Source organism: Schistocerca piceifrons, chromosome 1 (genome assembly GCF_021461385.2).
Source record: "Schistocerca piceifrons isolate TAMUIC-IGC-003096 chromosome 1, iqSchPice1.1, whole genome shotgun sequence".
Lineage (NCBI taxonomy): Eukaryota > Metazoa > Arthropoda > Insecta > Orthoptera > Acrididae > Schistocerca > Schistocerca piceifrons.
Genome location: NC_060138.1, coordinates 780,358,275 through 780,502,453, shown reverse-complemented (window position 1 = coordinate 780,502,453; position 144,179 = coordinate 780,358,275). Strand labels below are relative to the sequence as shown.

General features: G+C 42.7%; 1 protein-coding gene and 1 pseudogene across 1 annotated transcript; one reads left to right on the top strand and one right to left on the bottom strand.

Moving 5' to 3' along the window:
* The first annotated feature begins 23,922 nt into the window (after positions 1–23,922).
* LOC124792617 (apolipoprotein D) lies at positions 23,923–136,926 on the top strand. The gene is made up of 3 exons (XM_047257954.1): positions 23,923–24,096; positions 131,782–132,010; positions 136,172–136,926. The coding sequence occupies exons 1-3, from the start codon at positions 23,941–23,943 to the stop codon at positions 136,465–136,467; spliced, it is 681 nt and encodes a 226-aa protein (XP_047113910.1). The 5' UTR covers positions 23,923–23,940; the 3' UTR covers positions 136,468–136,926.
* LOC124722702 lies at positions 72,713–72,829 on the bottom strand (annotated as a pseudogene).
* Positions 136,927–144,179: the final 7,253 nt, after the last annotated feature.

Below are 144,179 nucleotides of genomic sequence, written 5' to 3'. Positions count from 1 at the left end.
AACATTACCTTCCTTCAATTGGGCCAATTGGCGGTGAATCGAGGAAGTACAGTACATACTGACGAAACTAAAATGAGCTCTAACATGGAAATTAAGCGTTTCCGGACTCATGTCCACATAACATCTTTTCTTTATTTGTGTGTGAGGAATGTTTCCTGAAAGTTTGGCCGTACCTTTTTGTAACACCCTGTATACAGGTGAGTTATGTAACAGGTAACAGCCCTTTTATTTCGTGAACGGTACCACGTATAGAAACGTGGTTTCCGGGAAATGTTAGAGCGTCAAGAGGCACGTATTTTTTGTCTGGTTAATGTTTTTAGCGCTGGTATCAACGGAGATATTGAAGGAAGTACTTTATGTAGAGGCAACTGTATACTTTTTATAACGGCATTCGATAGCTCTTGAAAAGACAATTACGGTGATATAGCATTTATTAATATTGACACTGAAACCTGTCGTAAAACAGTTCGAGAAAGGTTCAAGAATTTGAGAGCACAGTGGCCAGAATCGGCATTTGCGGTGCAGACACCGCCAAGCAGAACTGTGTCAGAATGTCAACACATTTGCTTGTTTATTTGTCTGCTTTGCAGGCCGCTCATTTCTGCTTCAACATTCGTTGTGAGCAGACATGTACACCAAGTTGGACATACTACTTTTACATGACGAATGTAAAAGAAATGCCGTAAAAACAGTACAGCGGTATAAGGCTATCTTTCTGGATCACCAATGTCCGACGTGGCAGGTAGTCGCACGAATTATTAAGACGCTAGTGCGCACAGGCTGCTTGAACATCAAAAACAGGACAAGAAAGGAGACGAAAAGCTGTTCTGGCTACGACGCTTATGAATCCACACACTGCCATGAGAAGTACTGCCAAGGACTGTGTGTCGTTCACATTCTGCAGGAACAGGATCTCCATTCTTACCAACACTCGCTAATCAGGCACTCGACGACTGTGATTGCGAACGCCGTACAGAATTTTGCTCATTTGCCATTCAGCAACAGAGAGACGACCCTATTTTTTTTTCCTCCGTGTGCTCTTTAATCAACGATCAAGCAACGTTAACTAACAACGCTAATGTAAATTAGCGTAACATACACTACTGGGCAGCCGACATCCACATTGGCTTCGTCAGGTGCAACACCAAATGCCGTGGAGTGTAAATGTATGGTGCGGCATCATACATTGTGGGATCTTATTGCAAATGTTCATCTGTGTCTGAAATCTTATGGGACTTAACTGCTAAGGTCATCAGTCCCTAAGCTTACACACTACTTAACCTAAATTACCCTAAGGACAAACACACACCCATGCCCGAAGGAGGACTCGAACCTCCGCCGGGACCAGCCGCACAGTCCATGGCTGCAGCGCCTGGTGCGCAGCTCCTGGTCGTGCGGTAGCGTTCTCGCTTCCCCTCACCCGGGTTCGATTCCCGGCGGGGTCAGGGATTGTCTCTGCCTCGTGATGACTGGGTGTTGTATGATGTCCTTAGGTTAGTTAGGTTTAAGTAGTTCTAAGTTCTAGGGGACTGATGACCATAGATGTTAAGTCCCATAGTGCTCAGAGCCATTTTTTATTTTTTTTTTTTTTGCAGCGCCTGAGACCGCTCGGCTAATCCCGCGCGCCGGATCTTATTGCATCTCAGGCGTTCTAAACGGAGATGCGTACGCACACTTTCTGACGAGCATTCTGCCAGTTGTTCTAGAAGAGGTAACATCCAATAACAGTGTATGTGGCTGCAAGACGACGGTTGTTCAGCTCACTTGTCCCTTGTTCCAACACAATTACTGAATGAGTATTTTCCTGGACATTGGATAGGACGAAATTCTGTTGTCAAATGGCTGCGAGGTCCCCCGGCTTGACTTTTCTCGATTTCTTTCTGTAGGGAGCATCCAAAGACGCAGTCTATGATAAAGCCCCAAATACGCCGGACGATATGTGTTGTTGACTCGCCAGTGCATGCTTACCATATCATTCATTGTAATTACATCTGTTCATCGTTCTTTCGAACGACGATTGCAAATGTGCTTTTCAGTCCATGGTCAAAAGTTTGGACAGTTGCTTAAATAAAGTACAAAGCTATTTTTTTGGAAGATAAAATTTACGTTATGAGATTTGAGTGGTTACCAAGTCGTCGTTAGTCAATTGTTTATTTAATTTACGTATGTACGAAATTGCAGTGCAGTGTCAAATAATTCGACAGCGTGTAATGTACGTAGCTAGTAACATTGTCATTACGCGCTTATGTGTTCAGCATGAAATGTTGTTTCGGTAGCGAGAATATTTATTTTGCGATGTACAGGTGTTCACCAACGCATTTTTATTAAAATGTTTGGTCCAACGAATGTATCACATATGATAATATTTAGAGCAGTGTAGGTAGAGACAGTTGTCCAACAACATGTATTTTACCTTTAAGAAGCAAACAGTAACGTACAGGAAGAGACAGGTCAAATCTTCCGTCTAAAATTTAGATATTTAATACAGTAGCTGCTTTTTGCAGCGTATGAGCTCTCTTTATTTTTGAAGAGCGAAGAATTGATTTCTCTGTTTCATCTCACGGAAATCTGGGAGGATACTCAAATCTGAAATAGTTTTCCTAAGCTATTTGTGATACGCTTGATTCTAGCCTATGTCGTATTTCTAAAAACAACATTGAAACGTCCCCTTAGAAAAATTAATGTGCTGGTAAACCCCTTACGTTATTTGATTTTCAAACAGCTGAGCGGAACTGAACGTACTCAGACGTTTCTCTCTTTACTTATTATGATCAACATTAAACTGACACACAATATTTTTAGCGCAACGCAATCTGACTTTCAATAATCTCTACAAAAGAATGGCCCTGACTAACAATAACCTATACCTTTCATGAATCACTTACCTCACAAAAATTTTCTTTACTTGAACTACTGCAATACAGCGGGCGCCAATACTGCCAGCTAAATAAAAGATTCTAACTACTGAAGGCACTAAATACTGATAGACATAGTTAGCAAATGAAAGATTTTGATAGAGAACAAACAATGTATTTACCTTAATAGTGCTCAAAAGTCATTATATATATCAGTTCATGACATCCAGTCTTACAAATTTACTGTCTCTGATGGACACACGTCCAGATCCTCCGCTCTCAAAATTCTGCCATCTCTCTCCCCACATCCACCACTGCTGGCGGCCCACCTCCAACTGCGCAATGCTACGCGCTGTTCATATCCAACTGCCCAACACTACAATAGCGAATGTTCGAACAATGCCAACCAGCCACAGACTGCACACAGCACAGCCAGTGATTTTCATATAGAGCGCTACGTGACGTTACCAGCATAAAAACCTGAACAGCCTACTTACAACATTCGCATCTGAGCTTGCATCTAGGTCGTAAGTTGGTTCAACGGGAAATAGAGCTTTATTCTCGTAGCACAGGCCTACCTTAGGTGTACGCCTTCTTGGCAGTGTTTCCACTGCAAATGCGGTTTCCAACCAATGTGCTCTCACATTCTAGGACACTTCTCATTTTTTTACGACAGGTTTTAAAGTCAACATTAACAAACGCTGTGTCACTGTAACTGTCTTCTCAAGTGATATCGAATGCAGTAATAAAAAGGATACAGTTCCATTTAAAAAGCGTACTTACTTCAATATCTCAGCTGATATCTGCCCTAAAAACATTAAATAAACAAAAACGATACGTGCTCCTCGACGCCCTAACATTTGCCAAAAACTGTGTTTCGTTATGCGTAACAGTCCACGGAATAAAACGGGTGTTACGCCATACGTGACTCGCCCTGCGTATACACTGAAGCACCAAAGAAACTGATATAAGCATGCGTATTAAAATACGGATATATGCAAACAGGCAGAATATGGCGCTGCGGTCAGCAACTCCTATATAAGACATCAACTGTCTAGCGCAGTTGTTAGACCGATTACTGATGCTACAATTGCACATTATCAAGTTTTAAGTGAGTTTGAACGTGGTGTTACAGTCGGCACACGAGCGATGGGGTACAGATCTCCGAGGTAGCGATGAAATGAGGATTTTCCAGTACGACCTTTTCACGAGTGTACCGTCAATATCAGGACTCCGATAAAACATCAAACGTCCGACATCGCTTTGGTTGGAAAAAGTTCCTGCAATAACGGGACCAACGACGACTGAAGAAGCCGGCCGGAGTGGCCGAGCGGTTCTAGGCGCTACAGTCTGGAACCGCGCGACCGCTACGGTCGCAGGTTCGAATCCTACCTCGGGCATGGATGTGTGTGACGTCCTTAGGTTAGTTAGGTTTCAGTAGTTCTAAGTTCTAGGGGACTGATGACCTCACAAGTTAAGTCCCATAGTGCTCAGAGCCATTTGACGACAGAAGAGAATCGTTCAACGTGACAGTAGTGCAACCCTTCCGCAAATTGCTCCACATTTCAGTGCTGGGCCATCAAAAAGTGCCAGCATGCGAACTATTCAACGAAACATCATCGATATGGGCTTTCGCTGCCGAAGGCCCACTCGTGTACCCTTGATGACTCCGCGACACAAAGCTTTACATCGACATTGGACTGTTGATGACTGGTCGGAAGAGTCTCGTTTCAAACTGTATCGAGTGGATGAACGTGTAATGGTATGGGGTCAACATAGTGAAACCATGGACCCTGCATGTCAGCAGGGGACTGTTCAAGCTGGTGGAGGCTCTATAATGTACGCGAAAGAACTTGCCCCCCCTCTAACAGCCGTGTACCGCAAGTCTCTAGAGGAACGGAGGGTTCCAAATGATTGGAAAAGAGCACAGATAGTCCCAGTCTTCAAGAAGGGTCGTCGAGCAGATGCGCAAAACTATAGACCTATATCTCTGACGTCGATCTGTTGTAGAATTTTAGAACATGTTTTTTGCTCGAGTGTCATGTCGTTTTTGGAAACCCAGAATCTACTATGTAGGAATCAACATGGATTCCGGAAACAGCGATCGTGTGAGACCCAACTCGCTTTATTCGTTCATGAGACCCAGAAAATATTAGATACAGGCTCCCAGGTAGATGCTATTTTTCTTGACTTCTGGAAGGCGTTCGATACAGTTCCGCACTGTCGCCTGATAAACAAAGTAAGAGCCTACGGAATATCAGACCAGCTGTGTGGCTGGATTGAAGAGTTCTTAGCAAACAGAACACAGCATGTTGTTATCAATGGAGAGACGTCTACAGACGTTAAAGTAACCTCTGGCGTGCCACAGGGGAGTGTTATGGAACCATTGCTTTTTACAATATATATAAATGACCTAGTAGATAGTGTCGGAAGTTCCATGCGGCTTTTCGCGGATGATGCTGTAGTATACAGAGAAGTTGCTGCATTAGAAAATTGTAGCGAAATGCAGGAAGATCTGCAGCGGATAGGCACTTGGTGCAGGGAGTGGCAACTGACCCTTAACATAGACAAATGTAATGTATTGCGAATACATAGAAAGAAGGATCCTTTATTGTATGATTATATGATAGCGGAACAAGCACTGGTAGCAGTTACTTCTGTAAAATATCTGGGAGTATGCGTGCAGAACGATTTGAAGTGGAATGATCATATAAAATTAATTGTTGGTAAGGCGGGTACCAGGTTGAGATTCATTGGGAGAGTGCTTAGAAAATGTAGTCCATCAACAAAGGAGGTGGCTTACAAAACACTCGTTCGACCTATACTTGAGTATTGCTCATCAGTGTGGGATCCGTACCAGATCGGTTTGACGGAGGAGATAGAGAAGATCCAAAGAAGAGCGGCGCGTTTCGTCACAGGGTTATTTGGTAACCAGGATAGCGTTACGGAGATGTTTAATAAACTCAAGTGGCAGACTCTGCAAGAGATGCTATTTTTCTTGACTTCTGGAAGGCGTTCGATACAGTTCCGCACTGTCGCCTGATAAACAAATCGCGGTGTAGCTTGCTCGCCAGGTTTCGAGAGGGTGCGTTTCTGGATGAGGTATCGAATATATTGCTTCCCCCTACTTATACCTCCCGAGGAGATCACGAATGTAAAATTAGAGAGATTAGAGCGCGCACGGAGGCTTTCAGACAGTCGTTCTTCCCGCGAACCATACGCGACTGGAACAGGAAAGGGAGGTAATGACAGTGGCACGTAAAGTGCCCTCCGTCACACACCGTTGGGTGGCTTGCGGAGTATAAATGTAGATGTAGATGTAGAATGGCAAGGGGCGTGTGCAGTTGCAGTGATATAGGACCTCTGATACGTCTAGATACGGCTCTGAGAGGTGATACGTACGTAAGCATCCTTTCTGATCACCTGCTTCCATTCATGTCCATTGTGCATTCCGACGGACTTGGGCAATTCCAGAAGGACAATGCGATACCCCACGCGTCCAGAGTTGCTACAGCGTGGCTCCAGGAACACTTCTGTGTTTAAACACTTCCGCTGGCCACCAAACTCCCCAGATGTGAACATTATTGAGCACTTCTGGGATGCCTTGCAACGTGGTGTTCAGGAGAGATCTCAATCCCCTCGAACTTTTGCGGATTTATGGGCAGCCCTGCAGGATACATGGTGTCAGTTCCTTCCAGCATTACTTCAGACATTTTTTGAGTCCATGCCACGTAGTGGAGCGGTACTTCTGCGTGCTCGAAGGGGCCTTACGCGATATTAGGCAGGTGTACCAGTTTCTTTGGCTCTTCAGAGTATATACACAAAGCTACAAAGTTACAAACCTTACAGATTACCAAGAATATGTAAGTTCGGCGCTATTTCGCAACACCGCTCCTCTACATTAACGAAAACAATGGCTCTCCGTTGCTCTGTCTTACAGATGGGCACAAAAAGTTGATGAATTACGATAGGAGAGCTCGGGGTGCAGAGGGAAAGTAGCTAGACCGTTGCGGCTTGCGAGGACGTGAGAGAGGTAATGTTTTCTTGTTTGTCTTCCAGAGCTGACAACTCACAGACATGCGCACCTCGTACCGTTCAGCCGCAACGGCGACAAATATACACGCAATTAACATGGGTTCGTGAATGTACATTATAGAGATAATCTCTTCAAATGTGGCTCTTACTTATAGCTGTTTATACTACGCAATTAGTAGACACAGTGTGCAGGTATCATAAAACTTTGGCACTATCGTAAAATCTCTATTAGATCTGATTTTGTAGAAAAACAAATCTGCTGCATATATTCACTTACATATACGTCTCAGTAAAATCCCGCATCGGCATCTGTACTCTGCAAGCCAGTGTATGATGTGTGACGGAGCACACATAGTTTATCAATGTCAAAAGTAATACTAGTCCATTTGTGGGTCGTATGGTGGAAGAAGGACTTTGCATGAGCACGGGCCTCTTTAACTTTTGTGTCGTGGTCGCTACAGGAGAAGTATCTGACAGAAACTCTCATGTTTATCGACGCATCTTGGGAAGTGAGCATTTGGAATTTTGAAAGCAAGTCTCCCTGCTACGCAAGACGTATTTCTTGTAGCGTCTTACACTGCAGTTTGTAGAGCATTTTTGTGGTACTCTCATGGTTATTAAGCCCTGTGACGAAACGTGCAAGCTCTTCTTTGAATCTTAGTTATCTCTTCAGTTACTAGTGGATCACACTAATGAAGAATGTTCGAGTACTGGTCTACTGAGGGCTTTGTAAGCACTTTCATTCGTAAATTACACTTTCTTACGATTCTTCCAATAAACCTGAGCGTAACATCTGCTCACCACGGGGTTAAATTACTGTGGAAGTTCCTTTTTGAATCGTTTCAGACGGAAACTCCTAGATGCTTGAAGGTTGTAACTGATTTCAGTGACTTTGCACCACACAAAGGTAGCACTACATTATACATGATATCATTACTCTCATATAAAATCCACAGATACACACGCTACACATCTCTCACATGCCCGCGGAAATGCCAAAAGTGCTAAATAAATATTGTATTGCGCGTGAAAAGACACGAAGTGACAAAAGCACAAAATCCAATAAACTAAGATTATAGTAGTGTCTGGTCTGCGATGCAACAAAATCAAAGAAAATTCAACGTTCAGTGTTAACACTAATTGTGTAAAGGCCCTGATACGATAAAAACTTCTTTCGGTAAGAGTCCTTGGAAGAATTGGACGCATACTTGTACTCTCACATATTGTTACATGGATGGAAAGGTCAGTGCTGTGATAAATTCTGTTTGTTATCTCAGAATATAATGATTGTTCGTTCACATAAAATAATGGATTTTATTTACTGTTCGTATATGTGTAAAACACCTTTATTGCCATTTTAAGTGTAGCAGATGTAAATTAATTGTTGGCCGCAATTGCTGCGACATTCTCTAAATTCAAGGCGTCCACATATTCGCAAAAAACTCTCTTTATTGATCAAGAGAAGTAAAATACACATGCAAGCACATGTTTACAGAATTTTAAAGTATTTCAGGTACACTAGGACGCAGCCAGCCGCGTAAGTTTATACAATGACGTAGTTCAATTTCATTTATGATTTTCAGCTGCTTGTAAATATTTTCTAGGTTGTCAGCAACCGTACATGCAGAAACCACATTTACCCTGAAAGTAATACAGTTCGTGTTCTATTTAATGTGTTGTAGAAGAGAACATTAGGCGTCATAATCTTATGAAGCTAGCCACTTCTTTATACAAACAGTGCAAAGATGGAAAGGACTCTGGTGTGATAAATTCTGTTTGTTATCTCAGAATATAATGATTGTTTGTCCTCGTGAAATAACAGATTTTGTTGAAAAGGAATCATCGTGTGTGTGTGTGTGTGTGTGTGTGTGGATGAACAGCACCCTCTCCAACAGGTGGCTGAACGTACCTCGTGCGATACAATATAGAACTGCAGTGTGCATCCACCATTATGAGTATTTCACTCAGCACTGCGACTGCGAGAATATGTCTGGAGACTATCGTTATGCTAGCGTGTAAATGAGAGGAATGCTGTTTCTTTCAGTCACTGCCCCCAACATTCGCAAAATCACCCTCACGTTCTTTTTAGCGCCCCGTACCACAATCGATAAAATCGGAACCCTTACAGGATCACTTTGTTGTCCGTCTGTTAAAATTCCTTTTTCTCAGGGACGAGTAGAGATATACAGTTGAAATTTTTGTCACATACAAAGGACTACGGTCCTTTAGCACTTTGAAGAATTCAAGCTTCTAAGTCAATGCAGTCAAAAGATGCAGCCAGTTATGTCACGCATTTTGATATTCGCATATTCACTCACCAAAAATTACAGGGTACTTTCCGTTGACCTAGAATCATTAAATTTGACAAGAAGCAAGATTCCACAATAAAAGTAAAGGAAAAAATCCGAAAACTGTTAATTATATTGTCACGTAGAAGAAGGTGTAACTAGGTGAGTGACGAACACTAACTTCACTTAACGAAGGTTTATTCAGCACTTGGACGTACAAGAGCGCGGAACGAACTACCTCCAGCCAGAACACATACAATATATATACAGCTACAGAACATTCCAGTACAATGATTCTTGACATTTGTGGATACTTCTAGAATGTACGCGAACCGAATGTAGAAATTAAAATTGTGCAGTCTAGACGAGTTTTGAACTGACGACCCTCCACGTAACACTTCAGTATCTTAACCACTACAGCACAGTGTCACTCAGCGTATCCTGCGACATTGCTCCCTCCTTAAGTGAACAGCGTCTCGGTGTCACGTCGCCCTAGTCCGGGAACGATCATCGGTCCTGCATACTCCGACTCCCGATGACTGATGCTCGCCCTGGCGGTGATCTTCTTAGAACTTCTTTTGCCGCTACGCTCTTCGTCACCTTTCCGCTTGTTGCCTGTCGCTAGAGTTTCGAATTTGCCCTTTGTTGCAGGATCCTTATAGGGCTCCATTCGAAGGACGTGGACCGTATCTCTGATCTTTCGTCGTCTTGTGTCGGGATCGAAATCTTCAACTTCATAAGTAACATCAGACAACTGTCTTACAACCTTATAGGGTCCAAAGTAGCGCCTGAGGAGCTTCTTAGAGAGACCAACCTTCCGAGCAGGAGTGAAGATCCAGACGAGGTCACCAGGCTGGTAGACAACAGGGTGGTGACTCGCGTCATACCTTCGGCGATCGTTTTCTTTAGCCTGAGCGTGCGGAGTCGAGCTAACAGCCGAGCTTCCTCAGATCTGGTAAATACCTGGCCGATATAGTCATCGTCCACGTCATCAGGATGTAACGGAAACACAGTGTCCATCGTCGTAGTCGCCTCACGGCCATGCACCAGGAAAAATGGCGTAAATCCTGTGGTATTTTGTTTGGCGGCGTTGTAGGCAAACGTCACGAAAGGTAGCACCTTATCCCAGTTGCTCTGCTCAACATTGACGAACATTGATAGCATGTCGGCCAAGGTCTTATTAAGGCGATTAGTAAGCCCGTTAGCTTGCGGATGGTAGGCAGTCGTCATGTGATGAGTAATGTTGCACCGACGGTTTATCTCTGTCACAAGATTCGATTGAAAAACTTTCCCTCGACCCGTGACCTCTTATCCATGTTTGAACAATTTAATTCCGAATTTATGGCGCTTATTCTTTATATACTGAATGAAACAGTCTTCCTCGAAATGGCACAAGTGTTTCGTTAATGCAAACTTCTTTCTCTGGCACAACTGCACTTTGAAATCTCTGCAGTAATTTATCAATAAGAGGTTGAATTTTGAATAAGCGGTTTCCCGGTGGGCACTGGTTGTTATCGGAAAAATGCCACATACGTTAAAGCAGCTCAAAACGATTGCGTGACATAACATTTTTTACATAGTTGTGATAGGGCATATTCTTTGACCAATAATTTGGAATCCTCGGTTTTACATTTAGTGACATCCATAACAAAAATCCTAAAAATCGTTCAATTTCAGTTTTGCTGACATCAGTCCACTTTTTCAGTCGTGAATTAACAGTTACTGAATGACTTTCTAAGACTTGTTTTGCGTACAAATTAGTTTGTTGAGTCACATATTCTAAAATTTCATCAGTTACAAAATATTTGAAGTAATCGTATGGTGTCTTGCCTTTGAGAGTTAGTGCAACAGAAGCATTTACATCAGAACTGGAATGAATAAATGTAAAGTTTTTCATATTTTTGACCGTAACTGGCCCCCAGAGAATCTCATTAGAATTTCTTCTAAGTGTGTCATATTCATCTTCGGAACTTTCTGATATTACACTTACTTCAATTGAACTTGAATCAACTGCACTAACACGGATAGAGGTGCTTTGTTGCCCGCTTTTGACAGCTGTGAAGTCAGTTCTTTGACTGAATGTGGACATAAAACTCTTCTTCCTACCTTCACTGATGTGATTCCATCATCAGAACTTCCGGTTTCGCTTCCGGTCTCCTCTGGTAAAAATTCGCCTGAGCTATTACGAAATAAAGACACAGAATTCTCATCACTTATGTTCATAACTTCATCTAAAAGCTGTTGTACATGTCTTTGTTCATCTTCATAACTTATAAGAGACATTTTCTTCTGCCAAAATATGAATTTCTTGTGGAGCAAACAACACTGTATAAAGACTGTAGCAACAATGCGGGAAAGCAATAATGGAACTGTACACAAATAATGCTGTGGAATGAAAAACTGACATACAAACCTAAAATTATTAGCGACATAGCAAATGACACACCTGGTACCTTTACTCTGGGGCCATGTGAATCATGTGTAACTCACACAAAAAATTAAAAAAAAGTACTAAATGTCAAATTTTCAATTTATTTGCACTTAGTAACAAGTTTACTTGGAGCAGACTAAAGCAGGATATTGAAAAAACGTAAATGACCCCAAGAGGTCGGTAACCCAACTATACCATGGCAGTCAATGTGTTTTTTTTGTTTCCTTTTGAATAACATTTCTTGTAACATTATGTTATATAGTATTTTTATTTGTACACATTTACTAGTTATAATCACGCAAATAAAAAAGAGAAATTATAGAACCCTGGTTCCTATAGCCTTGCGAGAATTTTTGGGAATAATTAGGGGCAACGCTTGAAGGGAGATAATTCAGTTTTTTGTCTGAGAGTAAAAGTGGCAGTGGCATTTATGGGTAGCTCTGATTTTTGTTTCATTTTTTAAAGATTAAACTTAGTTTAGTCAAGTAGATAGTTAGGCAAAAGAAAAACAAAAAATCGGTTAACGCCACCGGTCGCGTAAAAAAAGTGGTAAAAAGTGATCCTGGTAAACCGTGAGGTAGCATGATCGAATCTCGGTCTTTTTAGTCTTCGTTTTCACTTAGCCTCCACCTCTCAACGACGTGAGGAGTCGCCAGCAACAACACATTTTAATATTTCTAAAATTTAAAAACATTCTCTCACACCGGCCTGATTTAGCTTCACTAGTCAGGACAGTAAAAACATGCGTATATTAAGGGAATTTTCATTGGCAAAGCAGGCTTATCACATTCACACAGTTCAATACTGTTCTATCCTGATTAAACTGAGCTTAACTTAAATTCCATAAGGCAGTGAAGCAATTTCGAAGTCTCGGTGCGACGAAAATTGTCAGTCGATCTCCTGGAAACATTTGTAGTAATTATTAACTTTCGGTGATCACATGGGGAAGACCGGAGATCTGCTGGTAAGACCGTGTTAGCCTATTTATTTGAAGTAACTGGATATCTTGAGCATACAAAACGGCAGGTTCGTCCAGTGTAAATCAGACGTTCCCCACTGAGCCCGTGCAACACAGCGTAGTAAGCAGACACTGTCAATAATAAACAGTTAAATAATACGCGAACACACTTACTTTAGTTTAGTTCATGTATTAAATTCCTTCTCATACAGAATCTCATCAAGATGGCGACTAGCTCAACAATACATACATATACCTCCTTCTTTCACGACTAATCGGCAAGAAGTCCCTATTCTTTTCATAAGAGAAAACATAGATAGCAGAGAAGATATTCCACGGAGTAAATGGACGCTCCAAGGAATAATTGAGCTTGAAACTACTTTGCATTGATAATCGGTAAGATAAGAAGAGATATTTCGAGATATGTACTGAGTTATATAATTTATAAAATTTCTGAAAATATCGCGGAGAGACCGCTGCAAGAGACATTACATAGCCCCTCGCAGCGAGCAAAGTTGATATGTATCCACTTTGCGAGCTAACTATTGGCTTAGCTAACTCGTTAGAATTTGTGGAACATACGTTCCTATAAATTTTAAGAAGTTAGTAAGAATTGTTTGATTACAAGAATTGAAAGAGATTTGGTATCTTCGTTACCTAGATACCTAGTTGTTGCTTTCACGTGTACTGGGACATACCCGCATCCCACGTACACAACCAGGGAAGATGGACATTTATTGTTGTTAATCAGGTCTACCTATTCAGGAACTGGCCTTCACAGGGAAACCCCGGAAAACCTGGAGGCTTAGACCCCAACTAGGTATCACAGATGATAGGAAAGACAGAATAATTTAGAAATTTGAGAGATATTCTAGAATTCATAGGAAAGATAAAATCTGCCTCACAGCCAAAAAAAAAAAAAATCTTTACACATGCAAAATTTTTACAATCTTCTGAAAAATTTTCTTCATCGATGTCCTGCTGAATTGCGGTGAAACTGATCGAACAGGAACATGAAACACGGCACGGAGGACAGGCGTCGCATTGGCGTACTGGACAGGAGACGTAACGGATTTGAGAGACCAGAAGGAACCTCAGGAACAGGTACTCAGGATTGTGGCATGAAACAATCGAAATTCGTTTAAGGAATGGTCAACTATTAAAGATTCCTGGAAGAGAAAGGTTAGTCGAATTTCTCCAGATTCATTTTTGAACTCAAATATGGACCTGATCCATCCAATCTTCCATCTGAGGAATGGGGAAATCATTTTTGAACTCAAATATGGACCTGATCCATCCAATCTTCCATCTGAGGAATGGGGAAATCCATTCGTCTTATACTTTCCACACCTAGGTGTCTTAATCAATACTGTAGTTGCACAATATCACAACTCCAGATCGGAAAACAATTTTTGAAAACATGGATATCATTCATCTTCTTGAGTAAGCCGAAAGGTTCTAATCCTGGTTTTAATTATTTATTTATTTATTTTCGTTGGCTTTTCCAGGTGGAAGTAGATCTGAATCTTTCCTGATTTGGTTTCAAGTACGAATGTGGATAGCATGTCAGAATATTAAAAACTTTATTATTTGAGACAATTTCCAAAAAAAATTATATCTTACTCATACATGATTAAAATGAAATTTTGCTGAAAGAGAACGTTTAATTAAGTCTTGCTGCATGACCACTCCAGCTGAAATTAATCTTTGTTATTGACGATCAAATTTTTCTCTTTTATACTCCAAATGCCGCATTTTCTCATGAACATATATGAATGCAATATAACAATAAACAAATCCAACTGGAAAATGACACATTATTACAAATTCAATGAAGAACTTTCTTATTAACTCTAATTTTTTCAACACACACTAAGCTGGTCAATTAAATTCTCTTGAATAGAATTTAGCTCGCGCCAAAAAAAAAAAAAAAAAAAAAAAAAAAAAAAAAAAAAAAAACACACAGCGAGTCTTTATATCTGTGGACAGTAGCAATCGATTCTAATTTCCTAACGCGGTTCATTTGTTCTCCTGTGAACTGTCAGTTTACAAACACTAACTTCACACGAAAGCCCCGTATTCGATCATATAGTTTCAGTAAACTTATTCTCACTGGAGATTAACACTCCCTGAATGTATATTATTTCACACGCACAAGCTTCTTTGGTGATCATCGTGTAGACAGATAATCCGTAAGTCTTCACAGCAGCAATAGCTACAGTTCCACTCACTTTTCTAAATATTCCTATACTATCACAGAAGCAATCGCTTACTGTTCATTAAACTATCACAGATGCTTGGCATGCTGTCATTTAACCTAACACAGTAGCTGAGGCATACTGTCCTTCGCACTTCATTTTTTTTAAACACCAAAATACTTCATATAGACTTTTCATTTAATTTGAAACACTTTCCTTAAAAGTACCTCTTTAGGTCTACATGGGGAAATAATCCTTTTATTCTTCCAGGATCCGGATATGCTAATAAATACGCACCAGGATTCGGTATATCAACTATGTATTATATATGGACCTGTATAAATTAGATTCCATTTTCTGATGGTCTTCTTCAACCTTGATGACTTGATGTGTCTTCTTAAAAGAATTTTTTGTCCGGTATTGAAAGTCTGAATCCGTTTGATGTTTCTGTCATGGATTTCCTTTCGCTGTCTTGCTTTCTCCGTAATATTAATGAGAGCATTGCGAATTTTTTCTTCCCATGATACTTTGGTGTCCTCGAGTTTAGGCAAGTTATCTACGCAAAAGTTTCTTTCGTTATCTCTGAACATCAGTTCATTCGGGGTAAAGTTTGTAGAACTATGAGGTAAATTATTATAAATCTGCTCAAACTCGGTCAAATAGTTTATCCAGGTAGTTTGTTTATCATGACAGTACGTTCTCATGAATCTGTTTAGTTCTCGAAAAACACGTTCAATTAAATTCCCTTGTGGATGATAGCAAGATGTAAATATCTGTTTTATTCCTAATTGTGATACTAATTTTCTCCATAAATATCCAGTAAATATCTTCGCATTGTCGGAGATTATAGATTTTGGAATCCCTGCATGAGGTATGTAGTCATTTACAAACTTTACTGCGGCAGCTCTTGCAGTTGCTGATTTTATAGGATATAGTTTAACATATTTTGTAAACACATCACAGAATCCAATAATGTACTTAACACCACCTCTGGCTCTAGGAAGTGGTCCACAAATATCACGTGATATAAGTGATCTTGGTGCTTCAGGTATTATTGAGTGAAGCGCAAGTTTATTTCCCTTGTTGTCCGGCTTTGCTTTTTGACAGAGAACACATTTCTGTATGACTTTGTGCACTTTTCGCCTTATATTTGGGAAGTAACAATAATATCTAATCTTATTAGCACACTTTACAACACCAACATGACCCCAGGTCAAATGTGTAAACCAAATAAATCGTTCTTCATATTCTTCGGGTGTGCAGACACATCATTTTGGATTCTCAGCCTTCCCAGATTTAAAAAATAAAATATTATTCACAAGCCGGTAGTATTCCAAATTGACCATAGGATTTTGTTGATTGAATTGTCGTGTTATAACATTCCATCGTCGATCCTTCTTCTGAAGCTGAGCCATTGTCTTACATAAATGAATATAATATAACTTGTAACTATTTTCTTGAAGAAGAAGCACTGGAAATTCTGCCTTATTATTTACATCCAGTTCAGGTGTTATTCCTTCTGGAGATCTTGACAACGCTACATGAATAATTTGAAACTGATATTCTTGCAGCGCCAGCGTCCACCTTGACAAGCGAGGATGCAGCAACTTACAAGTTTGTAAAAAGGCTAATGATTGGTGGTCACAATATACGGCTATCCTTGAGCCATATACATAATAATTAAACCTTTTCAAAGACCAAATAACTGCTAAAGCTTCCAATTCCGTAGTGGTATATGCTCTTTCACAGGTGGATAAAACTCTGCTAGCAAATGCAATTGGACAAAAGGTTTTTACACCATCGATGTACCTAATTTGAAATAAACGAGATCCTAATCCCACATCTGATGAATCTGTGGCTAAACAGAATCCGACATTCATATCAGGGTGGTATAATAACGGAGCATTTATCAGTTGATCCTTAATTTCACAAAAAGCCTTTTCACAATCATTAGACCATTGCCATGGTACATCTTTCCTCAGGAGCCGGTTTAGTGCTTCAGAGTTCATTGCTTGAGTTTTAATAAATCGATGAAAAAATGAAGCCAAGCCTATAAAGCCTTTCAGTTGTCTCCTGTTTCTTGGAGTTGGAAAATTTTTTATCGCACTAATCTTCGCTTCTGTTGGAAGAATGCCTTTTGCATTAATCATATGTCCTAAGAATTTAATTCTCTGTAGAGAAAATTGGGATTTTTTAGATTTGCCGTTATACCAGTTTGTTTGAACACAGCAAAAATCCTCCTAATAAGTTGTACATGTTCCTCCCAAGTTTTAGAGGCAATTAATAGATCGTCCACAAAAATTATTATTCGACTACGTAGTTCTGGTCCTAGAGCATAGTCCAACGCAGAAATAAAAACTCCAGAGCTGATATTGAGACCAAACGGAACGACCTTGAACTGATAGCTTCTCCCTCCATATATAAAAGCAGTATATTTTCTTGAGTCCTTGTCTAACTGGACTTGCCAGAACGAACTTCTCAAATCAATACTTGTTAAATAGGATACATCTTGAAATTTCTGTATTAACTCATCGATGTTCTCCGGATGTGTGCGCAGAGGTACTATAATTTTGTTAATTTCCCTTGCATCTAATACCAATCGAACTTTTCCTCCTGGCTTTGGTACAACAAGCAACGGAGAACAATATGGGCTGTTCGACGGTCCAATAAGATTCCAGTTTAACATTTTTTGTATCTCTTCCTGAACTGGTTGTTTTAATCGCCAGGGAATGGGATAGTGTGTGCAGCAAAATGTCTTATGGGGCTTAATCTGTAATGTACGAACATATCCTCTAATAATTCCGGGCTTTTCATCGAAAACTGACTCATATTCTGTTAATATATTGAATAATTGTTTCCTCTGACTATCCGTTAGGCAATCTGACTCAGCAATCTTCTGTTCGACTGTTTGTCTGAAATCCTCTTCTTGAATTGACTTGATTGGTAGTCGGTACATATTATTATTTTCAGCCCAAATCAACTGCATAGCAGCACCACGGAAATATCGCTCAAACACTGCCTCCTTTCTCAGTAAGATCAGTGTAACAAATTGATCTTCGATTTTAAAATGCACCTTTCCTTCTACCAAGTCCAACTTGCAATTGCAGGCTTGCAAAGTTCCAATGCCAAGAGTACAATCTACTAACAACTTTTCCACTACAAGGAATGTGCATTGTTTAGCTACATTTCCCAATTTTATCTCTATAAGCGTTAGTATCTTGACGTTCCGGGATTTTGCTCCCACTGCACCTATAACTCGGCAATTTTGTTCTGGTAGAACGGGGATTTTCTTAATTTTACTAATTCTGCGAAACAAAGTTCCGGATACTACGTCTGTAGATGAAGCTGTGTCCAATACAACATTGGTTAAAATTACTCCCACTTCTGTGATGATCTCAGACACAGGAACCCTTTTATCTTCGACTACACAGGCCTCTAAGTCTCTCGTCAATTCATCTGTCATTCATTCGCCTTCATTATATCTCAACATTGCCACGGAATTAATTTAGTTTAAAACAGGTTTGCCCCTTTTGTATTCCCCGACCGACTTTACGGAGCATAAAGCGGCCCTCTTCAGTTTAAATGTCGATTAGTATTTCCTCTTGAATCATCTACTACTTCTGTTATGACTGGTTGTTGTTGATGACTGGTTGTGTTATTTGCTTCAAATCTAGGGTCAGAATTTCTGTACGCTTTATTATTATTTGAAGACTGCTGCTTCTGGTAATCTCTTGCATTTCCAAACATTGGGTTGTATCTGCGCCCCGTTCGATTGTCTCTGAATCTGCCCCTCGCAGCACTGTTATTAAAATTTCCATTTCCGTTGCAATTGTTTCCGTTGAATCTCTGACTATTCCTAGTATACTAATTATTAAATCCGTTTCCGTTCCGGTTTTGCGTTTGGCGCCTCAATCGCTCTCCTCTGCATAACCGGTTGTCTTGGCCGATGTTCATCTTCCTCGATCATATCTATAGTGTCAAGCGTAGTCATGAAAGAGTCAAGGTCATGCTCATTAATATACAGCATTCTATTTCTGATGCTGGCCGGAAGTCGAGATTTTTATATGCCAATCACGTCTTGTAGAGGCATAGGCTTATCCCAATACCGCGGTTTGTTTATGTATTTCTCGAAGTATTTCTTTAAAGATCCACGTGAAAAGGAAAAAGGTTCCTGCCTTAAACGTTCTTGTACTCCTTCTGACCAGTACTTGGATAAAAATGCTCGTTCAAAATCTTCATATGTGTCCCAAGTTGATATCATATCAGATGCCCATATAGCTCCTGACCCCTGAATATAACCGGTCACGAAACTAACCTTTTGCCACTCACTCCAATTTTTTGGCAATACTCCCCTAAAACTTCTTATAAACACTACGGGATGAACATTTTTCTTGTCTGGGTTGTAGATCTGGAATTGACGTTGTTTCAACATTTTCTCCTCAGTATTGCTTTTACAATTACAGTCATTATGACTACCCTCATAGTGTTGTGATTGATGTTGATTGCAAAAACGAAAGTGTGCATTAATGTCCCTGTCTGTACTTGTTCGAAATTATGTAGCTTCATTGATAGATTTGTTATGATTTCATCTCCTTGGGTGGAACACAAATCTCCTCGAGATAGATATAAAGATCTCTCAATGTTTTCTTTCCAATGTTTAAGTTCTTCGCCTAGTTGCTCTTTGGCTTGTCGAAAACCTTTATTAAATAAGTTTTCTTCAGAACTTTCGGTCAATAGATTGTATAGCTGCTCTGCCAATGTTTTCTTTCCAATGCCTAAGTTGTTCGCCTAGTTGCTCTTTGGCTTCTCGAAAACCTTGATTATATATAGCTGCTCAGACTGTATTTTCAATATTGTCTGAACAAATCCTTTGCCTTTCTAAACTTAACTGCGAGAATTTTCCCGCGAGAATGTTTACCTTATGATCAACCTCGTCTTGTCTCTCCTTTATGTTATTTATGGATTTATCCAAATTTTGGATGTCCTTCGGGATCTTGACTTGTGATTGTCTCAAATCCTGCATATCTACTGACATCTCATTTACTTGTTGCTTTAATTCATCTTGAACTTCAACTAATACCGGAATTACCGCCATAGAACATTGCATCTGTTCTTGTGCTTGAACTATCTGTGGGATTGATTCGACCTGCTCTTTAATAGTATCAAGCTTAGTAGCAACATACTCAGTTAGCTCTAGGCGTAACTTCTTCGCATTTTCATTACACTGCTGAGTGACTTGCTCAATTTGAGCAGCTAATTTTAATTCTGTCTTTTCATTCTGAATTTTCAATTCTTCCTCAGTTTTATTTAATTTATCATCAAGTTTCTGAAAACTCTCTACTAATTTATTATTTAATTTCGCTTGATTAGCTTCTAATTGCTTCTGGACTTTCACTTGATTGGCTGCTAATTGTTCATTCATTTCCCTTTTAATCTCTATTTGCGCTTTAGTTAAGTCTGTTACATTTTTGGCTAACAGTGTTAACTGCTGCATGATTACAGTCAATGGGTTTATTTCGTCCTGCTCAGATGACATCGAAACACTTGAGCTTTGTTGTGGGGCCTGACTAATGCTGCCGCTAGGCACTACTTCAGTTAAGCTAGCGTCTAATGTTTCACTAACCTCAGGAACAGCTGAGGGCTGTTGTGATTCGCTCTGCTGTTGCATTGCCATTTTATAAGCCGCCCTAGTAAGAACCAGTAATACACCGCCCTAGTAAGAACCAGTAATACACCGAACAACAAATATATAAAGTCACTCGCATCTGAGTTAATAATGTCACTGACCTAAATTTTGCATAATACTCACTTATAATAAACACTTCCTGTCTAAAGTTCAACTCAACATTCACTTAATAAATCTGATTCAAACCGATAGACATTTAAATAGTTATTCTAAATTTCTATCTACAAAAATTTAATTGTATATTGTGTGGCCTGAACGACGTTCTCGTAGGTTGTGGCGAAATTGTGACTTCTGGAACAGGCCTCGTCTTCTTTTCTCTCGTGCACATGCAACATAAAATTCACACAATGCTTAAGTAATGCTCAAAAATGTGTCCTGTCACAGTGAAGCCAAATTAAAAAATTTTTTAAATTTTAAAAACATTCTCTCACACCGGCCTGATTTAGCTTCACTGGTCAGGATAGTAAAAACATGCGTATATTAAGGGAATTTTCATTGACAAAGCAGGCTTATCACACTCACACAGTTCAATACTGTTCTATCCTGATTAAATTGAGCTTAACTTAAATTCCATAAGGCAGTGAAGCAATTTCGAAGTCTCGGTGCGACGAAAATTGTCAGTCGATCTCCTGGAAACATTTGTAATAATTATTAACTTTCGGTGATCACATGGGGAAGACCGGAGATCTGCTGGTAAGACCGTGTTAGCCTATTTATTTGAAGTAACTGGATATCTTGAACATACAAAACGGCAGGTTCGTCCAGTGTAAATCAGACGTTCCCCACTGATCCCGTGCAACACAGCGTAGTAAGCAGACACTGTCAATAATAAACAGTTAAATAATACGCGAACACACTTACTTTAGTTTAGTTCATGTATTAAATTCCTTCTCATACAGAATCTCATCAAGATGGCGACTAGCTCAACAATACATACATATACCTCCTTCTTTCACGACTAATCGGCAAGAAGTCCCTATTCTTTTCATAAGAGAAAACATAGATAGCAGAGAAGATATTCCACGGAGTAAATGGACGCTCCAAGGAATAATTGGGCTTGTAACTACTTTGCATTGATAATCGGTAAGATAAGAAGAGATATTTCGAGATATGTACTGAGTTATATAATTTATAAAATTTCTGAAAATATCGCGGAGAGACCGCTGCAAGAGACATTACATCATCTTCCAGATTCCGTGCTGAACTGGAGATCCATTTTCCCTGTTGGATAACTGAGGTAGGCTAAGGACACGCAAGTCACCGAAGTGGAGTCCAATACAAAAATTTGCATCTAATAATGAAGTTCGTATGGAATCCTCAGAGTGCGAGTCCTATTCGTACTTGCTCGGTGTTTTCATTATTGGGGTTGTTTTCCGTTTACATCTCGGTTTATTGAGCTTCCTGTGGTTTGCAATTCCTGCCTGTAGACTCTCGAACTGTGTCGGATTTGTTGCCGGTAACAGGTACCGTGAACCTACGAATGGGCACCTGTAACTGGTTGGAATGTTCTCCACAAGCAGTCATGTCCTCGTGGGCAAAAAAGACTCGCTGATTCGAGGTATGCTGCCTCGGGATAGTAGTTCTGCTACTGTTCAGTTCTAACGAAATATGATATTTTTTTATTTTGCTCGTCTCAGTTGCATGAATATACAATTTTTGCTGCAGTGGGATTACTAGTTTTAAGTTGACGCACCCTTTCTCAAACCACACGCCTTGTTATCAACGTAACTAGTAATACCCATACGGTGCTAAAAGGCACAATTACCTTCTGCGCAGGATGTCAAAGTGTGGTCAACAAGTCGCTTATGTGTCTATTGTTGCACTTGAATGACAGTACCTGAATATCGAGTTTGGTCGTGTCACTCAGGTGCAACAAGGCTACTTGTTGACCACAGTTTGACTTTCTGCACAGAAGTTAATCGTGTCTTTTGACACCATATTGTATCAGTAGTTACAGTTAATAACTTGGTTAATAGATTGGCTGTATCAGCTCAAAACCGGTAACCATTTACATTCATACAACTGAAACCGAAAAAAAAGCTATCCGATTTCCTCAAGAAGACATTCGTGGTGCTCTTTCGAAAGTTAGCTGAGACATTTGGAACTTAACGTATGCAAAAATATGAATGCATTTAGTAAAGTGTTTTTTGGATGAGGTCATGAGTCCCATGACCCCTCCGCTCCTCCTCCTCCACTTGCTCGTCCCCCCCTCCCCCCACTCGAATTCGTGCTTGTAGATCTCCCTAAAGGATCGAAACAACAAAAATATCTGACAAATACGGAGACTTTACTGACGAGAGGCTAGGTAGGTTGATCGCCTCACGTTCCATTAACCCCCGAGGAGAGAGGGGTGGGGAGGCACACATCACAATTGGCCCAAGAGAAATACGGGGCACGCAATGAACATACTAGTCGCCTTGTCCACCATACTTCGCGAACGCTCGGCTCCGAGCAGGGCCCACAGGAAAGCAATATGTCAATGAAAAGATAGCTACTAAAACTATTAATTTCGTAATGTGGTATAACTAAAACGTCCTGTTAAGAATTATTAAACTCGTCTGAAGTACTCGCTCTCCGGCGGGGAGGGCTGCTGGCTCTCGTTCAAATTGTTCGAATGGCTCTGAGCACTATGGGACTTAACATCTGTGGTCATCAGTCCCCTAGAACTTAGAACTACTTAAACCTAACTAACCTAAGGACATCACACACATCCATGCCCGAGGCAGGATTCGAACCTGCGACCGTAGCGACTGGCTCTCGTAAGACATGCAGTGTCACGTGCTGACGCGTCCGCACTGGGACCTGCCTTTCACGTGACCCTCGTGCCTACCTAACAGTCAAGTGTTAACAGACAGAAAGCAATAAAACTGTGTTTCTCTCAAGACGGTACCGTGAAACTAGTTCCAGCGAATCCACGTTACATCAACTGACTGGGCAGTCGCTGGCGGGGCAGAGGAACGCGGCAAGTAAACTCTTCCTGCTGCGAGCCGGGGTCAATTCGGAAAGTCACGCGCTGCGCTCCGTAAGTCCGCCGGTCGGCTGACTCACGCCGCGTGTGAGCGGAAACGTCTCGCACGAAACGCTGCTGCCGATGCTGACGTGTCGTTAAGAGCATTCGGGTGCCGCCTTATCAGACCTCTTAATCGGTCGCTGCGGTAAAGCCTGCTCGACGGAGCGGGTTACCGCCGAATGTATTTCTTCCCTTTCCGATCGGTGCCTCGTCCCCGTAATGAGCTAGCCGCGGGAGACGCATAAGGAAGCAGGGCAGCGTGTTTCTTGCCGCTGCGGCCAGTCGCAGTCCTTCCAAGGCGCTGCTTCGGGCTGACCGGTCTGCCTGTCCGTACGTGTGGGGCTGGACTGGGTCGGAGCTGCCCAAACGGAGGCGCGGCCACAGCTCGCGATAAGGCGGCGGCGGAGGCGGAGGAGGCGGAGGGAGGCAGCCAGCCAGTGCGGCCGGCCAGCCAGTCAGTCAGTGATCGCGCGGCTGCCATGAGGGGAGGCGTGGGCGCAGGCTTGGGCTGCGGCCTTCTGCTGGCGGCGGCGCTGCTGGCCGCCGCTCCGGCCTCGGCGGGGCTGACGCGCAGGCGCGAGGACAAGACACGCTGCCCGCAGGTCAAGGCGGTCCGCGACCTCGACGTGCACCAGGTAAGCCGACACCGCTGCGGGGCTCTCTGGTGGGTCGGTGGATAAGTACGTAGCGGTTTTCCTTAAGTTTTTCGAAAGCAATAGATACACATAACAGAGCATTTAGTCACCAGTAATACATTCTCCGTCACTATTTGCAACACTCTACCAACGCTGGGGTAGTTTTTCGATTCTGTGACTGTACAAACCATTTAGTTTTGAGGCGAAGAACTAGTCCAGCCACGTTCGGTAAGCATTTTCATCCGGAGATGAAGTCACTCGAAGGTTGTTCGACAGAGAATGGGAAAGGTGAAAATCTGAGAGCACAAGATCAGGTGAATAAGGTGAGAGCGGAATGTATGAATGCATTGTTTGGCGGCGATGTCGTTGTTGTTGTGGTCTTCAATTCTGAGACTGGTTTGATGCAGCTCTCCATGCTACCCTATCGTGTGCAAGCTGCTTCATCTCCCAGTACCTACTGCAACCTACATCCTTCTGAATCTGCTTAGTGTATTCATCTCTTGGTCTCCCTCTACGATTTTTACCCTCCACGCTGCCCTCCAATGCTAAATTTGTGATCCCTTGCTGCCACACAACATGTCCTACTAACCGATCCCTTCTTTTTGTCAAGTTGTACCACAAACTCCTCTTCTCCCCAATTCTATTCAATACTTCATCATTATTTATGTGATCTACCCATCTAATCTTCAGCATTCTTCTGTAGCACCTCATTTCGAAAGCTTCTATTCTCTTCTTGTCCAAACTATTTATCGTCCATGTTTCACTTCCATACATGGCTACACTCCATACAAATACTTTCAGAAACGACTTCCTGACACTTAAATCTGGCGCTACAGTCTGGAACCGCGCGACCGCTACGGTCGCAGGTTCGAATCCTGCCTCGGGCATGGATGTGTGTGTTGTCCTTAGGTTAGTTAGGTTTAAGTAGTTCTAAGTTCTAGGGGACTTATGACCTCAGCAGTTGAGTCCCATAGTGCTCAGAGCCATTTGAACCATTTGACACTTAACTCTATACTCGATGTTAACAAATTTCTCCTCTTCAGGAACGCTTTCCTTGCCATTACCAGTCTACATTTTATATCTTCTCTACTTGGACCATCATCAGTTATTTTGCTCCCCAAATAGCAAAACTCCTTTACTACTTTACATCGCAGCGATATGAATTAATAAAATTTTCTCGGGCTTCCAGCCGCGTCAGGTGGTTAAAATCCCACGAAGAGAAAGCAAGGTTCAAATGGCTCTGAGCACTATGGGACTTAACCTCTAAGGTCATCAGTCCCCTAGAACTTAGAACTACTTAAACCTAACTAACCTAAGGACATCACACACATCCATGCCTGAGGCAGGATTCGAACCTGTGACCGTAGCGGTCGCGCGGTTCCAGACTGTAGCGCCTTTAACCGCTTGGCCAACAGGGCCGGCGGAGAAAGCAAGAAACTTGTGTTTTTGCCTTTCTGTGGTACAGAGATATAAGATTTTATCGGTGTTCAGGCCACCAGCGAAAATTCGTCAGCTCACGAGGCCTGTGAAGGACGATCTAGGGCTTAGAACGCCTGGAGTGTACAAGATACCATGTCAATGATGTTGTTACTAAGTCGGCCAAACAGTACGCACTGTGGAGCAACGCCCGACAGAACACGAGAGGTGCTTACGCCTACGGTATCAAGAAAAATCAGCCGTGGCAGAACACGCCTTAGAAAATGGACACCGAATTTTATTTGATGAAACATATGTCGTTATGAAGACGAAGGGATTTTGGGATAGCGTCATAAAAGAAGCTATTGAAATAAAAACCTCTGAAAACACCATCAACAAGGACGGCGGTTTGCAGCTCAACACAGCTTGGGACCCGGCTATCTTGATGTTAAAACGGGCACGACGGACGCGGCATGAAAACATTACCGTATATGGCGAGGAAGAGAGCACCACTGACGTCATAGCCAGCAGTGGGGCTATATAACTATGCGGCCACGGCGACACAGCAGTCTTTCTTACCACTTGACAAAGACCGGGCAGAGCTTGGTTGAAAGCTAGCGGGATTTTAACTACCTGACGCGGCTGGAAGCCCGAGAAAATTTTATTAATTGAGAGCAGAATGATTTCTTAACTCAACTCCAGTATAGTATTTGTCATCAGTTTAGCAAAATGCGTTGTGGCCTTATTACTTAACGCAGTCTTCCTAGTAGTCGTTCTTGGACTGCGTCCGCAAGACGTCTCAGATGTTGGCAATAAATGTCAGCAGTGATGGTTACACCTCGGGCAACCAATCGTAGGACACCACACCTTCGGTGTTCCACCAGGTCCGTAACATTATTTTTTTGTGGATGCGCGCAGGTCTTTATACGGAGAGTTGCTGCTTTGTTTGGACTCAATCATTCCTTTCATTTCCTTTTATGTTAGCATAAAGACACAATTTATCGTCACCACTGAAGACACAGGATAGGAATAGTTTGTGTTGTTCACGGGCCAATTGATGACGAACAAGGAGAGATGCATGTATTGCCACCTGTTGATTTTTGTGATTTTGGCTTAGAGCATACGGTACCCACACAACCGATCTGTGAATCTTCCCCATTGTATGCTAATGTCGCACGATGGTGAAACGATCACAGTTCATCACATGTGCCAGCTCTCGAGTACACTGACATGGATCATGATTAATGCGTTTCAACGATCTTCATCAAACCTTGAATGGCTTCCTGAATGTGGAGTGTCACCAATATGAAAACGGTCCTCCTTAAAACGAGAAAACCATTTTGTTGTTTGCTCTGTGCTGTGGCTTTCTCCCCACACACGGTGCAAATGTTTCTGACTGCCTTCGCTCCTATCACCCCTCTACTGAACTGAAACAGAAGAATATGTCGGAAAAGTTCCGAGTCCCTCACTTGGCACTTCATTTTTTATCGACCGCAGCTCCACCCACTATCTCCAAATGAGAAAATAATAACACGTAAACTCAGATACCAAACAGCGAACTACAAATAAAAAATGGCAATCGATAAATACATAGCAACGGGAATAACAACATGCAAAACAAAAACGCTACGAACTCATGCACCAACCCAGTACATGTTTATCTACATTTATACTTCGCAAGTCACGCTGCGGTATGTGGAAGAGGGTATTTTGTGTACCACTGTCACTCTTCCGCTTTCCTGTTCCAGAAGCGAATGGATCATGGGATCAACAATTGCCGGCAAGCCTTCGTGTGGGCTTGAATCTGTCTAATTTACCTCGATGGCCTTTTCGCGAGATATACGTAGGAGGAAGCAATATATTTGCTGACTGTTCTAGGAACGTGTGCGGTTGGAGCTTTAACAGTAAACCACACCATGTCGCAGAACGCCTCTCTTGCAGCCTCTGCCGCTAGACTTGGTTGGTTATCGCCGTGACCCTTTCATGATTCGAATCCTGGCCTCGCTACAAATTTTCATTCACCGCTTCAGTCTATACACATACATCATAGATCTCTCGGACCTGAAAATCTGTCTGGAACCATTAGTTTCATTTGATATTTTTTTCATTTTTTTTACCACAGTTATCTAATAATGCTTGAATGATATTTCCACCATCTAACTCTACAAAATTCCTTACCTTATATTACTATTGTGACTTCGTCCACAAGCCATTATCAAGCACAACAATGTTGACTATAAATGGCATTTGTTAAGTAAAGTCATCGTCAACATCTATTGAACTGGGCGTCCCAGTGTACAGATAAGCACAAAATCATCGAAATCTATGAAATACAAGTAGCAAACAGTTTACCAGCCATAAAACAACTGAGAAACAGAATAAACATCAATACACGATCAGTAACTGCCATAGTACATATTCAGTCCATATTCACTGCTCATGTAACTACTGTATTGATGATCGTTGTGTGACTCATTTGTTTTATGGCTGGTAAGCAAGTTCACTACCAGTCTGCCATATATTTTGTTGATTTTGCACTTATCTGCGCGTTGGGACACCCAATTCAATGGATCTTGACGATGACTTCACTTAACAAAGTATAATGATACCCAACACTGTTATATTTGATAATTATTTATGGCTGAAATGATGATAGTCATGTAAATTAAAGTAGTCTGTGCAGTCAGATGGCGGAAATATCATGTAATTTGTTTCATTTGATTTTCGTGATTAGTGCTCTACTTCGGATATTCTCTGTTTGCGCTATCAAACCTGCCTGGTACAGATCCCATCCTGTTGTTGTCGTAGTCTTCAGTCCTGAGACTGGTTTGATGCAGCTCTCCATGCTACTCTATCCTGTGCAAGCTTCTTCATCTCCCCCCGTACCTACTGCAGCCTACATCCTTCTGAATCTACTTAGTGTATTCATCTCTTGGTCTCCCTCTACGATATTTACCCTCCACACTGCCCTCCAATACTAAATTGGTGATCCCTCGATGTCTCAGAACATGTCCTACCAACCGATCCCTTCTTCTAGTCAAGTTGTGCCACAAGCTCCTCTTCTCCCCAATTCTATTCAATACTTCCTCATTAGTTATGTGGTCTACCCATCTAGTCTTCAGCATTCTTCTGTAGCACCACATTTCGAAAGCTTCTATTCTCTTTTTGTCTAAACTATTTATCGTCCACGTTTCACTTCCATACATGGCAACACTCCATATAAATACTTTCAGAAACGACTTCCTGACATTTAAATCTATACTCGATGTTAGCAAATTTTTCTTCTTTAGAAACGCTTTCCTTGCTATTGCCAGTCTACATTTCATATCCTCTCTACTTCGACCATCATCAGTTATTTTGCTCCCCAAATAGCAAAACTCCTTTACTACTTTAAGTGTCTCATTTCCTAATCTAATTCCCTCAGCATCACCCGACTTAATTCGACTACATTCCATTACCCTCGTTTTGCTTTTGTTGATGTTCATCTTATACCCTCCTTTCAAGACACTGTCCGTTCCGTTCAACTGCTCTTCCAAGTCCTTTGCTGTCTCTGACAGAATTAAAATGTCATCGGCGAACCCCAAAGTATTTATTTCTTCTCCATGGATTTTAATACCTACTCCGAACTTTTCTTTTGTTTCCTTTATTGCTAGCTCATCCCATCCTGTCGACCAATATTCAAGTACTGGTCGAAATAGAGCCTTGCGAGCTATCTCATTTGTTGATCAGCTACATGCTCTGAGGATTCTTCCAATGAATCTCAGTCTGGCGTCTGCCTTTCCTGTGATTAGTTTTATCTGGTCGTTCCACTTTAAATTGTTCCTTACACATGTTGTTTTTGTTATGGTCTCCAGTCCAGAGACCAGTTTGATGCAGCTCTCTGTGCTACTCTATCCTGTGCAAGTTTCTTCATCTCCAAGCATCTACTGCACCCTACATCCTTCTGAATCTGCTAAATGAAGTCACATCTTGGTCTCCCTCTACGATTTTTACCCTCCATGCTGCCCTCCAATACTAAATTGGTGATCGCTTGATGCCTCAAAACATGTCCTACCAACCGACCCCTTCTTGTGGTCAAGTTGTGCAACAAATTCCTCTTCTCAGGAATTCTGTTCAGTACCTCCTCATTAGTTACGTGATCTAGCCACCCAATCTTCAGCATTCTTCTGTAGCACCACATTTCGAAAGCTGCTATTCTTTTCTTGTCTAAACTGTTTATCGTCCATGTTTCACATCCATACATGGCTACACTCCATACAAATACCTTTAGAAAAGACTTCCTGACACTTAAATCTATACTCGATGTTAACAAATTTCTGTTCTTTATAAACGCTAATCTACATTTTATATCCTCTCTACTTGGATCATCGTCAGTTATTTTGCTTCCCAAATAGCAAAACTAATCAACTACTTTAAGTGTCTCGTTTCCTAACCTAATTCCCTCAGCATCACCTGATTTAATTCGACTACATTCCATTATCCTCGTTTTGCTTTTGTTGATGTTCATCTTAAATCCTCCTTTCAAGACACTGTCCATTCTGTTCAATTGCTCTTCCAGGTCCTTTGATGTCTCTGACAGAATTACAATGTCATCGGCAAACAACCAAGTTTTTATTTCTTCTATATGGATTTTAATTCCTAATCCGAATTTTTCTTTTGTTTCCTCTACTGCTTGCTCAATATACAGATTGAATAACATCGGGGATAGGCTACAACCCTGTCTCACTCCCTTCTCAAATACTGTTCCCTTTCACGCCCCTCGACTCTTATAACTGCCACCTGGTTTCTGTAAAAATTGTAAATAGCCTTTCGCTTCCTGTATTTGACCCCAGCCACCTTCAGAATTTGAAAGAGAGTATTCCAGCCAACATTGTCAAAAGCTTTTTCTAGGTCTACAAATGCTAGAAACATAGGTTTACCTTTCTTAATCTATCTTCTAAGATAAGTCGTAGGGTTCAACATTTCTACGGAATCCGAACTAATCTTTCCCAAGGTCGGCTACTACCAGTTTTTCCATTCCTCTGTTAAGAATTCGTTTCAGTATTTTTCAGCCGTGACTTATTAAGCTGATAGTTCGGTAATTTTCACGCCTGTCAACGCGTGCTTTCCTTGGGATTGGAATTATTATATTATTCTTGAAGTCTGAGGGTATTTCGCCTGTCTCATACATCTTTTTCACCAGATGGTAGAGTTTTGGCATGGCTGGCTCTCCCAAGGCTGTCAGTAGTTCTAATGGAATGTTGTATAATCCTGGGGCCTTGTTTCGACTTAGGTGTTTCAGTGCTCTGTCAAACTCTCCACGCAGTATCATATCTCCCATTTCATCTTCATCTACATCCTCTTCCGTTTCCATAATATTATCCTCAAGTACATCGTCCTTGTATAGACCCTCTATATACTCCTTCCATCTTTCTGCTTTCCATTCTTTCCTTAGAACTGGGTTTCCATCTGAGCTCTTGATATTCATGCAAGTGGTTCTCTTTTCTCCAAAGGTCTTTTTAATTTTCCTGTAGGCAGTATCTATCTTACCCCTAGTGTTATACGTATCTACATCCTTACATTTGTCCTCTAGCCATCCCTGCATAGCCATCTTGCACTTCCTGTCGATCGCATTTCTGAGACATTTGTATTCCTTTTTACCTGCTTCTTCTTCTTCTTCGCGAATGGATCACTTAGGACCACGCGTAATCAACATTTGTTGGCCTTCCTTTTCGTCAAGTATTCCTTCATAAACAACGGATGGGCTAGCTTTCGTTGCGTAGACCATGTATGTCGGTTAGTTTTTCTCTCTTCTTCCTCAAAACCCCGTGTGTTTGTGATTTTTCTGATTTCATTTCTATCATGTAGATTTGGAGACCCTAATTCTCTCAGGTCTTTTTCCGTCTGTTTGTACCAGTTCGGTCTTGTAGTTTTGTTCTTTAAAAATGTATGGATTTTGTGCGTTAACCTGTTTGAGTCCATTCTTTCTAAGTACCCCATGAATTGGATTCTTCTCATGCGCATTGTGTCTGTTATTTTGGAGATATTTTTATATATTTCTGCATTGGGTTTTGGATAATGTACCCCATCTTGGTCCTAGGATTTTCCTAATTATCTTACGTTCTTTCACTTCTAATTCCTCTTTTAGTGTTCTGTGTTGAAGGTTTAGTGTCTCAGATGCGTAGAGAGCTTCGGGTCTAATTACTGTTGTGTAGTGTCGTATTTTGCAGTTCCACGAGAGACTCTTTTTGTTATAAATGTTTTTTGTTAACTGAAACGCCGTCTCCATTTTCTGGGCTCTTGATCTGACAGATTTCTTTTCATTACAATTTTCTGCAATCCATTCACCTAAATATTTAAATTCTTTTACTCGAGAGATGTAGTTATTACCAATTTTGAGATCAGAAGGTGCATCTTTGACGTCAGTCATAAATTTTGTTTTTTCAAATGAAATTTGTAATCCTATTTTAGCTGCCTGTTCTTGTAATAATTCTAGCTGTTTCTGTGCATCAGTAATGTCTTGTGCGATCAGTGCCATGTCATCAGCAAATGCTAAACAGTGTAATTCTATGCCCTTATGTCTTGGTCCCAGTCTGTGTGCTGGAGCACCTGCTTTTTTCCATTCTCTAACAACTTTTTAAAGAGCACAATTGAAGAGCACTGGGGACAGTACATCCACTTGTCGTACTCCTGTGTCTATTTCAAATTCTGTGCTCAATTCTCCCATAAATTTTACTTTGGATTTGATCTCCGTGAGTGTTTCTTTTATGATGTTTGTTGTCTTTTGATCTAGTCCAAATTCTGCTAATACTTCAAAAAGGGATTCTCGGTCTATACTGTCATATGCTTTTTTAAAGTCGACAAACGTGATGACATAACTTTTGTTTGACGTATTATGTAAATATTTCATTGAGTTTTTCAAATTAAGGATTTGTTCTACGCAAGATCGACCTTTTCTGAACCCACCTTGGTATTCGCCTAGTTTTGAATCCAGCTGAGGTTATGCGCGGTTTAGTAGGGCTTTAGACAGAATTTTGTATGTTATTGACAATAAAGAGATTCCACGATAGTTGTTGGGGTCTATTTTACTTCCTTTTTTGTACAGAGGATGTATGATTGCAGTCTTCCAATCTGTGGGGATTTTTTCAGTTTTCCAGATTTCATGTATAATTTCTTTGAGTGTAGCTATAAGATTTTCTCCTGCATTTTTACATAATTCTGCGATGATTTGGTCTTCTCCTGATGCTTTGTTATTTTTCAGTGACTGAATTATCTCTTTAATCTCTTGTAAACTTGGTGGCTTTGAGTCTGGGTTTCGTTGTGTACGATGAAACTCAAATTTTTCTGTAGGCTTTTCACAATTCAGTAATTTAGAAAAGTATTTTGCAAGAATTTCACAGTTTTCGGTGTTGGTATGAGCAATTTCCCCATGGTCATTTTTGAACTGGAGTGATGGAGGAGAGTACTTTGTTAATTTTTGTCTGAATACTCTGTAGAAATTTCGGGAATTGTTTTTCTTGAAATCATTTTCTATGTCTTGCAATTTTTTGTCTTCGTGTTGTTCACGGACTGTTCGTATTGCTTTTGTGACTGTTTTCTTGGTATCTTTGAGATCTTCCAGGGTCTTTTGATTTTTGTTGCACAACCAATTTTGCCACGCCTGTTGTCTGAGATTTATCAGTTGGTCACACTCATCTGTCCACCATGGGTGTTTACGTGTTCTTGTTTGCGGTGCCTACAGTTTCAGCTGCATTTAAAAGTCCTGCTTGCAGTTGTTGCCAATTTTGTGGTTTTAAATTTTGAGTTTCTTTTGTAAATTGTTCATTGCCATTTATCTTTTGTACATCATATTTACGGTGTGGAGATTTCTTAGTGAATTTTCTTTTTTCTGGAATGACATCTAGGGAGAATTTTGTTGGGTAATGTTCGGAATCTAGGTCTAGTCCATTAAGGACTTTAAGTTTCATGATTTCTACTGTATTTACGCGGGAGATCATTACATGATCCAACTGATATTCACCTAGTAATGGATTAGGTGAGATCCAAGTTTTCGTTTTCGAGGCTCTTTTCTTGAAAAAGGTTGATTTGAAAAATAGGTCATGGTTTATGCAGATTTCAATGAGTCGCATGCCATTCCGGTTGGTCTGTGTATGCCCTGACCATTTACCTACCCCATATCGATATATCTTTTCTTTACCGATTTGTGCATTGAAATCGCCCATAAGGATTTTGACATGGTTATTTGGGATTTTTTGGAGAATATTATCTAATTGGTTCCAGAATTCTTCTACTTCTTCTATTTTGTTTTTGTTAGTGATGTTAGTTGGTGCATGTCCGTTGATTAGGGTATATATCTTATTAGCTGATTTTACTGTCATCGTGGAGAGCCGACCCCAGTAAGATTTGAAAGTTGCGACTGAATCAAGTATTGATGTATCTACTATAAATCCAGTTCCAAATTGTGGACAATTTGCCATGGCTCGTTTTCTAGGTTTTCCTTTGTATATCCTGTATCCTTCCGGATCAAAAGGATTTTCATCTGTATATCGTGATTCCTGAAATGCAATAATTTTGATTTTACGTTCTCTGGATTTGTCCTGGATGTTTTTTAGTTTTCCCATTTTTAAGAGAGAATTTACATTAAATGTCATTAGCCAAATTCTAGATTTTGGTTTGATTTTGTTACTACGGGGTTTTGAGGTACTCCGATTTACCTCCATGCACACTTCTGTGGTCTCCCCAGAATCCGAATAGACCACTTGCGGTTTTTCAACCGTAGGATTTGACCCACTGGGGTAATTTGTCTTTGAAGGTGCTGTACCCATGTTGATTTAATTGGACTGGGTTTGTGACTGAAATTGAGATTTCAGTCTGGTTAAGCTCAGAGTTCCACTTTGCCTGCTTCATTTACTGCATTTTTGTATTTTCTCCTTTCATCAATTAAATTCAATATCTCTTCTGTTACCCAAGGATTTCTATTAGCCCTTGTCTTTTTACCTACTAGATCCTCTGCTGCCCTCACTATTTCATCTCTCAAAGCTACCCATTCTTCTTGTATTGTATATCTTTCCCCTGTTCCTGTCAATCGTTCCCGAATGCTCTCTCTGAAACTCTCTACAACCTCTAGTTCTTTCAGTTTATCCAGGTCTCATCTCCTTAAATTCCTACCTTTTTGCAATGTTTTACCATTATATAATGCATCTGAAACCCTCCATTGTGTCGAGGCCTCCTCCACGTATACAACCTCCTTTCATGATTCTTAAACCAAGTGTTGGCTTTGGTTAAGTTACGCTCTGTGCAAAATTCTACCAGGAAACCTCCTCTTTCATTCCTTACCCGCATTCGATATTCATCTACTACTTTTCCTTCTCTTCCTTTTCCTACTGTCGAATTCCAGTCCCCCATGACTATTAAATTTTCGCCTCCCTTCACTATCTGAATAGTTTCTTTTGTGTCATCATACATTTCTTCAATCTCTTCGTCATCTGCGGAACTAGTTGTACTACTGTGTTAGAGGTGGGCTTCGTGTCTATCTTGGTTACAATAATGCGCTCACTATGCTGTTCGTAGTAGCTGACCCGCCCTCCTATTTTTATTCATTATTAAAATGAATAACATTACAAATACTCCTAGATATTTCGTGGAGGTATACGCAATACGTTACGTTCGTTTATTTTGAGGGCCAATTTCTAGTCCTCTGCAGGTCTTTATGCATTTCGCCACAATGCTCTAGCGTTGCAAGTTCGGTGTATACAACAATGTAATCCGCGAAAATCCTCATGGAACTTTCGATATTGTCTCCTGCGTCATTTATATAGATCACGAAAAATAATGGACCTATAACACTGCTTGGGGTATGCCCCAAGTCACTTTCTATGTTATGTTTGCTAGAAAGTCTTCATTCCAATTACAGAGAAGGTCTGATACGCCTACTGCTGTTAGCAGAACGGCAAATTTTTCCCAAACGCTATGTAGAGTCCTGTCAGGTCCGCACCGGCCTTCCCTCTGTTAAGCGATTTTAGTTACTTTTCTATCCCGTGGCCACTTATTTCGATATCTGTCATTTTCTCATTCGTGCGGCGATTTAGAGAAAGTACTACAGTGCGCTCTTCCTTTATGAAACTGGTTTGGAAAGGGACGTTCAGTACTTCGGACTCTTCTGTGTCGTCCTCCGCTTGAGCACCTCTTCGGTCAGAGGGTGTCTGGCTCGATCCGTTTACTGATTCAACATGAGACCAAAACTTCTTGGGATTTCCTATCGAGTCGGTAGACAAAATTTTACTTTAGGATCCGTCGAACGCTTCAGTCATGGCTCCTGGGTCGTTAATTTCGACTTCATTTTTCACTGGACAAAAATGTGGAAACAGCGGAATCAGCGCGGGAATTGTATGATTGAACATAAATGCAGATGATAGCCAAGCCTGCATTGGTTGTGTTCTATCACGAACGGCACCTGCGCAATGCCCCCAATACGTTGAAAGAGTCAGTCGCTGACAGGGCAGTGTTCTGTGTGGCTGTCAGTGCATTATGTCGGAACTAATTCGAACGTTTATAAATTGTTGGTGCTCATACGGTGGATGCTTCCGTAACCAAGGTACACGAAGTGTTTGGTGTTTCGAGAGGCACCGTATCGAAGATTTATAGCGCATGCAGGGAAAGCGGAAAAATATCATCCACTAAGTCACAACACAGGCAAAACTGGGTGTTGAGTGATCGTGACAGACGGTGATTAAAGAGGGTTGTGACGAAAAATAAGACGACGACAGCTGCAAAAGTCACTTCAGAACTGAATGCCGCACTCGGGAATCCTGTCAGCTCCAAAACAACACGAAGGGAGCTCCATAAGCTGGGAATTGCAGGGCGAGTTGGAGTTCCGAAAGCACGCATCAGTGACGCAGACGCCTGTAACGGGAAAACGTCATGCCAAAGCCGTAAAACCTGGACTATGGAGCAATATAAGAAAATCATTTGGTTGGATGAGTCTTGTTTTACACGTTCGCCAACTTCTGGCCGTGTTTACGTCTCAAGAGAGAAACATGGCGGTGTGTCGGCGATGATCTGGGCAGCCCTATCGTGGTATTCCTGGGGTCCAATGATTATTTTGCAACGTCGTATTACTGCCAGGGATTATGTGACCGATCTTACTGATTGTGTCCAGTCCAAGCTACAATGCCTGTTGCCGGCCGGAGTGGCCAAGCGGTTCTAGGCGCTACAGTCTGGAACCGCGCGACCACTTTGGTCGCAGGTTCGAATCCTGCCTCGGGCATGGATGTGTCTGATGTCCTTAGGTTAGTTAGGTTTAAGTAGTTCTAAGTTCTAGGGGACTGATGACCACAGCAGTTAAGTCCCATAGTGCTCAGAGCCGTACAATGGCTGTTCCCCAGTGGTGATGCTGTGTTCCAGGGCGATAGGGCCCCGGTCTGTAAGCAAGAGGATGAATTAACGCATCTCTCCTGACCACTACACTCACCAGATCTCAATATTACTGAGCCTCTGTGCTCTACTTTAGATAGTAGGTTGAGTAAACGCTATCCATTCCATCATCGTATCTGAACTCGCCACTATTCTGAGGAGCAGTGTTATAAGGTTTCCTTGAAAAACATGCAGGACCTGTATATATCCATTCCGAGACGACTGACAGCTGCTTTGACTGCCAACGGGTTTCCTACACCGCATTACATAGGCATGGTAATGTGCCACGGTTTTTGTGATTCCATATTTTTGTCCACCCGCTGTATTACACAATCCCTCTCACACGAGCCGTGAATTGGTACGTCTGTCTCCCACGCGATGAATTTCTGACATGATAATGTATGTTTGCGAAACCTTATCGAACGTGCAGGCCAAAATGATTACAGAAAATGGGCAAATAGTTAGTGTATCTTCTTCTTCTGTAGCGTTACAACCCTTGGTGACCACTTCTTCAACTGTTTTCCTCCGTGAGATTTTTGCAGCTCTTTTCCACCCTCCGACTCCTTTGCTGGTGACTCAATCCACCTTCTCCTAGGCTTCGCTTTTCGCCTACCGCCATCGATCACACCTCTCATCATTGGCCGGCCGAAGTGGCCGTGCGGTTAAAGGCGCTGCAGTCTGGAACCGCAAGACCGCTACGTCGCAGGTTCGAATCCTGCCTCGGGCATGGATGTTTGTGATGTCCTTAGGTTAGTTAGGTTTAACTAGTTCTAAGTTCTAGGGGACTAATGACCTCAGCAGTTGAGTCCCATAGTGCTCCGATCCATTTGAACCTCTCATCATTTTCTTTTTTATGCTATGCTCCGCCATTCTCTTCTAGCTTTCGTATTCGTTGTGATTTGACAAATTTTGCTATAACACTTCGTTTCTTAATGCATGTAGCTCGGTGTTACAGCGTCTACTCCAACCTTCTTCCTCCCTTATTGGGCCATACATTTTGCTCAGTACGTTTTGCTCAAAGATCATTACTGCGTTTTTGGCGTCTTCTGTCAGTATCCATATCTCTGACACGTATGTGACAACTGAGACAATTAGGGAGCTATACGAGGTGCGACAATAAAGTGATGAGACTGATGTGAAAAAAAATGTTGCTTACCATTTTATTCAATTTAGTGTTGTCTCCTTCAAAGTAGTTCCCTTCTGATTGCACTTACTTTTTCCAACGCTTCTGCCATTGATGGTAACATTTCTGGAACTCATCTTCTGTAATATCCTCCAAGACCCTCCTCACAGCTTTTTGGACATCTTGTGTTGTTTGAAAATGGTGTCCCTTGACCACCGTTTTGACTCTTGGAAATAGAAAAAAGTCGCACGGAGTGGTATATGGTGAATAATGTGGCTGTTGTAGTACTGAAATTTGTTTTGAGGTTAAAAATTGCTGTACTGACAGAGCAGTATGGGATGGCACATTATCATGATGCAGAATCCAATTATCAGCAAAGTTGGCACGGACACGAAGAACTCTTTTACGAACTATTTCTAAAATTTCTTTTTAGTAATATTGGTTAACTGTTTGTCCAGGAGGCACCCACTTTTTATGAACAATTCCCTTGGAATTAAAGAAGCACACGAGCATGCATTTCACTTTGATATGCCAGCTTTTTTGGTCTGGGTGATCCGTTTGAGCACCATTGCGAACTTTGGCGTTTTGTCTCTGGATCATACTGAAAAAACCAACTTTCATCACCAGTGATAACACGGCTCAACAATTTTGGATTGACTTCCTTTTGGTCTAACAGATCGGCTGCCACATTTTTCCGTGTTTCTCGCTGTTGTGGTGTGCGATTTTTGGGGACCATTTTTGCACAAATCTTTCTCATACCAAGATCTTCAGTTATTATTAGACGAACCGTTTCTCGATTGATGTTCAGTTCTTCTGCAATCATTTTCACGGATAATCTTCGATCAGATCGTACGAGTTCACGCACCCTAGCCAAGTTGACATCCGTCCGTGAAGTTGACGGTCGTCCACTGCAGTCTTCAGCTTCAACATTCGTTCTGCCTTCACTAAACATTCTATGCCAACGAAAAACTTGAGCTCTTGAGATAACCTCCTCTCCAAAAGCCTTCTGAAGCTCACCGTAAGTTGTCGTTGGGTTTTCACCCAATTTAACGCAAAAAGAAATGGCATACCATTGCGCAATATTATGTGGTTCCATTTCCGTGACGAGAGACACAAATACGTGTTAGCTTATTGCAGCACAACTCACAAGTGCGCAGTTGCATCGATGTGCCGCTTGGACTAGAAGCAGCTTATAGACCAAGGTCAAATATATTTTGCCTACGCAAGCCTGCAGGGTTGCCACATCTTGCAAAGAAAATCAGTCTCATTGCTTTATTGTCGCACCTCGTATACTAAGATTTTCGTCCACCTCGTAACAAGACTGTTTTTGAAGACTTATAGATTTGCAAAGCTCTGTTCCCTGATTGTATCCTTTTCTTATACCATTTCCATGCTGATATCATTTGGTATTAAACCTCCCAGGTAAATAAGACAGAACACTGCTTTGAAACATTTCCCATTTATATTTAGATCTTTAGGGGTTCTTTATGGCCTCAGAGTGTGAAGTTACCATGTATTTTGTTCTGTTTTCATTTACTGTGACGTTGATTTTACTTTGCCAGGTATGTATTTTTAGTGTTTTTGTATTTATTTCTACTACTGCATTGTTATCGGCATAGGCGAATAACCGGCTAGTTTTCATAAACATCGCACCTCTTTCATTGGTTTTCTTTAATATGCTGTGCAGGGCTATGCTGAATAAGACAGTGGGGAGACTGTCACCTTGCTCCACGCCTTTACTAAAGGTGAAGATTTCATTTGTCCTGTTAAAAATCTTTACTTTTGCCCTGTATCTTTGTCATTCTGATTTGATTTACAAGTATAGCACCTATACAAATTTCTCTCGGCACTCTGCGTAATTCTTGCCGCTTTATGCTGTCAGAGGCTTGTTGAATTCGATGAGTAGGAAGTGCAGATCTGTATTACGTTCATATGAATTTTCCATAATTTTTCTGATCACAAATGACTATTGAGGCTGAACAATCCAAATTCCTAGGTGTCCAGAGTGTCAAAGACAATTGAAAAATGATTTAGACAAGATATCTGTACGTAAGCGTAGGCTTCCACGGTCGTTGTCACTGTTCTTCTGGGCTGTTGTCCGCATTGTAAATATGGTAATTGAAATTTCGTGAAAAGATCTCACCGCAAAGGAAAACGCCCTTGAAACTTCCTGCCAGATTAAAACCGTCGGAATTGAGGCTGTGTGGACAGCCTTGGGTGGCTCAGTCGATGCCGGCATTGTAGCTCAGCGTGTTCAGTCAGAGGGTTAACTGTCCTCCGTTAAAAAAAAAAAAAAAAAAAAATAAAATAAAAAAAACCGAGTGAACGGATCAACGATGAACTTGAACTGGAGTCATGGGACGTCCGCCCCAGGTAAATGCAACGAACATTAAAGAACAAAATGCGATCAGGAGAAAAAGGTCGGTGGAGCACTTGCCCGCGAAAGGCAAAGGTCCCGAGTTCGAGTCTTGGTCCGGAACACAGTTTTAATCTGCCAGGAAGTTTCATATCAGCTCACACTTCGCTGCAGAGTGAAAATTCATTCTAAAAACGCCTTTGTTTTAACGATTGCCAATCCAACGTCGGAAAATTTTATGTATTGATAATGTGGTCAACGGCCCGGAAGAATATTATTGACAAGATATTTGTGTGGTGCGAAAAATAGCAATTAACTCTAAATAGTGAAAAGTTTGAGGCCATCCACATGACTACTAAAAGAAATTCGTTATATTTCGCTTACACAATAAATCACGTAAATCCAAAGGCTGTCAATTCAACTAAATATCTAGGTACTACAATTACGAACAACTTAAACTGCAATGATCATACAGGTAATGTTGTGGGGAAGGCGACCCAAAGACTACATTTTATTGGCAGAACACTTAGAATGTGCCACAGGTCCTCTAAGCGGATTACCTACACTACCCTTGTCCGTCATCTTCTGGAGTACTGATATGCGGTATACGATCCTTACTAAATACATTTGACGGAGGACATCGTGAAAGTTCAGTAAAGGGCAGCTGGTTTTACATTACCGCGAAATAGGGGAGAAAGTGTCACCGATATGACACACGAGTTGGTTTGGTAATAAAAAAAAAAGCGTTTTTAGTTGCGGTGAGACCTTTTCACGAATTTTGAATCACCAACTTTGTCCTCCGAACGTGAAAATGTTTTGTTGACGCCCACTTAGATCGGGAGAAATGATCATCGTGATAAAATAAGAGAAATTAGAGCTCACAAGAAAAGAATTAAGTGTTCGTTTTTCCTGCGCGCTGAGTTGAACCGTAGAGAAATAGTCTGAAGGTGGTTCGGTAAACCCTCTATCAGTCACTTAAGTGTGAACTGCGAAGTAGTCATATAAATGCAGAGAGAAAAAAAGCGGGTGAGATATTCTGAACACATACCAATGAAATGGAAGAATGTCACCTACGCCGCATGTAGATAGCTTCTACTTTCATTGCAAAGAGAGCACCACGGTTGCTTGGCCACAGGAACAACACTGTTGGTTCAACATCCAAAGTATAAATTAATGTAATAAACATTGTCATACGAATGCTATACTTGTGTCTTTGACAAAGTGAAGAGTTAGTTTACGCTTGTCCATTTAGCGAGGTTTTGTGCTGTCAATGGAGCGCGCTCCGGTCGCATGTGATCGCGTCGTGATAGAAGTTCCACATGAAGAGGCTGGATCATTTCTAAGCGTTACGCAGCATCATGTTCACAGCAGCGCGTTCCGCGTTGAACACCACGTTCCTATTCTTTCTTCCTGACGGCGAAAAACTTGCTACATTTACATCCTACACTACTTGAGGAAAACGAATAGCGAATTTCGGAAACCTATCTTGTTTTCGTGTTAGGCTTGAAACGGTTTTGATAGCCCGATCAAGTCTCAGTTTTCTGAGCGTCAGCTGGTTTATTCGAATGGTGTCTGTAAATTAACTGTTGAGATTTTGTCAAGACAATGATATGAATTTATTAGCACCTTTGAAATATTCCTAATAGAGAGAGAGAGAGAGAGAGAGGAGAGAGAGAGAGAGAGAGAGAGAGAGAGAGAGAGAGAGAGAGAGAGGTGAGGGGGCAGGGGGGGGGGGAGGGAGGGAAAGGGAACATAAGATTTAACTCTGAGGGAGGAAGAGATTTTTCAGGAAGACATGTTTAAAAATCTTAACCACACCAATTAAAGCCACAAAAAATATTTCATTACACCCGTCTAGCTCACACGCATTGCGGAGAAAAGTACAGAGTGACAACTAGTTGAACATTATTGCGCTAAAAAATTTTGGAGACTGAGAACGATTAGAAAATTTCCAAATAAATATCCACCTAATCCTCTATAGAATATTTTGTCACCAGCGACTGAATGTGAACGAGACCCTTTGCCACTAAAGATAGTGGGCTTGCCGGCCGGTGTGGCCGTGCGGTTCTAAGCGCTTCAGTTTGGAACCGCGTGGCCGCTACGGTCGCACGTTCGAATCCTGCCTCGGGCATGGATGTGTGTGATGTCCTTAGGTTAGTTAGGTTTAAGTAGTTCTAAGTTCTAGGGGACTGATGACCTCAGAAGTTAAGTCCCATAGAGCTCAGAGCCATTTGAGTAGTGGGCTTATAAGTTTACAAATTCGGCGATTTCGCACAATATAGTGTTGTTGCGAATCAGATTTTTCTAATTCAGTTAATATAACAGCATCTGCACGGCTTGTTCCATCTAATAAAGATAAAATGTGCTTCTTTTCGATTAAATAAAGGTATCAGGTAGTTAGTTGCTCACTGCAGCACTTCATTTGTTTCTCTTCGCATGTTCTTAACGGGACTAAATCCAAAGATGTAAAAGGTATTTTATCTCAAAAGAGCGCTATAGGGCCGTTACTGTTAACAATATGCAGGCTGTATTATAGTAAATAGCGAAAATTGACTACAACAGAAGCAAAAACGTTCCAGCAAACATGGGCCCACAAACAGGCTGTTTGCTAGATCATTGCGATTCTCGGGTTACTTGCCACCACTGACCTCATATGAAATGTTGTATGTTATTTTCTTTGTTTTATGGCCACTTTTTTCGCAGTTGCACACATACAAGTTGAATGGGTTACTTGCCGTCTGTACCAGTTGTGATAAAAGCCTTACCGGACGCGTTTCGCTTTATTTTAAAGCATCTTCAAGTGGTCAGGTTTTCTTGTTATTTATTGCAGTTTTCTTCGTCTTCCATGTGTATATGTTGAGTTTTTGCATACCCCACTTTCACTGCACTTAACACATTTACACTTTCTTCTTGGGTAGTATCAGTGTCCCCTCGCCATCCTGCGTGGGAGACAAAAAAATACAATAAACAACAACAAAAAAACCTGACCACTTGAAGATCCTTTAAAATAAAACGAAACGCGCCTGGTCTTAATAAGACTTTTATTACAGTTGCTAAAGATGGCAAGTAACCTTTGCAACATGAAATATTCTCCTATTCAGTAAAAATGTGTTTGAATGGTAGTCTTTTTTTTTAAGAGTCCATCAAATTTGGCTCATATTTCACCACGGCGTACTTTAACAATAATTGCAATTGTGATTCAGCGCGTTACACGTTATCATTTACTGCACGCTCGTACTTCACAGAGGAGGCGTTCCAAGCGTCGTTCTCGCATTTGGATGCAATACTGCTCCCGCCTCTGCTGTGGCTTACGAAATCTTTTAAACATGCCAGGATCATCTCGCACGTATCTACAAGACTGTAAAATTCGCTGCTCCAGTCCTTCGGCTGTATCAACTGGAGTGCTGTATGTTTCAATTCGGAGATGACCCCAGACAGAAAAATATAGAGGGTTGAGGTCATATCTTGAAGGCCAACGTCGACACCCTGCTCGGCCTAACCATCTTGGACCATACTGGCGCGCAAGACGTCTTCTATCAGTGGAAAAAGTGCCGGTGCCCCATCAGGCATCTAACATATTCCCAAACCATGGGTTTGCAGAATATCGAAGTTGAGTGTTGGAGCTGGCAGTTGACCTAGAACGTAAATAATAATATAACGTGTTGCGCATAAACAAACGAAGAACCCTATTACTGCCAGATCACGTTATTGGTGATAAATCACTGGAAACAACCACAACCGTAAAATGTCTGGCAGTAACCGCCCGGAACGAACTAAAGTGGAATGACTTCATAAAATTAATTGTATGGAAAGCAGGTACCACGCTACGATTCATTGGTGGAATGTTAAGGAAAAGTAATTCTTCTGCGAAAGAAGTAGGTTACAGAATACATGTTCGACGTATTTTTCAGTATTGCTCATCAGTTTTCGACTCTTAGCAGGTTGAAATAATACTGGTCCACAGTGAATTTGTTGCAGAAACCAAAGTAGATGGTCTCTATAAATTTCCATGCACTGAACACGAATATCGCGGTTGAAATTCTCTCTAACTCAGAGTCACAAGTAAGCTGGGACTTTATATTTCACATATATTGCTAATATGATCAGTAGGATATATACATTAAGTGAACTTGCCTAGTTTATTCGTGCCGTTTCATTGCCTTCCTCTTGTGGGTATCCCTCTGTAGCAGCCAGGAGCATAGCATTAGTCCACCGTCCTGTGTACCCGTAGTTCCATAGGAGGAACGTTTACAACGGATTTAGACATGGTATAACGCGCTTTAGCTAAGACAGCACATGCGAGTGGGGTGGATTGCCTATCATTAGTACTGTGTAACAGTACTGCCTTCAGGCTTGTTTTTGAGCCGACTATAAAGAGTTTCCACTCATTTCGTTTGTATGTAATGCCCAGGTCTCCCAACAAATGGTAAATGTCATTGCAGAACGTAATGTCACCTTCGGTACTGAAATGACACAAGGCTTTTTTCTGACACTCCCGGAACACAGTCACACATACAGTGCCAGCGAGGAGATTCCACTACTGGAGTCATGCGTCCAATAACTCTGCTTTACGCTTTGGAAGATCTAAATCCCTAATTGGATCAGTGAGTTCACACTGTGTGATTTTGTGTGGTCCTCCAGATGATGATAATTGTGCAAATGTAGGGTGAGTGTCATTGGCACATGACCACTTTTTCGCCTGAATATGTCGGTTCAGCGTCTTCGCTGTTATTGCTTGATGATGGCACAAGGCACGAAGAAGGGGGGGGGGGGGGGGTGAAACCGGAATTGGCAATCCTTCGCCCAAAACCACAGGGCAGGGTGAGTGACAGATGGAATGACACTATATTAAATATTCCTCCTCCTCTACTTTCCTCAAGAAAGGTACCATACACAAACAGGAAATCCGATGCATGATTTGTGGGTTTACACCACATAGCAGGTACACCAAACTTCGTGAAGACGATTTTATCATGCATCCAAGCATTCAGTGTAGACCAACAATTGGTGGAACAGACGTGTGAAGCCCACGATTTGTATTGGTCTCAAACCTGACATCCGAAATGCAAGGCGTACGCTTGCTTCACTGCTTTCGTCAATGGTCACCTTCTTGAATCACAAACAACTTCTGCACAACTGTAACAAAAGTTTTCACGTTTGTTACTGCAGGCGCAGGGCATTCTTCTGAAATCGTACATGTGCACAACACAATTATTTAATTTCAACCCTTAGCCGCACGAATATTTACTGCCAACCACGAAGACATTTGTTCCAGTAAAAAATGAACTAACGCAGCGCAAAAGCACGCAGCCATTACAAACGACAATGAAAATCGCGTCTGGTTTCTACATTCCACAATGCTCACGCGACTGGGTAGTGCCCACATCAGTCTTGGTGTAAATCAGTGTTGCCAAACTGCACAGGAGGTGTCCACCTCTCTGAGGTATAAAATGTAATTTTCTGAGAAGTAAAAACAAAAGGGTTCAATTCTGTTTCGATGACGAAACTAAATTGTTATTAAAAGGTCAGTACTACCATCACAGTTTCCTCACATACTTTGTACTACGCATCTGTGACAGTAAAATTGAGACATATCACATATGCTGAAGTATCACATGAAAATGCGTTGTCCGAGTTACAGGAAGTTCTCGCAATAGACAAAATATTGTTTCATTTTTCACTTTGTAACAGTAAACGAAATAATTGACATCATAACGGCAACTATGTAATGGCTGCTACACGGCTGTAGGGCTTACACTGTGTTATTATTATTATTGTTATTATTACTACTAGCTAAAATTGACCCGCTTTGCATGGTTTTTATTTTCATTTGTTCCCCACGAACATATCACGTCATTTGAGAACATAGTAAAAAATGAACATTTAAAACATCGTAAAAAATGTTAATACGACACTCGAATTCTTAAGTACTCTATAATACTCTTACATCTACTGAAGTATTCTTCAGTGCCCTAATTTGAAATAAAGTAATCTACCAATTGCTTCTTTATGGGACACAGAGAACACTCCAAAACATTCGAGTACATTAAAAAATTCAGGAACTTTCTAGAACATTCTAAAATCTACAATATTTGAGAATAATTTAGAAGATTCGAAAATATTCATTAATATTTAAAAATGGGCACTTAGCAAAGTGGCTGAAAGTAATGCAGATCCTGTTTCGTTCGTAGATGCAAGATGTCATGGTTATGATCCAGTCAGTTGTTCTCATGTACGAGGTCTGTTCAAAAAATTACCTATCATTCTTAATTTCGCGCCAGTGGTGTGTTGGATCGAAATGCGGTTGGCATCCTTTCACACGCCTGTGTTTAATGTGTAACTGCCAGAAGTTTCATTCTTGTGTATCCGGTAGTTTTGGTCAGTGCTGTATTGAATAGAACGTTGTGTCGCACAGTTCACGAATTTCGAGATAGTGGGGTTAGAGGTACAACGTCTGCATTAAATATTGCGTGAAACTCAAGTAAAGCTTTACAGAGATACACCAAATGACGCAGGAAGCTTATAGTGATGAGTGCTTAAGCTGTATTCGGAGTCACAAATGGTTCACAGGGCGGAAGTTAAAGATGACCCTCGTCAGTTCGCCCTTCGATGGCTACCGACGACGCTCATGTCAGGAACGTTAACGAAATTGTGCGTGCCGATCGAAGACTGTTCGAAAGACTGTAGAAGAATGTAACATTTCAGCTGTATCATGTCATGAAATCCTGACACAGCATCTTGCAATGCAACGTGTAGCAGCCTAAGTTCGTCCCATGGCGCATGAGTCAAGACCAGAAAGACCTTCGCCTCGCAGTTTCTGAAGAGCTTTTGGATCGCGCAAATGTGAACGAGATGTTCCTTAAGAGAATCATAACTGGTGATGAGACGTGGGACTGCGGTTATGATGTTGGGACCAAGGTTCAGTCTTCACAATGGGTCGGAAGAGGTATGCCAAGACCAAAAACGCTCATCAGGTGAGGTCAGATAAGCCATGCTGATAGTTTTCTTTGTCTTTCTGTGACTTAGGACTAGGTCATCATGAATTCGTGCCACAGGGACAAACTGTTAATCGATGGTACTATCGGGACGTGTTGGGACGCCTACGAGAAAATGTGAGAAGGAAATGGCCTGAAATGTGAACGAGACAATATGTCCCGATAGAGTATGTCCTCTGTATTCTCCAGACCTGGCCCCTGCGGACTTTTATTTATTTCCAGAATTGAAAACCCCGTTGGAAGGACAAAGGTTTGCAACGACCGACGAGGTGAAAGAAAATTCGGCATTAGAAGCGGTGTATCAACTGCGGAGGAGAGTGTTTCGAAGGAGATCAAGCACAACAAGTGAAAGGTAAACGTAGAAAAATTTTGTGGGCAAAGTTCCGGGAGTTTTTGAACAGGCCTTGTATAAAGGAGAATATTCTGTCTGCCATGCACGTTCCTCTTTCTGACATTTGGGTACCAAAGAGGGCATGCAATGGTTCCATCTACCCAATTTCGGATATTTTTTTCTCTTTATATTTTTGGCGGAAAGGAGGGTTGCTATGGTTTCGGTTACCCACTTCCGATTTCTCTTCAACGTCACAGTCCAAAAACAGACGAAAATAAGAATCTCTTAAGATTTCAGACGGGGCAGCGAGAAAATAAACTTTGTTGTAAGAATGGTTTATTTGTATAGTCTCATACACAGAAAACAATCCTTTCTTTATTTGTCGCGCGGGATTAGCCGAGTGGTCTTTGGGGCTGCAGTCATTGATTGTGCGGCTGGTCCCGGCGGAGGTCCAAGCCCTCCCTCGGGCATGGGTGTGTGTGTTTGTCCTTAGGATAATTTAGGTTAAGTAGTATGTAAGCTTAGGTACTGATGACGTTAGCAGTAAAGTCCCATAAGATTTCACACACATTTGAACATTTTTTTCTTTATTTTTGATTGGTGTAATTTTATCCTTTCTCTTTGCCACCATGTCGTACAAACACAGCGTTTCTCCCAAGCCCCTCCCCCCTACCACCCTCTCTCTCTCTCTCTCTCACACACACATGCACGCACACACACACACACACACACACTCGCAGTAGTAACATAGTTATTTCGTTTTTATAGGTTAATAATAAAGCCACTAGAAAATCAGTATCATTTCGCCAACCCCCACCCCCCCCCCCTCCCCCGCCCAATCTTCTTCTATTCCATTTGCGGATAGAACGTCGATACATCGAGACAAAGACTCTCTCTCAAGTTAAATAAAGCTTAGAAGCCTGGTGCCCTGACTGTTATTTGAATAAAATATTTTACGACGATACAGGAAAATTTCAACCACACGGTCATAAGTCCATTGTTGTGTTTTCTAGGACATTTGATAAGAATCTTTTGACTGAAATTGGCCAGTAATCAGGAATAAAATATTTTCCTCAAATAACAGGCAATCAGAACTTTATATTGACTTCTTTTGATCGATGTTCGATGTTTACTCACCAGATCATAAAAAAACAACCAAATAAAAATATTCGTGTAAAACGTTCTTTCTACAACAGAGTGTCTGCATGAGGAGTGTGCCCGTCTAGAGCCTGAATCCAGAGCTTCGCATTTGCGGTCACCTTTATGGCACGGTTGGTAAGCGCTGTCCTTCAAAGGCGGAGACACGGGTTCTGGCTGGGGTCCGGCACACAGTTTTAACTTGTCTGCAACGCTCATGCCCCATCTGTCCAGTACAACAGCCTTCGCACCCGCACGACATGTCCTCTTCGTCAAATATGATATGAATCCCATACGCTACAGCAGTATTCCAGTATAGACCACTCAGGTATATTGTAAGGAACATCGTTAACGCACGAATTGCAATTTTTCCGTGTCATAGCGAAAACTTGAAGCCTACCACCTGTTTCAGGCGTATCGGGAACTACAGATCGTTTTGATTCAAATATGAGCGCTTCGGTAAGCACTGAAGGTTGAGAACGAAGTCTCTCCCCTTACGACATTAATTGTGTTCTGCTGATAAAGCTTAATATGGTATTTCCGGTACTACTACTATTAGCTTCTGTCCCACCCGTTTCACCGACTTTCTCCAGCCTCCTCTTGTTCCACTCGCTAATGGTGATTAGATTAGATTAGATTCAGTTTTCGTTCCATACACCCAAAAATGAGACGGTTCTCGTGGGTGTGGAACATGCGTTGACTAGATAACAGACGGGATAAGCCTCTGTACTGAATCCGAAGTTCTTGTCGCAGTCATTTCGCGAGAAGTGTGTCGGAGGGAGCACTATGTTTTCCTGCCTGTTCTTGGAACCTGTGCCCTCGGTATTTTAACGCCAATGTTTCTGTGTGGCACCACGTCTTTGTTGTGCCTTCTGCATCTGTAGTTTAATGTGCATTTCCGTAACACTCTCAGGCTTACCAAATGAACCCTTGACGAAATGCGCCGCTCTTCGTTAGATATTCTCTGTTTCTTCTATTAATTATCTGTAGCAAAGATCCCAAACTGACGAGGATTGCTCAAGAATTAGTTGAAACAGTGTTTCATAAGCCTGTTTCGTAGTTGGAATACATTTCCTCCTCATTCTTCCATTGAATCTCAGACTTCCATCTACTTTCCCTGCGGCCATCCCATTTTATATCACTCCTAGCGAACGCTGCAAGTATTATACCATAACGTTACCTTTATATTAAAACAGTTTGATTTCAATATAAATACAGCTTGACAAAAAAGTTTAATGTGATGTTATTAAATTCAATGCCGTACTGTTCTGGCTCATATGTAAATAGCTGTATCGTAATGTTGTAGTTTAGGGAAAGGTTGTTGGATGTTAACAACAAATCACATCCACTATACAAACAGCTTAGCATTACTGTAGGAGTCGCCTGTCCTCTGCAGATCTTCCTGCATTTCACTACAGACAATATCATGACGTTGTTTATTTAATCACGACCCATGTTTCGGTTTTTACGCCATTTTCAAGTAACTAAGTTTATGTCATTAACATATACTGCAGGACCTCAAGCTCAAAATTGACCATAAATTAAGAAAAATATTGGCTTCCTACGAAAAGCCAGATATAAATTGTGGGGAGCCAATGTTTTTCTTAAGCTACTCCTAGCTGGTAGTTTGTTGGTCACTGACTCAGGATGCTTACATCTGGCGTCGTCAGTGAAGAACTTTTTAGCAAATTTTTGGTGTTATACTACTTTGGGTTGCAACACTATTTAGGAATGTAGTTCAGGGCCCCAAAGACTATTGGATAACAAAGCAATGACCATGGGGAAAGAGCGATAAAAACTTCTCATTTACTAAGAGTTCCAATGGGATAAAGTTATTGGATACGTCATCGCTGCGAGCTTAGTTTACAGGTAGCAGCGCAGTGCTGTGAGAAATTTGAGGGCGTACCACCAAGCATCAATTTACTAGAGCAGAATTTTGACGTTTTGTAAAAAAACGTTAAATAACGTGTCCAAAAAGTTACAAGACCGAAAAGCGAAACAAAATGGTTCAAATGGCTCTGAGCACTATGGGACTTAACTTCTATGGTCATCAGTCCCCTAGAACTTAGAACTACTTAAACCTAACCTACCTAAGTACATCACACACATCCATGCCCGAGGCAGGATTCGAACCTGCGACCGTAGCGGTCACGCGGTTCCAAACTGTAGCGCCTAGAACCGCTCGGCCACTCCGGCCGGCCAAAAGCGAAACAGAACATACGTGCCCGCAGTAACTATTTTGAGGCCGTATCACGACGATTTTATCAGATAATCTTCCTAAATTATGGCTAGGTTTTCATTCAGCGTAATAACACGAAACTACCCAAGAGATAACTTTCCTGCAACAGTTCTCAGTGATCTCTTGCGTTTCGAAGACAGTTTAGCTCGTGTTAAACCAAGATTGCGAGGTGCTAGTGCCACTGAAACTCACTGCATTCATTCAAGACTCTAACTTACTTGGAACAGGTTTACATGCACGACATCAACCCGCATCTGGACACGGAGGATAGGCTCTATTTCTTGGGTGGAAAGTCACAGGAGTCACAGGCACAAGAGTAATTTCAGATGTGACTCCGTAAACTGTTATACGACTACCCCTGTTACGTTATAAACTAATGAACCGTTAATTGAAACGTCAGGCATTTCACACATTAAAAAAAGCCAGTATTGGTGAATTTAGATGGACATAGCCTCTAAGCCAAAAGTTAAAACCTTATGAATTTGTCTCGAGAAAGCTGTGTTATACTGCCATGCTTACCTCCACACATGACTCACCGCCTTCAGACATTGCATGTATTGTTCATGAGTCTTTTAAGCAAGTTTTTTGAGCAAGAGGTGAGACAGTCGTAACTAGCGCATCCTGGACGCAGTGTTACAATTTACCTAGTCGGGAGCTCTTCATAGATGCATTTACCAGAGTGGCTGTTAAGCAAACAGGCATTAAGGGGTTTGACAAGAGTGGAATCTACCCATTCAATATGAATATTTTCGCTAATCACCTTTATACCCTACTAGGCACCACCGATAGGCATATCCCATCTCGAGAAGTTCCAGCTCGTAATGAGCTAAGAGGTCATGACATGTTGGAAAAATCAGTGAGAAACTAAAACCTTGCAGTTGCTGAAACATCGAGAGATCCACAGCCGTCGTTAGATAAACCAACTATGCAACCACAGGCATCAACTTCCAAGAATCTTGTTTTGCAGTTTCTCCAAATTTACTGATGCCTGCTCCACACGCAGTCAAAGAAGGTGAAAAGCACATGAACCATAGAAGAGGAAAACTGCGATATACATTAGCCCTAAAAGAAGAAGAAAATAGAAAGAGAGAAAAAGAACAGAAAGTAGCGAAAAGAAAGTTGTCCTACATCCGAAAAAAGCATAATAAAAGTAGGAAAAATGGGGATAAAAAAGAAACAAAGAGCAAAAACAAAAAATAGGGCAATAGGAAACAAAAGAAAAAAGAATTCAACATCTAAGAGAGATAACACTGCAGATTCTTCCTTCGAGGAAGAAAACTTTAATGAAGCCTGCATTTTCTGCAACGAGATCTACGCTCATTCAGCTTCCAGACAACACTGGATTCAGTACTAAAAATGCAAAGGGTGAGCCCATGAAGCATGTTCGAATGCAGAGTATGAAGATAGATTTGTGTATGACTACTGCATGTGAAATGAGTGCTCCAATAAGTTCTTGAAAACATTACTTGGATGTTAACAGAATTTTATTATGTTTTTGTAAAGCGCAAAAGAATAACTAATTTAAAACTATCTTTTTCTAATGGTAGTTTACCGAAACTTCATAGCACAACGTACACTACTGACCATTAAAATTGCTACACCAAGAAGAAATGCAGATGACAAATATATTATACTAGAACTGACATGTGATTACATTTTCACGCAATTTGGGTGCATAGATCCTGAGAAACCGGTACCCAGAACAACCACCTCTGGCCCTAATAACGGCCTTGATACGCCTGGGCATTGAGTCAAACAGAGCTTGGATGGCGTGTACATGTACAGCTGCCCATGCAGCTTCAAAACGATACCACAGTTCATCAAGAGTAGTGACTGGCGTATTGTGACGAACCAGTTGCACGGCCACCATTGACCAGACGTTTTCAATTGGTGAGAGATCTGGAGAATGTACTGGCCAGGGCAGCAGTCGAACTTTTTCTGTATCCAGAAAGGCCCGTACAGGACCTTCAACATGCGGTCGTGCATTATCCTGGTGAAATGTAAGGTTTCGCAGAGATCGAATGAAGGGTAGAGCCACGGGTCGTAACACATCTGAAATACAACGTCCACTGTTCAAAGTGCCGTCAATGCAAACAAGAGGTGACCGAGACGTATAACCAATGGCACTCCATACCGTCACGCCGGGTGATACGCCAGTATGGCGGTGACAAATACACGCTTCCATTGTGCGTTCATCGCGATGACGCCAAACACGAATGCGACCATCATGATGCTGTAAACAGAACCTGGATTCATCCGAAAAAATGACTTTTCGCCATTCGTGCACCCAGGTACGTCGTTGAGTACACCATCACATGCGCTCCTGTCTGTAATGCAGCGTCAAGGGTAACCGCAGCCATGGTCTTCGAGCTGGTAGTCCATGCTGCTGCAAACGTCGTCCAACTGTTTGTGCAGATGGTTGTTGTCTTGCAAACGTCCCCATCTGTTGACTCAGGGATCGAGACATGGCTGCACGTTCCGTTACAGCCATGCTGATAAGATGCCCGTCATCTCGACTGCTAGTGATGCGAGGCCGTTGTGATCCAGCACGGCGTTCGGTATCACACTCCTGAACCCACCAATTCCACATTCTGCTAATAGTCATTGGATCTCGACCAACGCGAGCAGCAATGTCGCGATACGATAGACCGCAATCGCGATAGGCTACAATCCGAACTTTATCAAAGTCGGAAACGTTATGGTACGCATTTCTCCTCCTTACACGAGGCATCACAACAACGTTTCACCAGGTAACGCCGGTCTACTGCTGTTTGTGTATGAGAGATCGGTTGGAAACTTTCCTCATGTCAGCACGTTGTAGGTGTCGCCACCGGTGCCAACCCCGTGTGAATGCTCTGAAAAAGCTAATCATTTGCATATCACAGCATCTTCTTCCTGTCGGTTAAATTTCGCGTCTGTAGCACGTAATCTTCGTGGTGTAGCAATTTTAATGGCCAGTAGTGTAATTACTCAGTTTCAAAATTAAAATTATATTCATTCAATTATTTTACTGTTTTTTCCATTGATTTCAGTGTACGTCCAGCTTCATCCCAAGTGAGGGGTAAAATCGGATTTTAGCATAGTTTGAGAAAAGACGTAATTTAATATATTTAAATACAGGTTTAAGCATTCATGCTTTGTAGAGTTGTTTGTAGATCCATAACGCAGCACAATGTTCAATATTTCTTAAATGGAAATAAATGAACAGTTTCTGTTCAAATTTAAGGTAGCCGCTTCTACCCTACTAATGATAGAGCAAACTGTCAAAGAAAGCCCAGTTATAACGCAACAGTAACTATTCGGCTACCGACGCAGCAGAAAAGGACGTCTGGAAGACGAAGTTACGAAAGTCTGAAGCCACTAGAAGAGCTGACCACATGACGCGGGATTAGCCGAGCGGTCTGAGGCGCTGCAGTCATGGACTGTGCGGCTGGTCCCGGCGGAGGTTCGAGTCCTCCCTCGGGCATGGGTGTGTGTGTTTGTCCTTAGGATTATTTAGGTTAAGTAGTGTGTAAGCTTAGGGACTGATGACCTTAGCAGTCAAGTCCCATAAGATTTGACACACACACACACACACACACTACCCCCAGCCGCAGCAGGGTACACCGAAAGCACCAGCACAAATACTACGTCTTTCTCAATCTCACTCTCAGATGCAGCTGTTCCGTGGTACAGGGAAGGTTACGTCGGTCGACCCTCTGTGCGCCCAATCGTCTACAATCCTCTATGGAATCGCAAGTTTCGCTAGAGAGTACCATCGTAAGTTGTACAGCCCAATTTCTGGGTCATTACAAATAGAGGCCTGAGAACGCTAATATTCTGCTGGTCTACAGGGGGGCCAAGAAGCAGAGCCAACCTCATCTGCCATTGTGTGGATGCTTTTGTTGCTCGCATCCTTCCTGCAGCCGACAATGGTGCTGCAGCAAGTCGAACTGTACATTAAAACGAGTACTACAGGCTGGCCTGGAGGGCGAGTCTCCTGGGCGCACATCCTCAACGAGGGCGCCTCGGAGATCAGCTCACAGAGGCCGCTACCCATCGAAGGCCACGCCAGATGCGACGCCTGTGAGGCCATGGCCGCTTGTGATGCATCAGCTGCCAAGCCATCCTTCTACGACGTAGCAGAACTGCTGGGCGATGCGCAATTGCTACTGCTGACCAGGTCCACACACCGCTGGCCGGACTGAGCTGTTAGTGCACGGAGAAGACAATCCTGTAGTTCTCATTAATAAATTTTTCATTGTGAATAATATTTTTTGACGGTATCGAGCGTGAACAGATCTTCTTCATCGCACCCTGCTCGGCATAATCCCGATAGCCATAGGGGTCTTGGACTGGACCACCATAATAGAGTAATAGCCTATTTCCTTGAGTGTGCCATCCCAAATTGCACTTTTGAGTATCTGCTGTTCACGTTTAATTTTTGTTGGTCATTAAGCACTTAGCTGAATCTTAGGAATTTAGCCAACTACGTCAGTAGTGGCGATTATCAGCTTGCAGTTCCTAGATGAATTTAACGAGTGCTCTTCTAGACGTTACATCAGTTACCTTAGAAGTGCTCTTTCTCAATGACAGTCGTAACCTTCTATTGCTTTACTATTGCGGAGGTGAGGGTATCATCTGGAGTGCCCCAGGGAAGTGTGGTAGGTCCGCTGTTGTTTTCTATCTACATAACTGATCTTTTCGATATGGTGGATAGCAATGTGCGGCTGTTTGTTGATGATGCTGCGGTGTACGGGAAGGTGTCGTCGTTGAGCGACTGTAGGAGGATACAAGATGACTTGGACAGGATTTGTGATTGATGTAAAGAATGGCAGCTAACTCTAAATATGGATGAATATAAATTAATGCAGATGAATAGGAAAAAGAATCCCGTAATGTTTGAATACTCCATTAGTAGCGTTGCGCTTGACACAGTCACGTTGATTAAATATTTGGGCGTAACATTGCAGAGCGATATGAAGTGGGACAAGCATGTAATAGCAGTTGTGGGGAAGGCGGACAGTCGTCTTCGGTTCATTGGTAGAATTTTGGGAAGATGTGGTTCATCTGTAAAAGATACCGCTTATAAAACACTAATACGACCGATTCTTGGGTACTGCTCGAGCGTTTGGGATCCCTATCAGGTCGGATTGAGGGAGGACATAGAAGCAATTCAGAGGCGGGCTGCTAGATTTGTTACTGGTAGGTTTGATCATCACGCGAGTGTTACGGAAATGCTTCAGGAACTCGGGTGGGAGGCTCTAGAGGAAAGGAGGCGTTCTTTTCGTGAATCGCTACTGAGGAAATTTAGAGAACCAGCATTTACGGCTCACTGCAGTACAATTTTACTGCCGCCAACTTACATTTCGCGGAAAGACCACAAAGATAAGATTAGAGAGATTAGGGCTCGTACAGAGGCACATACGCAGTCATTTTTCCCTCGTTCTGTTAGGGAGTGGAACGGGGAGAGAAGATGCTAGTTGTGGTTCGAGGTACCTTCCGCCACGCACCGTATGGTGGATTGCGGAGTATGTATGTAGACGTAGATGTAGATCCGATTGTTGGTGCAAAGCGGTGGTATTGGTGTGCTATATTTTGCCGACAGGTTAAATCTGATGTAGTTTATATGCCTTTATTTCATTATTCTCCTTAGTATTAAAGGAAATAACTCATTCTACCTCACAGCTAAACATCCAAGACGACAATAACAAGCCAATTTCGCATTTACGAATTCCCCAATATTCAAACAACAAAATGAAATTAATGGTGATACCAAAAAGGTGCCCTGAAAAACTCATAAATTTACAGAAATGGCACGATTCTGAAGCAGACGCGATACTTGGAGCAGCTACGTGGGTTCCAGGTCCACTATATTAGGAGCTGCTCGGAGGAAGCAGCACTTGACGCAGCTCCGGAAGCAGCGAAAGGCGCGGCTCAGTCGGACCTTTCACACTGATTGCATTCCACTCATCGCTCCACTAACACATGACGTTAGAGGGCGCAAGTTCAGATGCGTTATCAGCCTCAGAAGCGAGGCCAGCCGATGCACGCTGCCGTCTATCACTCGTTTCGATGTTTCACTTTGAGAGCAGACAGGCAACGCACGACGTGCCATTTTCACTGCAGTTGGTGGCGACTTCTGCTCCGTCATCATCGGGTGTTATGCTGTTTGTTTCAAGCAGTTTCACTTCTCTAATCGGATGCTGCTGTCAGAGGCAGTTCAGCCCTCTTCATCCAACACTTAGAACTTATTAAGTTGTGACAACTGCACAATTAAGTCGAGTTGAAATTTGTGTGCCGGGTGAACTTTGTTGCTCATGCAGGAGGGGAGTGGGAACTGGGTCCAAATGTGCAGAGTGGCCTTTTAAAACAGTTATTAACTACCCGTGCAATTAAATAAAAATTCAAAACACAGTGAAAGTTAAGCATTTCTTTGAATCATCAATCAGATCTTTGCCAAGACGATTAGTGTTTATTTACATAGTACATAGCTTGAATTAATCTAATAATTTTCTCAAGTCAGCTGGGTCTATCACCACAGTAAAAACAACGCAAGTGGACGTCATAGCTGTACTCAGTGTAACTGTCCACGGACGCCGCCGGAACCAGGCCTACGCAAGTAATACAAATGAAATCAAAAAGAAACTCATCTGAGAGGGAAACTGAACTAAAATTTGTCGACAGAAACATTCAATGACAATTCCATTTGCTCAAATGGTTCAAATGGCTCTGAGCACAATGGGACTTAACTGCTGAGGTCATCAGTCCCCTAGAACTTAGAACTACTTAAACCTAAGGATATCACACACATCCATGCCCGAGGCAGGATTCGAACCTGCGACCGTAGCGGTCGCGCCGGTACAGACTGTAGCGCCTAGAACCGCTCGGCCTTTCCGCATTTGCTCATAGTGACTGCACTTTCCGCCTTAAAACCATGAAATTAAAGATTCCCCAGTTAAGAATTTCTGTATAACAGTGCAAGCTGAATTCCGGTCACTAAGCCAGATACCACTGAATTAACCAACAATTTAAAACCTAAGCTAAACTCCAACATCCACCAAATAACACAATCTGAAGGACAATTGGCAGTGCTAGATTTGAACTTCTAGGCACAGTTCTCAATAGCCACTTGCAGCACCATAGCAATAACTTTTGACAAAAGGACTAATAAAAGATCAGACGAACTCACTCATCTGTACTACAAATAAGGATACAGACTTGGCGCGAGCTTATCTACGTCCTAAGTGCTTGCGTGCGTATACATGACAGGCAGACAACGCGGTCACAAGCGCCACAACAAGAGCAGGCGCTAGCCTCAACAAATACAGGATGTCTGAAACCTTTTGAGTCAAATTGAAATAGGTGATAGTGGGTCTGTAACCTATTGTATTGACATAGGGAACAAACGGTCGGGAATAGATATTTATTGTGTTATGGACATACACAGTGTACACTTATGAGACCTTACTGGCAGCCTCCCCGTTTGAATGGTCCACGTTAGGCCGGCCGCAGTGGCCAAGCGGTTCTAGGCGCTTCAGTCTGGAACCTCGCGACCGCTACGGTCGCAGGTTCGAATCCTGCCTCGGGCATGGATATGTGTGATGTCCTTAGGTTAGTTAGGTTTAAGTAGTTCTAAGTTCTAGGGGACTGATGACCTCAGATGTTAAGTCCCATAGTGCTCAGAGCCATTTGGACCATTTTTTGGTCCACGTTACTTGGTATTCCTGCGAGATATGCTGTCACAATTCTTGGAGACTGTATCCTTGTTGCCTGCAAAATATTGTCGTTTCAGCACGATAGTGCACCAACCCCCATCGATGTTAATGTCCGCGAGCTCCTGAACATAACGTACCCTAATCGTTGGATGGAAGGAGAGGTCCTGTCCCACGGCCAGCGCGTTCGCCGGATATCACACCACTGCACTTTTTCCTCTGGAATTACGTCAAGACGTTGCGTATGAAACACCTGTAGAAACGGATGAAAACCTGCTTCCTACAGTCCAAGCTGCCCTTCTCCTGGTACAACAGACACCTGGTATCTATGAGAGAGTTGCGGTAGAACTTATTGTACCGTTGCCATGCATGCATGTAGTGGGACTGGCGATCGTCACTTTGAACAATTACTATGAGCTACGTTGTTGTTATTCGGGTTACGCTTTGTCAATAACATAAGAAATATACATTTCTGATGAATGGTTTGCTATCTCAATATCATCGGTTGTGGATCCACTGTCACGTGCTTCAGTTTGACCCAAAACGTTTGAAACACCAACGTACGGAGATTAAGCTCGCTGTCTTAAAGCATTTACAACAATGACAACATGGCGCTCAACACAAATTGCATGCGGTGGCGCTGCATCGGATAGAATACACGGATCGTCTAACAAGGCCAGGAAAGGCGCAAAAACAGCAATAATGTTCATCCATACGAACCGTTTCCATTGCATGTCCAGCTACACCTCTCAGCTGTGCAGAATCGGAGCTTTAAACCATTAGCATCAGTACATCCATCGACCAAACAGTCACTGGATTTCAGCTATATAACATGTTTCCAACACACAGAGCATACCGCCTGTCAGATAACTCCTTACGGCTCCCTTTTAACAGCTGTATGTCATGTCACACCAATCACTGCTACTGGTTGCAAATCTGTTTGACAGCTCGCTCCAACAGATCCGTGCCCGTCCTTCTCTCCTCCCACTACCGCCTCCCGTTGGCGCCCTTGTCGGGCAAGCCCGCACACTGCAGATATAATGTCAGCCGCTGACACAACCAAGGATATGCCAACTTACTGTCCAACCCAGACTTCACTGACATCGTTTTCGGACGTTGTTTAGGGATATTCTCTGAGTCTTTTGGCATAACGAACCTGTGGTTTCCGGAATCGTCCAGTCTTCACTTCAAGCACTAGGCCTTTTCTGTTTTGCCTGTCCGGTACCCATCGCTTCCTCAGTCTTCCTTGACTTCTTCTCCCTACAGGCTAAAATCGTATCTGGAGAGGTGATATTCCCCAATCATTCTTTCGAGATATTCATTCCCGTTTCTCCTATTTTCTTGTAATTTATTGACGTTTATAAATATGTTCGGTTCTTCCCTAATTTCCGAATTTAGAAATCCGTCGGCTCTTGTGCATCCCTTTACTGCTCTTCGAAACCTAATCTCTGCTGTCTGTATGCGAATTTCTCGACGTTTACTTACAACCCACGATTCACTTCTGTAAACAGGCACTGTAACTGCCACTGTCTTGTAAAATTTCAGTCTTGTTTCTTTCCTCGTTTTCTTTTAAGACAGCTATTTATTTTCCACATATATTCCCAGACTTCGCTAATTTTTCCATATGTGACATATGTGACATCACAACCTAATTAATTAAAATGTTTGATCTGTTCTATTGGTCTATTGTTGATCATAATTTTTCTCCGTACAGGATATTTCTCGTTGAAAGCCACCGATTTTGTCTTATTTTCTGAAATCGTCAACTGATACTCTTTACAAACCTTACCTAACAAATTTATTCCTCTTTGTAGGTCATTTTTATTATCTGCCAGCAGTATGGCGTCATCTACAAATAAAAGACAATTCAAACAAGAATTACTGTTAATCTTAATTCTCCCGGTAAAAATCTACTTCCATTTCTGAATTGCGTCATCTAAATAAATATTGAAAAGTGCGGGTGAAATGCTGCATTTTTGTCTTACCCCTTTGTGTGTGGCTGCAGCGTGTGTTTGAGTGCCATTTATATCTAAAATTACAATCGTGTGTTTCTACAGACCTTTTAAAACGTTCATTACGTGTTGTGGATATCCTTTTGTCCTCATAATTCGCCACAGTTTCTTTCTATCGACATTATCGAAAGTCTTAATAAAATCAATCAACGCTAACTGGGTCTTCCTATTATACTCTCTGTTTTTCGATTGTTTCATTATAAATACTACATCTGATGCCGATCTGCCCCTCCGAAACCACATTTGTTCTTTGCCTAATAAACTTGTTCACTAATCCTGCAGAGCCTTTGTATGCGGTGTCACATGAGCTGATTCCTCTATAGTTCTCGTAGCTACTGTGGTCTCCTTTTTTTAAATAGTGATATCCCCTTTGCTTGTGACCATTCTTTATAGTTCTCGTAGCTACTGTGGTCTCCTTTTTTTAAATAGTGGTATTCCCTATGTTTGTGACCATCCTTTTGGGACATCTCCTTTTCTCCAGTACATATCAAATAAATGTAGTAATGTACTTTGTAGTTGGGTGCCTCCATACAGCTAACAGTTCGTTGTAGAATAGTTATGTAATAATAACGTTCGATTTGTTACCCCAGTTACCTTTGTTTTTGTGAAAATACATTCACAGCCGACAGAAAGCCTGTAACACCGTTGCCGTCGCTGCGGGAACAGTTCAGCATTACGTAGTTGTGTCACTCTTATATTGCGTTCAGTTAACTCATACACCAGTAATATATTGGGCAACTCTTCAATAGTAAACCTATTCATTTTGCTGTGCGTCACCGACAACGTAAAACTAGCACTGACATAAGTACAAACCCAAGACAGAGCCTAGACGTACTGAATACAAACTTGAGGGTGAAAAATGAAGTTTGCCGGCCGGGGTGGCTGAGCGGTTCTAGGTGCTACAGTATGGAACCGCGCGACCGCTACGGTCGCAGGTTCGAATCCTGCCTCGGACCTGGATGTGTGTGATGTCGTTACGTTAGTTAGGTTTAAGTAGTTCTAAGTTCTAGGGTTCAAATGGCTCTGAGCGCCATGGGACTTAACATCTGAGGTCATCAGTCCCCTAGAACTGATGACCTCAGAAGTTAAGTCCCATAGTGCTCAGAGCCATTTGAACCATTTTTTTGAAAAATGAAGTTTGTATTACTGTTGTCAACTATAAATACCGTGAGGGAATGGAACAAGTTTGCTTCGTAGCAAGATCTACAGCGCGTACACTCTGACATCTGCAGTTTTGTGCTGATATTTTCAGTCCAGTGCAGGGAGAGAAGATAAACAGGGGTAAGCGGTCAAACGAAATACATTTACTTAATAATGAGACACCGGAGACTACAATCAGAAAATATCCCTGAACGACCTTACAGATTTTGTCGGTTGAGCTCTGCTTCACTCTGTGTATCCGAAAATTAAAGATGGAAGCTCAGTAACGACGAGTAGAAGAATATTTTTCCGAAGGTTAGCGCCACTGGCGCTTCCATTTATGATTTTATGATATTCACCATACCTGAAATGTCACCCTGTCGCGTTCGGAAACCCGATCTACTGAGATAGCGCACAGGTAAGTCACTAGACACGTGTACAACTCAGTGGTGGTTCCAACCTCCGTCCGGCCGTCCGCAGTTTCCTTAATTCGCATAATCAGAATTTTCCTCTGAAAAGCACACATCCGATTTCCTTCCGTAACATTCCGCTATCCGATTTTGTGTTCCGTTTCCAATGACCTCGTTGTAGGGCGAACGTTAGTTCCTAAACTTCCTTCCTTCTCGGAAAAAAGTTCTCGGCTAGCATATTGGGTCAAATTTGGATAAAATCGTCAGCTTTCTATTATTTACTCCATCGTCAGGAACTAAGTCTGACTGTTGTGAAACTGGCGAGGTCCCCACTTTTACGGCCAGAGGACGGTATCTGATTGGCTCGTCATGGAGATGATGCCTGCTTAGATGGCCCTCTCTATATCCACAGATTACGTTCGCGCTCGTTGTCTAGCTTCGCTTTCTTTGTGTTCTGCTTTGTTAGATGTGTTGATCGAAAGGAAAGCAGATAGACGACTCGGCCATTCTGAGTATCGAAAACTGGTGCATACTAACCTACAGTATATGTCGACGAGCGTCGCTTTCATCGTCCACCTCAGAAGATAAGTCCCTAATACACAAAGCCAGGCCTGTTCTTGACAAGGACCTCTTCGGCTCCGAGATTAATCATCTGACGACGGTCTCAGAAGGAATGGATGTTCTATACGTGATATTAGGTCAACTCTGCCGAGAAAATTAAGACGCTCTACCAACCCAGGTGGACCAACACATAATCGGCTTCCACTCTGCGTTGCAACAGCTAATAAGATAAGCAGAGTCTTAAAAAAGGCCACCCAGGATAATTAACGAAATAGTAAAGATAATCTCGACCTGAGAGTACCAGGGATTTATTAAATATCTAGCTGTAACGTTAGAAAGTGATATGAAATGGAACGAACAAGTAAGACCGGTAGTAGGTGAAGTGAAAGAAGATTGGGAGAATTTTAGGAAAGGAGATCGCTTATAGAGCATTAATGTCACTCATTCTCGACGACTACTCTAGTGTCTTGGATCCCCACCAAGTCGAATTAACCCTAGAAATGTACACCGGGCCCACTATGACCCTGGAGTTTTTTGTTTGTTACGGTGAATGCGCCATTGCAAATGAACAGGCGACTGTCACCAACGTAATTTCAGCACTGAATGAGACCTAGGAGAGTACGGACGTGCGAAGTTGTTTGACATTCTTGTTTAATTAATTTGACTCAAATATTTTTGAAGGGTTACTGTGACCTTGTAGCACATATTGTGTAACTGTTCAGTCACTGAGTGTGAACTTTATTTATGCCAAAATGTCTCGCAGCAATGACATTTTACTAACGGAAGATACTATACGAGGAGCAATGTTAAGAGAAATCAATCGTGAAAGTGACTAAGTGACTTTCATTATGACAGGATTCTGAAGCTGATGCTCCTGCAAAGTCGAAACTGATTAGTTTGACGCATCTTGAGATAGCGATGAAGGAAATACAGTCGTCCACGATAGGAATGGCCATTGTTGGAACACGGTTGTCGCTAACAGAATAGGCCTGACACCTGCCGATAACATTGTCCTCTATATTCCAAGGGTATGGAAATAATGACTGAATGGTTGAGTACACACCAAAATATTCGTGTAATATGTGAATTTCATTACATGAATAGCATCTACATCTACATGTACATACATACTCCGCAATCCACCATACGGCGCGTGGTGGAGGGTACCTCTTACCACAACTAGCATCTTCTCTCCCTGTTCCACTCCCAAACAGAACGAGGGAAAAATGACTGCCTATATGCCTCTGTACGAGCCCTAATCTCTCTTATCTTATCTTTGTGGTCTTTCCGCGAAATATAAGTTGGCAGCAGTAAAATTGTACTGCAATCAACCTCAAATGCTGGTTCTCTAAATTTCCTCAGTAGCGATTCACGAAAAGAACGCCTCCTTTCCTCCTGAGGCTCCCACCCGAGATCCTGAAGCGTGATGATCAAACCTACCAGTAACAAATCTAGCAGCCCGCCTCTGAATTGCTTCTATGTCCTCCCTCAATCCGACCTGATAGGGATCCCAAACGCTCGAGCAGTACTCAAGAATAGGTCATATTAGTGTTTTATAAGCGGTCTCCTTTACAGATGAACCACATCTTCCCAAAATTCTACCAATGAACCGAAGACGACTATCCGCCCTCCCCACAACTGCCATTACATGCTTGTCCCACTTCATATCGCTCTGCAATGTTACGCCCAAATATTTAATCGACGTGACTGTGTCAAGCGCTACACTACTAATGGAGTATTCAAACATTACGGGATTCTTTTTCCTATTCATCTGCATTAATTTACATTTATCTATACTTAGAGTTAGCTGCCATTCTTTACACCAATCACAAATCCTGTCCAAGTCATCTTGTATCCTCCTACAGTCACTCAACGACGACACATTCCCGTACACCACAGCATCGTCAGCAAACAGCCCCACATTGCTATCCACCCTATCCAAAAGATCGTTTATGTAGAGAGAAAACAACAGCGGACCTACCACACTTCCCTGGGGCACTCCAGATGATACCCTCATCTCTGATGAACACTCACCATCGAGGACAACGAACTGGGTTCTATTACTTCAGAAGTCTTCGAGCCAATCACATATCTGGGAACCAATCCCATATGCTCGTACCCAGTTAGGAGTCTGTAGTGGGGCACCGAGTCAAACGCTTTCCGGAAGTCAAGGAATATGGCATCCGTCTAATACCCTTCATCCATGGTTCGCAAGATATCATGTGAAAAAAGGGCGAGTTGCGTTTCGCAGGAGCGATGGTTTCTAAAGCCGTGCTGATGCATGGACAGCAACTTCTCTGTCTCAAGGAAATTCACTATATTCGAACTGAGAATATGTTCGAGAAGCCTGTGCAACACACCGATGTTAAGGATACTGGTTGTAATTTTGAGGATCCGTCCTTCCACCCTTCTTATATATAGGCGTCACCTGCGCTTTTTTCCAGTCGCTCGGGACTTTACGTTGGGCAAAAGATTCGCGATAAATGCAAGCTAAGAATGTAATTATACTGCAAATGTAGTCTTTAGGTTGAGATAACTTCCAAGTTTCTTCGTTGAAATGATTCCATGACACTTTTTACTTAGTGTCGAATTTTGGATGTATTGATACTAATATTGATTGAAAAAGTACATGAGAGAGGTGAAGTAAGATCAGTTTGGTACATGAGAGTCCAGTTTCATTATAAACTATTCTATTTTCAGCTAATTTCTGCAGAAAGTAATTGACGGTCATTGTGACGCTGGTGTACATTTCGTGTGATAATTTCGGAGGTGTACACTGCTAGGGTTAAAGGAAGACAGTGAAGCAGTTAACAGGGCGCTGCTAGATTTGTTACCGACAGGATCAATCAGCAGGCTAATTTACAGAGGTAGTTCGTGAACTCAAATGGGAATCCTTCTAGGGAAGACCACGTTCTTTCGCAACACACCATTGAGAAAATTTAGAGAACTGGTATTTGCACCTGACTGCAGAACAATTCTACTGCCACCGGCGTACATTTCGCATGTGGATCGCAAAGATAAGATATTGATGGCATTAAGACACCCGTTTTCCCTTGCTCCATTTGCGAGTGGAACAGGAGAGTGAATGACTAGTGGTGGTGCAATATACTCTCTGTCATGCACCGTATGGTTGCCTTAGAATTATGTATGTAGATGTAGATGAAATTAAAGAGGAAGCGGCGTAAAGGCTTAGATTTTGCCTTGCCGTTGTACCGGGTGATCAAAAAGTCAGTATAAATTTGAATACTTAATAAACCACGGAATAATGTAGATAGAGAGGTAAAAATTGACATACATGCTTGGAATGGCATGGGGTTTTATTAGAACCCAAAAAACACCCCATATTGCTAGACACGTGAAAGATATCTTGCGCGCGTCGTTTGGTGATGATTGTGTGCTCAGTCGCCACTTTCGTCATGCTTGGCCTCTCAGGTCCCCAGACCTCAGTCCGTGCGATTATTGGTTTTGGCGTTACCTGAAGTCGCAAGTGTATCGTGATCGACCGACATCTCTAGGGATGCTGAAAGACAACATCCGACGCCAATGCCTCGCCATAACTCCGGACATGCTTTACAGTGCTGTTCACAACATTATTCCTCGACTACAGCTATTGTTGAGGAATGATGGTGGACATATTGAGCATTTCCGTTCACAACATTATTCCTCGACTACAGCTATTGTTGAGGAATGATGGTGGACATATTGAGCATTTCCTGTAAAGAACATCACCTTGGCTTTGTGTTACGTTGTTATGCTAATTATTGCTATTCTGATCAGACGAAGCGCCATCTGTCGGACATTTTTGAACGTTTGTATGTTTATGGTTCTAATAAAACCCCATGTCATTCCAAGCATGTGTGTCAGTTTGTACCTCTCTATCTACATTATTCCGTGGTTTATTCAGTTTTCAAATTTATACTGACTTTTTGATTACCCGGTATATAAGCGGTAAGAACTCGTTTTTCTTTGCGCCTCCTGGACGTGGCCACTTCGCCGAGCCGGCAGAACAAAGGGCAGAGTGGTGTGTGAGGCGAGGCGAGGTGCTGGCGGCAACAGCTAGGTGCGCCTATGCGGCTCACATGCAGGCTTCCGTGCTGGGAGGCGCCCGTCGCTGCCTGCATGCCAACGCAGTCGGGGCCCGACTTTCGCTCCCTGGCGTTCCTCTACACACGAGGACGCACCGCTTTATCGCTGTACGCTCATCTTTCTGCGTGCTTGAACCGCTAATGAGCGGCTAACTTCGCTTCGTAACGCTTCACTCACAATCAGCCCTCTTGTGTTCAGTGGTAAAAATTTCTCGGTTACTTGACAGACCAGACGCCTGGCTGCTGAGCCTAAGATCTTTCGTAATTCACTCCTGTGTATATTAATGTCCTCTACGATCCACTGTGCACGTAATCCTGGGACGTCATTGCAGCCGTCTTCTTTCCCTTGACGTCTGTTCTAGCATCATGTTCTTCTTAACTGTATTAGTAGCTAGCGTGGTTAGATCTGTACGTAAATTGTCCAAGAGATTGTTTACACGTTGTAACGGAACCTATTAAAGGCTTTATTATAAAGAAGTATGCGATACCCTCCTAATCCAACCAGTTTAACTAGCAATTATGATAATAGAAAAGTAATTGTGTATGTTAGCAATGACTGCATAACATGTCTACATAAACAGTCAACACATTAAAATATGATTAATAACTGACCCACACAAAAGTTAACAGCACTTGAACACTGATACAGCAGATGTAATTATGTAAAAACACTATAGTCAACTGAAATAATTAATATGAAATACGAATAATATTGGTCAACTTACGTACACTCTTGGAAATTGAAATAAGAACACCGTGAATTCATTGTCCCAGGAAGGGGAAACTTTATTGACACATTCCTGGGGTCAGATACATCACATGATCACACTGACAGAACCACAGGCACATAGACACAGGCAACAGAGCATGCACAATGTCGGCACTAGTACAGTGTATATCCACCTTTCGCAGCAATGCAGGCTGCTATTCTCCCATGGAGACGATCGTAGAGATGCTGGATGTAGTCCTGTGGAACGGCTTGCCATGCCATTTCCACCTGGCGCCTCAGTTGGACCAGCGTTCGTGCTGGACGTGCAGACCGCGTGAGACGACGCTTCATCCAGTCCCAAACATGCTCAATGGGGGACAGATCCGGAGATCTTGCTGGCCAGGGTAGTTGACTTACACCTTCTAGAGCACGTTGGGTGGCACGGGATACATGCGGACGTGCATTGTCCTGTTGGAACAGCAAGTTCCCTTGCCGGTCTAGGAATGGTAGAACGATGGGTTCGATGACAGTTTGGATGTACCGTGCACTATTCAGTGTCCCCTCGACGATCACCAGTGGTGTACGGCCAGTGTAGGAGATCGCTCCCCACACCATGATGCCGGGTGTTGGCCCTGTGTGCCTCGGTCGTATGCAGTCCTGATTGTGGCGCTCACCTGCACGGCGCCAAACACCCATACGACCATCATTGGCACCAAGGCAGAAGCGACTCTCATCGCTGAAGACGACACGTCTCCATTCGTCCCTCCATTCACGCCTGACGCGACACCACTGGAGGCGGGCTGCACGATGTTGGGGCGTGAGCGGAAGACGGCCTAACGGTGTGCGGGACCGTAGCCCAGCTTCATGGAGACGGTTGCGAATGGTCCTCGCCGATACCCCAGGAGCAACAGTGTCCCTAATTTGCTGGGAAGTGGCGGTGCGGTCCCCTACGGCACTGCGTAGGATCCTACGGTCTTGGCGTGCATCCGTGCGTCGCTGCGGTCCGGTCCCAGGTCGACGGGCACGTGCACCTTCCGCCGACCACTGGCGACAACATCGGTGTACTGTGGAGACCTCACGCCCCACGTGTTGAGCAATTCGGCGGTACGTCCACCCGGCCTCCCGCATGCCCACTATACGCCCTCGCTCAAAGTCCGTCAACTGCACATACGGTTCACGTCCACGCTGTCGCGGCATGCTACCAGTGTTAAAGACTGCGATGGAGCTCCGTATGCCACGGCAAACTGGCTGACACTGACGGCGGCGGTGCACAAATGCTGCGCAGCTAGCGCAATTCGACGGCCAACACCGCGGTTCCTGGTGTGTCCGCTGTGCCGTGCGTGTGATCATTGCTTGTACAGCCCTCTCGCAGTGTCCGGAGCAAGTATGGTGGCTCTGACACACCGGTGTCAATGTGTTCTTTTTTCCATTTCCAGGAGTGTATTTTGGATCTCCTTAAATAAAAATTACCCCGTGAAACCCATTTATTCACTAGGACTGTTTTCACTTGCTATTCACGTAAAAACATCTATTTTAAACGAGAACCACTGTAATTTTTAATAATTCACGTTATTTACTTATGTATGCAAATGAGAGAAGTCAAAAAACGGCCTTTTTGCAACAAAGAATTGTTCTGACAAGTTGACAAATCTGTCTGTTATATTAATGACTTGTTGAATTATGTCCCTCGATGTAAATTAATAACTTTTTTGCACAAATTACGATAACAGATGGATGCATGACTTATAAACCACATCACTTCTTAGTAATTCTTTGACGAGGTTATAAATACAAGCAGCAAGAAGTCTCGTCAGCTCAGTCTTGATAGAACTTTTGTAAAGTGTGTGTGTTATTGTCTTATGTGGAAAAACAATGCAAAGATGTTGTAAAAGCAGTGTTACTCTGTACTGTGATAACGTCTTTGGGTGGTCAGCGGAGTTATGATGGCTACCATGCCAATAAATAGTTGAAGTTCACTTATGCTGTCGTTCATTATTTATCAACAAGCACATCAACAACACGGGACCTCATCTTTTTACCCCTAGTAGAATACATATAGAGCCAACATTAACATCAAGATACAGCAGTGAACCAGCCAGCAGCAGCAGCAACTACTGCAATACAATTTAATGGGGCCAACCCAATTCTCTACATCAAGTTCTAACAAGCTATATTGGAGTGATATAGTGCGAATATAGGAATATCAACGATTGGGCGACCGTAATAACGTGAATGTTACATAAATTGGTCAAAATTCGCTGACAATGCATTTACGTATAGGATAGTATCGACATTGCACGGTCGTGTCGTAAAGATACACAAAGGCTTGGACAAAATTTGCACCTAGTGTATTGAGTTGAAGCTCCCTTTAACTGTGAAAAATAACTCCCACACTATCTGATTACAATATTAGTGACAAATATTGGAGTACGACATGGAATGAAATGAAACTTAACGGGTTGAGAGGGTGTTGATGTTATATCAGAGATAACAAAATCTAGTCAAATTTACAAAGAACTTAGGAATATGAGCTCAGTTATCAGTATGACGTTCTACCCGGCCCGGTATGGACATACGTAGCGATTCAGTTGAGAAGGGTGTCATAAAGCTGTTGTATCCTTTCCAGAGGCAAATTGGCACACAGGTGTTGTAACTGGTCCTTGATACTGGCACTGGGAACGAGATGACGTCCAAAGCTCGTCCTGCACGTGTTCTATTGGACATAGTTCTGGGTATCTTGCTCGAGACTGCCTCACTATTACGCAGACAGATCATACACACACGCGACATGTCTGATGAGCATTGTCCTGTTGAAATATAACATCGCAATACTGCCGCTTGAGAGCTAACGCATCACGACGCAGGATGTCCGTGAAGCAGGTACCGTTGTGCCATCAGAGTTCGCTCAGTCCCTACCTCCGTGATCTGAAGTCATTCTCAAAGGCTTCCCCCCTCTCCCCATTCTCCCCCTACCATGACGTCAGGCGCTGTGCCTCTTCAAAACATCGGAATAAAGGGACCTCTCCGCAGGTTGCCACCATACTTGCGACGATGGTTGTCTAGGTTAGTGCAAAAAAAGCGATTGACCGCTGAACACAATGTGACGTCATTGATCAGCAGTTTCATGCTTCCCGCTCACAGAATCACTTCAAAAGCAGTCGTTTTTGTTGTGATTTTACGGCAACTTATGCGTGGGGCAGTATTTTTCTAGTTCAGCTCAAAATGGTTCAAATGGCTCTGAGCACTATGGGACTTAACTTCTGATTTCATCAGTCTCCTAGAACTTAGAACTACTTAAACCTAACTAACCTAAGGACGTCACATACATCCATGCCCGAGGCAGGATTTGAACCTGCGGCCGTAGCGGTCGCGCGGTTCCAGACTGTAGCGCCGAGAACCGCTCGGGCACCCCGACCGGCTCTAGTTCAGCTGCTTCTAGTCTTCAAGCAATGGTGCGCTATGACACAAAACATTGCAAGGTATCCATTACTTGTTTCCACATGGCGAGCGCAGATCTGAATGTGTTACTATGTGTTTGGCGTACAATACGGCGATCTTCTTTTCTGATGGTCAGACGTCGTCGATCGGCGGATGTACCCGCCCTAGCGCTCCCATGCAGTCCAACGTCGGTCCATTGTCACATCCACATGTCCCACAAATCTGGATATTGCACGTTTCGACTAGCCGACCAAATGGTGACCCAAGAGACCCCTTTCAAACTCTATCAGCTAGCTCATAACGCTTACTCACGCGAGTATCTCCGTGTTCTTCACAGTGATCACTTACCATGCGGCTCTGATCACGCCCCTTATATACTGTACTACGTCTGGTAACAATACTTAACGCGAACAATACTGATGCACGCAGGTGGCCGTTCTACATGCCACAGAGAATTTCAACTCTATTTACATATCCGCAGATGGTGTGAACCTGTACGAAGTTACACTGACATCAGACCAGGTCTTCTGGGTGCGTGTTTCGTTAGACGGAGTATTTAGGGGTAGTCTAATAAGCTGTATGAAACGGGACTATCACGTAAAATATGTATTATGGAAGGCGAATGGGAGTCTGAGATTTGTTGGAAAAGTTCTGCGATAATAAAATACACATTTAAAGGAAATAGCATATAATATGCTAGAGCAATCAAGTCTGGAGTGTTGTTGCAGTGTTTGGAGTTCTTATCAAGTAGGGACGGCAACAGAAATCGAAAGAATTCGGAGATGCGCTGCTAGGTACGTATCAGATGGGTGTAGTCCACGTAAAAATATAAAGATATGTTTGGGAGATTTAAAGGAATACGACGTAGTTCTCGTGACATTCGGTTGGGCAAATTTAGAGAAGCTCTATTCAAAGAAAAATGTGCGATTATCATCTTGTCGCTATGGTAATATGTCAGTCAGCGATCATAAGAATAAGATAAGAGAGAGTTTTCCCTCATTCAATATGTGGATGGAATAGGACATAAAACTGGTAGTATTTGTCGAAGTACTCTCCGCCATGCATTGCGAACTGACGTGCGGAGTATATTTGTGGATGTAGAAGTACGAGGATATCTGTTGAACTTTCCATTCAAGAGGTATTGTGACCGTGGTTGCATGTAGCAGACTATTTTCCATAAATGAAGGAAAGATCGCATAAATATGTTAATTTTGTGTTTAACTTGACGACGTTAATGGACCTGAATTGACAGTTTTCTGCATTATTATTAGGCTATGTTTTCCCGAGTGCGTGAACAGCCAAGTATATCTTACACCGGGAACTGGTGTGGTACGATCTGTACGTAAACTGTGCAAGACGTTGTATATACGTTCATATGCACTCCGTCTTCAGGCCACAAGTGGCCCATCAGGACCATCCGACCGCCGTGTCATCCTCAGTTGACGATGCGGATAGAAGGGGCGTGTGGTCAGCACACCGCTCTCCCGGTCGTTATGATGGTTTTCTTTGACCGGAGCCGCAACTATTCGGGCGAGTAGCTCCTCAATTGGCATCACGAGGCTGAGTGCACCCCGAAAAATGGCAACAGCGCATGGTGGCTGGATGGTCACCCATCCAAGTGCCGGCCACGCCCGACAGCGCTTAACTTCGGTGATCTCACGGGAACCGGTGTATCCACCGCGGCAAGGCCGTTGCCACGTTCATATGAGTCCTTACTAATGAAAGTACAAATAAAGAGGTGTTAGCCGAACTGCAATAAGGAAGCATAACCGGCCTTCCAGAAAAACCGGGTGGTAGTGCTTCAAGATAACATTCCACGAACTGTTTACATGCTGCCATAGTGGTTCAAATCGTTCAAATGGCTCTGAGCACTATGGGACTTAACATCTGAGGTCATCAGTCCCCTAGAACTTAGAACTACTTAAACCTAACTAACCTAAGAACATCACACTCATCCATGTCCGAGGCAGGATTCGAACCTGCGACCGTAGCGGCCGCGCGGTTTCAGACTGTAGCGCCTAGAACCGCTCGGCCACTCCGGCCGGCTGCCATAGTGAGACAAACAACTGACGTGCCGCTAGGGAAAATGATCATTTTAAACTTATGGGACGACCGAAAGATACGCGAAGCGTAAATTTGACTTCACCAAATATAGTTGGAGTCAAACACAAAACTGTAGCAGGAAAAATAGTTGATTTCTTGCATCCAACAACCATACATCTCCGTCATAGATCCTAATAGGTATGGGCAAACGATAGCAAAACTGAAGGAAATACAGATTAGCAACAATTTACAAGTATTTTTTAAAAAAAATTATACATTATGAACTCTGAGCGCGAAGAGGATGTCTGGCGGTATAGTTAAATGCGCACTTGCACTGATCAGTTTTGAACACTGATCTAGTCTTGGATACAGTGAACAACAACTAGTACAAGTTGTACAGTGTCCAGTTAGCTTCTTTTGGACGGCGACAGGAAACACCCAGTTCCTGATCTTTTCTTTGGGCGTGGTGTTGATATTGCCGAACTAAATACCAACACACTCTCGAAGTTGAACCGTGGCTCCACTTACATCCGTGTTTGGCGGATGGATGTTCACTTACATAGACCGTCTTGTGTGCACCCTCTGTGACGTCTGACGGTAACCACGTTGTGCCTTTAGGAAGCTACATGTATATCTGAGTGGTGCCTGTTCTGTCAGACATGTCCGAAAGTATACATAGTGAGCCATGTACGACGTAACAGCCCTTTTAAATTTTTATTTCGTGAACGGTTACACATATGACAGTTTTCGTCAAATGTTAGAGTGTTGGTTAATTTTTTTAGCGCTGGTATCAACTCAGTTATTGAAATAAGTACGTTCTTTTAAACGTAACCGTATACATTTTATAATTGCATTCAATTGTTACTGAGAAGGCAATCACAGTGATAGAGCGTTTGTTGATGTTGACGTTGAAACCTGTCATAAAAAGTTCGAGAAGTGTACTAAAATGTAAGAGCACAGTGGGCGGAAATGGCATTTGCGGTGTAAATACCGCTAAGCAGGCGTCTCGGACCAGGCTGCGTAGTTGTGTACCGTAAGATAGTCTTGCACTATGAGGATAAAACTTTATTTCCCCTCGAACCAATTTTCGACTTAGATGCAGGTTCACCTACGAATGTTGTATACGGAAATATGAAACAGGCTAGAATTTATCGCATCACAAAGGGCTTCCGAAAACAATTTCACATTTATGTATCCTCTGTTATTTACATGAACTGAAACTGAGAAATTTACTGTTCACTCTTCAAAGCTTAAAGGGTCTCATATGCTGCAAAATACAACTACTGTATGAAATATTTAACTGTTTGAAGGAATATTTGACCTATCGACTGCTGCACGTGGCTGAGTGCTTCTTAGATGTAAAATACATGCCATCGGACAACTGTCTATAGCTACACTGCTCCAAATTATGTCAAATGGGATACATCCGTTGAACTAAACATTTTATTTAAAATACTTTGGTGACAACCTGTACACCGCAAAATAAATATTCTTTTTTAACGAAACGTCGTTTCATGCTGAACGTAAGCGCGTAATGACAGTATTACCAGCAATGTGCAATACACTCTATCGACTTATTTGACATTGCAATGCAATTTCGTACACACGTAAATGAAACAAACAAGTTACTAACAACGACTTGGTAACCACCCAGATCACATAATACAAAATTTGTCCTCCCAGAAAAAAGAAAAACTTTATCTTTTTTTGAAGCATGTGTTCAAACTGTTGACCATGTGCTGCAAGGTACATTTGCAGTCACCGCTCGAAAGAACGATGACCAGATGTAATTAAGTGGATGATGTGGCAGAACATGCACTGACGATTCGGTGACACATATCGCCTGGCGTAGTTGAAGCTTCGTCATAGACTGCATCTTTCAGTGTTCCCCAACGAAAGAAATCGAGAGAAGTCAAATCGGGTGACCACGCAGGGCATTTGACAGCAGGATTTCGTTCTATCCAACGTCCAGGAAAGTATTCATTCGATATCTGCGTTGCATCACGGGACGAGTGAGCTGGACAACCGTCGTGTTGCAACCACATACACTATCGAATATCCAGTGGAACCTCTTCTAGAAGAACCGGCAGAATGCTCGTCAGAAAGTGTGCGTGCGAATGTCCATTTAGAATGCCTGAGACGAAGTAAAGTCCCACAATGTAATTTCCCATGGTGCCGCGCCACACGTCGTTAATGTTGGACAAGACGAAGCAAGTGTGGATTTCGGCTACCCAGTAGTGCATGTTATGCACATTAACGCGGTTAGTAAACGTTGCTTCATGGGTAAAGAGCACACGTTGGAAAAACGTAGAGTCGTCTCCCAGTTGCTGAAGGGCAAACCGACAAAATTCTGTACGACGTTCGAAATTAAGGTCGTCGAGTGCCTGATGTAGTGCCAGATGATAAGCATGTATAATTCTGTCGATGCAGGATGCGGAGGACACTCGTCTGACTGATTCCACATTCCTTGGCAATATGTCTGGTACGGGTTCGTTAGCGTCGTAACCAAAATAGCTTCTTCGTGTTCTCTCTCAGTTGCAGTCTTCTTTCTTGTCCTCTTTTCGACGTTCAGGCAGCCTGTCCGCACTAGCGTCTTAATAATTCGTGCAATTGCCTGGCGCGTCGAATATTGCCGATCCGGATAGTTAGCCCTATACCGCTGTACTGTTTTTACGGCATTTCTTTTACATTCACTGTATAAAAGTAGCATATCCAACTTCTCCTCACTTCTCGAATTTTTTTATGAGAGGTTTCAACGGTAACATTAACAAACGCTGTATCACTGTACTTGTCTTTTCACGAGCTATCGATTGCAGTTATAAAAAGAATACGGTTCCTTTAAAAAAACGTACTTACTTAACTATCTCCGTTGACATTAGCGCTAAAAACATTAACCAAACAAAAAATACGTGCACGCAGCAGATGGTGAATCAGAAACGAGTGGCCTTCAGTGCAGACGAGTAAACGAGCAAATGTGTTGACATTCTGACACAGCGTACGTCGAGAGCTCTGCTTGGTGATGTTTGCACCGCTAATGCCGATTCCGACCACGGTGCTCTCAAATTCTGATACATCTCTCAAATATTTTTACTACAGATTTCAGCTTCAACATTAACAAACGCTGTAAGTGGTTTTATGTCTTACGTGAATGGTATGACGGTTCTCTGACGATTTTTCGGTCCGGAAGCATTAGTATGGTCTGAACCCACTAAGGGAATCAATAATTTGGGAGTGGGAGGTTATTGGATGAGGGACACTGGTTTGCAGCGTGCGACAAGCTGGGAATTTGAGTCCATCAGGGACCGTGTCTGGATGGCCGAAAGGGTTAAGGCAACCGCTCAAGACAAGCGGTAAATCCGGGTTGGAGCTCCGGTCCGGTACAAATTTTCAACTTTCGCTAATGCATTGCAACAATGACCTGTGCTGCTGGAAGTCACTAATTCCCACCCATTGCTTTCCTTTCTTTCCCAGTTCTCCACTTCATATAAATCTCTGGAGGCTGGTCTTGCTGTTGTGGCGTTCCTTTTACAGTCGTTAACCATTTTGGTATTTTAAGCTTTTTTAAAATAAGTTACGTACATAAAACAAAAAACGGTAAAGTGTTTAAAGGATCAGCAAAATGCCGAAAGTAACATTGTAATTAATCAAAGTGACAATATCCCCAAAGAAAATCGATGTAATGGATATAAGACGATGATTCATATTTCTGTATCCTATTCTGATTCTCTCTCTATTTGATGTCGCACCTTGGCGTAAGTGTGAGCTGTTTTATCTGAATAATACTAGAGTAAAAAAAAAAAAAGTCTTGAATTTCATTCAAGTAGTCTGAGTACCCTGAGTCCGGAACCGCTACGGTCGCAGGTTCGAATCCTGCCTCGGGCATGGATGTGTGTGATGTCCTTAGGTTAGTTAGGTTTAAGTAGTTCTAAGTTCTAGGGGACTGATGACCTCAGAAGTTAAGTCCCATAGTGCTCAGAGAAATTTAAACCACGTTTTGAAATTATTTTTATAAATTGGGGTTGCCTCAGTAATAGTATTAGCTGACGCTTGAGTGGAAGTGTGGACGATCGGTCGGCTTTCTGCATCGGTTGAAATTTCAGTATCTGCAAACAGAACTTACTTGATTTATTAGTAATATACCAAGCCCGATGTTTTATAAAGGAGATAAAGTGCAAAATTTATTTACGTATTCCATGCATGATCTTAATACAACCACACAGAGCCGATACCATTTCAGTAACTTGGGCTTGAACCTAATTCAAAGGATTAGCAGAGGCTAACGCGTATAAAAAATTTATTATCATAATTTACTTCTTAAAAGAAAGCTTTATTTAAATGACAGTGAGTTATTTTCACTTTCATTATTCAGCAAGGCAAAGATCATACACAATAACAATATCATTGTTTTTCGATGTCAGAGAATATAACGTTTCCTCCCTAAGTATTACCGAAGATATTTCTAAATATTTTTACATTTATATAGGTCACTCGGGGGTAAGCTATACTGTGCACCGTACCTTCTGGAGGACACGACATGGAACATCTTAACTTAGGAAGGATCTCTGATGCTAGCAGACAAGTGAAAGCTCCTGATCAATTAAAAATGTGCGTCGGGGTGAAAGCTGAATCTCCCTCTTCTCCTACCGCGTCTAGCGGAGTTCTTACAATCATCCTGTCCAAAGTTACAATGTGCTAGCATCTCTTTGCTGCTTTTCTAAATTCCAAATAGCATCTGTAACGTACAATACTCGAACAGAAATTATGTAACAGGCTCCTCGATACATCTCTGTGGAAGCAGTTCTTGTAAGGAAGGAAACTGCCACCATGATTCGGATGTCTGAATCGGGGAGCATGCGAAGTGGCGCAGTTTTTAACGCAGAGGACTCGCATTCGCAAGGATGAAGGCTCAAATCACCACCGGGCCACCCACATTACGTTTTACGCGATTTCCTAATGTCCCCCCAGGTAAATGCAGGGAAGGTTTCATTGAAAGGGAGCGGCCGATTTCCTTACCCATCTTTGAAACAGTCCGAGCTTCTGCCCCGTCTCTAACGATTTCAATGTCGAGGGACTTTAAACGCAGTTCTTCCTTCCTTCGTGCCTGGACCGACGATGACTACCGAGTGTAGGACATATTTTTCTTGAAGCATAAACGGCATCACGCATTTTCTGTGAAGAATCATTAAAAATAAGGGGAGTAGTACTTTTCACACATGGGTTGGATAAAAAGTAATGGCAACACTGCTATAATTCATACCAGATTTCACTGACAGACGTTCACCGTATTTCATGCCTCTCGATCACCTTCCCCCACACTGATGGAAGGTGTCGTACACCGTCAGCACGTCCATCTCTGTCGACCGCATTATAACGCGGGTGATGTCTCCTTTTTTGCCACGAAGACTTTCCACCATTTTGGCGAATAGGTCGCAGCCGGACGGACTCATATTGGGTGAATACGGTAAATGTCCCAGCATATCCCACCGCTATATACGCAGGAGCTCCTGCACTGGGTTGGCCGTGTGACGTCGTGCGTTGTAACGAAGGATGATGGGATTCGGTTCACCTGCGATTCTCATACAGCAGGGAGGCAATGAGCTCAAATGTCATGTTGCCCACAGGGCGGTCCTTCTGCTATCAGCTACAGACCGCACGCATGTCACTGGATCCACATCATTCACGTTATGGCAGTGTTGTATACTAGTATGGAGAGTCACCTGAACGCATATTCCTATGTTCAGGCTTAATTTATCTGCACGTTCGAAGTAAGAGGCACTACATCTTCCCTCATTTACGAAGACATTGACATGGCATCCATTTCCTCTGATAATCCCTGTGAACAAGCGAATAGAACTATATAATAGAATCAATGTTGATGTCAAATATTGTCGATGACAATCGAGAAGTAGGACGTCGTTTATTCGTGAGAATATAAGTTTTACGCTGTAGTCTAGGGTGCAATGTTTAACATAATCGCGGAACAGGCAAACGAAAGAAAGGGTCGGACAAGAATGAATAGCAGCCACGCTCTGAGGGTTCCGAAAAACTTAATTATATTTATAGACAATAATTTCGAGTGACTCAGTCGCTAGCTGAAGTCTTTCTTTTGGACACCATTGCGGTGACTTGCTTTTCTCTTACCTGCTCCAGCTATCAAATCGGGGAAAGAGAACACGCAGTTTAACGTGAAATCAGACCCACTTGTTATTTCTGGCGACTACCCGTACAGCTGAGAGCTGAGATGTAGGTGAGAACGAAGACTGAAAAATCCGTGTCCGACCAAAATTCGATCCTGAGACTTGTCAGTTTCCAAGCACGCGCTTAACCTCTAGAGCCCCAGACACCTTTAGACGTCTACATACATTGTCTGTCTATAAGTTTTCATGAGTGAGTGTGCGAGTGTCAAAAAGTGTGAAACATACGGCAAAATTTTTTGACTGCGTTGACTTAGAAGCTTGTATTATTTACGCTGTCAATGGACTGTAGACCTCAGTATAGCCGGCCGGAGTGGCCAAGCGGTTCTAGGCGCTACAGTCTGGAACCGCACGACCGCTACGGTTCTTTCCGCTTCACTTAACTGTTCTCCACTGTATCTAGATTGAGTCTCTTCATTTTCATTTTCAGATTTTCTAACCCCCACCCCCCCCCCCCTGAATCGTAGAACCTTTTGTTGGTCATTAAATCTTTTCCCCATGGTTACCACCCTCCTATCAACTGTCAAAGACGCGACCTTCTTTGTACCTTGAACCTGGATTTCCCGCTTTACATGAGCGGTCACCTTAACCGCTTTTTGAGGTATAGATCAGGGGACAGAGTGGGGGCAGGAGACTTTCTTGGAGGTCTGGCCACGATGTCCCCATCTCCTGACAGATAAAAGAGAGGGAGCGGGAAGGAAATACTGTACATTTATTTTAATTCTTTTTTTTTCTTATTTTAATTTTAATATCCCAGGAAAAAATCACGTATGAAAAAGAAAAGAAATACATGTCGGGCCGCAGTGACATTCTCGTCACTTCACTGGGAGATAATATCCTAGCCAGCGAAACACGTAAACCTGGGACACCCCACCACTCCGGCGGTTATGAAATATGCTTCCTAGAAAGTTCGCAAAGTGCGTTTTATATTTAGAATGACGTCGGATAATCTCATGTTGTTGCAGTAGATAGAGCTAATAGTCCATGCCCGATGCCACGGTCCGCGATGCGTGTTCCCCAATCCAGCGGATTGCCGACGTTTTCTGTGAGGGGTAAAAACACTGCGTCCGGGAAAAATAAAGCATCCGTCTTGATTGCGGAGTCGTCGGTGCGTTGGAGGTGTGCCATGATGCGTTGCGTCAGCCGCCAAACATCCTTCGCCTCAGAGCACTGCAGACGAGGATTGTCGGTGTCCTGCATGACACATGTAAGGTAGAGTGGGAACCTACCACGTGAGCGTCGTACAGCCGTCGACGGCGGTCGATTAATGTATACCAAGATGATCTCGCTGCCACGGCGAGGAGTGCCGTATTGACAGGTCGCCAGATCTGTCACCAAGCCCCCGTTGGGTGTCTACGCTCGAGAAAATTGTTGCCATGATGACGCCTGAAGCATCGATATATCTCAAGCGTTGTGGGGATCCCGTAGAAAATATTTGTATCTGAACATAACTAAAATCAGCAAAGAATCGCGCGACGTGAGGAAAAGTAGACGATGTTGTGCCTACTGCCACCGGCGGGTTGAAGGATCAGGGAAGAAGCACGTTCAGGATCGCCAACGTGATGGCGTGTTCCCGTTGGTTCCAGATCCGTAGCGTCACTCGCAGGTATAGAGCGACAGCCTGGTTCCGCACATTAGTGAGATTAAATTTTCCAGAACGGTGTGGGAGGGTTAAAGTCTCATATTTTATCTTAAACAGCATCCCTTGGCTGACTGACACAGTGTCCAAAGGCCGCCGCCATTAATCTGTCAGCAATACCATGTGGCATTGGCAGTGCCTGTGTCAGGTGGGGCAGTCGTGAGGCAAGATGAACATTAGTGTATTCCACTCTCTGGAGCAGGTCGTGGACTCGGAGTGAATTGTTCCGTATGTGCAGTCGGATGTGCTGGAGCAGACGCTGGTAGCTCCACGCCGCTGATTGCCGTAGCGATCGGGTGAACAGAACTCCTAAGCATGGAATGATGTTCACCGTCGTAAACGCTCGGTGCAGAGCGTCCAGCCCCGATGTGCATAATCTTGGTTTTATTCACGTTGATCGTGCTACCCGCCGTATTTAGAAAGAAGGGCAACCATCTTACGTACTTCGTTCCCTGAACGGACGAGTATCTCCAAGTCGTCGGTAAAGGCACGACACGTGAAGGAACTCGCACGGAGTCGGACGCCTGTGAGAGTCCGTCGATGGGTCTGCATCAATGGCTCGAATGCTATTGCAAACAGCACCATCGACAAGGGACATCTTAGCCTAACTGAGCCGCATGCAGGAATCGTTCCTGCCTCCCTGCCATTGACTTCACAGTCGAAGGAGAGCCGCGAAGGAGGCGCGTGAGGACGGTAATAAAGTCAAGGAAATCATGATTGATCCTGTCAAAGGCACTATCAAAATCCACTGGTACGAACGCTGCTCGCATACGACAAGCTTTCATCAGGCCAATGATGTCACAGTATTCACCTAGGATAAAATGGATGTTGCTCCGAACCTCCAGACAAGCGTCGGTCGCTGTGGCCGAGCAGCTCTAGGTGCTTCAGCCCAGAATCGCGTTGCTGCTACGGTCCCCGCAGGTTCGAATACTGCCTCGGTCATGGCTGTGTGTGATGTCCTTAGGTTAGTTAGGTTTAAGTAGTTCTACGTCTAGGGGACTGATGGCCTCAGATGTTAAGTCCCATAGTGCTTAGAGCCATTTGAACCATTCTGGACAAGTCTAGTCTGGTGGTAATGTCTCGGATATTACAGTCTTGAGCCTTGCCGCCAACATTCGCGCAAAGATCTTGTAGTCACTATCGAGCACTGTGAGTGGCCGAAATTGATGGGCGCTGACACTCCATGCCGATTTCGGTACTGATGTAAGCAGTCTTCCCATGAACTGCGACGGGATATGTCAGGGCGCAATAGCTCATTACACATCATCACCCATTGGGACATCATTAGATCTGCAAATTCGAGCTAAAATTCGAGTGTCACCCCATATGGCCCAAGTGATTTATGCACCACTCCCTTCGTGAGTGCCATCCGTATATTATCTTCCGTTAGGGGTTCCAATAATGCCTTTGCATCCATGCCATCCACCCCTGTTTGCATCTGTTGCAAAATTTCTCCTACCCGATTGTCCCTCGGCATTCCCGGTGAAAAGGAGGCTGTAATGCTCCAGAAACCCAGCAGCAATGTCCTGTTGTGACGTCAAGGGCTGATCATCACCGTCATGGAGCATTGTGATCGATGATTGGCGATTATGCACATGTTCCCTTGACACATGATGCAAGGAAACACCTTATCCATCGACGTTGTTTAAGCACCGAGCACAGATCGAAAGTCCCTCCAACCGACGTCTGGAGATGGGTAAAATGCACTCCTGAATGCGATGGACTTCCGCTTGACACTCTGGCGATGGGGCCCTGGGCGGCTGCTGTGGCCGATCGGTTCTAGGCGCTTCAGTCCGGAATCGCGCTGCTGCTGCGGTCGCAGGCTCGAATCTTGCCTCGGGCATGGGTGTGTGTGATGTCCTTAGGTTAGTTAGATTTAACTAGTTCTAAGTCTATGGGACTGATGACCTCAGATGTTAAGTCCCATAGTGCTAAGAGCCATTTGAACCACTTGATGGTGCCCTAGAGAACAGCTCACGGAGCACCTTATAGTAATAAGTGTATTTTGGAGCCATCTCGCTTTATCTTTTAACATAAGTTACGAGAACTCTTCGGGCGGTTTTGCACATTGCAGCCAACATGAAAGACCCATACGGTGCACCTAGAGACGGCGAATGCATGTATGCCACGCTTCATCGATCCACAGGTGACATTCAGCATCAAAAATGCAAGGTGATCCGTAACAGCTGTGGCCCATCGTTCAAAGCCAATACATGATCTCTTAAGCTGTCAGAAACATAAATCCGATCCAGTCTGCTCTCGGAGTTCAACGCATAGCAGGAGCTAAAATTCAGGGTTTCATACCTTGATATGGAAACACAATTAAAATTCCCTCCTATCAAGATATGATCATATGTGCCATAGATTAGGGCGCAATCTCTTCCGAGCAGAATTGCGCACGCGCCCGTTGATTGTCATATCCGGAGGGTGGATAGGTGCCGTTCACGGTCATCGCCAAACCCCGGGCGGAAGGGAGATAATGAAGGACACCCACAGGAATCCCTTCCTGGACTAATATCGCCGAGCCACTTCCTACGTCTGGAGTCGATGTTAGGAAGGTGTTGTAACCACGGACGTTGGGAAAGCCAGCATTGCAGGTTTCCTGCACCAGCAGAATATCCACTTCCGCGGCACAAATCACGTCCAGGAAAAGTTGCATAGTTGCAAGTGATCGTGAGGTACTAATGTTCACTGTTCCCACCTTATATGCTTGGTCCGTCGTGGTCGTCATGCTTGTGTCTTGTCATTGTAAACTACAAAGGTTTTAGTCCACTACTCGTGCTCAGAGGGTTGCCCGCCAATGGGCTGCCCTCCATTGTTTTCGTTGTGTGTTGTGCGTACTGCAAGTGAGCCGTTATCAAGTGGGGGTGCCAATTCCGGTATCGTTTCGACTGGTTCTGCCCAGTCACATTGGTCATCGATCCCAGAAACATCCTCTGCTGCTTTTCAATGTGGCTGCCGGGACACTGTCGCAAGCTCTCTGTCGGCAGTACTGGGTGAGTCGGTGTCAATGAAGAGGGACCGTCTGAAAGGCAGGACATCCGGTCACCATCTGAAGGAATCCTTTCAACGTCCTCTAAAGGCACGTGTTCCATGTCAGACGTCTTTTCGGCTCGAATAACTTCTGTGTCCCCTAGGCTAGGAGAGGACGTCACACGCGAATTTTGGCGACACCTTTTGCGACGCTTCGGCGATCGTTGATTGCGCGCCTTGCCCTCTGCCGCCGTAGGCGCCGCCTCACACTTTTCATCCGGCGCTCGTTGGTCCGTTGCTGCCGCCACAGCACCGACTTTCACTTCCACGCTCTGAGGGTGCGGAAGGTTCCTCCCTCATCTGCTGTCAGGTGGGTGAAGAGGCATCCTCCGTGTCACCTCCATGCTCTTCTAAATTGGTCCGCTCTTGCGTCAAGATGTCTGTGTGACGCTCCGAACTCGGCAACACCTCCAGGCCGGCCTCCGACACGTACATCATCGGCATTTAGATTAGATTAGATTAATTATTCATTCCATAGACCCAAAAAAGAGGGAATCCTCCTAGGTTGGAACATGTCAGATAAACACATTATAAAAATGCAATTAGAAAAACTTGAGTTTCATTAATTTTAATGATCGTCAATAAACAGTAAAATTATGTACATGAATTAAATTTAAACTTCTAATATTTACAGGTTTAATACTTACATCTGCTTTCATTAAATCCATCATTCAGACATTTGCTAGGTTCTTGGCTATTTGCGTGGGAACTTCTCATTGTGACGCACCTCCACGTGGCTGTCGCGTGACGCGGCGTTGTATGCACTTCGAGCGGATATGTCCTTCTCCGTCACACCCAGAACACGTCCGCGGCTGGCCATAGTAAATCACAATAGTTCGACATCCTCCAATATATAAATATAAGGGATATGTCTGTTAAGAACGATCCGCACCTGTCGGACGCCATTTAGCACGGGATATGTACTAAAACTCACCCAGCGTTCAGACACACGACTGAGCACCGTTCCATATGGTCGCAGGGATTCAATACCCGGCCGGTCGGGTTGGCCGAGCGGTTCTAGGCGCTGCAGTCTGGAACCGCGCGACCGCTACGGTGGCAGGTTCGAATCCTGCCTCGGGCATGGATGTGTGTGATGTCCTTAGGTTAGTTAGGTTTGTTGTTGTCGTCCTCAGTCCTGAGGTTTAAGTAGTTCTAAGTTCTAGGGGACTGATGACCTCAGAAGTTAAGTCCCATAGTGCTCAGAGCCATTTGAAGCATTTTTGACACAATAACCATCGATTCTGGTATCTCAAGTGGCAGTTAAAAGATTCGAATGATCCTCACACCCTAGCCTAAAGGAGCTACAGCTACATCGCTGACATGCCTATTAAGGTGTCGAAATTTAAATCCCCTTTGAGCAGCGGCAATAGTTCTTTCACATGCAGCTTCATCGCTCATATTGACGTACTCGTACATTGTGCTGCTTACAATGGACAGGTATATCCCAACAAAGTCTGTAACAGGTAAACGAACTTCTTCCCTAAAAAAAATGCTCTATTTCAAAAGTTTTTGGTCTGGCATAGTCGTTGTCAAACTAAATTTGAGCGCAATCTTTCTCAAATTATGTGCCGTGGCGATCTATTCAGACAACAACACGCACGAGTATCAGCCATGTCCCCTAGACCATGGATACACAGACCTTAGTACGTAACATAAATTTCGACTTGATACCTAAACCCGTTCCTGGGGAAAAGTTTGGTGAACAAATCTAGATCGCACATTCATTTGAAGGGATGTAGTAGCCAATGCAATAACGGGAACATCGTGCGAAGGGACCACTTTGATGGCGGTGAGGTACAGATTTTGGGAGCGTCTCTTTGGATGGGTATACGGAGCTGCAGTCTTTGATGGTCGGAAGGATATTGCTAGCTCACAAAGGAATGCAATGAGACACTATAACTATCTATGCGTCTTTTCAGGACTGTAGTTAATCGACTCTTCCTTTTCGTGGACGAAAACCCTTCAACATAGATTAGAAGGTGAAGGCAAGCACTTCATGAACGAGCCAGCAAGGTCTTCGGGTTTGAAGTCTATGGAATATGTTTGGGACACAATTTCGATACTGGACTGCAGCTCGTTAGGTCCCAAACTTTCTCCCAGACCTAGTGCAGGTCCTCTATGAAACAAAAACAAAATTTTGACTTATAGATGTGTCAGCACAATTTTTATTATTTCTGAAAAAGGATAAAAAATGAGAGTACAGTAAATAGTTGTCTGGTTATTTCGTTAGTGACTAAAAGGTTAAATATTTGATGCCCTTTTTTGTGACAGGTTATTTATTTTGGCTTTCCAGCTAGTATAGTTTTAATTTTGCTAATATTTTATTGATCATTCAGTTAGTTAACTTTATGTTCCATTGATAATTTGCACGATAAATCGTAATGATGTGGAACGATTCATTTTACATTCACACCGCAAATTAATTTATAAATACGGCTACATACATAGATGCAAGTTAGTAATTGCTACACACCACTTTTACACCTTACAATAACAGAAGTTCTTTTAGGGAATAGGAGAACTTGTCAGCAAGAAACTTTTTCAGTTTGTTATCAAATTTTACTTTTATCAATGTCATTTTTACTTCTATTATTGTAATTATGTACACTACAGTTACTTTTTAAATGCAGTAGATTAATTACAACAAACTTCACGAGGGGATAAACATACTGTGCATGCGATGGTCAGAATGCCCAACTCCTTAAATAGGTGTGTACAAGACGATCGTGGGTGAGCACCACATATTATTCTTACAAAATGTTTTTGAGCTATGAAAACTTTCTTTCTTAAATTTGAATTACCGTAGAACATAACTCCATTTGACATTATTGAATGAAAATAGGCTTACTGATTTGTCTCTCTCCAAGATTTGCAATGATGATAAGTGAAAATGTGTCTGAACAAAGTTGTTTTAGGAGTCCCGAAACGTGCTTTTTCCAATTAAAATTCTCATCAATATGCACGCCTAGGAATTTTGAATTTTCCACCGTATTTATTATTTCCTCGCCGTGTGTTACACTTATCATTGGTGTAGTACCGCTAGATGTGCAGAACTGGAAATGTTGTCTTTTTAAAAATGAAAGTGAGACTAGTCGAAGAAAATCAAACATACTTTCAAGAACCTTGTTTACCATTTCTTCTGCGTTCTGTGTAAGTTGCTTTTCAAAAAACTTACGGTCTAAAGCAAAATATGACGTGTTACTCAAATAGACTGTTTCTATTGTATGGAGTTTAATTGCAAGGTAAAAGGCGAAAGATCAACAATTTACTTTCGCGAACGTGATTAGACAAGGACAAACAACAATGTTTTGTCTCAAGGTGAGGCCCGCAAATGCAACATTTTTTTGTGCAGACATAAAAGAATCAATATAAGTCATAAAAGTTAATAATACTCGAAATAGTATAAATATGCCACGTCATCTATTATTCAGTTACTTGGAGGAATCGACTGAACATATACCATCTCCATCTCTGTCTGTTAGTATTTCCGATAAATGTTCCGAGAAAACTCTGCAATAGTAACGTCGCATCTACAGCATGCTTCGTTGCCAGTGACTGGCAAGTGAAAATATCACGTTACTGTGGTGGGTAGGGTAACAAACTACATAATCAACAGAACCTACGGCCAGTTCGCGGATATTTGTCCCCTCTGAAACGTCCTTTAGTATACGTGATAAATTCTACGCGAGTCGAAGACTTCGTCCTACCGTCAGAGTCAGCTCCAGGGCATTGTATGAACACTCTGGCTCCCTTGCTCCGTAACTCTTGCACAATGCCACGACCAGTCCTCTTATCACTTCCTTCTCTTTGTCCAGCATTTATAACGGGACGCCTTTCACTCTCCCCTGGTTAATAATTTTCTGTCTTGATTCCTGAGGTCTCAAAAACTGAACGAAATATAAGTGTACGATATTATGCAACACTCAATCTCTGAAACACATACTTCATGATTAGACGATAAATGTTTCTCATCAGTAATTTGACTGTGTGCACTTAGGCTAAACATTCAACAGTTAGAGGCATCAATTCACAAGCAAAAGAAATTGGATTGATTTTTGCTATAGGAACCCCGTTAAACTATAATGTTTCATTTCTTACCCAACTACATGTTAATCAATACTAATACCATGTATCGAGTGAAGTGGCGCAATGTTTTCAACAGATCTAGAAGTCACTTTAGGTGCGCTCAGGGAAGTATTTTGGCACCCTTGTAGTTCATGTTGTGAATTAATGATCTTGCAGGTAATATTAACAGTAGCCTCAGTCTTGTCGCACGCAGATGGTGCAGTGATCTGTAATGAAATACTCTCTGAAAAAAAAAAGATGTACAAACATTCCGTGGAATTTTGATAAGGTTTCAAACTGGTGTAAGATTAAATGTTCATAAATGTAAAATTCACAAAACGGAAAAGTTGCAACCTATCAACGAGTCACAATTGGAATCAGACAATCATACAAATTTATAGGTGTATGGAACGATCACATAGGCTATGTCGTGGGTAAAGCACGTGGCAGGCGTCGTTTCACTGGCGGAATACAAGGGAAATGCAATCATTCTACAAAGGAGATTGCCTACAGAACACTGATAATTACTCCTTAATGACAGTTTTGGATAATAACTAAAATAATGAACTTATCTACGCACAGCCGTGATAAAGGAGGAAAGGAGGAGAGACGTTGACACAGTCATTTTAGTGTCACGCGAATTTATGTAATCCATTTATTAGTGCAGCTGAAAGCCAGACAGGTAATTAACACAGTGCCGGACGATCTTAAATTTCTGCCTAACTGTAATATGGGGTGTGCTGAAGAAGACAGAGGTATGTAGCACACGTAGTTCGATGCTTCAAAGCGAGTTTTTCACAGATATAGCATAAAGATCAACGTACATACCGCAATGAGCTAAGTCCAAAAGGACGCATCGCAGGGGATTAAAACATCTGTGAGTAATAACAATAATAAAAAAGTTCAGGAACTTCGGGTTTAAAGTCTCGATCTCAGCGAGGTTTTAAGAGACAGAGCTCCAGTCCACTCGGAGGTTTGTGGATGGAAGCAGCCTTGGTCTTATCTATCGCTGAGATCTGGATTTGGAGCAAATACGGAAAAACTCAACCAAGATGGTCGGACGGTGGTTTTAATTCCGACCTGTAGGCCCTCCTGTAAATTGTTAGGAAAGTAACTTCACACGTCAGGGGAAGGCAAGGACGTCCCAAAAGCGACACGACTATGTTCCAGAAAACAATGTGGTGTCCAGACCATTCTTCAGCTCAATAAACTCCTCAACTATTCTATTATCTCTGCTTTGAGTATTTTGGCATTTTATGGACACAACTCCGTGCGACTATTTGCACGACTTACTAGGTGGTGTCGAATCCTACATCTAAATAAATATTCTGCAAACCACTGTGAAGTACATGGCAGATGGTAAAATGGAAATGAGCGTATAGTATCTTTGGCCGGGAGGCCTCATTCAGGGAAGTTCGGCAGCCAATTGAAGGTCCTATTTCATTCGACACCACACTGAGCGACTTGCGCGCCGGTGATGAGGATGAAATGATGATGAGGACAACACAACTCCCAATCCACGAACGGAAGAAGTCTCCAACCCGGCCAGGAATCGAACCCGGGCCGGATTACATTAGAGGCAAGCACGTTACGACCCAGATAAGCAGGCGGATGGTAGATGGTAATTAGCGTTGTACTACATGTTGGAATTTCTTCACGTTTCACGAGTGTATGGAGCGCGGTAAAAATGACTGCCTAAACGCGTCTTTGCTTTTTTTTTTTTTTTTTTTTTTTTTTTTTTTAAATTCTTTATTCAACATTAATAATATTTATACAATAGAACCCACTACCTTAGTGATTAGTGGGTCTTAACTGATCTACATACATGATGTTCAGCAGCTATTTCTGTTTATTATTATTATTATATTATGCTATGTTAATTATTGTAAGCTACAGACAGACTACTAGAAGACAATAGGCAGGCTACAGCTAAAATCTACTTACTAATTGTTAATATCTTCCTACTAGTTAATTCCTAGTGCCTGCAGCGTTACAGGTGTGTCAGCATAGATATAAACCTACTGCTTTAGGCCCTGCTCATCGAGCTAATCCCGATGAGCGTGCCCCTGACACTGGGCTGGCCAAGACTGTTTGTCGCTGCAGGTTCCTAACTTAATTTCTATATCTAGAGCTACAACTACTACTAACCTACGTCAATTCCGGTGCTTTTTTAGTCTTCATTGGTGTACCCTGATCCTCCTAGTCCTGCACGTGGCGGATTGCAACTAAGAAGTCGACCTGTCCACGCGCAGGCGGTATAGGATGAGGGTAATCGGACACATTCGGTAAATGTCACTAATCGTGAACGACCCTCATGTATCTCGTAATGAGACACATTTGGTTTATGTCTTAATCATGAAAGTCAGTCAGGTATGCCGTCAATACTTTTCGTGACACCTCGTCTGCCAATTTGTTTAAAGTGTCGAAAGTTCCTTTGTGTCTTAATAAGTCATATGTGTTATTGTGTGGAAGTTGTTGTCTTAGTGTCATTGCTACATCATCGAAAAGGGGGCACTCGTAAACCACATGGTCGGGAGTGCCCTCCGAAGCACCAAAGTCACACTCGGGTGTAGCCTTTTTCCCAAACCGACACAAGTATGTCGGGTAGGGCCCATGACCAGTGAGAAAGTGTATTAGACCCCGCGTTGCCTCAAAGTACTTCATCCCTAGCCTTTCTTTTACGTCTGGCAAGAACTCAAAGGTTCTTCTGCCAGTTTCTTCCATTTCCCAAGACTGTTGCCACAGGTCCTCGCCCCTTCTACGTATTTCTCTCTTATCTATTACCAGTATTCCCATGATGTTCTCTGTTTTCGCGTTGTTCCCTTTCTTTACCCAGTACCAAGCTGCTTGCTCCCGAATTTTGATGTCTAAAGGACAAAGCCCCATTATTATTAAGAGTGCATTTCCTGGAGAAGTTCTATACGCCCCTATGGATCTCAGAAGCATGTTTCTTTGTACTCTTCTCACTGCCATGGCAGGCACCACCCTTGTGAGCCTATGTGCCCAGACTCCCGATCCGTAACCCACTACTGATGTTAATATGCTATTGTGATACAACTTGATTAGATGTGGTGGAAGATGAAATCGTTTGTGACCTATTGAGGTAAGATTGTTTAACAATTGCAATGCTTTTTGGGATACGGACTCAATGTGCTTTCCAAAGTTCCACCTTTCATCGATGATGACGCCCAGGTAGCGAGTCTCTTGTCGTCTTATTACTGGTGAGCCTCCGATTCTAACTGTAGGGTTCCTCGCCAGCTGTCCCTTCAGTAATAAGTACGTCGATTTGGTCGGTGAGATCGTCATCTTAGTATTTGTGCACCATAGTTGTAGTTTGGTCATCGCTCTGTTTATTTTTGGTTCGATGTCCTCGCGGCTTTGGCCGCCGACCAGCAAGAGGAGGTCATCCGCGTAGGCTATCACCTCTAGCACTTCTTCACTCTGTTCCAAACTGTCTAAAAGCGGTTCCATGTGGATGTCCCAGAACAGGGGACCTAGTACGGAGCCCTGGGGACATCCCTTAGTTATGGATTTTCCTACTCTGCCGCTAGGGGGTGATAGCCAGACCTCCCGCCCTTCACAATAGCTCCTCAGACAACCATATAGCGACCCTGGACACTCCTTCTCCCGCAAGCAGGAGAAGAGCGAAGGCCACCACAGGTTGTCAAAGGCGCCACTGATGTCAACCATGATGCCAACCACGTACTTGTATGGGGTAGAGTCGCAGACCTCAGCCGCCAGAGCGATCGCATCAGTTGCCGATCGCCCCGGCCTGAAGCCGAACTGCCTGCCACTCATCCCACACAGCACTCGGTGTGCAGTCAGTCTGTCAGCTAGCAGTTTTTCGAATAATTTCCCAAGGATATTCAATAGGCAGATCGGCCTATAAGACTTAACATCCGCTGGGTCCTTATTGGGTCCCTTTTTGATTATGACAACGTTTGCCTCTTTCCAGATTTTCGGGAATTTTTCCTGTCTTAGGCATTCATTATACAACTGGGTTAGTGGTGCCACCAGTTGAGCTGCCAGGAACTGCACCACCTCCGCCACAATGCCGTCTGGGCCGGGGGCTTTTCCTGTTTTCAGTGCTTTAATGTGGCCAGCCACCTCCTCTTCAGAGAAGGGGTAGATTGCCCTGTTGTTAGCAACTCTATCCAGATCTCGATTTCGTAACTGGGACTGTCCCTCCGTGTCGCTGGCCTCATCGTCGTCAGGGAGCAGGGACCGGAGAAGAACCTCGGCAGTCTCCTGCCAGGACTCTGTCATCCCATCCCCGCACCTGACCGTTGATAGCATTATTGGGGACCGGATCTTTTCCCTCACTAGTTTGTAGGGACGCGTCTTTGCTTGCCGTTATTAATCTTGTAGGAGGTTGAGGATTGTCTCTAGATTCCTCACGTAATAACGGTTCTCGAAAGTATGTAAATAGGTTTCGCGGGAAAGTTAATCGTCCGAACTATATCTACAACCGACTGCATCATTTGTGGTGCTCTCTACAGTCAGATTTCCCTGGGGATGCAGCACAAGAGCATTTTCGATTTCATGCACGGAATACATAAACCAATCGTTCTCCGATTCAAATTGTATTTGACTAAATTATTGTTACCTGCTAGAAATTTACAATTTCATTCAGTTTTTATATTTCATAACATGCAAAGACGGACGAATCCAACAACGAATCAAACGTTCTATGCACGAAAAAGACCTGTAGCCTTCCTATGGGGCAAGGAGTATACTTCTCTGCCTGTATTAACGAAATTATGATTCTGTAGATATTGTAGGTATAAGTTGTGCAATAACAAGTGCCAAGTTTTACCTAATCCGTTGAGAAGCCCTGTAATCACTTCTAAATTAACCACGCTGTGTGTTCCGTTAAAATAGATAAACCTTCATACCTAGTCTTCATAAAATACTTTATTTTGCACTATTTACCTGCGACGGAAATTCATCAAAAATTGGTAAGGAGTGCGCTCACATTTTAAGAAATGAATGGCTGAATTTATAGTTGCTTTCTGTCTACATCTATATCTATATTCCGCAGGCCACCTTATGGTGTGTGACGGAGGGTACTATGTGTACCATTATAACTTCCCTATTTCCTGCTCCAACCGCGAATGGGGCGCGGAGAAAAATGGTTCAAATGTCTCTGAGCACTATGGGACTTAACTTCTGAGGTCATCAGTCCCCTAGAACTTAGAACTACGTAAACCTAACTAACCTAAGGACACCACACAGATCCATGCCCGAGGAAGGATTCGAACCTGCGACCGTAGCGGTCGCGCGGTTTCAGACTGTAGCGCCTAGAACCGCTCGGCCACTCCGGCCGGCGTGCACGGAGAGACCGACTGTTAGTGTGCATCGTTGTGCTCACTGATCTGTGTCAAATTTTTCCGTCGTGGTCTTTTCACGAGATACACGTATGAGTAAGCAATATGTCGGTTGATTCTCTCTAGGAACGAACGCCGTCGGAATTTTAACACTAAACCACACCGTTAAGCCCAACGTTTTTCTTGTAACGTGTGGCGCTAGAGTTGGATCAAATAAACGAACCTGTGATGCACTGCTCTTCTTTGGATCTCCTCTGTTTCGTTCACGAATCCTGTCTGTTATGGCTATCAGACTGAATAGCAACCCACAAGTAACGGTCTAACTAAGGTTTCATAAGCTATCTTCTTCGTGGGTGGGCTATACTTTCTGAGGATTCTTCCAATAAATCTCTCTGGCACTTACATTCCTTACCATTAGTTTTATGTGATCGTTCCATTTAAAATCGTTCCACACGCAAGCTCCCAGATATTTAATGGATGTGACTGCTTTCAGTGGTTGTTTAGGACTCATGTTATCATGCAATAACGGTGATTTCCGCCTGTTTATGCTCAATAATTTACATTTGTGTATGTCACGAATCAGCTGCTACTTGCTGTGCTGACCATTAATCCTCTGCACGCTTTTTTGCATTTCGATAATAACTAACGTCATAGATGTATAAGAGGGAAAAATTCTGTACGTTTTACGTGGAACATTAGAAGGGAAAGAGTTTAGCAAGATGTCTTTTGAATTTGTGAACTACCGACTGCAGGAAAATTTCTCAACAATTTTATGATATGAAAATTCCTGGCAGATTAAAGCTGTGAGGTGGACCGAGACTCGAACTCGGAACTTTTGCCTTTAGCTGGCAAGTGTTGCACCGAATGAGCTTCCGTTGTACGACTCACGATCCGTTCTCACACCTTTACTTCCGCCAGTATCTCGTCTTCTACCTTCCAAACTTCGCAGAAGCTCTCCTGCGAACACAGTTTTTATCTGCCAAGAAGTTTCATATCAGCACGCACTCCGCTGCAGAGTGAAAATTTCATTCTGAATTTTTTTGATCGTTTAATAAGTATGTCTAGTAGTTCACGCTAGAAACGAAACCGCAAAGTAGTGGGAGAAGTCAGCTTCACTGAACGGAAAGGTTATGTCCTTTGTTGCCTGGGTCGCAAAAGGATTTTTTGGTGTTGCTTAACTTGCAGAGAGTGCAGTATGCAAACCATGTCACTGACATTTTACTGTGCTGTGTCTCCGTAGTAGCGATCTTAGTATTCTTCTGTTGCTCGTTGTTTATACACCGTGCAGAAGTACAACGGCGACATATCACTATAGAAAACATTCAGTGAAACTCTTCTAAGTTATTTATAGTTTTAAGAGAATAAGTTTAAAGGAACGACTGCTGACAATCCGTGTACAGCCAAAGAATGCAGACTGTTAAAAAGGAAAGAGAAAGTTCAAAATGACTTATATTTGTATCGTAGCGAGAGAACGACAGATTTACCAAGCCAAATTACCTCAGACCAAACATACAAGCAGAGTGATTTTCTTGAAGTTTATCTGGCGGATCGAATATCTATCGTTTTTCGGGCGTGCATCCGAGATATTTTTAATTCATGTTCCGATATTTCGGCTGACAGCCTTTCAACAATTCTCAAGGTGAGTTGCTTGCAAGCTTTTAAATTACTTTACACACTGTGGTGCAAACGCGCATGCGCCAAAGATAAAAACTTGCAAGTGACTCATCTTGAAAAAGTCTGAAAGGCTGTCAGCCGAAATATCGGAACATGAATCAAAAATGTCCCGGATGCACGCTCGAAAAATGAGGTATATAAGACACGCAGAATGTCGAAATCAAACGCAACTCTCACCTTGAAATGATTCCATCTAAGTATGTAGAATTAAGGATCTGTCGTATGTTTCATGAAAATAGTTCTCAATAGAACGGTGACCGGCGCATAATGAACTAGTCAGGGACTAAAACTAAGAGTATTTACTGATTTCGGATTGCCACTGCGGCTGTTACATAGAATAGCTGTTGACTACTTTCCGAGTAAACACATTTTAGTACACAAAGATTTGAGTCACAGAGCCGACGTGCTGGTATAGGCACAGTCGATTATACAACGCCGATAAACTACCGAGAGACGTATTGACCTGCTCTGACAGCTAACTGGGTAACGTGAATGGTGTTCAGTAAAATGGTCAGTTTCAATTTTAACAGCATGTTAGCTTTGTGTAGTCTTAATATGTTTCCTTTGAACAGTATGAGCATCTATTAAACACAGAGAGAAACAAAAAAAATATTATAAGGCGGATTTTCTTGTCCCAAGACCTACTCGTACAGCTTAACGCACAGTGAACTTTTGAGACAGGGAGTTGAGCCGGACTCTGATCGAAACATGGAGACCGCGAGGCGGATTCATGACCGTTGGTTTGCTACGCCGGCCAGAGTGAGTGTGAATTTTTGGCAGTTATCCACGCTCTTTTAGGTAAATGCTGGGCTGGTCGCCCAATCTGAGTTTCAGAAAATACGATATACAAACAGTTAAAATATGATAAAACGCAGAACAATGTTTACACTCTTCACATACAAATGGCACATATCAGTTTCATCGCCTTAGACTAACTCACGCCTATGGCGACAGGCAGGGAAGATAGACACAAAGTTAAAATAAGTTAGCCAACAGATCAAAACAGCGCACTGCTATGCTGGTAAGAAGAGAACCATCCTTAACCACTGAAGATCTTGTCATTTGATACTCTGCAGTTTTTTTCTCTGCCGACAGCTGAAACTGCAGGTAGACACCAATAGTAACATCGGATTTTGAGGATTGAAGTCAAGAACTCGAAGGGTCATTTCTGAAATATTGTAATGCATAAAACTGCAATACATTTCCCTCCAAAGACTAAGAGCCGGACAATACAGTGTCATGGAAAAAATTTGGTTAACATGATACTTCCTGGTTAACAGCAGAGAGAATGTTTGTTATGGAATTCAGATTTTTTTTCTGAGACGTCATTTATTTACTCCATGAACAGTGATTATAGTTTTACTGTCTGGTATAGCTGGTGACACGTGGAAAACGGAACGATACTCTCCAGTGGCTTAAGAAGGCTTCTATATGGCAACTTTACGTCTTCGTTATTCCGCTTTTCGTATGTCGTTTCATCTATAGTTCCGAGGCAGAATAGTTACCATGATACTCAGAGCCCAGTCGTAAAGAAGTTGTTCGATGCATGAGATCAAATGTTTCTGAACACCTTCCTGAAAAAGATTTCTTATGTGAAGGTCTCTAGTACAAAGTAAGCTAATTATCAACCTAAGGGAAGAACTTACTGTTATAATTATATTTCAAATCTCGTGAATTTAGGTTATGTAGATAATGTTATTTCTTTGCGTAGGAAGACGGGGATTCGACTTTCCAAAGCAACTCGTAAATTCCAAATCGAGCGAGAATCAGGATTTTGAGAAGTTAAATTTTTCACGTGTTCGTTCTTGATTTAGACTACTGTACAACTTGTATGAAACAGTTTTGTATTGTACTGATAGAAGAAGAGTTATTTCACTGATTGTCCCCAGAAAAAGTAAACAGTTGGAGTCGCAGGATTTCAATAAATACCGTACAGATTCATAAGGCTCACGCTTCCATTGAAGTAAATTTTGGTGCGTCGCGATTCACCACAAAGAAAGCCAAATACAGAAATTAGAAAAATAGTTTCTTCGCTGCGTCGTATTCCTGTAGAGTTCCTACACTGAGGATCTAGTGCTGTCTGTACTGTATTATGTGTTGCTTACAGACAGCTCCTTGGCGATAAAAATATTTCCACCCTGCGCTCTGAATAGTCACGACGTCAGAGAGTGTTAGTGATACAGTGTGAAGCTCTTTGATAGGGATGGTGACTGGAGACGGCCGATTCGTCCTCATGGCCATTGTTTTGATAGTGGATGAACTATTGAGGTAAAAACGAGTTTTCAGCGTGGTAATCTGTTGGCTGTGTACACCCTCTCACATTTGCATTTCGTCAGAAACACAGAAAAATTTACTTTAGTACGCTTATGATTATTGAAATGATCTACAGAGTTTCCCATCAATTTATTTATTTGTTTATTTACTGCTGTATTTATCAATCACGTTGATTTGTTATCTAAAAAAGATTGCAATCTACACAACGTTTTTGGAAAAATCATGTTATACAAATTGCTTGATTTTGTAGATGAATGTACAGCTAAAATATTTAAAAGAAAGAAAAAACTTATACTGAAGATTAACGAAACACAATCAGAAAACAAAAGTAATAATCAAATTTCGTAATAATAGAAAAATGAGTACCATAAAAAAGAAGCTAACCTACAGAATCGTGCCATCAGCCCACTGCTTATGTGAGTGTCTTGGAAATAATTCAATGTTTGTTCGCACTCCAGCAGGCGCGTACTCCTAGCGTTAGTGACAACGACGATTTTACCGCGTACTCTACGTCGCTTATATTTTCCAAACAAATGAAACTACTATAAAAGGCCTACTTTTACAGTACTACTACATTATTCTACTTTTTGTTCTTTTGCTTTTGTCTATTATCGGCAGCGGATTAGCATGAATTTTTGCGTATGTGGCATGGTTAATTCTAACGGGTGGCTGGATGCCCTTTCTGTCGCCTCCCCATAGGTTATCATCTCTTCTTTTATTGGAGTCCCACTACGTATTTAAAGGACAAACATGGGCAAAGGTGTCACCAGTCGCAGTGTGTTTACTGCTAGAAAAGAGTTTCTCAGTGCATCCCTTCCAGAAGTTGATTCTCCAGTTTAATGAACCAAAGTAATTGCAATTTCAGGACAGTACACTTCAGCAGCTTATTTGATGCAAATGAAACTGTTATGTTGACCGTCAAGAGAAATCTATCCGAGTTTTAATTCCCACCATATCATCCTCGGTGTTCGTTATATTACAGTGGACATTATAAGATAAAATGGTGGCCATTAAAATTTTAGTCAGGAAGCAAATAATCGAAACTATACTTACTGCACGTAACAGTATAATGAAAAAATATTTGGTTAGCAGTGTAGGTGATTTGGAAGTGTACAGCTTGCGAAGTTTAGTATGCAAAGCAGCAACAGCATTAGCAGTATGTTTCGATGAAAGTAGTGTCGTATGTTACACATTGCTGCTTCAACTCCATGCCTAAATATACCAATGGTAGTGGCTGGTGATTGGGTGCGAACCGTTCTCTCGGCAGCCCATGACCAGATGTTCTCAGTGGGCGAGAGGTCTGTAGAACATGCTTGCCACAGAAACAGTCGAACACCCTGTGTATCGAGGTAGGTCAGGTCAGCACGGGCGAAATTAAGTCTTGTGTTATTTTGTTGCCACGCCCATTTCCAATATAAGGCACAGCCCCCGACCTTAACACGTCGTAAACTAATGCTGTCAAAGTTACCTGCTGTGCGAATCAGAGGTGATCGTGCTACGTATTCAATGGTCCCTCATACCATCACATGAGGTGCTCCGTCGGTATCATGATGACGAATATGATCTGTCAACGTTCATTTGCTTCGGAGACTCAACTCATGGACAAGTCTACCTTGTTTTTGTACGCAGAATAAGAACTCGTCTGAAAAGATGTGCTGAAACTTTAATGTCTACTGTTGTCGTTGGACCCGCCATTGTCAGTGTGCGTGCCTCTCTTCTGCCACACCAGGGGAAGCGTCGACAGTGGTCGGCTGGCAGTCCATGGCACTCCAGACGTCGTCGCACTGTCCTTTTGGATACTGGACTCGTTGTAAAGCAACCCATTTCCTGATTCAATGTTTCTGATATGAAGTACGTTTCTGCACACAGTGAACAGTATGTCTGTCCTCTCGGGCGACAGTCGTGTGGAGCTGCTGAGATTCTCCATGGAGTCGAGTATGGCCTTCCTGAGCCCAGCGATTCCAAGTGTCAGTCATGGGATCCCGACCATAGGCCACGACCCTGCCGCTGTCATTGAACATTCGACATTGATTTTTGAACGAGGAACCTACTGTGTAAGTCGGCCACGGTGGCCGAGCGGTTTTATCGCTTCAGTCTGGAACCGCGCGACTGCTACGGTCGCAGGTTCGAATCCTGCCTCGGGCATGGATGTGTGTGATGTTCTTAGATTAATTAGGTTTAAGTAGTTCTAGGTTCTAGGGGACTGATGATCTCAGATGTTAAGTCCCATAGTGCTCAGAGCCATTTTTTTGAACCTACTGTGTAATCTTTCCTTACCCCGAAGTGACAAAAGTCATGGAATAACAATATGAACATGAACAGATGACGGTAGTATCCGATACACAAGGCATAAAGGGGCAGTGCATTGGCGGAGCTGTCATTTCTGCTCAGGTGATTCACGTGAAAAGGTTTCCGACGCGATTATCGCCGTACAACGGGACTTCACAGATTATTAGTTAGCTGGACGCATCGGACAATCCATTTCGGAAATGGTTAGAGAATTCAATTTTCCGCGATCCACAGTATGCCAAGCATACCAAATTTCGAGCATTACTTCTCAGCACCAACAACGCAGTGGCCGACGGCCTCATTTGCGTAGAGTTATCAGTGCTAATAGGCAAGCACTTGAGGGTCCTGCTGTCGTGACACTTAGCAGTGAATTCCGCATCACATAGGGATGTCTGGGTCTCTTGAACAGATTGGCTAGTTGGTTCAACTTCATAAATGAGGTGGTGCATCACAGGGAACGTGTTCGTCGTGATTATTTGCGACCGCATTGTTCTCAAGCAGCGGTTTTCAACAATATCTGACGCATAAAACCACATAATTTGATTACCAATACTGACGCCTATGAAACAGTTATGTTAGCATGAAATAACGATAGAAATCAATATGGGATATACGGACGTATTCGTTACGAAAGCACGGAGAAATTCGGTGTTAATTGGCTATGGGAGCAGACGACTGACGTGAGTGTCTAAGCTAACAGCACGACACCGCCTACAGCGCCACTCACGGGCTCGTGACCATATCGATTGGACTCTAGACTACTGAAAAATCGTGGTCTGGTCAGTTGGTAAGAAGGGATGATAGGTTCGAGTGTGACGCAGACCCCACACAGCCGTGGACCCAAGTTGTCAACAAGGAACTGTGGAAGTTGGTGGTGACTCCATAATGGTGTGGGTTGCGTTTACATGGAAAGGACTGGGTCCTCTGGTCCAACTGAAACGATTATTGACTGGAAACGGTACCTTAGTCTACTTTGAGACCATTCTCAGCCATTCATGGACTTCATGTACCCAAACAACGTTGGAATTTTTGTGGATGATAATGCGCTATGTCACCGGACCACAATTGTTCGCTATTGGTTTGGAGAACATTTTGGACAGTTCGAGCAAATGATTTGGCCACCCAGATCGCCGACATGAATCCCATCGAACATTTGTGGGACATAGTCGAGAGGTCAGTTCGTGCACGAAATCCTACACCGACAACACTTTTTGCAGGTATGGACGGGTTTAGAGGCAGCATGTCTCAGTATTTCCGCGGGGGACTTCCAACGACTTGTTGAGTCCATGCCACGTGGAATTCCTGCACTACACCTGACAAAAGGAGGTCCGACACGAAGGCAGGAGGTATCCCATGACCTTGGTTATCTCAGTCTGTATGGAGAAGCTACTTTTACGGTTTCACTTAAATACTGATCATATGCATTTCCAAGCCGCTTTGTCGCTTGCTACACCCTGCCTTTATGGTGTTCAAATTTTAATGGTCAGTGGCGTAGAAATATTTCGCACTTAAGATCAGTGACGAGGCGTTCCGCAGAAATGCGACATTCGTTGAAGTTTGTGTGAGGTGGCGAGGAGGCAGGCAGGCGCCCAATGGACGGCAGGCGTGGGCGTCGCGATAGCAGGGCCACGCCAGCTTCCGGGAAGCGGCGGTGGCGGCTGGGGACCCGGAGCCTGGTGAGCGATACGGCAGCCACCCAGCGGCGCGGCGCAAGGCAGCACTCAACGCGACGCCTCCAGTCGTCCTTACTCGTTACGTGAAAGCAAACGTGGGCGTGATGGCGGTAGTGGTTTTTGACATTACAGCATGGGATATAACGCTGTGGAGCATTCCCAGCTAGCCGGCCGAAGTGGCCGCGCGGTTCTGGCGCTGCAATCTGGAACCGCGCGACCGCTACGGTCGCAGGTTCGAATCCTGCCTCGGGCATGGATGTGTGTGATGTCCTTAGGTTAGTTGGGTTTAACTAGTTCTAAGTTCTAGGGGACTAATGACCTCAGCAGTTGAGTCCCATAGTGCTCAGAGCCATTTGAACCATTTGAACCATTCCTAGCTGTGAAAGGCAGAATCAGATGCAACAGACTCTTTTCTTCGTGGAGATTAATATGGGTAATTACGTGCAAGAGAGCTTTGTTGTTACAAGCAGAACTAGTTGACGCCATACTGCATTTCATTGCTTGCAGCTGCAGTTTCAGTTGCAGAGGTCGCTGGTTTCAGTATTAAAAATACGTGCTGTTAACATAAAGTGTTTCCTGGTGCCGAAACATTGAGGATCTCTCGAAAACTCGCCGTTTTTGGAACAATTTGTTTCAAGAAATTACGGAAACTATATACATCTAGTTAAAGGCTTTTCGCACTGGGTGCTTGTCGTATTTTAACTTGGGTGCTACGAAAGAACGACTTTCAAAGGCAGTGGAACATTGAATATTTATTAAAAGTATGTCAAATTTGGTACGATTCGTCACAATTAAACAATATTAAACAGGAAACGCTATCCTAATGTTTTGCATTAATAAAGTGTTTCCTGTTTAATATTATTGTCATTTTACCTCACGCAACTATGGAAAATTCAGTTAATGTTATAATTAAGTGTCAGATAATTACACAGCAGCGGTTAAAGCCTGCTGGTCATCATAAGATTAAAGGCATATGCTCAAACAGAAGCGTATTAACTACAGTGACCGAGAGATATGGCTCAGTGGTTAGCCCACTGGACTCACATTCGGGAGGACGACGGTTGAAACCCGCTTCCGGCCATCCAGATTTAGATTCTCCGTGATTTCCTTTAATTGCTGCATGCAAATGCCGCGTAGCTCAGAGCCATTTGAACCATTCAGCCGGTGGGGGGAGTGGGGTGGGGGAAGGATGGAGCTACGCTATCACTCATCGATGATGTCTTTGGCGACGTACAGTTTCGCAGTACTTTACTCGCCTATTTACCAATGGCTAACATAATTAATTTCACAGGCGTCAATGTTGTTGTTGTTGTTGTGGTCTTCAGTCCTGAGACTGGTTTGATGCAGCTCTCCATGCTACTCTATCCTGTGCAAGCTTCTTCATCTCCCAGTACCCACTGCAACCCACATCCTTCTGAATCTGCTTAGTGTATTGATCTCTTGGTCTCCCTCTACGATTTTTACCCTCCACGCTGCCCTCCAATGCTAAATTTGTGATCCCTTGATGCCTCAAAACATGTCCTACCAACCGATCCCTTCTTCTAGTCAAGTTGTGCCACAAACTTCTCTTCTCCCCAATCCTATTCAATACCTCCTCATTCGTCACGTGATCTACCCACCTTATCTTCAGCATTCTTCTGTAGCACCACATTTCGAAAGCTTCTATTCTCTTCTTGTCCAAACTGGTTATCGTCCATGTTTCACTTCCATACATGGCTACACTCCATACAAATACTTTCAGAAACGACTTCCTGACACTTAAATCTATACTCGATGTTAACAAATTTCTCTTCTTCAGAAACGATTTCCTTGCCATTGCCAGTCTACGTTTTATATCCTCTCTACTTCGACCATCATCAGTTATTTTACTCCCTAAATAGCAAAACTCTTTTACTACTTTAAGTGTCTCATTTCCTAATCTAATTCCCTCAGCATCACCCGATTTAATTTGACTACATTCCATTATCCTCGTTTTGCTTTTGTTGATGTTCAACTTATATCCTCCTTTCAAGACACTGTCCATTCCGTTCAACTGCTCTTCCAAGTCCTTTGCTGTCTCTGACAGAATTACAATGTCATCGGCGAACCTCAAGGTTTTTACTTCTTCTCCATGAATTTTAATACCTACTCCGAATTTTTCTTTTGTTTCCTTTACTGCTTGCTCAATATACAGATTGAATAACATCGGGGAGAGGCTACAACCCTGTCTCACTCCTTTCCCAACCACTGCTTCCCTTTCATGCCCCTCGACTCTTATAACTGCCATCTGGTTTCTGTACAAATTGTAAATAGCCTTTCGCTCCCTGTATTTTACCCCTGCCACCTTCAGAATTTGAAAGAGAGTATTCCAGTTAACATTGTCAAAAGCTTTCTCTAAGTCTACAAATGCTAGAAACGTAGGTTTGCCTTTTCTTAATCTTTCTTCTAAGATAAGTCGTAAGGTTAGTATTGCCTCACGTGTTCCAACATTTCTACGGAATCCAAACTGATCTTCCCCGAGGTCCGCTTCTACCAGTTTTTCCATTCGTCTATAAAGAATTCGCGTTAGTATTTTGCAGCTGTGACTTATTAAACTGATAGTTCGGTAATTTTCACATCTGTCAACACCTGCTTTCTTTGGTATTGGAATAATTATATTCTTCTTGAAGTCTGTGGGTATTTCGCCTGTCTCATACATCTTGCTCACCAGATGGTAGAGTTTTGTCATGACTGGCTCTCCCAAGGCCATCAGTAGTTCTAATGGAATGTTGTCTACTCCCGGGGCCTCCATAATATTGTCCTCAAGTACATCGCCCTTGTATAAACCCTCTATATACTCCTTCCACCTTTCTGCCTTCCCTTCTTTGCTTAGAACTGGGTTGCCATCTGAGCTCTTGATATTCATACAAGTGGTTCTCTTCTCTCCAAAGGTCTCTTTAATTTTCCTGTAGGCAGTATCTATCTTACCCCTAGTGAGACAAGCCTTTACATCCTTACATTTGTCCTCTAGCCATCCCTGCTTAGCCATTTTGCACTTTCTGTCGATCTCATTTTTGAGACGTTTGTATTCCCTTTTGCCTGCTTCATTTACTGCATTTTTATATTTTCTCCTTTCATCAATTAAATTCAATATTTCTTCTGTTACCCAAGGATTTCTATTAGCCCTCGTCTTTTTACCTACTTGATCCTCTGCTGCCTTCACTACTTCATCCCTCAGAGCTACCCATTCTTCTTCTACTGTATTTCTTTCCCCCATTCCTGTCAATTGTTCCCTTATGCTCTCCCTGAAACTCTCTACAACCTCTGGTTCTTTCAGTTTATCCAGGTCCCATCTCCTTAAATTCCCACCTTTTTGCAGTTTTTTCAGTTTCAATCTGCAGTTCATAACCAATAGATTGTGGTCAGAATCCACATCTGCCCCTGGAAATGTCTTACAATTTAAAACCTGGTTCCTAAATCTCTGTCTTACCATTATATAATCTATCTGATACCTATTAGTATCTCCAGGATTCTTCCAGGTATACAACCTTCTTTTATGATTCTTGAACCAAGTGTTAGCTATGATTAAGTTATGCTCTGTGCAAAATTCTACAAGGCGGCTTCCTCTTTCATTTCTTCCCCCCAATCCATATTCACCTACTATGTTTCCTTCTCTCCCTTTTCCTACTGACGAATTCCAGTCACCCATGACTATTAAATTTTCGTCTCCCTTCACTACCTGAATAATTTCTTTTATCTCGTCATACATTTCATCAATTTCTTCATCATCTGCAGAGCTAGTTGGCATATAAACTTGTACTACTGTAGTAGGCATGGGCTTTGTGTCTATCTTGGCCACAATAATGCGTTCACTATGTTGTTTGTAGTAGCTAACCCGCACTCCTATTTTTTTATTCATTATTAAACCTACTCCTGCATTACCCCTATTTGATTTTGTATTTATAACCCTGTAATCACCTGACCAAAAGTCTTGTTCCTCCTGCCACCGAACTTCACTAATTCCCACTATATCTAACTTTAACCTATCCATTTCCCTTTTTAAATTTTCTAACCGACCTGCCCGATTAAGGGATCTGACATTCCACGCTCCGATCCGTAGAATGCCAGTTTTCTTTCTCCTGATAACGACGTCCTCTTGAGTAGTCCCCGCCCGGAGATCCGAATGGGGGACTATTTTACCTCCGGAATATTTTACCCAAGAGGACGCCATCATCATTTAATCATACAGTAAAGCTGCATGTCCTCGGGAAAAATTACGGCTGTAGTTTCCCCTTGCTTTCAGCCGTTCGCAGTACCAGAACAGCAAGGCCGTTTTGGTTAATGTTACAAGGCCAGATCAGTCAATCATCCAGACTGTTGCCCCTGCAACTACTGAAAAGGCTGCTGCCCCTCCTCAGGAACCACATGTTTGTCTGGCCTCTCAACAGATACCCCTCCGTTGTGGTTGCACCTACGGTACGGCCATCTGTATCGCTGAGGCACGCAAGCCTCCCCACCAACGGCAAGGTCCATGGTTCATGGAGGAAGCAGGCGTCAATATTAGTAATCAAATTACCTGGCTTGAGCGCCAGATATTTCTGAAAACAACTGCTTGAGAACAATGCAGTCGCAAATCATGACGACGAACCTGTTCTTCGTGATGCACCAGGTCATTTCTGTAGTTGAACCAACTAGACAGTATGTTCAAGAGTACGTAGACATCCCTATGTGACGCGGAATTGACTACTAGGTGTCACTAGAGGAGGATTCTCCATTATAAAAGTAACTTGGGAATATTGTGTTGTCAGTAAAGAAGCAGTAACCACAGAACTGGTCGGTCAGGTGAGCTTAGCGAAGACGTAGGCTACTCATTGAATTCCACCTGAGTAACAAATCCGTCAGTATCGTTTCAAGTCTTCCAAAGGTGCTCAAGGGGACTGTTGGTGAACTGACTCTGAAATGGAAACGCGAAGAAACAATCACAGTTAAACCAATAGCAGGCAGACATCATTTACTGACGCACAAGGACCGTCGACCATTGTGTAGGGCGGTTGTAAAAAATCGCATGAAATCCGTGAAAATTACCTCTCGTGAGTCCCATGTGCTACCAGCAGTTCAGCTAGCACAGTAGCTATACGTAGGAAGTTCGAAATAATGGGGGACAGTAGTCGAGCCACTTCTCATACGAATAAGTTACACATTGTTGTATAATAAAATGAAACGTCTGTAGCCTTCTTTTCGATGTATTTATTACATGAAGGCTGCAGGTCTTCATTTTACTATTACGTGAGTCAACGGCCGTAGTCCGACAAACCGTGAATCAGAAGGATGGACGTTTGGAAAGGAGTGATTTAGACAGATGAATCATGCTAGCCCTTTGACAATGCGATGGAAGGATTTGGCTTTGGTTAATTCCTGGAGAACGTTACCGGCCGTCATGTGAAGTGCCAACAGTAAAGTACGAAGGAGGTGGTGTTACGGTATGTGAGTGTTTTTCGTGGTTAGGGTACTTATTGTGCTTTATAAAACGCTAATGCTGAAGGATCTGAACACATTTTATAGCGCTGGGTACTACATACCAGTGCAGGAACAGTTCAGAGACGATGGCTGTTGATATCAGCACGGCTATGGTTCAAAAGGCTCTGAGCACTATGGGACTGAACATTTGAGGTCATCAGTCCCCTAGAACTTAGAACTACTTAAACCTATCTAGCCCACGGACAACACACACATCAATGCCCGAGGCAGGATTCGAACCTGCGACCGTAGCGGTCTCGAGGTTCCAGACTGTAGCGCCTAGAACCGCTCGGCCACTCCGACCGGCGAACACTCCTTCTTCCAAGATAACAACAGCCTCTTTTACAGAGCTACAAGCATATGTGCTTGTTTGATGAACTCTAAAGCTCTGAATCGCTACTCGACTGGAACGCTAAATTACCCAACATTATTAATCGCACAGCAAAAATCAGGGGCCATTTGGAACAGCGGTTGAATCTTAGCAGTCAGTATTCCCACAGCTGGTAACTCGGTGGGATCTAGCAATCAACAAGTGGCTTCATCCGGATATGGCATACATAGGAGTTATGGTGAACACTCTTACTTTCCGAAATGAGGCAGTTATCAAGGCCAGAATCCGTGTTACATGGTATTAGCGAGATGTCACTGGCGGTATGTCTCGTTTGGTTATGTAGGAGAAATAAATACGTCGCTAGACACTTTTTGAAATGTGCTTTTTCGGAATTTTACGAGCAATAGTAAACATGAACATCGCCACTCTTGTGACGTCTGCCGCTAGAACTGAATAAGTATTTTCGTAACACTCTCACTGTTGCTAAATGAACCCGTGACTAAACGTGCTGCTCTCCTTTGGATCTTCCGTTTTTCCTTTATTAGTCCCACCGGGAAAGCGTGCCAATGATCAGGTGGATATCCTCGGAAGCACTGTGAGCTGTTTGCGAATGACGCTTTTGTATACAGCCACTTCCCAAGACAGGAGGAGTCATCACGCATTACAGGAAGAGTAGCGACGAGATCAAGCCATGGTGAAAAGACTAACATTTCACACTCAACGTAAGCAGATATAAAACGCTGCACTTCAGTGCGTAGATGACCCATTATCTTTCGATAACAGGATTGGTGAAGAATCAGTGGAAACAGTCACAACCATGAAACATTTGCGACAGTACGATTAAAAGTGAGTGGATCATAAAAAATGGAAAGGTAAATGCCAGACACCCTAATATTACTGAACAAATAATATCCGAGAATGCCACTTATATTTAGTTAATTTAAGTACTCGTTGTATGAATTGTTCTATCTGGAGGAAGACCATGAACAATAAATAGTACTTCAGTCAATACTCACACCAACTGTTTAGTGGCTAGAGCACCTCTTGTAGGAGGCTCAATTAAATGTTGATTCCTTGCGTGCTCTGTCACAGCCATTGGCCAAAAAATATTTAAGGCCTATCGATAATTAGACAATTGGAACGATATAGACACTGTATAAGATCCGACCAATAAGTTTCCGTTCGAAGGCCAGACAGTCCAGAATCGAGGTCTCATCGAGGTTTTAAGAGACGAGCTCCAGTCCACTCGGAGGTTTGTGGATGGAAGCAACCTTGGTCTTATCTATCGCTGAGATACCCGCTCGGTACAACATCGTTTCCTGCTGCGTTAAGAGTTCCGTAACTGCCTGCTGCCGGCCGGTGTGACCGTGCGGTTCTAGGCGCTTCAGTTTGGAACCGCGTGACCGCTACGGTTGCAGGTTCGAATCCTACTTCGAGCATGGATGTGTGTGATGTCCTTAGGTTAGTTAGGTTTAAGTAGTTCTAAGTTCTAGGGGACTGATGACCATAGATGTTAAGTCCCATAGTGCTCAGAGCCATTTGAACCATTTTGAACTGCCTGCTACACGTCCTCGTCTGACAGAAATCATCGGCCCTCCAAGGTCTTTTTCAACGGATCGAAGGCATGATAAGCACATACTGAGAGATCAGGACTGTAGGGTGGGTGCTCTAATGCCTTGTACTTCAGTTGGCGTAAATTCAGCGTTGCGACATGTACGATACAGGGCCGCGCATTATCATGAAGCACCAGCATCCTTTGTCGCAGTTTTACCGGACGTTTCGCCTTAATTGCACGCTGTAATTTCCCCGGCACTGTGAGCTACCGTTCCCCAGTGATGGGGACACGAGCTTCCTTGAAATCAACAAGCAGTGGGTCCTGGTAATGAAAGAACAAAGTATCACCTTTCCAACAGATGGCTCTCTTGAACTTCTTGGGACGAGGGGACGATGGATGATACCACTGCTTCGTCGACGCTTTCAATTCCGGTTCCCAGTGGTGGCACCAGTTTTCGTCGTCTGCAACAATGCGTTCAAGGAACGTGTTGCCTCCAACACTGCAACGCATATGTGCTTCAAGCAAACAGCCATACAGTTTGCTTTTCGTTCGGCATTCAGCGCCCGGGGTATACACGGCTGCTTACCTTACGGTAGCCTAAACCCTGCTGGATAATGTGTGGCAAGCTACCGATCCTGATATTGAGATCGTTTGCTGGCGCTCGAATGATTATGCGTCGGTCCGTCCTGATCGCATTGTTGACAGCTCACTTGCTCGTAATGGATGAAGATGGCCTCCTAAATCGACCAGTGTCTTGTGGCGTATTACAGCCAGTACAGAACTTGGTGCACCATTCCACAACGGTGGTTTTCGACGTACATGATGCCCAATACACGTTCTCCATTCGCTAACGGATGTCTACCGCTGTTTGTCCTTCGGCAGCCAAGATAAGAATAATAGCTTGCAGGTCCTGTTTGGACACATTTGCTAATAACATCACCATATTTCACGTTTCGGCATTTACAGTACGCACGTCGGAAAGACACGAATGCCACACTAAGCCCTTGGCTTCATATTGGTGCTTTACTCGAGGAACACTCTTCTGCGTTTAAACACTTCCGCTGCCCACCAAAGTCCCATGACATGAACATTATTGAGCATATCTGGGATGCCTTAAACGTGCTGTTGAGAAGAGATCTTCACTGCTTCATACTCTTACGGATTTATGGACAGCCCTGCAGAATTCATAGTGTCACTTCCCTCCAGCACTACTTCAGACATTAGTCGAGTCCATGCCACGTCGCGTTGCAGCACTTCTGCGTTCTCGCGGGGGTCCTACACAATATCACGCAGATGTACCAGTTTCTTTGGCTCTTAAGTGTATTTTAATAAATTGAAAAAGTAGAGATATAGAATTTCTGAGAACAAGAGCTGGTTAAAAGGTAACAGATCACCTACGAAGTGGAACAGTATGACGAGAGCTAGTAGTAAAACCGTGGTAGAATCATGAGAAATAATGAAACACGGCAACACAAGATAGGAAGTAGTACAGAGGACAGACAAAATATGAGTTTACCAAATAGTGTTAACAGTTAAATAGGGAGATACGAACGAAGAAGACATAAGAAGAGATGGGCAGTCACTTTGTGAAAACGGAAGCTTAAAGCCCGACCCATTGTATGAGGAAGAATTAGAAGGTGAGTTACCGACGTAACTAAAAACAATTCCAATGGATGCCATCTCCGTGGCAGGCCAAGGAATTATCGCATTTCTATTGTAAAACTGTGTGCCGGATAGGGACTCGAACCTTAATCGCTACTTTTCGTTGGCAGCGCTCTAACGAGTTACGCATCATCACTTCATGGGCCGACTCAAAATCTAAACTTGTGCTCAGGGTGGTTTGGAAGTTAGAAGGCGGATGCATATTGCATTCTGCACGGAGAAAGAAGTAGAATCGGTTATAGCCGTTGGCACATTTTCATACTTAGAACAGAACCCATTCCAAAGAGAAGAGCGGAACCGGCCGCACACTGTAGCCTGGATCTGTAGCAGTTAGTTAGGTTTAAGTAGTTCTATGTTCGATGGGACTGATGACCTCAGTAATTAAGTCCAATAGTGCTCAGAGCCATTTGAATCATTTTTGAATCCACCTTGAGCGCACTTTTGAATATCCAAGTCTCAATTATTACACAGACACTTCTAACAGATAGCTGTAGAGTCAATTGCGAAATTGTGATGCGTCGGTCTCCAAGAACAATGGCATCCGCACGATTCGCCACGCCATGTCAGGAGCAGTGAGTATGACTGGATGTCCTGAACGGAGTTCAGTTTCTGCACTTCTCGACGCTTTAACTCTCTTTATCCGTCGCTCAGCAGTACTTCTATCAAGTGCATCGTTACCACGCACCACACGCAAGCGCTTATGAATGTTCACCACGGTTTCTTTTTCTGCAAAAAAATATTCAATTTCTTGTAAAGAATATCTAGCGTAGACGCCATTTGGATGGTTCACTACGGTTCCGCCATCTGTCGGAATTGTTCGAAATTTAACATATGTGCAGAACAAATAATAAACGTGAAGCATCTAAATAGCCGTTTTCCTATACACATAGTGATAAAAAATATTCCATATTTTGAGAGGTGGTAGTATGGAAATAAGAAAAATGTCTCATAAAAATTGTAAAATGCTTATTTTAAAACCTATGAGCTATTGTGAAACACACTCTCCTATTTGCTATTACGAGCGACTTACAGAATTCAATAAAGAAATGAGAACACATCATTCTGTTACACTCTTTCTATTACATACGACCTGCACTTGTGAGCCACCGCTGAAGGAGGTGCTCAATGTGGTATCCATTCATAGTAAAGCATGCTTCTGTCCGAAGTCCTGGGCAACTACGCATTCTCTGAAGAACTCCAGGCTGGTCACGGGCGCGTTAGTGGACATTGATGACTCGTTCCTGTAGTGTTTGTACAATGTTAGCGGAGCTTGCGACAAAGATGTTAAGTCTCCCCAGAACCAAAAATTCAAGGGATTAAGATCAAGCGAACGAGCTGGCCAACGTACTGGACCTCCTCCACCAATCCATTGTCCATTACATGTCTCTGAATATGTTCTTGGGCATTTCGGAGAAAAGGGACTGGTGCTCCATCATGCATGAACAACATCTCCAGAGGTTGTTGGAATGGTATCTCTTCTAGCAGGACGGGCAAGTCATTCAGGCAAGTCGTTTGCTAGGAATTGAAGATCCATTGTACCAGTCAACCTATTTGATAATATGTAATATACTTTTAGTCTAATGCCGATAATTTCTGCCATAACATTAACTGGAAATCGGCCCTGATGCCTTTCTTCTTCAACTGTGTGTGGATTAGAATCAGTACATATATGTTGGTAATGAAAATGACAATCCCATTTCGTGTGAAACCAGTCTCGTCTGTAAACGGTACCTTTGTTGTGAAAACTGGCTGTTCGTCACATTTTTGCAAGAGACATTGGCAGAACTGTATTCTGGCTGGCTGATCCTGTGGCCGAAGGACTGAGACACGCCGTATATGATATGGGTGTAGCAATTGTTCATGCAGGATCGCCCAGACTAGAGGATGGCTACCCCTGATGGATGCTGAACATCTATGTTCACTGGTTCCGGGATCTTCTTCCACTCGTTGCAATGCTCACTCCTGCACAACATGACTACGAACGGTGTGAGATCTGCCACAATTTGCCTTTGTTGGAGCTACAGAGCCAGAGTCCGCTGGTCGCTGGAAAAGACGACTGAATAACTGTGCAGACGATACCCTGGCTTCTGGATATTTTTCAGCATTCAGGACAAAGGCTCGACGGTTGCTTCCTCTTGCCAAACATCATGTCTGCCATTTCACGTTCCATCAGAACTAATGTATGCTCTGCACTGTGAATGTGAACACGGTTAACAGTAACAACACTAACATATGTTTACTGCATGCTGTATCCGTGGACAATAACAGAGGGCTGTATCCTCATATTTTGTTTACTCCATTCCGTTGCTCGTTTGTAGTAGTAAAGCGTTTGCAGCAGAAGAGACGTGTTTCACAGTTTCGAAGATGAGCAAGTGCTCATAGCTCTTAAGGCAAGCATTTTCGAGGCCTTGTTTACCAGACATTTTTGTCTCGCTTTGGTACTCACTATCACCTTTCAAAATATTCAGTACCTTTAAAAATTGTGGCATTACTTGTTGAGTAGCCATCTAGTATATGTTTAGATTTCTCAGTATACAAGAAGCGTATACAAAAGGTGAGCTAATGCTCTCAGGGTGCATGTGTGACCAACATAGACGGCGCAGGGGTTACGACATTTGGAACAAGCAGATTTTAAAGCGCAATCCGGCTGGTATGACTTAAGTTTTCTGTGTTTCCCGAAGGCGATGGTATATTTAAAAGGTTTCGGCCGATCTCATTCCCCATTCTTGTCGAGTTCGAGTTCTGTGTCTAATAATCTCGCCATCGACGGGACGCTAAAAACTAAATTTACTTCCTTTCTATCGAGCGAGTTGGCACATTGCTGTGATTAGGGACTTTAACAATCCCATATTTTGTGATCATCTATTACAGATTTGTTGTACTCTCCATCATCTGAATGTTCACTGTTGTAGAAATACACATAGAAACACAGTGCTCGTTTTTACGTAAGCACACTCGCAAGATTAAATCCTCAGTCTGTACAAAAGATAATGTTCATTTTGCTGCTGTGTGCTTCGTCATCAACACACTGTAGCAACATAAATATGCAATAAATTCCCTTGCACCAGTTTATCTATTTGGGTGTATGGGGCGCGGGTGATGCCACACGTTCGTATCAATGGGTGAGCTGAAGCTCCGTCGTTTTGTAGCCTCATTATCTGACATCACGTCCAGGATGGTGGGATGAACGTCTTTGAGCATAAGGTGAAACAGTCCTATTAGTGTTGATTACTTCTAATGAACACTGCACGCAAATATTTGTCTGCGCAAAGAGCAGTGTTGTTGCTCACAATGCCGTTTCTAGTGAACATGCAATTGTGGCTGGGGTACGCAACCATTGCGGAAATTGTACACAACGTGGATACCCTCCACTATTATTTCCTGAACTTTCTGCAGATGGTATGGATGTGTTTCTTGTTCACAGACAACTCCGCACGTGTTAACACGAGATATGCATAACTACTGCGCAACTTGACGAGTGCTGTGTGACCCTGTTCCGAAAGATTCTCTTGAATGGCAACTTTCAAACCCTGCAAACATCAATTTATGCAGTCTAATACCAGACAAAAATGTAGAATAATTGATACAGTACTCAGAAGACCTACCATACGGACAGTGAATTTCTCAGTACGTTGCAGAGCCATTGAACATCCAGGCAAATATAAAACACAGAAAACGCACTTTGCTGTATGTTCGCGCTACTACTGTGAAAGAACTCCAAGTAGAAAATGCTGTACCTATTTGTAACTTTACCGTCTCTTGTATTCTCCTCTCAATTAACGCGCACGAAGAATGACGAATATTTTTGTAGGGGTACCTTCCTGGTTATACTGAAGCAGTTGTTCTGCTTTTTGCCGTAAGCAAGCGGCTTGTTGGCAGTTTCGTTAGTTGTGTGCTGGTACCTGTCGTAAGGCTATCAACAACGTTACTACATGACTATACAAATAACTACATAATTATTGTGAGAATAAGGAACTGTGAGTAGGTGCAAAGCATGTGAAAGAATGCTATTAGATACAGTGCGCGTAGTCACCCTTCTATTACCATCAGAGTAGGCTGCATAACTAATTCCGCTACCACACGTTATCCGAAGACACATCGACAGCACTGTTCTCAGATTTTGCCGTATCATAATGTCCAAACTGTGCACTTCTGAACATGTGTTCCCTCCTGTAAAATCACTAACTTTTGGTGGTGCACACTATATTAAGTGTTTTTATTTATGTTATACACTTCGTATTTTTATGTCTACAAATGGAGAGGGGAAGAAGGGAGTAATGTTATTAAGGGTTTCAGCTATGGACAGAACATTGACTTGTGGAGTAAGGACTCAGGTGTGAGCAAAAGCTTGCCGGACATGTATGGCAAACCACTGGACCTCCTGCATGTTCAGGAACAACTCTGGTGTTGGTTGGGAAGGCTCTGGCTGCAAACACTCGATGACATCACTTACCTTTAAGCTCTTTGTTCGTTACAGATTTACGAACTCTGAAGGGCGGATATGTTTCCGGAGTCCAGAGTTGCTAGTACCTTCCGAGGTCTGAGGAAGCGGGAACAGCCTGTTAGTGGCAGTGAGGTTGTCCCAGCTGCGATGTACGGTTCCAGGACGTCCGCGCCTCGGTCTGCAGATAGGCTGGCTTCCTCTGAACCAGTGCTGTTGCAGATAGGCCGACTAATCCTGTGTTGTTTACGGCGCCTTACTTACGCATAGGTCACATCGATATGCCGCTTTAGAACATTGTTATACACGGTCCAATCATATCAATGTGACCACCGGCCATGTTCGATGTCGATGTGCAATAACTACTCGCAGACGACAGGTAGCAGCACTAACAGTACATGGTATATAAAGCGTGTGGGGTGGATCGAGGAAAAGAGTGCAGTCTTTGTCGTAATGCAGAAACGGGGCGATTTATCTGACGTCCAAAAGGACATGATGCTTGGCTTTCGGGCCACGGGTGGATATCTTTCCGAAAGACTAAATTTGTAAACTGTTCACGTGCCGCCATGGTTGAAGTATACCGTGTATGGCAAAATGGCGCTGTCCAAAACCGGCGCCAAACCAACTATGATGCCCCACGGGCCACAGATAACAGGTGTGAACGTCGGCTGTGTAGGTGTGTACGGGCGTATAGACACAGAACTGTTGAGCAATTGACCGGCCCAGATGAACCAAGAGGGTACCAACTGTCTTCTCAACGACCGTAACGCGAACGTTGCTGCACAGGGGCCTCCGCAGCAGTCGCCAAGTTCACGCACTCATGCTGAGTGCTGTTCATCGCGAACGAAGGCTGGAATTTGCACGTCAGTATCGCAACTGGACTGAATGGTGACAGGCGACCTCTGAAAATGAATCATGTTTTACGCTCCATCGGACACGCCTAGGAGTGTGCAGCCCTACGACAATCAACGGAAGGGTCTAGGACGGAGGAGAAAACATTCCCCAGACGAGCTCGTTATTGTGGAAGGCACAATGGATCCAAAAATGTATACATCTGTCCATGGGGACCATGTCCAACGCTGCATATACCATGAGGACAATGCAACGTGTCACTCAGCTCGGAGTGTATGTGCGTGGTTCTAAGAGCACCAGGATCATTTTACGGTACTCCTCTGGCCACGAAACTCCCCGGGTTTAAACAAAATCGACAATTTGTGGGACCAGTTCAATCGGGGGCTGCACGTGTCTTGGATCCACAACCGAGAAAACAATCGCTACTGACCACAGCAGCAGTAGAATCGGTATGGCTCCACATCCCTGTCTGTACCTTCCAGAACGTCTCGCAGCGGTCCGCATTGTAAAAGGTGGTTATTCAGGCCTTTGACTGGTGGTCACATTAATGTGACTGGACAGTGTACTTTCCACGTCTATTTGGCAGTGGTAGACTTCTGTATGGATAATTGCAAAACTTCGCCGGCCGGAGTGGCTGAGCATTTCTAGATGCTACAGTCTGGAACCGCGCGACCGCTACGGTCGCAGGTTCGAATCCTGCCTCGGGCATGGATGTGTGTGATGTTCTTAGGTTCGTTAGGTTTAAGTAGTTCTAAGTTCTAGGGGACTGGTGACCACAGCAGTTAAGTCCCATAGTGCTCAGAGCCATTTGAACCATCTGCAAAACTTCGCTAGGATTATTAATATTGTGTATCTTGTAGGTCGTAATACATCTACATGAGCATCGACATACCTACGCTGCAAACCACTGTGAAGTAAATGGCAGAGAATACTTCCCATTTTACCAGTTATTAAGGCTTAATCAGTATTCTAGGATGCGGAATGTTTTGTAATAATTTTGTGTGCCTAAATAGGACTGGTTCTTGAAATTTTGTCAGAAGGATTTCGTGGGATTATTTGTGTGTATTTTCAAGTGGCCAACAATTCAAGTCCTTGACGATCTCCCATGAGTCTAACAAACCTATCACCATTTGTGATCCCCTTTTATGTTATATATGTTCAATATGTCCTGTTGATACCCTATTTGGTAAGAGTCCCACGCACTTAACCAATAGTCAAAGGCAGAACACACAAGCGATTGTAGGCTGTCTCCCTTGAAAACTAATTGAATTTTCTAGTATTCTACCGATAAAGCGATGTCTGCCACCTCCTTTACCTACGACTGAGCCTACGTGATAGTTCCATTTGATAATCCTACAAACTGCTACACTGAGGTATGTATGTGAGTTGACCGATTCCAGTTGTGTCCCGTTGATATTGTCTTGGTTGGATACTACGTGTTTTCGGTTTGTGAAGCGCATAATTTTATACATCTGAACGTTTAAAACAAGCTGTCAATCTCTGCACCAATCTGAAATCTTAACAAGATCCAATAGAATATTTACGCAGTTTTTTTCAGATAGAACTTCATTATAGATAATTGCATAATCTGAGAAAAGTCAGCGGTTACTATCAATATTGTCTGCATGGTCATTAAGTAGAACATGAACAGCAACGGTCCTAACACATTTCCAAGGACAACACATTAATATACTTCCACAATTTTCGATGACCCAGCATCTAATATAATATGCGGCGCCCAATTTAACAGGAAATCAAATCTCCAGTCGCAAATCGTACTTTAGATAATAATCGTAACTGTGCCACTGCGTCAACTGCTTCTCTGAAGTCAATAAAACTGCATCTCCCTGACTACCGAGTCCCATGTCTTTCAGCGTGTCACGAAAGATAAAACGAGTTGAGTTTCACATGATAGATGTTTGAGAAACCCCTGCTGACTGGTAAGAAGGAGATCATTCTGTTAGAGATAACTAATTACGTTTGAGCTCAGAATATTTACTAAGATACTACAAAAACGGATGTCAAGGATACTGGATGGTAGTTTTGTGGTTAACTTCTCTCGCCCTTTTTGTAGACCAATGTGACCTGTGCTTTCTTCAAACTGCTGGGAACGGTTTCTTATTCGAGTCATCTCCGGTAGATTATGCTACAAAGAGAAATAAACTAAGCCTCAAATTCAGTGCAACGTCTGACAGGCATTCCTTGGGGCTTGGCAGGTTTGTTAGATTTTAGCGATTTAAGCTGTTTATCAACTCCACTGACACTAATATCTATAGCACTTATCTTCGCAATGGTGCAAGAACTGAATTGGGGAAATACTCCTGGACATTACTTACTAAAGGAAGACCCAAAAGCGGAGTATAGAATTTCTGATTCTGCTTTGCTACACTCAATTTCGTTACCTGTCTCCTCCATGAGTATCTGGACACTAACTTTGGTACCAGTGACATCCTTTACATACGACCAGAATTTCTTTGGGTTTTTGAGAGATATATCGAACATTTTCTGTTGTGGTAGTCATTGTAGGCTTGACACGTTGCCCTTTTGACAGCCAAACGCGTTTCATTCAGCATTTCCCTGTCTGTATACAGGGTGGTAAGAAACAGTCTGAAAAGCTTGCAAGGGTGTTACAGGACAGGTTGTGATGGGAAATAACTGTTAAGAAAAAGTTCGATACGTTGCACCACTTCGAGTTAATTAGCATTAAAATTAGCCAAACATCCGTTGCCCGCGTAAATTCAAGTGGTCTGCCAGAGACGATGTCGTCAAATGTGTTCTTCATTTGGTTTCCTAAAACCGAACAACAGAGCGATATAAAAAACTGGACATGGAATCGGTGGTAAGGATCAATCCCGAGCCTAAGACTAAGTAGTCCCGTGCGCTGTCATCTACACTATGAGAACAACTTACACTAATTGTATCTGGTGCGCCACTTGAGACCCCTGATTCGTAGTGCTGAGTCGTTTAGAGTGAGCCTAAAGTTGCCGAATATCTAGCAGGTCGCAGCCTAGCTCGTCACAGATACTTTGACGTCTCTGGTTCAAGTCTCTCTCTCGGATCAGAACCAGGTGGCACACTGCTGCAAATTGTGAGCGTCGTTGAAACTCCTTGGGAAAGGCTGGTTTTCTCAGCCTTCTCTGCCAGTCGCTGGAGTAATCCAAGTATGAGATCGGATTCCAGACTATATGCCTCGTTTCTTTCAATGTGCGCCACAGCGTGCATTGGTTGAACCCTGTTCTCTCGGTGGCTGCCGAAATAGTTTCTTCAACACGTTACATGAGGCCCCAATACATTCATACTGGACGCACCTTTGTACCTTCCCATCACTTGTCTCATAAGGGGGACAATTATTCACCGTACTTTTGAACTGCTGACGGTTAATGGGCTATTACCCTATTGCATTTGCTTCCTCTCGACACATGACGCAACAGTTTTCCCAACATGTGAAGTCTCACTTTCTCAATTTCTGCTTCAGCGGAAGACAACACCAAGAACTTGTTGAGTAGTTGGATAGGGGAATTATCCTTAGTTCTGCCTCGTTCCTGTCTCGCCGGTACAGGACAACAAGTCCTACCACAGACACTCTACTTACAATCAAATGGATGGTTTGTGGCAGATCCTCTACTACCTATGGAGGAGGTAGGGTCGACAGGAGGAGTTTTCTTAGCTACCTTTAGTACCTGACGCTCGGGAGCCCTCCCAACACATCTATTCGCAGCAGCTTCCAATCACCTGATAGTTTTTCCCTGAAACCTCTTAAGGTTATATTCGCCGTTGGATAAGCAGCTGCGGCAGCAAGTCGTATACTCTTAACTCACTTATTTGTTACATAGTTTAATTCTTAATTTCTTTGCGTGTTTTTGGTATTTGCATTGTTTAATTCATAAATTTCGGGCGTATTATAGTATTTGAGAGCTGTAGCATCGCGTTTTAGTACCTGAATAGTGTAAATTCGCGTAGTCGTCTGTCTTCTGTTTTTGTTTTGAACGGCCAGTGTCGGTTGGCCACAGCCAGTGTGCTCCCTGCCGCCGTTGGATAAGCAGCTGCAGCAGCAAGTCGTATACTCTTAGCTCACTTGTTTGTTACACAGTTTAATTCTTAATTTCTTTGCGTGTTTTTGGTATTTGCACTGTTTAATTCATAAATTTCGGGCGTGTTATAGTACTTGAGAGTTGTAGCATCGCGTTTTAGTACCTGAATAGAGTAAAATCGCGTAGTCTCCTTCCGCCGCCGAGCAGTGTGTCAGCAGTGCGCAAGTAGTAGCATTACTGCATTTACTAGGCAATCTTGTATTTTAATAACCGTTTAAATTTTGGTCGAACTGTTTGCGCTCTCTGTAGATTAGTTCAGACGTTCTTTGCACAACAGTTTTTAGCATGGATAGGGACTGCAACTGCTGTGTTCGGATGCAGGCTGAGTTGGCATCCCTTCGCTCCCAGCTTCAGGCAGTGTTGGCTTCGGTCACACAGCTTGAGGCTGTTGCCAATGGGCATCACAGTGGGGGTCCGGATGGGGGTTTGTCGGGGACAGCCAGCTCATCCCACGCATCCTCCGATCGGACTACGACTGTGGCTGCCCGGGATACTGCCCACATTGATGCTGATCCCTTACCTGTGGTAGAGTGGGAGGTCGTCTCGAGGTGTGGCAGGGGGCAAAAGACATTCCGGAGGGCTGAACGGGAGGCCTCTCCAGTTTGTCTGACGAACCGGTTTCAGGCTCTGTCTCAGGCTGATACTGATCTTCGGCCGGACATGGCTGCTTGTCCTGTTCCAGAGGTTCCCCCTCAGTCTGCAAGATCCGGGCGGTCGCAGAGGGTGGGCTTACTGGTAGTTGGGAGCTCCAACGTCAGGCGCGTAATGGGGCCCCTTAGGGATATGGCAGCAAGAGAGAGGAAGAAAACCAATGTGCACACCGTGTGCATACCGGGGGGAGTCATTCCAGATGTGGAAAGGGTCCTTCCGGATGCCAGGATGGTACAGGGTGCACCCATCTGCAGGTGGTCGCTCATGTCGGCACCAATGATGTGTGTCGCTATGGATCGGAGGAAATCCTCTCTGGCTTCCGGCGGCTATCTGATTTGGTGAAGACTGCCAGTCTCGCTAGTGGGATGAAAGCAGAGCTCACCATCTGCAGCATCGTCGACAGGACTGACTGCAGACCTTTGATACAGAGCTGAGTGGAGGGTCTGAATCAGAAGCTGAGACGGTTCTGCGACTGTGTGGGCTACAGGTTCCTCGACTTGCGCCATAGGGTGGTGGGGTTTCGGGTTCCGCTGGATAGGTCAGGAGTCCACTACACGCAGCAAGCGGCTACACGGGTAGCAGGGGTTGTGTGGCGTGGACTGGGCGGTTTTTTAGGTTAGATGGCCTCGGGCAAGTACAAAAAGGGCAGCAGCCTCAAAGGGTGCGGGGCAAAGTCAGGACATGCGGGGGCCAAGCAGCAATCGGTATTGTAATTGTAAACTGTCGAAGCTGCATTGGTAAAGTACTGGAACTTCAAGCGCTGATAGAAAGCACCGAAGCTGAAGTCGTTATAGGTACAGAAAGCTGGCTGAAGCCAGAGAAAAATTCTGCCGAAATTTTTACAAAGGCACAGACGGTGTTTAGAAAGGATAGATTGCATGCAACTGGTGGTGGCGTGTTAGAAAGGATAGATTGCATGCAACCGGTGGTGGCGTGTTTGTCACTGTTAGTAGTAGTTTATCCTGTAGTGAAGTAGAAGTCGATAGTTCCTGTGAATTATTATGGGTGGAGGTTACACTCAACAACCGAGCTAGGTTTTAGTTGGCTCCTTTTACCGACCTCCCGACTCAGCAGCATTAGTGGCAGAACAACTGAGAGAAAATTTGGAATACATTTCACATAAATTTTCTCAGCATGTTATAGTCTTAGGTGGAGATTTCAATTTACCAGATATAGACTGGGACACTCAAATATTTAGGACGGGTGGTAGGGACAGAGCATCGAGTGACATTATACTGAGTGCACTATCCGAAAATTACCTCGAGCAATTAAACAGAGAAACGACTCGTGGAGATAACATCTTGGACCTAATGATAACAAACAGACCCGATCTTTTCGACTCTGTAAGTGCAGAACAGGGAATCAGTGATCATAAGGCCGTTGCAGAATCCATGAATATTGAAGTATATAGGAATATAAAAAGGGAGGAATGTTTATCTGTTTAGCAAGAGTAATAGAAGGCAGATTTCAGACTACCTAACAGATCAAAACGAAAATTTCTGTTCCGACACTGACAATATTGAGTGTTTATGTAAAAAGTTCAAGGCAATCGTAAAACGCGTTCTAGACAGGTACGTGCCGAGTAAAACTGTGAGGGACGGGAAAAACCCACCGTGGTTCAACAACAAAGTTGGGAAACTACTGCGAAAGCAAAGAGAGCTTCACTCCAAGTTTAAACGCAGCCAAAACCTCTCAAACAGAAGCTAAACGATGTCAAAGTTAGCATAAGGAGGGTTATGCGTGAAGCGTTCAGTGAATTCGAAAGTAAAATTCTATGTACCGACTTGACAGAAAATCCTAGGAAGTTCTGGTCTTACGTTAAATCAGTAAGTGGCTCGAAACAGCATATCCAGACACTCCGTGATGATGATGGCATTGAAATAGAGGATGACACGCGTAAAGCTGAAATACTAAACACCTTTTCCAAAGCTGTTTCACAGAGGAAGGCAGCACTGCAGTTCCTTCTCTAAATCCTCGCACAAACGAAAAAATGGCTGACATCTAAATAAGTGTCCAAGGAATAGAAAAGCAACTGGAATCACTCAACAGAGGAAAGTCCATTGGACCTGACGGGATACCAATTCGATACTACACAGAGTACGCAAAAGAACTTGCCCCCCTTCTAACAGCCGTGTACCGTAAGTCTCTAGAGGAACGGAAGGTTCCAAATGATTGGAAAAGAGCACAGGTAGTCCCAGTCTTCGAGAAGGGTCGTCGAGCAGATGCGCAAAACTATAGATCGATATCTCTGACGTCGATCTGTTGTAGAATTTTAGAACATGTTTTTTGCTCGCGTATCATGTCGTATTTGGAAACCCAGAATCTACTCTGTAGGAATCAACATGGATTCCGGAAACAGCGATCGTGTGAGACCCAACTTGCTTTATTTTTTCATGAGACCCAGAAAATATTAGATACAGGCTCCCAGGTAGATGCTATTTTCCTTGACTTCCGGAAGGCGTTCGATACAGTTTCGCACTGACGCCTGATAAACAAAGTAAGAGCCCACGGAATATCGGACCAGTTGTGTGGCTGGATTGAAGAGTTTTTAGCAAACAGAACACAGCATGTTGTTATCAATGGAGAGACGTCTACAGACGTTAAAGTAACCTCTGGCGTGCCACAGGGGAGTGTTATGGGACCATTGCTTTTCACAATATACAGGGTGAGTCACCTAGCGTTACCGCTGGATATATTTCGTAAACCACATCAAATACTGACGAACCGATTCCACAGACCGAACATGAGGAGAGGGGCTAGTGTAATTGTTTAATACAAACCATACAAAAATGCACGGAAGTATGTTTTTTAACACAAACCTACGTTTTTTAAATGGAACCACGTTAGTTTTGTTAGCACATCTGAACATATAAATAAATACGTAATCAGTGCCGTTTGTTGCATTGTAAAATGTTAATTACATCCGGAGATATTGTAACCTAAAGTTGACGCTTGAAACCTCCTTCAGTTGCGTGTTGTAACAAACACGGGCCACGGTCGGCGAGCAGCATCTGCAGGGACATGTTTACGATGACGACCGTGTTTACGAGTGTGGCTGTAGTGCACTGTTGTGGTTTGGTCTAGCTGTCGCAGTGTCCGCATGTAGCACTTGCTGCTATTGTTATTCTGCATTCGTCTCCGCACGCAGACCAACTGTAGTACACCGTGTTACGAGATGTTTGTGATAGTGTAGTGTTGTAGGAACTGTGACCATGGTGTATTCGAACTCTGAAAAGGCGGAGATGATACTCATCTATGGCGAGTGTCGACGAAATGCAGCTGAAGCCTGCAGGATGTTCAGATGTGTGTGAAATCTTATGGGACTTAACTGCAAAGGTCATCAGTCCCTAAGCTTACACACTACTTAACCTAAATTATCCTAAGGACAATCACACACACCCATGCCCGAGGGAGGACTCGAACCTCCGCCGGGACCAGCCGCACAGTATATGACTGCAGCGCCTGAGACCGCTCGGCTAATCCCACGCGGCCTGCAGGGTGTATGCAGAACGGTACCCGGACAGAGAGCATCCAACGTGCCGCACATTGCAAAACATCTACCGCCAACTGTATGCAACAGGTATGGTCGTAGCACGCAAACGGGTCCGTAACAGGCCCGTCACAGGAGAAGCGGGTGCAGTTGGTGTGTTAGCTGCTGTTGCCATGAACCCACACATGAGTACACGGGACATTGCGAGAGCCGGTGGACTGAGTCAAAGTAGTGTCATGCGCATACTGCATCGTCACCGCTTTCACCCGTTTCATGGGTCGCTACATCAGCAATTACATGGTGATGACTTTAATCATTGAGTGCAATTCTGTCAATGGGCATTAACAGAGAATGCGTTGCAGTTCTACCTGTTAACCGATGAAGCGGGTTTCACAAACCACGGGGCAGTGAATGTACGGAACATGCATTACTGGTCCGTGGACAATCCTCGCTGGCTCAGACAGGTAGAGCAACAGCGACCGTGGACTGTAAATGTATGGTGCGGAATCATTGGCGACCACCTCATTGGTCCTCACTTCATTGCAGGGGCCCAAACAGCTGCAACATACATCGCGTTTCTACAGAATGATCTGCCAACGTTGTTCGAAAATGTCCCACTGGAAACGCGTCGACGTATGTGGTATCAGCATGATGGTGCACCTGCACATTCCGCAATTAACACTAGGCTGACCCTTGACGGGATGTTCGACTTGCGTTTCATAGGACGTGGAGGACGCATAAATTGGCCAGCCCGTTCTCATGATCTTACACCTCTGGACTTCTTTCTGTGGGGTACATTAAAGGAGAATGTGTACCGTGATGTGCCTACAACCCCAGAGGGTATGAAGCAACGTATTATGGCAGCCTGCGGCGACATTACACTAGATGTACTGCGGCGTGTACGACATTCATTACGCCAGAGATTGTAATTGTGTGCAGCAAATGATGGCCACCACATTGAACATCTGTTGGCCTGACATGTCGGGACACACTATTCCACTCCGTAATTGAAAACGGAAACCACGTGTGTATGTGTACCTCACCCCTCATGGTAATGTACATGTGCGTCAGTGAAAAAGACCAATAAAAAGGTGTTAGCATGTGGACGTAATGTGCTGTTCCAGTCTCTTCTGCACCTAAGGTCCATCACCTTTGGATCCCTACGTAATTCGGTGCTCTCCGATACACACGATCGAACAGCGGAGGAGTGGTACTCAAGCGTCAACTTTAGGTTACCATATCTCCGGATGTAATTAACATTTTACAATGAAACAAACGGCACTGATTACGTACTTGTTTATATGTTCAGATGTGCTAACAAAACTAACGTGGTTCCACTTAAGAAAACGTAGGTTTGTGTTAAAAAACATACTTCCGTGTATTTTTTGTGGTTTGTATTAACCAATTACACTAGCCCCTCTCCTCACGTTCGGTCTGTGGAATCGATTCGTCAGTATTTGATGTGGTTTACGAAATACACTCCTGGAAATGGAAAAAAGAACACATTGACACCGGAGTGTCAGACCCACCATACTTGCTCCGGACACTGCGAGAGGGCTTTACAAGCAATGATCACACGCACGGCACAGCGGACACACCAGGAACCGCGGTGTTGGCCATCGAATGGCGCTATAGTCTGTCTGTAAACTCAAGAGCGAGCAGCGCTCTTGGTGGGGGAAGTGGCCTTTCCCGGAAGAACCCTGCCACTGGCCTACAGGGCAACCCAAAATCAGTGGCCCCTTACCTGTCTAGCGGTGTAGTTCGGCGTGCAGTGATATACGTCGTTTCTGTTCGTGGGATCTTAGTTGCCAATCTCAGTCTGTTGACTTTGTGTACTCACTGATATACTTCAGTATCCGGAAGTGATGGATAATCGCCCTGCATTGCGAGAAAATGTGCAGAATACGAAGGAGAGGAGGTATTTGCGCAGAACAAGCGTTCGATCGTCTCTAACTTTACTACAGCTTGTGTTAAGGAGGCGACACAAAACGAACTGTTGGCTAATATTACTAGTCACAATCAAAGGGCTGCAGTTTATGCAAACGTCAGCCTCGCCACAATAGGACGCATAAGGAAGGAACGCGAAAACAAGGCGCATGGTTTACTGGAATCGCCGCGAAGGAAAACTAAAAATTTAGGGAGGAAACCCATCGATATAGACAGTTTCACAAAATCGGTCATTCGACAAACGATGGAGGACTTTTACATGAACCAAATAATAATGCCCACATTACGGAAATTACTCACTGGCGTGAAACAAAAAGTGCATTTTCGTTGGAGAAAGATGTTTTACACGAGACATTGCGTGAAATGGGATGTACCTGGAAATACTTTTCAGACATGTTTACGAAGGCAATGACAAAAAAAGCAGTGCGAATCGAACTAATACAACACACGTAATTATAAATATCTGGTTACTTTTTAAACACTCTTCGTGTTGCAAGAATTGTTAAGTTTTAATGCAGCCCTTCAAAGGGAACTTCTACCTTTTGGTAGAAATACAAAGTAAGAACAAGCCTTAAATTCTACAGACTGATTGCACTACATCTGGTTTGTCTCACGAATAGAGGAACATACATTCATACGAATAGGCATTCGGTTCTATGTTTGTAGTAGAATCCTGATTTCCATTCTTATGTTAATATTATTTACTCTATAGTGTTTTGTTTAGAAGAAGCTATCGTCTTTTGTTTTCCTTATACTCTTAAAGCAGTTGTCTAAAAATAAACGCAGACGGGACGTATCTGTACACGGCGTCGTCACAGATTTAAAGCGCGCGCCGCGGTAGGTACTGTACTACGTTGTGGAACAGCCTGTAGAAGCACCCTCTGATGTAGCAGGGTAGGCAGAGTGGGGACTCGCGCGCTCGCTCTTCAGCTTACCGACAGACTATAGCTGCGCAGCATTTGTCCACCGCCGCCGTCAGTGTCAGCCAGTTTGCCGTGGCATACGGAGCTCCATCGCAGTCTTTAACACTGGTAGCATGCCGCGACAGCGTGGACGTGAACCGTATGTGCAGTTGACGGACTTTGAGCGAGGGCGTATAGTGGGCATGCGGGAGGCCGGGTGGACGTACCGCCGAATTGCTCAACACGTGGGGCGTGAGGTCTCCACAGTACATCGATGTTGTCGCCAGTGGTCGGCGGAAGGTGCACGTGCCCGTCGACCTGGAACCGGACCGCAGCGACGCACGGATGCACGCCAAGACCGTAGGATCCTACGCAGTGCCGTAGGGGACCGCACCGCCACTTCCCAGCAAATTAGGGACACTGTTGCTCCTGGGGTATCGGCGAGGACCATTCGCAACCGTCTCCATGAAGCTGGGCTACGGTCCCGCACACCATTAGGCCGTCTTCCGGTCACGCCCCAACATCGTGCAGCCCGCCTCAAGTGGTGTCGCGTCAGGCGTGAATGGAGGGACGAATGGAGACGTGTCGTCTTCAGCGATGAGAGTCGCTTCTGCCTTGGTGCCAATGATGGTCGTATGGGTGTTTGGCGCCGTGCAGGTGAGCGCCACAATCAGGACTGCATACGACCGAGGCACACAGGGCCAACACCCGGCATCATGGTGTGGGGAGCGATCTCCTACACTGGCCGTACACCACTGGTGATCGTCGAGGGGACACTGAATAGTGCACGGTACATCCAAACCGTCATCGAACCCATCGTTCTACCATTCCTAGACCAGCAAGGGAACTTGCTGTTCCAACAGGACAATGCACGTCCGCATGTATCCCGTGCCACCCAACGTGCTCTAGAAGGTGTAAGTCAACTACCCTGGCCAGCAAGATCTCCGGATCTGTCCCCCATTGAGCATGTTTGGGACTGGATGAAGCGTCGTCTCACGCGGTCTGCACGTCCAGCACGAACGCTGGTCCAACTGAGGCGCCAGGTGGAAATGGCATGGCAAGCCGTTCCACAGGACTACATCCAGCATCTCTACGATCGTCTCCATGGGAGAATAGCAGCCTGCATTGCTGCGAAAGGTGGATATACACTGTACTAGTGCCGACATTGTGCATGCTCTGTTGCCTGTGTCTATGTGCCTGTGGTTCTGTCAGTGTGATCATGTGATGTATCTGACCCCAGGAATGTGTCAATAAAGTTTCCCCTTCCTGGGACAATGAATTCACGGTGTTCTTATTTCAATTTCCAGGAGTGTATATCCAGCGGTAATGTTAGGTGACTCACCCTGTATATAAATGACCTAGTAGATTGTGTCGGAAGTTCCATGCGGCTTTTCGCGGATGATGCTGTAGTATACAGAGAAGTTGCAGCATTTGAAAATTGTAGCGAAATGCAGGAAGATCTGCAACGGATAGGCACTTGGTGCAGGGAGTGGCAACTGACCCTTAACAGAGACAAATGTAATGTATTGCAAATACATAGAAGGAAGGATCCTTTATTGTATGATTATATGATAGTGGAACAAACACTGGTAGCAGTTACTTCTGTAAAATATCTGGGAGTATGCGTGCGGAACGATTTGAAGTGGAATGATCATATAAAATTAAATGTTGGTAAGGCGGGTACCAGGTTGAGATTCATTGGGAGTGTGCTTAGAAAATGTAGTCCATCAGCAAAGGAGGTGGCTTACAAAACACTCGTTCGACCTATACTTGAGTATTGCTCATCAGTGTGGGATCCGTATCAGATCGGCTTGACGGAGGAGATAGAGAAGATCCAAGGAAGAGCGGCGCGTTTCGTCACAGGGTTATTTGGTAACCGTGATAGCGTTACGGAGATGTTTAGCAAACTCAAGTGGCAGACTCTGCAAGAGAGGCGCTCTGCATCGCGGCGTAGGTTGCTCGCGAGGTTTCGAGAGGGTGCGTTTCTGGATGAGGTATCGAATATATTGCTTCCCCCTACTTATACCTCCCGAGGAGATCACGAATGTAAAATTAGAGAGATTCGAGCGCGCACGGAGGCTTTCAGACAGTCGTTCTTCCCGCGAACCGTACGCGATGTAGATGTAGAATATTGAAAGCAGCGACAATTTACGATAAATGCAGACAATGTGCATCTTTGTCGAAAGGGACAACTAACATTAACACGAAATACTAGTTATAAAATGTGCTACAGTAACTGCCGATCACAAACGCCGATTTGGTACGAAATATGTAATGCACAAGAGACGTAACGTTCGAAAATCGTCAAGAATATACCTTTTTGACGCGCACATGACCTGAAATTCAGGTCGAAGGACTGTTCCGAACGAGGGTACTACTGTTAAAATGGTGTAAGCAGCAGATGTTGATTACGCCCTGATGCCATAGCACAAACTACGTTTTTCAAGCCGCTGAACCTAAAAAATACACAGTAAGTCATAATTTTGATACAATCAGTACAAAAACCTCATTTAAATTTTACATAAACTTTGGGACCTAGGTTTCAATATTCAGTCTATGTTAATAAGATTTCAAAATGGAGCAAAGATCGACAATCTGCTTTAAATGTTCAGAAAGGTACAATTTTGAACTTCACTAAACGAAAATGACTACAGTATCAACAAGTCACAGTTTGTTTGATCCATAGGAGAGTGTTACTGAGATTCCGAAAGAAGTGTACTGGCAGACTCTCCACGACAAATGCAAACTGTCCCGTGACAGCCTTCTTAGAAAGTTTCTAGAACCAACTTCAAGTGAGGACTAGGAATATGCGGCAGTCCTTTACCTATCAGTCCCACAGAGATCGTGAAGAGAAAAATAGGCTAATTACAAATCGCCCAGAAGCGTTTGAGCAATCCTTTTCTCCGCGTTCCATACGCGAGTGGAAAGGAAAAAGCCCCAATTACTGGTACTCTCTGCCATGCACTTCAGTAATTTACGGAGTTCAGATGTAGATGTAAATGTTGATGTAGGGTTTATTTGACGCAAGTAATTTTATTCACATACATAACAAACACCGGAAGTCGGCTTATATACTTAAACGTAAGTAAATAAAAGTGCGAATTGCAGGTATATTGCACTTAGCAGATTTCGTGTTGCCTATTATACGAGTGTACCAAAGATAAACTACTGACATCTTTCGTTTGAGGTGATATACATGATAATCTTAATATCAACTACGTTTTCAAGAGTAATCCTTTTTATTGACAGTAGTATATTATGACATGTCATAAGCAACTAGCCACCTAGCATGGTTGCACGAAAGGAAGGAATGTCAAGTTTTATCCTCGCATTGAATTGATGTAGGAGTGCAACAAACTTTTTTTTTTTATTTTTTTATTTTTTTATTTTTTATCGGCGGACTGTCGACAGTCGCTAAAATATATACCCAACATGACGCTGTGTGAGCCTTGTTATCGTCGAACTCATACAGACTGATCGTAATTGATGACAAACAAACAGCTGCAGGATACATCACAAATAAAGAATGACGAAAGCGTTCATAAACGGGCAACCATTCAGCACGCTGCTGTTGCTACTTTGGAAGCATGTAGCACGTACTCTATTTCTTGTATAGTGCATATACCACGTGCTAATAGTTGAGATAAAACATAGTCTACATTCTCAAGGTACTTACATGATTAGCCTTCTTTAAAAGTTGTCACATTAGATGTCTGCGCATCAACATCTACCCAACTGAGAATAATTCCGGTCTTTTGTAAGGTATTTTATACGCGAAAATGGATGAAATAAATCAATGCACTAAAATGTTGAAATAAAGCTACAATATTTTACAATTTTAATCATAAATTACAGATTTACAAATATCTCATTTGTGTTGTATTTATCATAACCAAGCTGTTGTGGCAGCTGCAACGCCAATATTCCACTTTCATTTGGCAAAGATACTTTGTCATTCTGGGACAGTCCTACACACAGTTCTACACGATGCTGTACTGTAATTTTGGTTAGTTGTGCAGTTACATTTATAGCTGTCCTTGGCGCTAACCTGTGTCTCTATAACTCGTCCTTGCAGGTGTATTGTAGCGTGACCTATCGATTCAGTGACATTTCAGGAGCTTTCATGTCTTTGAGACGGCATGACAACCGAATATGAACTTCAAGCCAGCCTGCAGTGTGATTCTTGTCGCATAATTTCATGTACAGCTTAATACAGTGTCTCACATCTTTAGCAGTAGGTGTCCAAAATAATGAACTGATGTTTAGTAGCTAAATTATTAGCATTAAAATTTTGTTGTTATAAAAAAGATTTTTGTTGCTACTTTTGCAATCTTTATATTTTACGACTGGTTTAGCATCTTCTAATGCTCGAAAACTCTCAGTAGCAAACAAAAAGAGACTTTCATAAAATTTTACCATTTCTTCAGTAACAGAATAATGAAACGCGCCAAGCACATTTATGGTTTCTCCCGTAATGTTTTCTTTTTTGTTTTCATTTATCTCGAATTATTGTGTTGGCAATTAGCTTACTATATTCACAGTGTCCATTTTAAAGTATTAGGTGACACATCGTAATCTGTTGCATTCGTTAAGAGAAAAATGGAATCTTTTATGGTTTTGAACCTAAGTAACTAACTTTTAATCATTAATAAAACGTCTAAGCCAGTATAATAAAAATGAATGCCTCTTTTAATGTCTGCTCTCCTATTACCTGTGCATATAATGGCTGTGTAGCACTTAAGATTTGTTTTCTTGAGTATCAGTGTCAGTACTAATCACAACTTTCTTACACAAATTTAAATTACAAAGAGAGAATTTACGATAGTCAGAGTTGTTTTGTTTCATTTGAATATGCGTAATGATAAACCAATAAATGCCTGCAGAATATCGGACAGTGAGAGACGCCCTTCTCTGCAGCAGATTTGCCGTTTTATATCTTGTCAGGGTGCAATGTACGCCATTTAACGAAGACGTAATATTTTCTGGTAAAGTGAGAAAATTAAAAAAACATTAAACACAGTGAGTATGTCCCGTTCACAGATGCTTGGCCGATGGTTTGTGGTGCAGTACTACTCCAGCTCAGAGGAGGCGCTGGCCTACCGCTGCATGCGAGCAGAGCTCTCGCTGTCGCCGCTGCGGCCTGAGGTCTCCATGAATTTCACGTACTCCTTCACCGATGACCCTGACAACGAGCTGCTGGCAGGCAACATCACGTGGGAGATTCCTGATCCTGCAATGGCAGCGCACTGGGTACATGCCGAGGACACCTGTAAGAACTGATAATTTTTATTTTTTTAAAGAATATGCATTGTTAATAAAGCAAATGGTTGTCCTTTATGAGTCCGGAATCATCGTGAATAATTTTGTGAACAAAACCGTCCGGATCGCTTAATAAATTTCTTTATTACACCGTTTTCGCTACTGCCATCATCAGATGGTAAAACAAGGTTCAGTGTTAGTTTTAAAAATTGAATACTGACAATGAATCGTGTTTTGTAAGTTCCAGGTTTTTGATATCTGATGATGGCAGTAGCCGAAACGGCGTAAAAATGTTAGATGATTTCATTCACAAAAAACTTCGTGTCACTGGCACTTTGGTTTACCAAGGTGTCGTTTATGATCTTGCATTTGACAAAAACACTTTAACACAGTTCAGTCTGTTCATGTAACCCGTGAATTTAAAGGTCAGCTGCTTGTTCACACAGCACGTTTTAGACTATTCTTTCTATTGTCTTCTTAGGAAATTTTTACGTCTCTAGTAACCCTGTTTCCGATTCTGTTACCACTGTGCCTAAAAAAATATACAGATGTTAAATTAAGTTAAAAATGTGAACCAATTACTATATTTTATGTCATCAGCATTTTTTTCCAACGGTCTTCTACAAAACTCTTTATTTTAATGTGAGCAGGTCTGCAGCATGTGTAAATTAACCTACACTTTGGTACACTGATAAGCACAATTCATGCAATTAATGTGGATTCAGAATAGTGCGTACAGATAACTGCGTAAAACTTAATTCAGTATGGCAAAATCAATATCACGACTAATTTGTAAATTAAAGCGTTCTGGACAGGATAAAAATATAGTTAATTACGCACAAATCGAACTAACCGCGATGTAGGAACGTATGTAGCTAAAATAACTTATTGAAACTGGAAAACATTTGTTCAAGTGCCAACATCTCATTATATTGGACAGCAAATAGCATGTAGAGTGAGTAATTATCATATACTGTATTTAGCGATTTTTTATTATTGTTACTTAAGTACTTAGAAACCATAAACAAAGGAAGATGGGTTGTTTTCGTTTTCTTACAATGTGAATAAAATGTGAACCAAAGGACTATTTAAATATGTGTAGTGAAAAAGTGAATATGAGTTTCAAACTAAGCCTGAAAGTGTCATTTTCAGTAGTGATGAAAGCTAAAATCTTGATCCAGGGCATAATACTTACTTGCTTCAACATACGATATTGGCTTAACAACAATATGTCTAGTGGCTGTTGAAAGTCAGGCTGTGAGACAGACAGATACTCACTGGACATGAACATGATGAAAGTCCGCTGTCGATATGTTGAAGGAAACTGTAATGGCCAATAGCTGACAAGGTCCTTACAGATGGACACTGGCTTCATTAGACTAGGATGGAGAAGGAAATTGTCCATATCATTGTCAATGAAACCACCACTTAATTTACTTCAGTTGATTGCAGTGTCTCTGCTTATCCAGAATGCTAGTCCATGAGGATATGCGAGGCTATATGGCTTTGAAAGAGAAAATTATTGTCAATGACAATACATTGTTGTGCAACATATTAGAAAAAAGTTTGAGGTAACTGTAATTTTCACACAAAATATGTTGTACGGGAGGGGATAACTAGTGTAAAATATGTATCAGGAACTGTAGCATATTTCACTATTATGGGATCTGAATTTCACAGTTGTTAAAATACATTGCTACTCGGTATCAATACAGGGATTGTTGATGGCTCACAAACTCGTTTTATGATAAATAATGTGCATTTTTAAAAGAAAATTATGTCTCTATTCCGAATAAACTCTTTATTCAGAGGGCTGCTTTCAGACAACGCAATAAGACAGGCAACTTATGAGTTGAGAAAAAGTATTATTTACTGAAGGCTAAATGACAAGTACAAGATAACTAACAAAAAGTGTGGGAAGCAGTGAAACAACATCAGTGATACAGATAATGTTCTTTTATGTACATGATGCAAATCTCAGGTAAGCAGCTTGTGATGTAATTGATACAACTTTCTATATTTTATTACTCATTTAGCTACTCTCTTAAGTGCACTGCCTGCACTTACACACACTATCTAGCTAATCAGCAAGAGAACAAATTTTTCATGCTGATGTAAAAAATGGTTTACATCATCGTTTCCCATTATATATACTTATGAAAGCTCATTCAGATTCTTCCCTATGTATTCGTTTTTCACAGACATGTCAAATTGGAGAAAATGATACCTACATTAAATGGATGTGCTGTTCCTCAAACTGTTGAGCTGTTGTAATAATTTTAGAGAGAGTCTCTTGTGTATCATTTACAATCTTGACAGTAAATGTATAACTCCTTACATTTATCACTTGAGTTTTTGTAATTAAAACTGAAAGTAACGTCAAAACTTCCTAGAAGTGACATTTTCGTATAATTTTCTGGATTATATGGGTATCAGTACAAATATTAACTGCAGTGCCAGGAAATTATCGAAATATTGGATTGTTATATGTGACTGCGAATTCTCCAACAAAATCATGCTTTCAGAGACAGATCATATATCCATGTAACTAAAAGTTTCTCATGGAGCGGTTAAGGTTTACTAGTATATGTAGAGTGCAACACTGTCAACAATGTTTCCTTACCTCACAATTTAAGCTTGTTGTGCTGGATGGTTAAACTATTTAAAATACTATGCCTCAGTCCAATACAGGGTGATGAAATCGACTGGCATTAAACTGTGTACCCTTGTCATTTTTACTGGTGTAAAAGTGAAATTCAATGTATATTCTTAGTGTCCACAGGCTCAAAGATTCTCACTTTTTTATGTTATACATTCGTTCACCCACAATTTCCTCTCATAGAGCAAAATTTCCATTGCTTTCCTTTACTAATTTCATAGTCTATTTGTGCAGAAAATACAATAACTATGTATCTCATATTTCTCTGTAATGTTATTATTTCTGTTGCGTGGTGTATTAAATAGCGACTGTGACAGGATCAACAGGCCAAGGACTAGAGAATTAGAATGTAAAACAAAATCAGATGCCCAGGTTTTAATTGCTCAGTCGTTCATTGCAAGGATAAAAAAAGCTAAAACTAAGAAATATCAAGAAAAGTTGTTGATGTAATGAGAAAGTGGTAGAGTGGTTTGACACAGCGGTTGTTGATACAATAGACATGTTATTCAGAGGGGACACCATTCAAACTGACTCATTTAGACATTCACTTCAGCCAAGAACCACAACGATTTAACGAGTTTTATAGTATTAGACCTTTGGACTCTGTACTGAAACTGTTGTATTTCATTGCTACTTATGAGCAGTTGGGTTCACATATTTTTAAGCGTCTTTTTCTTCAAATCCATGCACTGGATACTCATCTTCACACGTTTCTGTTCTCCTCTTGTTTTTATTTAATGGCGAAAAAACTCTAATTTCAATCAGAAAAGTAGTTTGATCTTTTTCTGAGTTTATTGAGAAGGTTACACACTTGTTTGGAAATTATTTTAACGAAAATAATTTTTGATGTGAATGTATTTTATATAAATGTGCTACTTCAAGCTATGGTGACAATGTGCCGAAATTGTAAAGGAAAGGATATTTTTATATGCCCTTAACTGTAAAGACAACACTAAACATAATTTAAATCTCCTGGATGATTTTTAGCTCTTTAAAATGGATTCATAATGAATGGTCCTTCTCATTTGATTTATCTTCCTTTGTTCTGGGATATCTTACAGTTTTACATTATGCTTGCAATGCTTCATCTGCTGTAAGATCAACTCTTGCTTTTGGAACAGCAGTAGTATCTGCTGGGTATTGGGAATCAAGAAGGAAGTTACAATAATTTTGACCAAACATAAACTAAGACTAATGCTTTTAATTATAATATTAGCAGCCCAACAGTAACCATTGTCACTGGTGCACATATACATCCTTGGATCATTCATACTAGGATCCATAATACCCAATATGCTGAAATAAATGAATGGTGTGCTGATGGCACAACTATCTTTTATAATTTTTTGAATCTTATCTGTTGTCAGAAATATCTATATCAGTGCTATTTTCTCTACTATAAAAAACTAAATTTTTGTACTATTTTTATCCATGAAGAAGATGAATAACTCATCAAGTAATCTGTGTAACTGCTTGCCAATAATTTAGTTATATTACCTCTCTCTTTTGCAGATGAAGGTGTCTACAACACATTTGTTGTCAACTCTGACTACAAATCTTGGGCACTATTACTACACTGTGCTGAAAAATCTAAAAGCCCACGATATTTATCCAGTTTCATTATGAGTCGTGTACCTGGTCTTCCAAAAAATGTGATTTCATATTTACGAGAGAAGCTACCACGCTATGATATTGATCTTTCATTTATGTTCCCTATGCAACAAGACAACTGCCCTCAAAGTAATGGTAATAAGAAACCACCTGGGATATCCAATATGCTGAGAGGTCACCCACTTAAGCATAAATGAAATATTTGTTACAGGATTCACATAGCAAAAGACTGTGTTAGTAAGAGTACAAATATGTTATTAAGCATTTCAAATGTTTATTATAGAAACTTTTTGTAAGAAAATGTGTACAGATTACTGTGTTATACTTATGGAATACAATGAAAATGCATTTAAATGCTATCAACATACTAAATTGCTATGTTAATTCATATATATTTTTCTCTTACTAAACAAATAATTTCTTTTCTGTGCCAGCCATTGTACAGTTGCTTTTGCACTATCTGATATTTCTGTTACACACACCTTTGCACATAGATTTGGACTGTATGGGAAATGCACCCTTTCAGTCAAAGAAGTCTTGTAACTTATAGTTTTTGTAACAATGAGTACTGTGTTTACAATATAAGATTGTAATTGCACACTCATGTTACTGTAAAGATTAAAATTAATTGTAAAATAAATATTTTATGTTGCTGACCTCCTCAACTTATTTAGATCAAAATCTATTGTTTTTAATAAATGTCTTAATTTTTATTTGTTACCAATATGCTTATTTAATTTTCGCAATACTTATGTAAAAAACTGAGTCTATGGGGCATACTTTGGTCAAATTGGTCACTTTCTTATACCTCTCCAGATATTCCTTTATAAAGTAACCATGATGAATTACATATCATTTAAAGGAAGATGATCCTACAAATGCAGAAAATAATGTGTTCCTGCAGTTCAAGATTGTCATTACTGTTTAAGTACAGATTTACTTAGAAAAGCAAGTCTAATTTCAGTACATCACTTAGTATTTTTGTTTATAGATGCAATGTGATGTAACCCCATAACATTTTGTAAATGAGATGCCTTCCAAAAGAACACAAAAATACAGAATACACTTCTTTGTGAATACAACAGTAAAAGAAAAGAATTCATGATTATTTAGTAGCATAGTGACAGTCGTGGACAATTCAAAAATGTAGCTGCAAAAGAGTGAAGAGATATTGACACGATTGACACGATTGATATCCATTTTACACGATGAATGATATAATGGTGTGCAGAAGTACACATATTTAGTGAATTATGTACTTTTTGATATACTTAACATAAATATTTCTATCAAATGGATGACTAGCTATTCCATCTTCATACATTTAAAGAGGTTAGACATTTTCCCACTGCTTCCACACTGTGAAGAAATGTAACACATTGTCTGACTATGTTTCATAAGACATGTTCCTCAGCAACAAGGAAACCCATCGTCTATGAACGATATAATCTGCTAATAGTTCATTACACCATCTGCTGAGTACACTTGAGTATTTTTTTCTGTATTATAGCACCTTGAGATTTACGTTATTGTTAAAGTCCTCTGAAACAAACACTCATCTTGCACATAGCTAGCTTAAATGTTATTTAAATTCTGACAGAATGTGGATAGAAAGTTTTACATTACACATAATGTACTACTACACATAATAGGTGAATTAACCAAATATTTAGATATTTCTTACTTACTTCCTTTTTTATTTTTAATGAAAGGATATACTATAACAAAAATAATGTTGTGTGTGTTTGCTTGAATGACCCAACAACGAATCATGATGTAAACATATCAAAATATTTCAGAAAAAAGTTATCCAAACGAAAAATTACAATTGAAAAGTAAACCTTGTTGTATTATGTTCTGTAAATTCAGAATCAGAACAACCTAACCACCCATCAAGAATTTCGAATGAAAATGCGGATAAAACTGTCAATCTGTATATGTATGTTGCTGTAAATGCCATATTCTTATTGGATCCTGCAATACAAAATAGGTGTTGCCACTGAGGAGTGCTTTGAGGCTTGCAGGATGAGGAGTGCCGTACTTAGCACTCTTGTAACCGATTTACAGCAGACTGAAAAGTCGAATGTCCAAAAACCTTTTCAGCATCGTTCTGAGTTTACAACCTGTGTGTGAGCTTTTAGATTTGCCAAAGATATGTGACTTAATATCCTCCATACACGTAACTTGTGATAAAGATTTAGTACTCCAGTAACTTGAAATGAGAGTCTTACAGTTATTACTAAATTTTCAAAGATCATTTAGATTAGAGAAGCAAAGTGATGTTTATACTGACTGAAAATGTGCATCACATGTACATTCCAAGGTTTGTATGTTTTTGGTCTGCAAATATGCATGTAACAAAACAATGAATCTTGCACCCCAGTAACGAAAGAGAGAAAACAGGAAATGATCAATAATTTAATAGTAAGTAATAGCTATGAAGAAATTCTTTTAACAACTGCTCAATTCAGATTCTCTAAAGGCTTCTCTATAGAGAAAGTAGTATATTTCATGAACTCAGGTCTTGTAGAACTAAGCAAAAAATTGCCCTGTTTTGTATTTTCTGTGGCTTTGCGATAGTCTTCAGTTGTGTACATCATGAAATTCTTCCAGGGAAATTGAAGTATTAGGGAATTAAAGACATATATCCACGCTGAATGGTTGAAGTAATATCTTCACAATAGAAATGAAATTATATCACAGGAATAAAACTAATTACAAGGTAGAGAAGCATTAAAAATGGAGTCCACAAAGTATGATACTCAAACCACCAAGGATGCTGGCTGACACTTCAAAAATTGTTATGTATGTGGAAGACAGATGTATAATTATAAAGTACACAAATTCATCTATACCAGACATAGCTCCGAAAATAGTGAAACTAGCTTACAGCTGATTAACTGCAAATACCTTAGAAAAACTCATATTTGGAATCACATACAACTGAAAATGGCCTACTGGTATCAGAAATACACATACCTAATCACGCATAAAAAACTGAGATGGCGCAAGCACTTGGACTACTTAACTGAAAAGTGCAATTCGGCCTGCTTAGCACTTGGAAATATTTCATACAACACTGACCTGCATGTGGGATCAATAAGCTACGAGTACTTCGCCTACGTTCACTCAGTACTAAAAATACTGTTTTATGACACAAACTTCTGACACGCTGCAGCTAAGGCAAAATAGTATATATTTTACACGAGCATGCAGTAAGGATGTTACATAAAATTGATAACTGGTCATCGTACAGAATCCTCCTCAATGACAATAGTGTTCTTGGATTCATATGGCTTTACATTTTCTCTCGTGCGGCGTTTGTGATTATAAATAAGGGGGAATTTAGGATTAATTGTGAAATTCAGGATGACAACGTCAGAAGCAAACTCCTGTCTAGAACTCACAATAGAATTTTAAATTCTGCTGCTAAAATCTGTAACAAGTTGCTAGCAGGCGTCAGGTAGGAAACTGGAAATCTCCTTGTATTCAAAACCAATTAATACGATGCCCCTTCTTCAATTTTTCAGCATATTCGAATTTAGGACTGCAAATTTTGGATAAACTAACATTCACATTAAACAAGTTTTAATGTTTCCAATATACAAGTACAACCATGAACATGTTGCATTATTTAAAGGTAACATTTTAATACCTTATTTATTCCAGTTACCTCGGGCGAGATTTTTTTTTTCATGAAATTATGTCATTTATATACTACAATGTGATAAACTGAAGCAGATGTAGTGCTCAGAAACGTTTTTGGAATAGTTGAGAATGGAGCTGCAGCACCGTAACGCCTTGGATTAAAACAGGAAAATAAAACATTGTTAGTATGATAGCTCATAACCGCTGTCTCTAACTAGTAACCAGGGGTAAAACTAGGCTTGGGCAACCGGGGTATAGCTCCAGATCACTCGGGAATGAAGGGCTCCTGGCACTCAAAAGAAAGAAACGAAAGAAAATAAAAATACGAAAACTAGTGAAATAAATTAGTCAAGTGTATTGTTACCTATGAGATTCATTGAAATGAAACCTGGTAAATACGTCTACCTTTGCCTTACACGTAAGGTGGAACCACGTAACTGCGGGTATGGTGGCCACATCTGTTGGTAGAGAGACTGACACGTGCGCACCGTTTGATGTTGCATAGCCCCAGTGTGGCTTCATGCCGAAGAGAAGGTGGTCACACAAGTTATCGGCCGCTACCGTACATGCCCACTGCTTGTCGAGTTCCTGGAACGGGGAACAACCGTCAATGCCCAGCGTTATCAAGCCACTTTACAGAACCTTAGACGAGCCATCAAGTCGAAACGCTGAGGTATGTTGTCCAATGACGTTATCCTCCTACATGAAAATGCCCGCTCACGCACGGCCATTGCGGTCAAGACGGCATTTCAGCAGTTCCGGTGGGAAACGCTGGAACATCCACTGTACAGTCCCGACCTTTCACCGTGTGACTTTAATGTGTTTCGACCTCTAAAACAAGCTATTCACGGACATCGATTCGCAGCGCACGACAAAGTGTGTGACTGGGTTCAGGCCTGGATCCGACAGCAGCCTACAAGCTTCTTCAAGGATGCAGTCGATCGGGTAGTGTCGCAACGGGACAAATGTGCTAGCAGTTTTGGCGAATATTTTTGGGTACGTGTACGGCGTATAACTACATTTTTGAGTTAATAAAATCGTTACCGTTACTTTACACTGGTGACAGGGTTTCATTTGAAAACACCTTATACAGTAAAATAATCAAACCTGACTTTGAAAATCATTCTGATGTAAAGATATATGAAGCATTTAGTCAACTTAAGCTGTCAGATGACGCTGCCTTCAATGCGTCTATGTACTTATGACCACCATGTAACACAATGTTAAATAATAACTCTTATACGCACATACGAGATCATACAGCTTTATTTCTCTTTCTCCTACAACGTACAAGCAAGTAATCAACAACGGAACATTCTAACTCCATAGAACAAACGCAAATAATAAACAATATTAAAATAATTAACGTCTTTGCCGCCGACTGCTGCACTATGCGTAATCGTTTGTTTATTTTGTTATATGTTCCCATTCCCACACAGCTCCATCCCAGTAGACCGGAGCGCCAGGTATGTGTTAAAACATTTTATCAGACCTTCCGACACGCCCTTGTGTAAACCACTGGTTATATATCTTGTTCTTCCGCCGCCACATCTTCCACTAGATCCAGTTTATTTGCTGTTGTGGAAGATGCTTGCTTCTGTTGAGGCACCATATTCCGCTGCGAGTCTTGTACATCTTCCTGCTTTAAGTTCAGAAATGTTCAAATGTGTGTGAAATCTTATGGGACTTAACTGCTAAGGTCATCAGTCCCTAAGCTTACACGCTACTTAACCTAAATTATCCTTAGGACAAACACACACACCCATGCCCGAGGGAGAACTCGAACCTCCGCCGGGACCAGCTGCACAGCCTGCTTTAAGTCTTCCGGCAATAAGTGAGCACGTTTCACTCGATCGACTGATACAATAAGCAGTTTATTGTTAATCTGGAGTTTCGCTGTGTGTGCATTACATTGCAGTACTTTAGAAGGTCCATTGCACGGTGACCGCAATGGGCATCTTACTGCGTCGGTTCGTAATATCACATGCGAACACTTGCTTAAGTCTCGTGCAGAAATGACGGAATATCGCCATGCTATTTCGACGGTTGTGGCCTGAGGGTAGTCAGCTGTGCTTTAACCCTCTTCCATAAATACGGCAGGTCAGCCCAGCTCTTATGGTCTTCAGAGAATTCTCCAGGAAGGCGCAAGGTTTCTCCGTACACAAGCACTGCCGTGGATGCCCCTAGCTTTTAAAACAGTGCGCAGACCCATTAACACTAGTGGCAATGATGTAGACCAACTGTCACCATGGCACATCAAAGCAGCTTACATTCAGGATGATAACTTGTTGTACGGCGACATCGAAATCCACAAATGTTCGCCGGTTAAAAAAATAATGAAGATTCGAACTGACGACCCTGGTCAGCCGTGACGTGCACATGGGATCCGAATCTTGCTACCCGTGTCGCCAAGAAACTTCGACTGACTGTCTCCGCTGATATGTATTGAATCGGTACGGCCTCTACCCACCAGTCAGTTGTTGTTATGAGATAACGGCAACCTTCAGACATCGGCACTGGGCCAACGATGTCGAGCTGCACGTGTTCAGAACTATCAGATGGTCCGTCAAAGTGTCCCACTGGTTTCTACAAATGGCGTCCCACCTTGCAATGTTGACAGGCAGGGCACGCCTGCGTCCACCTTCGACAATCATTCTTAACTCCAGTCCAAAAAAAGCTGTCCGTCAGCAACTTGATACTTGATCGTGTACCTGGATGAGCCAAATTATGTTTACTTTCGAATATCTCTCGCTGTAAACGTTCAGGCACAAACGGTCTAGGTCTTCCTTGTGAGGCATCACAAAATATTTTAACGGCCTCACGTTCTGGACGTATTTGCTGCAGTCTCAACACTGTAGAAGAGCTCTGCCGAAAAACCAGAAGGTGTGCGTCTTCTCTTTGCTCTCTTGCCAGTCTCGCGTAATTCACAGAATTGGTTATCGCCGCGACCCTTGAGGAATAGTTTGCTACGATGTTCTCTGCTCCTTTTACATGACGTTAATTCGGTAGTAAACTGGATTATGTATTCTAACTGTCTGAACTGCCTAGGTGACAGAGCATGTGTACGCTTGCTGAACACAAAGGTCAGTGAGTTGTTATCTGTGAACACTGTAAATGGTGTACCGTCCACATATGGCCGAAAGTGCCTTATTGCCTCATATACTGACAACAGTTCTCGGTCGTACGTACTCCAGTTTCTTAGTGCTACCGAGAGATTCTGTGAGAAAAACCCTGCCCGCCGCTGTGGCCGAGCGGTTCTAGGCGCTTCAATCCGGAACCGCGCTGCTGCTACGGTCGCAGGTTCGAATCCTTCCTCGGGCGTGGCTCTGTTTGATGTCCTTAGGTTAGTTAGGTTTAAGTAGTTCTAAGTCTAGGGGACTGATGACCGTATATGTTAATTCCCATAGTGCTTAGAGCCATTTGAACCGTTTTTCTTTTTTTAGAAAAACCACAATGGCTGCCGTTGTCCAGCAAATCCTTTATGTAACGCTGCTCCTATGACTATCTGACTTGCATCGATAATTACAGCTAGTCTCGCATCTCACTCAGGATGGGCTAGTAAAACCGCTTGCTTCAGACTTTTCTTGATCTGTTCAAAGGCTTGCTGTGTGCAGAGTGTACAATTTAGCTTCTGATGTCTATTGGTATTAGGCCTGTCACCACCTCTTTGAGCGATCTCTCCAAAGCAGTTGCTCCCGGCAGACGTCGACAGTAAAAATCTACAACACCTAAGAACTTCACCGACCGAGGTATCTGTTGTATAAGTTCCACTTTCTCTTCCAACGTGTAGACGTAGACCTAATTATTATCTGCCACTCGTGGTCTCGCGGTAGCGTTCTCGCTCCCCGAGCACGGATTCCCAGGTTCGATTCCCGGCGGGGTCAGGGATTTTCACCTGCCCCAAGATGACTGGGTGTTGTTGTGTCGTCGTCATTATCATCATTCATCCACATTACGGTCGGAGGAAATGCAACGGCAAACCACCTCCATTAGGACCTTGCCTAGTACAGCGGTGTGGGTCTCCCGCATCGTTCCCCTGCGCTCTGTCAAGAAGCATGGGACTTCATTTCCATTTCCATCCCGTACGTATGTAGTCTATCGAAAACTGCTTTAAGGTGCGCCTCGTGGAGATTTCGTGTCTCTGAAAACACCATTATGTTGTCGAGATAGGCAACGGTGATGTCTAACCCTCGTAACACTTTGAGCGCGTTTAAGGCCAAATGGTAAACGAAAAAATTCAAGGAGGCCAAAGGGTGTAGTG

What these genes read in the sequence shown, in the direction of transcription:
- LOC124792617 (XM_047257954.1), top strand. Translation starts at nt 23,941, where the DNA reads ATGAGGGGAGGCGTGGGCGCAGGCTTGGGCTGCGGCCTTCTGCTGGCG. An exon ending in GCGACCTCGACGTGCACCAG is followed by an intron (nt 24,097 to 131,781) that starts GTAAGCCGACAC and finishes TCCCGTTCACAG; the next exon opens with ATGCTTGGCCGATGGTTTGT. An exon ending in GGTACATGCCGAGGACACCT is followed by an intron (nt 132,011 to 136,171) that starts GTAAGAACTGAT and finishes TCTCTTTTGCAG; the next exon opens with ATGAAGGTGTCTACAACACA.